At 41.7% G+C, this 144,179-nt stretch overlaps 1 protein-coding gene and 1 long non-coding RNA gene across 2 annotated transcripts; one reads left to right on the top strand and one right to left on the bottom strand.

Moving 5' to 3' along the window:
• Positions 1-78,422: 78,422 nt before the first annotated feature.
• On the bottom strand, positions 78,423-97,970 carry LOC124777293. Its single transcript, XR_007015707.1, has 3 exons — positions 97,832-97,970; positions 95,855-95,968; positions 78,423-78,897 (listed from the first exon to the last, which is right to left on the bottom strand). It is a non-coding gene; the product is annotated as an uncharacterized LOC124777293 (long non-coding RNA).
• A 733-nt stretch (positions 97,971-98,703) lies between these two features.
• Positions 98,704-141,229, top strand: LOC124775975 (putative nuclease HARBI1). The gene is made up of 2 exons (XM_047250815.1): positions 98,704-99,269; positions 141,097-141,229. Exons 1-2 carry the CDS (start codon positions 98,704-98,706, stop codon positions 141,227-141,229), a joined length of 699 nt encoding a protein of 232 aa, XP_047106771.1.
• Positions 141,230-144,179: the final 2,950 nt, after the last annotated feature.

Raw genomic sequence — 144,179 nt, 5'->3', positions numbered from 1 at the left:
CTACATCGCATACGGTAGTGACTGGAAGATGCCAGGGAATGCGGTTATGTCGGGCATTGTCGTTTTCTTGAGTTTCTCCCATGAATCCAGATATTTGCATGTGAAAACCCATTTTTTCGTTATGAGCAGAAAATTAGCATGGTTGGAAAGCTCAGCTCAAGTGTGATGAAAATCCTTCTGATGCATGGTTTCAAGAAGTTTCTGTGGTAGTACCAGTATGAAAGTCAGTGAGTCGAGACACTACAGAGTAACTTCGTTCGTGATTCCCTTCGAAAACGAAATGTACCACTCAATGGTGTCAGGCAGAATGCTAAGCTAATCTTCGCTCATTCCAGAATCAGCCAAGGGTTCGAATAGGAAGTGGGCATCATACCCACTTAAATTGTGGAGGAATATGTGTATGTGTTCTTGAAGTTAGTATTTCTTGTTGAATGCATTGTATGCAGCACTGCATAATTTGCCGGTTAGATGGCAGTTATCCCTACTCGGTGTTTCCGCTTCTTTATCTAAGGGCTGCCCACAACTCTAGCAATCAACTGCACTCTTATACAGTAATTTATCCTTCTGCGCTTTCGTCATAATAATGATACTGTTACTACAAATTTATTCTTCATAGAAGCCATTTCTACTTCTACTGGGTCGTTGGTAGGCTATCCACCAGATGGTTTGTTAATAGCTGTCTCGTAGTAAACAAGTCATCTACGGACAATCGGCCATTTATGAAGTTGGTTACTCATTTGAAAACTTGGAATATACTTTTGATCCAGCGGTAGTGGTTCCTCTCACCCTCGGAGATCAACAACAAATTTGCATGTGTCGCACAGCAACCACTGACTTTAGAAAATCGGAAGATTCAAATGGTTCAAATGGCTCTGAGCACTATGGTACTTAACTTATGAGGTCATCAGTCCCCTAGAACTTAGAACTACTTAAACCTAACTAACCTAAGGACGTCTCACACATCCACACCGGAGGCAGAACTCGAACCTGCGACCGTAGCGGTCGCGCGGTTCCAGACTGTAGCGTCTAGAACCGCTCGGCCACCCCAGCCGGCAGAATATCGGAAGAATCCGACTACTTTACGTGTAACATCATCATCATCTGAACTGCATTCCTTCAGGCCATTTACATGAATGAATATATTGAAATTGTGCCTCTCAAGTTTACTGATTTCCTGAAGGCCCATGGGGGATTTAATAACATCAAGTTTATATACTGAAGCGCCAAAGAAACTGTTATATGCATGCGTATTCAAATAGAGAGACCTGCTACAATGGCAGGTTATCAAGATTTAAGTGAGTTTGAACGTAGTGTTGCAGTCGGTGCACGAGCGATGGGTCCGAGGTAGCGATGAAGTGGGGAGTTTCCTGTACGACCATTTAATGTACCGTGAATATCAGGAATCCGGTAAAACATCACATCTCCGACATCACTGTGGCCGGAAAGAGATCCTACAAGGACGGAGCCAACGACGAACGAAGAGAATCGTTCAACATGACAGAAGTGCAACCCTTCCGCGAATTGCTGCAGATTTCAATGCTGGGCCATCAACAAGTGATAGCGTACGAACCATTCGACGAAACATCATCGATATGGACTTTTGGAGCTGAAGGTCCACGCATGTACCCTTGATGAATCCACAACAGAAAGCTTTACGCCTCGTCTGGGCCCATCAGTACCGACATTGGACTGTTGATGACTGGAAACATGTTGCCCGATTGGACGAGTCTCGTTTCAAATTGTATCGAGCAGATGGACGTGTACGGGTATGGAGACAACCTCATGAATCCATGGACCCTGCACGTCAGCAGGGGACTGTTCAAGCTGATAGAGGCTCCGTAATGGTGTGGTGCATGCGCAGTTGGAGTGATATGGGACCTCTGATACGTCTAGATACGACTCTGACAGGTGACACGTATGTAAGCATCCTGTCTGATGGCCTGCATCCATTCATATCCATTGTGCATTCCGGACTTGGGCACTTCCAGCAGGGCAATGCGACACCCCACACGTCCAGAGTGGCTCCAGGAACACTCTAATGAGTTTAAATACTTCCTCTGGCCACCAGACTCCCCAGACATGAACATTATTGAGCGTATCTGGGACGCTTTGCAATGTGCTGTTCAGAAGAGATGTCCACCCGCTCGAACTTTTACGGATTTGTGAACAGCCCTGCAGGATTCATGGTGTCAGTTTCCTCCAGAACTACTTCAGACATTAGCCGAGTCTACGCCACGTCGTGTTGCGGCACTTCTGCGTGCTCGCGGGGGCCCTACACGATATAAGGCAGGTGCACCAGTTTCTTTCGTTCTTTGGTTTAATACCTACCCACTAGTATGCAGGATTCCATTTAATTTTTCTCTCTCAAACCAGAAGTGATCACAGAAAGCAGTGCTTGTCGTTATTTTCAATGTTAATAAAGGGATTTTTATCAGCTATGTACTTTGGAAGGCAGATATGCAAGGGCCCCTTGCACATTGGGTCATACACATGTACATGAACATCCAAATCCAGAACTCTACAGAGAGCTTTAACCGAATCTCTTTGTTGGAATTCAGAGAGCAGGGTCTGTTTTGGCTTCAGGGTAAAATCGTCAAACCTTTTAGCTACGGAGGTGTCCTGCAATTTCTCGCCATTATGGCCTTTCTTCTGTATAAAGACATTCTTCAAGACACCCTGCTAAGGTGGGAGCATGAACTCGCAGCATACCAAAGCACTGGATCTATTGGTGGGGTACAACCAATCAATTAAGATTTTAGGAAGTTCCATATCTAGAATGAGTAGTCAGATCTCAGTACCTGCCCATATTACAGATGCAGCTACACAAGATCCTGTCTCCAAGTATACCACCAGTCACTGGAAACGGTAATTATGTGTTGCATCCTTGAACATCCTCATCTTCACTGTCAGAATGGGCAGAGGAACTACTGCTGGCTGATAGCTGTTCGCCACTGATACTACAGAGGCCCCATCCCGATTGCTCAGATGTCGGCAACAGTGGCGGTGCTGCTCATGGTGGTGACGATGGTGATATTGACAGCATTACTGCTGTTGCTGCTGCTCATGGCAGTCTGGCCGCCAGTGCTGCTGCTGCTGATCACGGTGGGCCAGCTGCTTGCTGTGTAGTGACCACTGGCACTTAATGTATCAGCTTTTGCAGTAGTCGTGGTCAGAATACCTTGAATCACTACTGTTCATTCCTTTTCCTGTTCCACTCGCAAATAGAGTGAGGAAAATCCACTGTTTATATCTCTCCATACAAGCCCAAATTTCTCATATCTCAACTTAGTGGTTCTTATGCAAAATGTATTTTAGCGGCTGGAGAATCGTCCTGCTGTCAACTTCAGATGCCGCTTCTCTAAATTTCATCAACAGCTGTTACATCTGCCACAGACGACCCCTGCCAGGCAGACTACTCTCAAGACATCCCTGTGTACCATATAATATACACAAGCACATGCAGGCGCAACCAAGAGGAAAACAATTCTTCAAAACAAACAGAACCTGCTAGAGACTAATGCGAACTTTTTCTGAAGAGGTCGCCTCACAGATACAGGGAAAGTTGGAGTACTCCGCCGGCCTTCGCCAGCTTTATAAGGCCAGCACAGCAGCAGTACAGCCAGTTCCTCGCCGAGCTAGGACCAGCTCCAATGGAGCTCACCGACACTCTTGATGAATGGTCGTCTACAAGTTATTTGTTTTTTTGTGTATGTAGTGATTGTTTGAGAAGTGTAGTTCAGTTTCAATAAACGACATTATACTGAGTGTTCCACAATACTGAGTACTCTTCAACAGCATTCCTCAAGAAGAACATTTCCTTCCCTCCAGAGTTTCCCATGTGCTTATCCGATGTATCTTCATAATACTTTCGTGTTGTTCTAACATACCGGTAACAAATCTAGCAGCCCACCTCTGAATTGCTTCGACGTCTTCCTCTAATCCGACATGATGCTGATCCCAAATACTCGAACATTACTCGAGAATGGGTCACATAACTGTCCTATATGAAGCCTCCATTTACAGGTGAGCCACACTTTCGTAAAATTCTCTCAGTAAACTGGAGTCGACCAGTTACCTTCCCTACTACAATCCCCACATGCTCATTCCATTTCATATCGCTTTGGAACGTCACGTCCAGTTATTTAATTGACATGACTGTGTCAAGTAGCTCATTACCACAACTGTATTCAAACACTGCATTCATTTATACTTCTCTACATTTACAACCAGCTGCCATTCTTCACACCAGCTACAAATTCTGTCTAAGGCATCTCATATCCTCCTACAGTCAATCATTGATGAAAGTCTCCCGTACATCACAGTATCATCAGCAAACAGCGGTGGATTGCTGCTCATCCTGTCCATCAGATCATTTATGTGTAGCGGCCCTATAACTCTTCTCTGGGACATTCCTGATGGCACTTTGTCTCTGATGAACACTCCCCATCGAGAACAATGTACTGGCTTCCGTTACTTAAGAAGTCTTGGAGCCACTCACATATCTGGAAATATACGCAATATGCTCGTACCTACGTTAACTGTCTTCAGTGAGGCATCATGTCACACACTTTCCGAAAATCTAGGAATATGGGATCTGCCCGTTGCCCTTCATTCATGGTTTACAAGATATCATGTGAGAAAAGGGTAAGCTGAATGTCACAAGAGTAATGCTTTCTAAATTCGTGGACAAAAGCTTTTCTGTCTCTAAGAAATTTATTATATTTGACCAGAGAATACGTTCAAGAATTCTGCAGTAAAACCGACATTAAAAATATTGGTCTGTAATTTTGTGAGTCCATTCTTTTACTCTTCTTATACACAGGAGTCACCCGCGCTTTTTTTTACCATCACTTCGAATTTTGCACTGGGCGAAAGATATACAGTAAAAGGGCCAACGTCATACTATACTATTTGTAAAAACAAACAGGGATGCATCCGGAGCTGGCGACTTATTTGTTTATCTTCCTTTCCTGCTTCTCTACAAGAGGGGTACTTCTTATTATGTTCCCATATGGGAGTCTGTGCTACGGATAAACGACGGTATATTTTTATGATCTTCCTTCTTAAAAGTGAAATTTAAAACTTCAATGTTCGTTTTGCTATCTTCTATTGCCACACCAGACTGGCCAAAGATTAACTCACTCCGTGATTTTAAGTAGGAGCAAAATTTTTTCGGGTTCTCAGTAAGTTCTTTTGCTGACATACAGTATTGGCCATTAAAATTGCTACACCAAGAAGAAATGCAGATGATAAACGGGTATTCATTGGACAAATATATTATACTACAACTGACATATGATTACATTTTCACGCAATTTGGGTGCATAAATCCTGAGAAATCAGTACCCAGAACAATCACCTCTGGCCGTAATAACGGCCTTGATACGCCTGGGCATTGAGCCAAACACAGCTTGGATGGCGTGTACAGGTACAGCTGCCCATGCAGCTTCAACACGATACCACAGTTCATCAAGAGTAGTGACTGGCGGTTTGTGACGAGCCAGTTTCTCGGCCACCACTGACCAGACGTTTTCTATTAGTGAGAGATCTGGAGAACGTGCTGGCCAGGGCAGCAGTCGAACATTTTCTGTATCCAGAAAGGCCCGTAGAGGACCTGCAACATGCGGCCGCGGTCGTGCATTATCCTGCTGAAATGTAGGGTTTCGCAGGGATCGAATGAAGGGTAGAGCCACGGGTCGTAACAGATCTGAAATGTAACGTCCACTGTTCAAAGTGCCGTCAGTGCGAACAAGAGGTGACCGAGACGTGTAACCAATGGCACCCCATACCATCACGCCGGGTGAGACGCCAGTGTGGCGATGAGGAATACACGCTTCCAATGTGCGTTCACCGCGATGCCGATCAACACGGATGCGGCCATCATGATGCTGTAAACAGAACCTGGATTCATCCGAAAAAATGACGTTTTGCTATTCGTGCACCCAGGTTCGTCGTTGAGTACACCATCGCTGGCGCTCCTGTCTGTGACGCAGCGTCAAGGGTAACCGCAGCCGTGGTCTCCGAGCTGATAGTCCATGCTGCTGCAAACGTCGTCGAACTGTTCGTGCAGATGGTTGTTGTCTTGCAAACGTCCCCATCTGTTGACTCAGGGATCGAGACGTGGCTGCACGAACCGTTACAGCCATGCGGATAAGATGCCTGTCATCTCGACTGGTAGTGATACGAGGCCGTTGGGATCCCGAACGGCGTTCCGTATTACCCTCCTGAACCCACCGATTCCATATTCTACTAACAGTCATTGGATCTCGACCAACGCGAGCAGCAACGTCGCGATACGATAAACCGCAATCGCAATAGGCTACAATCCGGACTTTATCAAAGTCGGAACGTGATGGTACACACTCCTCCTCCTTACACGAGGCATCGCAACAACGTTTCACCAGGCAACGCCGGTCAACTGCTGTTTGTGTACGAGAAATCGGTTGGAAACTTTCCTCATATCAGCACGTTATTGGTGTCGCCACCAGCGCCAACCTTGTGTGAATGCTCTGAAAAGCTAATCATTTGCATATCACAGCATCTTCTTCCTGTCGGTTAAATTTCGCGTTTGTTGCACGTCATCTTCGCGGTGTAGCAATTTTAATGGCCAGTAGTGTATGACGTTAGTGGCTATTGTATGCTTCCCGCATCGTTGTTTCTGCAGACACACAAAATCTCTATCAACTTTTGCCTATCGTCATTTGAACGTTCTCTTTGGACCGAGAGTGCAACAGTCCTTGCTTCCTCAGCATTTTCCAAATTTTGTGAAAAGGGGAATTGGGCTATCAATGTGAGTTAAGTGGCTAGCATATTGTTTTATTAGATATATTATGCAACGACGGCCATAAGAAGACACTCAGTACAAATAATATGGAAAATTTTATGACAGTTTGTAAATTAGTAGTTATATAAGGACACACACTTCCACACAACTACTGAACATCAAAATGGAGGCAGAGAGATGGACACTAACCGAAAAAAGCCACCTATACTGTCGCAGTAAGTAAAAACTAAATTTACATCCATATCGACAGATAAGCTATAGTCAAGGCGATACATTAAAGTGTGACCCATCTTTCTGTCATAGAGCCAGCACCCAGCATTATGCTACTACCAGTAATGATGTAACTTCCTGAAACCATCTGAAGAACCTGAAAAGGTTCGAAAACAGGTTCATGGAATAAAACAAAAAAAGTGACTGGTTGCAGTTCTGTATAACTTATTTACATTCACGATACAGTCACGGTTCTAAAATATCCGTAATGATATCCGTAATGGATAATCATAATCTGTATTCATTTGTTTGTCTGTACATGTAAATCACCAATTTTGGTCCCATTCAGATAATTCCTTCGTGGGCACCATGTTCTTTTTTCTCTTAGAGTGTATTTTGCAAACATCAAAATAAAGCTAGGGACGATGATTCGTTTGTAATTTATTCTACCCAACAATTAATTGATTAAATATTCTACGAACATTGAAATGAAGTTAAGGATGGTCTTCCCTTTTTTTCATTTTTTCGCATGAATGACTGACTAATTCACGTAGCTGCTGTGTCGTGAATTAACACTTCATGACAGAGTCCCACACTGTCGGGCTGGTAGCGCCAGCACTGGTGTTGCGTTCGCGCCACAGCAGAGTGCACTCGCAACTGCAAAATTGCCCAACGCAGTGCCACTCCGAAGCTAACAGCAGTCGTGGGTGATTGAGCAGAGTGAGTCGGTGATGGCACAGGGAAGTGACAACATAGAGCGAGCGCGGAGTGGCATGGATGGCGGGTGGCGGGGGGGGGGGGGGGGGGAGGGGGGCGGGGGTGCGACTACTACGACACAAGACCTTGCGTGTGGCGTCAGGCCATGGATGGAGTTGCTGATGTTATGACGCGACTGGATCAGGGAGTTGGATGGACGCGCCTGGGAACGCGGGTGGCTCTTGTCTGCTGGCAGACGGGGATAACCGTGACGGGACGACCGCTGTTGGCATGGGAGCTATGAAGCAGCGGAAACGTGACAGGATGAGGACGGTCAGCGCAGAGAGTATAAATACACTACTGGCCATTAAAATTGCTACAGCACGAAGATGACGTGCTACAGACGCGAAATTTAACCGACAGGAAGAAGATGCTGTGATATGCAAATGATTAGCTTTTAAGAGCATTCACACAAGGTTGGCGCCGGTGGCGACACCTACAACGTGCTGACATGAGGAAAGTTTCCAACCGATTTCTCATACACACACAGCAGTTGATCGGCGTTGCCTGGTGAAACGTTGTTGCGATGCCTCGTGTAAGGAGGAGAAATGCGTACCATCACGTTTCCGACATTGATAAAGGTCGGATTGTAGCCTATCGCGATTGCGGTTTATCGTATCGCGACATTGCTGCTCGCGTTGGTCGAGATCCAATGACTGTTAGCAGAATATGGAATCGGTGGGTTCAGGAGGGTAATACGGAACGCCGTGCTGGATCCCCACGGCCTCGTATCACTACCAGTCCAGATGACAGGCATCTTTTCCGCGTGGCTGTAACGGATCGTGCAGCCACGTCTCGATCCCTCAGTCAATAGATGGGGACGTTTGCAAGACAACAACCATCTGCACGAACAGTTCGACGACGTTTGCAGCAGCATGGACTATCAGCTCAGAGACCATGGCTGCAGTTACCCTTGACGCTGCATCACAGACAGGAGCGCCTGCGATGGTGTACTCAACGACGAACCTGGGTGCACGAATGGCAAAACGTCATATCTTCAGATGAATCCAGGTTCTGTTTACAGCATCACGATGGTCGCATCCGTGTTTGGCGACATCGCGGTGAACGCACATTGGGAGTGTGTATTTGTCATCGCCCTACTGGCGTATCACCCGGCGTGATGGTATGGGGTGCCATTGGTTACACGTCTCGGTCACCTCTTGTTCGCATTGGCGGCACTTTGAACAGTGGACGTTACATTTGAGATGTGTTACGACCCGTGGCTCTACCCCTCATTCGATCCCTGCGAAACCCTACATTTCAGCAGGATAATGCACGACCGCATGTTGCAGGTCCTGTACGGGCCTTTCTGGATACAGAAAATGTTTGACTGCTGCCCTGACCAGCATATTCTCCATATCCTTCACCAATTGAAAACGGCTGGTCAATGGTGGCCGAGCAAGTGGCTCGTCGCAATACCCCAGTCACTACTATTGATGAACTGTGGTATCGTGTTGAAGCTGCATGGGCAGCTGTACCTGTACATGCCATCCAAGCTCTTTTTCACTCAATGCCCAGGCGTATAAGGCCGTTATTACGGCCAGTGGTGGTTGTTCTGGGTACTGATTTCTCAGGATCCATACAACCAAATTGCGTACCAATGTAATCACATTTCAGTTCTAGTATAATATTTGTCCAATGAATACCCGTTTATCATCTGCATTTCTTCTTGGTGTACCAATTTTAATGGCCAGTAGTGTACCTATGGAGTGAGCATTTGAATGTGCAGGAACATCTGCTGCAGACCATGTCACGTGATTTTGGGACGGTGCATTTTAGTCCGTACAGCGCTTAGCGTATTTTGAGCTACAGATAGTACAGTGAAACTTCGTACACGCGTTTTACAAATATCTTAACAATGTGATACCGGGAAATGAAGTTGACTTGAAGATGTGAAGAGCAATAGTATTGCGCTTTTTCACCATTGTATCATAGCTGAGATTCAATTTTATTTACGTCTTTTGGTAATGGGTTAAGAAGTGACAGCCAACAAAATTTTTTTACGTGTTCTATTACACTTATTACAATATATATTATTTATAACATATTGATAATATATCTTAAGTTTAACCAGTATGGTACCAAATCGTAATTAAAAATGACAGAAATGAATAAATAAACATCTCGAGATGCCGTGTCATACATAACACGGTTCAAGAAGTCTAATATTACAAGATGCGACCGTACCTAACGGTTACTGCTGAGTAGTTGCTCTGAATCCCATACGAGCAAACCAGTTGCGCCTTCACCTTTGGATACTCGTACTTTAGGTATTTGGGCTATGTTTAAGAAAGAATAACCCGATGTAGACACAGACTCGAGCTGTGCACGTCTGCCTTGATGCCCCACAGCTAATTCGCTGCAAATAATAACCTGTGGCTGTGATCCTGCAGTCATACAATCTATGCATCGGCTAGAATTACGAGTTAAGAAAATACACAGAAATAAAAAAAAACAAGTTAAATGAATAATTTAATAACAAGGGTTCTATTCTAACGTCTGTGATTGATGTAGGTGACACAAAATCATGTTAAATAGTGTTTATTAAGGAAAGAAATCTCAAATAAACGGGAAGTGGTCCTACGATTTTACTTTACTTTACTTTACATGTGGCAAGGGCCTTATCGACCATACGCCCGCTCTATGAGCCTCTTCCACTTCTGCCTGTCCAATATGCTGTTTGTCCAGTTGCTGTTCATCCTAGTTGTGTCCTCCCGAATGTTATCCCGCCATCTGATTCTGGGTCTCCCTCTTCCTCTCGTTCCATCTATTGTTCTGTTGAATGCCATTCTAGGTAGTCTATTCTCTGCCATTCTTGCTATATGGCCTGCTCAATTCAACCTTTTCCTCTTGAACACTTCGACGATGTTACGGTATTTGTACAGCCCTCTTTATTCTTCATTTCTTCTTATTCTCCATTCCATGTTGTTTTCGTCTTATACAGGTCCAAAAATTTTCCTTAGTACTTTTCTTTCGAATATTAACAGTTTTTCTTCATCTTTCTTTCTAAATATTAATGTTTCACATCCATATAACATCACAGGTATAATGGTCGATTGATGTAAGCGGATTTTGAAGTTACTACTAAATGATCTTTTTCTTAGAATTTTGATGAAACTAGAAAGGGTCGTGTTTGCTGTTGATAAACGGGCATCTATTTCTATATCTGTTCTGTTGTTATTACTAAAAACATTTCCTAGGTACTTGAAGTGGTCAACAATCTTGAAATTGAATACATCTACAGTCAGAGGTGCATCTTTCCTGGTTTTCTTACGTATGGGCAGGTATTCTGTCTTTTCTTCATTAACATATAATCCTGTTTTCTCAGCAATTTTGTAGTATTTTTGCATCATTCTGATTAATTCTCATTTGGAACTACTTATTAGTGCTACATCAACTGCATAGGCAAGTCTTGTAATGTTCACACCCTGTAGCTGGATCCCTTATGCACTGGTTTTAGAAAATTCTCTATCGATCTTCTCTAGGACAAGGTTAAATAAAATACTACGATACTCATTTAAAACACAGGCTGAAAATTCCCTTATGAAATGCAGTAAAGTTACATTGACAGCGTTATGAGCATGGTAGCAAAATCTCCAAACGAAATACTCATCGAAGATACGCAAAACCTAAGTCCATTTCGTAATCACAATACACGAAATATTCATCAGCTCAAAATAATTCAGAGTTCAACATGATGATTCATAAATTAACACATGCGATACAAAGAATAGTGACTCATATTCTGTCTATTCTCAGTTCCCTAACACAATCGGAAGGAGTTAGAGTGCTACTCTGGAGCACATTCAGACCTTTCGAATTATAAAGTCCCGGCATCAGTTAAACTATAATAGCAGCCATTCACCACCCAGAATCAAACATCTCCGAGATCGAATACCAATCGTTACCACACGCAGTTCTGCCTCCATCCAGAACACGACATAAAGAGTGTCCCCTTCAAGATCTAACCGGAAAGTGTCCTCAAAAGTCAAAATCTCATGGTGGCTGGTCATCGCCCAGAATGTATTATCTTTATGTCCGAATCACGCAGGTCTGTGTTCTCCCAGCACTCGACATGAAATGAAATGTCCCCTTCAAGATCTAACCGAAAAGTGTCATCAAAAGTTAGACTCGCAGTGGCCATTCACCACCCACAATCTATCACCTTTATGTCTGAATCACATGCGTTACCACAGACGGGTCTCTCTTCTTCCAGCACTCACCACAAACTGTCCAGAATCGCTCCCTTGAGCTCTTCACTCAAGAAGTCCCAGACTCCACTTGACTCCCATAGCATTCCGCTACTATCTGCTTTTCCATTGGCTCAAGGCCATCCTCGCCAAAAATATATTGTTCTAGACACGGATTTGACTCATATTGACTACTTTCCCGCACTAAACTAACATATTACAACGATATAAAAGTAAAAGAAATGTTAGAAACATTAGGTTACATTCAGATAATTATAATAAACGTAAGTAATAGTTCGGTCTTGCCGCAGTGGCTACACCGGTTCCCGTGAGATCACCGTAGTTAAGCGCTGTCGGGCGTGGTCGGCACTGGGATGGGTGACCATCCAGGCCGCCATACGCTGTTGCCATTTTTCGGGGTGCACTCAGTCTCGTGATGACAATTGAGGAGCTACTGGACAGAATAGTAGCGGCTTCGGTCAAGAATACCATCATAACGACCGGGAGAGCGGTGTGTTGACCCCACACCCCTCCTACCCGCATCCTCCACTGAGGATGACACGGCGGTCGGATGGTCCCGGTAGGCCACTCGTGGCCTGAAGGCGGAGTAAGTAATAGTTGGTACATAAATAAATAATCCAGTGCTCTTGAGCAAATGCGCCCATGTTAAATGCCGACAGATTGTCGCTAAATGTTATTTAAGCAATTATTAACGAAATCTTAACAGAAGTGTCTTGTGGTTCTCTTTTTCAACGGTGGTGTTCACTAACGTACACCACTGACCACTTATAAATTAGCACAGTTTTATCATAGCACTTGCAATCAACATTTAAATAACGTTACTGACAAAATAGTAAACTGTTCATTAAATAACTACACAAGTATGACGATATGAGGTATTGATGCTGTGTTCATTTACCGTGTAATTGTGGTGGATACGACTTTCTGTCAAACATCTGCATAGTAAAAAAGATATAAAAAATGTAATACATCACGAAATAAAATAGATACAGATGAGTAGCTTTCCGAGATGACAGCTACAGTGCAATGCTGTCATTTTAGATATCCTTTGCTGAAATTGCAAGAAGCGATCTAAAGTTGTTAATTCAGATGTTCATCGTATAAATGTTTATTCACCGAGAAATATTAGTTTTTGTAGTTTTAAAGATTTTGAGATAATGATTCTGTCACTGGATGCACCTCATTTATCTGTGATTGCCGATGTATTCAAATTCGTATTAATACTTGACTGAGTTATTGTCAACTCTCAAAGAGCTGTAACTTGGCCATCTCTAAGATTGTCTGACACTCCGCCATTTCTTGGAGCATCTCCTGCACAAAGGCCATGCCAATAACAGCCTTCAAAATTCCCAGCTTCGGGTTTTTTTTCCATTTCCAGCGATGCTGCTGGTCTTTGTCCCTAGGCCGGTAACTTAGCTGGAAGCTGGATCTGCCGCAGGTTGCCCTGGGACCTGGGTCAGTTAGCGTTCAGCCGTACAACAAATTGATCTTACCTCGAATCATTACTGGGCGAATGATTAGCTCACCTAAATACTCGTAACGCTACAAGCCAAACTGTATGATCAACAGTTACGCTGTTCAAGGTACTGTGATCAAATACATCACAGTATTATTTTCTCAGACGAAACAAGTTAGAAAGTAAAAGCAAACAGACATCAGATGAAACACTACAGTATACTCCGCTAAGACCTGCGAACTTTCATGTAATATGGGCGTGTGAGTGTCTATCAGTAACCAAACAAATGAGATAGCAACTGAAGCGATAAAAGTACCTGCACTTTCGTTATCAGTAGTACACAGACACTGGGATCTTCCCTGTGTAGACATTACATAAACTTTCGTTATCAGTAGCAAACAGATGCTGGTATCTTTCTCTTACGTAGACAGTTCATAAACAGTCAGTGTTGAGAGAGAGAGAGAGACAGAAGTAAGTACTTCTTGAATGTACTTTACTGCTTGGCTTTCAGATCAGTAAGTGAATTGCTTTTATCCTATTTCATCGTAGGAAGGACAGTACTAACACTTCATTTGCATTAACAGAGATCCCTAGACAGTAGCTCTGAACAGCAGAGCAGAAAATCCAGTCTCAGAACGACCACTGGAAAACTTATCACTATGACCACATCATAATTGTGTGGAAGACAGGATACCAAGCTGCATGGTAACACTGAGAAATTAGAAATTAGAGGCACCAACAGACAATGTTGGTACGAGGTGCCTCAAACGACACAATGAGTCAGGTCAGATGGGCGCATACCGCGAATTGCTCATCTGCAGGGACAGAGCTATTCGCAGAAGAATGAGGATCTGATCGGATGATACCCATCCGTCTCTGTGGCTGAGACTGCAAACACATGCTTCTGTTGTGGCAATCATCATGCGGGTGAGCCAGTTCGAATCCTGGTGGGGGAAAAATTTTCACTGCCAGTATTGGGCCAGCAAGGGGACTAGAGGTGGTGGTATAAAGTTCCTGATCACCGGACATTGGGTGAAGATCATGGTTTAAATACCAAATCTCTCCACAGTGTCTCATGAAGTGAAGGCATGAGACACAACTGATGGTATCCCATCCACTGGACAGGGCGTTAAGCTTGGCAGCCCCCTTGGTGCTACTCGCTTGGAGTAGGCTATAAGACACGCACACACACAAATACATACATGTAGTATTATAAAAATTTGTTCATCTAAGTGGCTTGCCCCCCCCCCCCCCCCCCCCCCCATGAGCCTTGTCGCAGGTGCGGAGGCTTGCGTGCCTCAGCAATACAGATGGCCGTACCGTAGGCGCAACCACAATGGACTGGAATATGTTGAGAGACAAGACAATCGTGGTTCCTGAAGAGGGGTAACAGCTTTCACAGTAGCTGAAGAGGCAATAGTTGAAGAGGCAACAGTCTGGATGATTGAATGATCTGGCCTTGTAACATTAACCAAAACGGCCTTGCTGTGCTGGTACTGCGAACAGCTGAAAGCAAGGGGAAACTACAGCCGTAATTTTCCCAGGGCATGAAGCTTTACTGTATGGTTAAATGATTATGGCACCCTCTTGGGTAAAATATTCCAGAAGTAAAATAGTCCCCCATTCGGATCTCTGGGCAGGGACTACTCAGGAAGACGACGACGTTGTCAGCAGAAAAAAGAAATAGCGTTCTATGGATCGGACTGTGAAATGTCAGATCGCTTAATCGGGCAGGGAGGTTAGATAATTTAAAAAGGGAAATGGATAGGTTAAAGTTAGTTATAAATACAAAATCAAATAACGGTAATGCAGGAGTAGGTTCAATAATGTATAAAATATAGGAGCACGGATAAGCTGCAACAAACAGCATAGTGAATACATTATTGCAGCCAAGATAGACACGAAGCTCACGCCTACCACAGTAGTACAAGTTTATATGCTGGCTAGCTACGCAGATAATGAAGAGATTGAAGAAATGTATGATGAAATAAAAGAAAATATTCAGATAGTTAAGGGACACGAAAATTTAATAGTCATGTTGGAATGGAATTCGATAGTAGGAAAAGAAAGAGAAGAAAAAGTAGTAGGTGAATAGCGACTGGGGGTAAGGAATGAAAGAGGAAGCCCCCTGGTAGAATTTTGCACAGAGCATAACTTAATCATAGCTAACACTTGGCTTAAGAATCATGAAAGAAGGATCTATACGCGGAAGAGGCCTGGAGATATGAAGGTTTCAGATAGCTTACATAATGATAAGACAGATATTTAAGAACCAGGATTTCAATTGTAAGACAATTCCAGGGGCAGATGTGGACTCTGACCACAATTTATTTGTTACGAATTGTAGATTAAAACTGAAGAAACTTCAAAAAGATAGGAATTTAAGGAGATGGAACCTGAATAAACTAAAAGAACCAGAGGTCGTAGAGAGCTTCAGAGGGAACATTAGGGAACGATTGACAAGAACAGGGGAAAGAAGTACAGCAGGAGAAAAATTGGTAGCTTTGAGAGATGAAATAGTGAAGGTAGCAGAGGATTAACTAATTAAAAAGACGAGGGCTAGTAGATATCCTTGGGTAACACAAGATATATTGAATTTAACTGATGAAAGGAGAAAATATAAAAATGCAGTCAATGAAACAGACGAAAATGAGTACCAACATCTAAAAAATGTGATCGACAGGAAGCGCAAAATGGATAAGCATGGATGGCTACAGGGCAAATGTAAGGAAGTAGAAGAACATATCACTAGGGCTAAGATAGATACTGCCTACAGGAACATTAAAGAAACCTTTGGAGAAAAGAGAACAACCTGTATGAATATCAGGAGCTCAGATGGGAAACCGCAAAGGAGGGGAAGCAGAAAGGTAGAAGGAGTATGTAGTGGATCTATTCAAGGGCGATGTACCTGAGGACAATATTATGGAAGAGGAGGTAGATGAAGATGTAATGGGAGATACGATATTGCGTGAAGAATTTGACAGAGCACTGAAAGACCTAAGTCGAAAAACGGCCCCGGGAGTAGACAACATTCCATTAGAACTGCTGACAGCCTTGGGAGAGCCAGCCATGACAAAACTTTACCATTTGGTGAGAAAGATGTATGAGACAGATAAAATACCCTCAACTTTCGAGAAGAGTATAGTAATTCCAATTCCAAAGAAAGCAGGTGTTAACAGTTATGAAAATTACCGAACTATCAGTATAACATGCCACGGCTGCAAAATACTAAGACGAATTCTTTACAGATGAATGGAAAAACTGGAAGAATCCGACCTTGGGGAAAATCAGTTTAGATTCCGTAGAAATGTTGGAACACGCGAGGCAATATTGACCCTACGACTTATCTTAGAGGATAGATTAAGGAAAGGCAAACCTACATTTCTAGCATTTGTAGACTAAGAGAAAGCTTTTGAAAATGTTGACTGGAATACTCTCTTTCAAATTCTGAAAGTGGCAGAGGTAAAATACAGGGCACAAAAGGCTGTTTACAATTTGTGCAGAAACCAGATGGCAGTTATCAGTATCGATGAGCATGAAAGGGAACCAGTGTTTGAAAAGGGAGTGAGACAGGGTTGTAGCCTTTCCCCGATGTTATTTAATCTGTATGTTGAGCAAGCAGTAAAGAAAACAAAAGAAAAATTTGGAGCAGGAATTAAAATCCATGGAGAAGAAATAAAAAATTTGAGGTTTGCCGACGATATCGTAATTCTGTCAGACAGCAGAGGATCTGGAAGAGCAGTTGAATGGAATGGACAGTGCCCTGAAAGCAAGCTATAAGACGAACATCAACAAAAGCAAAACGAGGAGCCGACCGCTGTGGCCGAGCGGATCTAGGCGCCTTAGTCCGGAACGGCGTTGTTGCTACGGTCGCAGGTTCGAATCCTGCCTCAGGAATGGATGTGTGTGATGTCCTTAAGTTAGTTAGGTTTAAGTAGTTCTAAGTCTAGGGGACTGATGACCTCAGATGTTAAGTCCATAGTGCTTAGAGCCATTTGAACCAAAACGAGGATGATGAAATGTTGTCGAATAAAATCAGATGATGTTGAGGGAATTAGATTAGGAAATGAGACATTTAAAGTAGTATAAGCTCCCTTCCCCTTGGAGATTATATGGGGTAATTAATGATTATTATGTTACATTCCTTTTGTTTCAGTTTATTTCCTTTATCACATTGCACAAACATAAACACACTATTATTCAAACTGTGTGCCACTACTATTAAACATAGAGATAAATCCTTCGCTACGCAACCGCCTTTGGTTCACGCAGCCTACACCTTCCACAGCCTCTCAACAACTGCCTCTGCTTGCGACTCTGCCCCACTGGGCATTGTCGCCCTCCAAAGTACAACCAGTTACAGATACTACACACCAGTACCCTCACAATGAGCTTTGCTATTTGAGGAGCAAAATAACTGATGATGGTCGAAGAACATTGGATATACAATGGAGACTAGCTACGGCAAGGAAAGCATTTTTGATGAAGAGAAATTTATTATCATCGAGTACAAATTTAAGTGTGAAATGTAGTGCTACAGAACAACGCTAAAGATTAGATGGGTTGATCATGTAACTAATGAGGAGGTACTGAATAGAAATAGGGAGAAGAGGAATTTGTGGCACAACTTGACTAGAAGAAGGGACCGATTGGTAGGACACATTCTGAGGCATCGAGGGTTAACCAATTCGGTGTTGAAGGGAAGCGTGGAGGGTAAAAATCGTAGAAGGAGACCAAGAGAAGAATACACTAAGCGGATTCAGAAAGATGTACGTTGCTGTAGTTACTCAGAGGCGAAAAAGCTTGTGCGGGATAAAGCAGCATGGAAACCAGCTTCAAACCAGTCTCTAGACCAAAGATCACCACAAAAGCAAGTGATTTGCGATCCCTGGGGATAATCCCTCCCGAGAAGCCCCCTGACCCCTCCCCTTCCCCTCCTCCTCCCCCAGTCTTCTACAAACCTTCAACACTCCCCCTTCCCCTCGACGATTTAAGCACACTTTAAGATCTGAGTTATTTGAATAGCTCCTCCCACTCTGTCAGTTTGATGACTAACTGATCAGTTAATTAATCCCTCTCTTCTCACCCAAACACTACTCCCAAAAATGGTTCTGAGTACTATAGGACTTAACTTCTGTTCCGGACTGAAGCGCCTAGAACCGTTCGGCCACAACGGCCAGCGCACAAGAAGTAAACATTGTACGGATGCCATACATATTGCATTTTGAAGAGAAACTCTGAAAGTTTTTTTACAAACATTCGAGATGCGAACCATGAGTGACCCGGCATTGTCGACTGTGGCAGTCGCTTCCGTATTCTCTTCCGAAGCTCTGCTACATCACGTGGTAGAGGCGGTACACACACCAGATCTTCAGTGTGTCCCCACAGAAAAAGTCACACAGAGTAAGATCCGGTGATCGGGGAGGCCATTTCGAACTCCAACACACAGAAAGTTCGCTCCGCACCTGAACTCGCCATGTTTGCGACAAGCACTTACTATCGGCAAATTACCAAACTACGCTGTGGCAGTATACATGAAAAAAAAATTTCAGGGTTTCTCTTCAAAATGACATATGTATGATATCTGTACAATGTTTGGTTTTTATGCAATAAATATTGAAAGTGTTCCCGGACTTTATCTACACCCTGTATGTAATCTTTACGCAGTGTTGATTCATCTGGAATATTTTGATTTAAGCAATATTTGCGCAGGAAGCCTTTGACGATAGGGTTTGTAAGTTTGTGAAGAGGAATATTACTTGCAATGAATGCTTCACATAGATCCATGTTAAACCGACTTTTTTTGTTTACGTTTGGACAAATCCCCGCTACTGCAACTTGCTGTTGTCAGAAGTTGTTGTCGTGGTCGTTTCTTCTGCATTTCCGCGATATGAAGACTTGTCTTGACATCTCTCTTTCTTTTTCTTTTTTTTCCACCCCTCCCGCCGGAGCTTCGAGTCCTCAATCGGCCATGGGTGTGAGTGTTGTTCTTAGCATAAGTTTGTTTAAGTAGTGTGTAAGATTAGGGACCGATGACCTCAGCAGTTTGGTCCCTTAGGACTTCACACACATCTGAACTTTTTTTTTTTTTTTTGCATGAAACGTTATTCTCGGAAACTCGAAAATATAAAACAAGTCCGTCATATGTAAAGGTTCCAAGATGGTCAGCTATCCACGAAACGACGTTTCTTTTTTCGGGCGACATGACGCACAACTCGTTACGCATTACGTGTCGTAAATACGTTCCGCTGTGTCCAAGTAGACAGAAAGCTAAACTGAAACAATGAACGTACGGCTAAAAGCTTGCGTTGTTTAATTTAATTGTTGCCGAAGCGTATGATATGACAGCGAAGGGGATTAATCGGGGGCACGACCGCACAAGCATTAACTCTTTCTGCCTGTTCCTGTTCTTCTTATGTAATGATTTCGCTAGGCAGTGGCCTCTCGGTTAGCGATACCATGCAGTTGTAGGTCGCGGTCAATCTGTGAGACATCAAAACTAGATCGAGCTGGATCCGCCCGTCTAAATTTTTAAAATAATGTAAACATAGAGCGAAAATACGCTTCGTCACTAGTTTTTAGTTACAATATGCAATAACCGGTGAAAAGGAACCAGATATGCAAAGGCATATCCAACACACAAATGCATATAATCCGTTTTCTATTCATGACCTTCCATATTTGTATTTCACTTTTCTTTTCACTCGTTGACGCCTAAAAGAACACACTTGATGTTGCTCACAAATATAGACTAATGTGTATTTCTCTCGTGTTATGTCTCATATAACACATTTTATGGTACACTATTACTATTACTTTACTTATTGGTGCAGCAGCAATTTGCGTATATGAACCTCATGTAAGTAAACAATTCAACCCACTGTGTGTTACTTTTATATTTCGATATACATTTTATTGTCATTTAACTTTAACCTGATCGTTTCGATGCACATTTTATTATCATTTAACTTTCATCTAACAACTGGATTTACAATATCTTATTTCGCAAAAACTCTTATGTCGTTTTGCAGAGAAAGTAATCTTGCCTTTGACTAATGCTTACGCCATCTATCGGAGCAGTTTGCTTCTTTGACAGTTCAATGCACCACAGTCAGTTTGACACTTGTATTCACTGAACTGACAACTGTACTGCCGTATACAATCTTTGTGAAATGAAGATTGTATATACCCAGTCCATGTGCTCAATTTGTTGAGCCTAAAGCTAGATCTACATAATTGTGCATACAGTGTTTGTCACGATCATGCATTATACTGGTATGTGTTACTTATTTTTCATATTTCTGCACATTGCCCCCAGCTTACGTCATCATCGGCGGAACTCGTGAGAGTTGCACCCTTCGAGGATTGTTGATCACAATTGTGGAAGCGTTAGGCCCTGCAGCAGCAGCAGCAGCAGTTCCTGTTCCAGCTCCAGCAGCCGCCGTAGCACCAGCAGTTCCGGCAGCGTAGGCACTGGTCTCAGCAGCAGGAGCAGCGGCCATCACCGTCCCCGCAGCGCGACGCCTGCCGCCGGTGCAGCCCTTCCAGCATCCGCCCTTCTACCCTGCTAGCCGCCCTCGTCGCTGGTGGGCGCAGTCTTCGCCGTTCATCGTCGCCGCCTCCACCAGCCCGCAGCTGACGCCCGTCCTCCGCCGCCGCAGCAGCAGGGCGGGGCCCTGGGCCTTGCTCCCCGCCGTCGCAGCCCAGCAGCAACAGCAGCAGCTGCCGCCACCTTGCTCCGTGGACACCTCCTGGACACTGTCATCGTCGGTGTCTTCGTATTAGTCTTCATCTTCATCTTCGTGTCTTCCGCCGTTTCAGTCTCTTCTATCATGTCCAACCCCACCACCTCTGTGGTCTACACTTCTCCCTTTGCTTCAGCTACCACCATTACATGGTGTGCACAGGCTCAGCCTCCCATGTCCATTCCTCCCCTCATGTCCATCCCTATCCCCACACCGTTCACTCTCCCTTCCACCCCTACAGCCACACCTACTGCCTCTTCACGGACTGATCCCTTCCCTCCCCCTTCCTCCTTCCCCTAAGACTCCTGCTTTCCCAACCCCAGCACGGGTTGTGGCATTTAGGACCACAATGCATGCTGCAGCTTCTCCGACACCGACACCGCCGCCACCACAACCGTCAGCTACAGCAAAGGAGCCTTCCACCTCCCGCCACCTACCTGTAACTCCTGTCCTCCAATCCGCCTCCCAGCCTGCTCACAAGAAACGCCCCAACACCACCCCCACCCAATCAACTAGCTCCAAGAAAACCCCCGCCCCCCTCCCTCACCCCTGCCCAAAGATCTCATGGATTTCACCCCTCCCCCTCCAGCTTCTTCTACCACTTCTTCTCCACCTACCCATACCTACATCCTCTCCCACCCTGAAACACCCACCTTCTGGAAGCCCACAATCTCACTCTCCTACTCAGTAAGTACTATCCTACCGCCCCCATCTCCCTCCTTGTCCCATGCCGTGACTCTGTCCTCGTCAAATCCATCAGCCCTACCCTCCACACTGATATTCTTGCCCGTATCCCAATTTCCACTTCGGTCCCAAGGCCACCCTCACCCCTGCCCAGCCGACTTCCTCCTCCCACCAGCACCAACCTCCTCGCTCCCCACCCACCCTCACCGCCATGATCACCAAGATCAGCCTCGTGATAACTAAGGCTGAGGTGTTGGAGGAGCTCAACTCCCATCTTGACCTGGAGATCCACTCTGTGTGCCATAGTAACAATGCCACTGGCCCTATCTTCTTGATGAGGGTCTTCAGTGAATCCACCCCCTCCAGCGACTGCCTCCTCAAAGAGGGAGCCCTCATATACAATCGTAGATATAAAGTCGACCCCTCCCGTTCCCAGCCCCAATCCTACTGCTGTCAGCATTGCTTAAAATACAACGCCCACCTCACCCTCGACTGCCTTGATCCTCTCACCTGCCTCCACTGCAAAGGGTCCCACTTCCGCTGCCAGTGCCCCAACCTAGACTCCACCCTTCCTGTAACACCTGCAACCTGCCCCTTCCCACGTACTTGCAGAAATCCAAATCCAAACCTCCCCCCGTCTCTCCTGAGCTTACCATTCCCGTCCGCCCTGTCGATGACCTCACCCAACCCAGCAACAGCCCTCGCGCACTCCCCACGACCAAGGACGTTATTCGCTTTGTAACCATCATCCTTCAAAACATCCGTCTCTTCCCATCGAAAAGTATTCCCTCGAAATTTCAATAGTAAATCTCTCAGTGATGCACAACGCCTCTTTTGTAGCGTCTGCCACTGGAATTTACTGAGCATCTCTGTAACGCTCGCGCGCCGACTAAATGATCCCGTGACGAAACGTGCCGCTCTTCGCTGGATATTCTTCCTGGTAAAAATCCCACGTTGGTGAACAACACTCAAGAATTGTTCGAACAAGTACCTCATAAGCCACTTCCTTCGTGGATGAGTTACATTTCCTTTAGACTTTTCCTATGAAACTCAGTCTGGTATCTACGTTCACAGTAATGTCACGTGAGTCCCAGCGTCTGGCACTAGATTTGGTAGCATGACTTTTCCAATAAAGAGTAGGGTTCCCTTAATCCGGCTAGAATGAGGTGGTCTGGTCCGAAACTGCTGGTTTCAAAGGCTAGTGGTTTCCACAGGATAGTAAGTGTATTTTAATATCCTTCGGGAAGAAACTGCTTAAAGGTCCAGCGGGCAGAAGCACCGTACAGCCTTACTATGAGCTTTAGTAAGAAATGGGCAATCGAAGTTTCTACATTCTGCTGGTCAAAACACCCGTGTATTAAAAGAATTTCATGGAGTGGTTTCGAACTCGCAAAATTGTGGAGTCACTAAGCTGTCCTCGTGGGATATAGAAGAGAAGTTGTGAGCCCTCTGGAGTGAGTGGAGCTGGTGTGGCGTTGCGTATTTCGAAAGTCTGTTAATGGGGATCAGTAAACTTGATCTCCGTGCGCGGAAAATTTAGAAATTGTTCGGAAGTGGGTTCCAGTGAGCGAACTTGCGAACCTGCTTAATCAATTACCGGTTTTCAGGTCGGGTGCTGCTGTTTACCGAACGTACCTGGATTGTTTAGGAAGAAGCCCCTATTAGAGCATAGGGCAACTAGCTAGCAGGAGGTGTTGTCTAACGGATAAAACGGATGTGCCGATGCTTTTTAGAAGACAATAGATTCCGTTTTGCTCCAACGGAAATTTGAAGTGTGGAGTTCTTGTGTATGACCTTATCCTCTTTTACTACTACTGCCATCCGTTATTGCTTATAGAGGAGACGGTAGAAGCCGCTTGGGGATGATGTAGTGAATGATTTAGGTGTTCACTGTCCAATTCCGTAGTCGGATCTGGGAGTTTTTTGAACGTAGACTGCTACAGGGCATTGTTAAGTGGTATAGAAGTGGTCATTTTAATCCAGTCCCATGGCTCGAAGCAAGGCTGTCGACCATCATTTAGCTAGCACCATATACGCAGCAGAGCACAGAAATTAGCCAGATCTACCAACAAACGTTTCAGAGGAAGTCAATGGAACGTCGTTAGTTTTGTACTGCGAAGCGCACGGCGCTACGACTGATTGGATTCTGTCTGGAGCTTCGAGAGGGTCTTAAGGGGGTCTACACAAGATTCTACAAATGACAGACGAAAAGGAATGTTTCGGAATGTTTCAGGCTGAATGCCTGCCAGTATGTGACAAGAATGGTAAAACCTGTTGTCAGAACCTCCATGAGCAGGGTACTCAACGACGCGTTCCAGCAAGATGATGGAAGACACCACAATGCAGTTGAGATCGGAGACCTTCATACGAGCCTCCAGAGCCAGCAATCTCCATGATCCAGCACGGCGTGTGTTTCAAGTGTGGCAAAACATTGTCCAAGACAACAGAAGCGGTATGATCCAACGCCATAAGGAATACAAGAGTGTATTTGTGCTTGTGAGGGTCACACATCATACTGATATTGATTACGGGAATCAGTTTCGAATGGAATGGAAGTTCAGTCACTTGATACACATTACTTGATGGCATCTCCACAAATTTCGATAAATATATAACTAATGCTTGAAGATGCAACACTTTTCATTTCCGTCTATGTAGATATATCAAAGTGTGAGGAGAGGGCATGAGTGAGTTTTCGTATCCATTTTAATATCAAATAAAAATAAATGGTTCCAGAGGCCTTTCCAAGTCTCAAACATCTATGATGTAAATATGCAAACTGAAGTGGCGAATGAAAATTTGTACCAGCACCAGGATTCGAACTCAGGTCGTCTGCTGACTAGACAGATGCGCTTACCACTACGCCACCCTGGCAGTGGCTTTGCATAACTGTGCGGATTACCCTAGGATGTCTGCTTCTGCAATCCAAATTCCCATTAACGCCTCTGTTCACTTGGCATTCTCCCTACACTAGAACAGCAATGCAGAGGATCTTCAACTGCACTGGAATAACTCTTCAGCATCGTACCAAATGGGTGATCGTGCGTGAAACCCGGGTGTACGTGCTTGAATCAAATAAAACTATATGGTTCCTGAGAAATTTTCAAGTCGCAAGCATCTATGCTTTTCTAGTTCAGGGGGAATGCCAAGTGGGCAGAGGTGTGAATGGGAATTTGGATGGAGGAGGGAGGCGTGCTAATTTACTCCGTGCAGTTGTGCAAAGACACTGTGTCAGCCTGGCATAGTGGGTATCGCATACGCCTAGTGAGCAGGAGCTCCAGTTTCGAATCTGAACTATTTGATAGTTGGAGACGCAACATCTTTGTTGCAGTCTAAAGAAACCAGGTCATAGGCGTTGGCCACTGACAGAATCGTGCATACGATTGGAGTTAACCCGTCATCATGAGTTAAGACCTGAAGATGGTGTACTGAAGAACCGAAACTGATAGCTTATGACATCGGAAAGACAGCTGTAGGTGTTCCATTTGTACTACACAGTTTCGTGTTATGCTTTTGTGTACCCACCGGTGCCGAGGCTATATTTTCTGTTTGCAGTCTCTTGTTTCATCAGTTGGTCACTTGTCACGTAGAAGAAGGCGTAATTAGATGAATGACGAACACTTAACATCACTTAACGAAGATTTATTCAGCACTTGCACATACAAGAACGCTGAGCGAACTGCCTCTGGCCAGAACACATATGGATATATACAGTTACAGAACATTACAGTACAATGATTCTTGACATTTGTGGATACTTCTAGAATGTACTCGAACCGCATAAAGAAATTAAAATGTTACAGTTCAGGTAAGTTTCGAACTCACCACCCTCAGTTCACTAGAATAGTATCATAACCATTACACGACAGTGACTGCGCTACTGAACTTCTTCTGCGACAATCTTTGTATTCTTGATTCAGTGGGTAAAATGTCTTTCTCAGGTCTTATGGCAATAAATCAGATTGTTATAGTGATCACTAGTTTCCTTTCGTTAACATGTCTGTGTGAGGTGTGGTACCCATACCTCCATGCTTAATTGGGCCACCTCTAGCAATTTTCACTTAATAAGTGCGCGACCTTGTTTCTTTTGAATTTTCATCATTTTATTGCGAGCGTCGCATCCTTGATGATCACTGCAGATCGGATCTGTATCATCTAAGGAGTATGCTAACAGCTCAACCGACACCTCACATTGTTCCCCTCCTGAATGTCTGTAGAGGAATCACAGGCCATTCTTCTGCAAGAGAAGGTAGTGATATGGAGCGCCGAGGTCTGGAGCGAAGTCATCATTCTTACTCATCCCACAGGTACTATTGGCCATTAAAACAGCTACACCAAGAAGAAATTCAGATGTTAAACGAGTATTCGTTGGACAAATATATTACACTAGAACTGACATGTGATTACATTTTCACGCAATTTGGGTGCACAGATCCTGAGAAATGAGTACCCACAACAACCACCTCTGGCCGTAATAACGGCCTCAATACGCCAGGGCATTGAGTCAAACAGAGCTTGGATGGCGTGTACAGGTACAGCTGCCCATGCAGCTTCAACACGATATCACAGTTCATCAAGAGCAGTGACTGGCGTATTGTGACGAGCCAGTTGCTCGGCCACCATTGACCAGACGTTTTCAATTGGTGAGAGTTCTGGAGAATGTGCTGGCCAGGGCAGCAGTCGAACATTTCTGTATCCAGAAAGGCCCGTACGGGACCTGCAACATGCGGTCGTGCATTATCCTGCTGAAATGTAGGGTTTCGCAGGGATCGAATGAAGGGTAGAGCCACGGGTCGTAACACATCTGAAATGTAACGTCCGCTCTTCAAAGTGTCGTGAATGCGAACAAGAGGTGACCGAGACGTTTAACCAATGGCACCCCATATCATCACGCTGGCTGATACGCTAGTATGGCGATGACGAATACACGCTTCCAATGTGCGTTCACTGTGATGTCGCCAAACACGGATGTGACCATTATGATGCTGTAAACAGAACCTGGGTTCATCCGAAAAAATGACGTTTTGCCATTCATGCACACAGGTTCGTCGTTGAGTACACCATCGCAGGCGCTCCTGTCTGTGATGCAGCGTCAAGGGTAACCGCAGCCATGGTCTCCGAGCTGATAGTCCATGCTGCTGCAAACGCCGTGATGGATCCCAATGGCTTCATATCACTAACAGTTGAGATGACAGGCATCTTATCCGCATGGTTGTAACGGATCGTGCAGCCATGTCTCGATCCTGAAGTCAACAGATGGGGACGTTTGCAAGTCAACAACCATCTGCACGAACAGTTCGACGACGTTTGCAGCAGCATGGACTATCAGCTCGGAGACCATGGCGATATTGCGGTGAACGCACATTGGGAGCGTGTATTCGTCATCGCCATACTGGCCTATCACCTGGCGTGATGGTAAGGGGTGCCATTGTTTACGCGTCTCGGTCACCTCTTGTTCGCATTGACGGCACTTTGAGCAGTGAACGTTACATAACCCGTGGCTCTACCCTTCATTCAATCCCTGCGAAACCCTACATTTGAGCATGATAATGCACGACCACATGTTGCAGGTCCTGTACGGGCCTTTCTGGATACAGAAAATGTTCGACTGCTGCCCTGGCCAGCACATTCTCCAGATCTCTCACCAATTGAAAACGTCTGGTCAATGGTGGCCGAGCAGCTGGCTCGTCACAATACACCAGTCACTACTCTTGATGAACTGTGGTATTGTGTTGAAGCTGCATGTTCATTACCATGAGGGGCGACGTACACGTACACATGTGCTTACCGTTTTCAATTACGGACTGGAATAGAGTGTGTCCCGACATGTCAGGCCAACAGATGTTCAATGTCGTGGCCATCATTTTTTGCACACAATTGCAATCTCTGGCGTAATGAATGTCGTACACGCCGCAGTTCAAAAATGGCTCTGAGCACTGTGAGACTTAACATCTATGGTCATCAGTCCCCTAGAACTTAGAACTACTTAAACGTAACTAACCTAAGGACAGCACACAACACCCAGCCATCACGAGGCAGAGAAAATCCCTAACCCCGCCGGGAATCGAACCCGGGAACCCGGGCGTGGGAAGCGAGAACGCTACCGCACGACCACGAGAACACGCCGCAGTACAGCTGGTGTAATGTCGCCGTAGGCTGCCACAGTACGTTGTTTCATGTCCTCTGGGGTTGTAGGCACATCACGGTACACATTCTCCTTTAACGTACCCAACAGAAAGAAGTCCAGAGGTGTAAGATCAGGAGAACGAGCTGGCCAATTTATGCGTCCTCCACGTCCTATGAAACGCCCGTCGAACATCCTGTCAAGGGTCAGCCTAGTGTTAATTGCGGAATGTGCAGGTGCACCATCATGCTGATACCACATACGTCGACGCGTTTCCAGTGGGACATTTTCGAGCAACGTTGGCAGATCATTCTGTAGAAACGCGATGTATGTTGCAGCTGTTTGGGCTCCTGCAATGAAGTGAGGACCAATGAGGTGGTCGCCAATGACACCGCACCATACATTTACAGTCCACGGTCGCTGTCGCTCTACCTGTCTGAGCAAGCGAGGATTGTCCACGGACCAGTAATGCATGTTCCGTAGATTCACTGCCCCGTGGTTTGTGAAACCCGCTTCATCGGTAAACAGGCAGAACTGCAACGCATTCTCTGTTAATGCCCATTGACAGAATTGCACTCGATGGTTAAAGTCATCACCATGTAATTGCTGATGTAGCGACACATGAAACGGGTGAAAGCGGTGACGATGCAGTATGCGCATGACACTACTTTGACTCAGTCCACCGCCTCTCGCAATGTCCCGTGTACTCATGTGTGGGTTCATGGCAACAGCAGCTAACACACCAACTGCACCCGCTTCTCCTGTGACGGGCCTGTTACGGACCCGTTTGCGTGCTACGACCATACCTGTTGCATACAGTTGGCGGTAGATGTTTTGCAATGTGCGGCACGTTGGATGCCCTCTGTCCGGGTACCGTTCTGCATACACCCTGCAGGCTTCAGCTGCATTTCGTCGACACTCGCCATAGATGAGTATCATCTCCGCCTTTTCAGAGTTCGAATACACCATGGTCACAGTTCCTACAACACTACACTATCACAGACGTCTGGTAACACGGTGTACTACAGTTAGTCTGCGTGCGGAGACGAATGCAGAATAACAATAGCAGCAAGCGCTACATGCGGACACTGCGACAGCTAGACCAAACCACAACAGTGCACTACAGCCACACTCGTAAACACGGTCGTCATCGTAAACATGTCCCTGCAGATGCTGCTCGCCGACCGTGGCCCGTGTTTGTTACAACACGCAACTGGACGTCGGAGGTTTCAAGCGTCAACTTTAGGTTACAATATCTCCGGATGTAATTAACATTTTACAATGCAACGTATGGCACTGATTACGTATTTGTTTATATGTTCAGGTGTGCTAACAAAATTAACGTGGTTCCATTTAAAAAAACCTAGGTTTGTGTTAAAAAACGTACTTCCGTGCATTTTTGTATGGTTTGTATTAAACAATTACACTAGCCCCTCTCCTCACGTTCGGTCTGTGGAATCGATTCGTCAGTATTTGATGTGGTTTACGAAATATATCCAGCGGTAACGTTAGGTGACTCACCCTGTATTTGTGATAAAATTGTCGAGACAAGAAAGTTGTCTTGTGGGACTATAATCTGCACAGAAGAGATTATGGGATCTTAGTATGCTCTTCAAGAATGCCTTTAACACGTATGTCCCTAACATCAAGCACAGTATGTCTTAACCCTAGGTTGTCACTTATATATATTGAGGAACCCCCATAACCTTCACTGGGTCTGCAGTAACTTGTAATTAAATTAAAATATGGTGGTACATACAGTTTTATCTCTTCTTCTCTTCACCAGTGTTCATTAATTCATAATTCTATTCTATTGTTTCCATTCTATACAACACCAAGTTCATCAGCTTTATATTTCAGAGATCTAATATTTATGTGCATGAATAATATTGATTTTTCACAGCAAGAGGGAAGATGCATGGTGTCTTGGGCCCAATTGGATGCACACATGGTGGTTTGCCTTTCACTGGTCCTCATGTTTGGTGTTGGTGTGCTGATGGTGTTATGTTTCAGTAGCAGCTGGACTTCCTTGTGGCAGGCCATAAAGAGTCATTACTTCTCTGTGGTATTTTTTTTTATTCTGTTTGAGGCTCGGGTGGCAGACTTTTTTTATCTCACTTCCTGCATAATTTATCTGGCATGGGGGATTTGATATAGGCCTACTTGATAACACATTAGTGTAAGATGGCTGATTTGATGCACTAGATAACACTTCACTATGGGATGGAGATGATACAATACTTACTGAGGTTTCTGTCTTCTTATCTGCTAATGGAGGTGACATTTTTGTTGTGTGCTTCTCAAGGTTCTTGTTTGTTACACATGTTACATAGTTTATGTGGGCAGGCAGAGTGGAGGCACTTGATAACACTTTGGCGTAGGATGAAGGTGGTGATACAACACTCACTGTGGTTTCCTTCCTCTTTTCTACCAGTGACTGCAGTGGAACTGCTACAGTTGTTGTTGGCGCCATTTCTGCTTCTGTTGCTTGTGCTGCTGCTGTTATTGGTCTTGTTGCTTGAGCTGGTTCAGATGTTCATGGTTTTGCTGGTGCTGAAGTTGTTACTGAATTTGATCGTGATGCTGTAGCAATCTCCTCCAAGATGGACGGGTCTTGCCATTGAAATTCATTCTAACGATAAAAATTACAGTCATTTAATTGCAATATATTTCGTTCGTATGGCATTTAACGCTTGATGAATTGCCTTGACTGTTTCATGTGAATGTTGCCCTCTTATTTTCAAAGTGATTAAAATATGGTATGGTAACGTTTCTATCTGATAAGTGAACAGTAATTGAATTTACCACATAGGCTTCTGTGGCCGGTCTCACGATGTTTAAAATACTTCTGGGTCTTGTGCCGCGCATTGTATATAATGCTTTAATTTTGAACTGTAAAAACAACGTTTCGACCGTATTACAATGGCATTCCTCAGGGCAAGAATCTGAGTCTTGCCTGAGAAAAACCATTGTAATATTGTAGAAACGTTGGTTTTACGGTTTATAGTTAAAGTATTTTATACAATGATGTGTACAACAGCCAGAAGAATTTTAATCAAATGGCTCTAAGCACTATGGGATTTAACATCTGAGGTCATCAATCCTCTAGACTTAGAACTACTTAAGCCTAATTAAGCTAAGGACATCACACACATCCATGCCCGAGGCAGGATTCGAACCTGCGACCGTAGCAGCAGCGCGGTTCCGGACTGAAGCGCCTAGAACCACTCGGCCACAGCGGCAGCGAGTTTTAATCATCAGGGACTAAGTTGCTCATTTGTTACCTACTTGGTAAATCAATACTGCCTTTCACAAACAAATAAAATATTATACTGCGTGCAGTCAAGCGATATTTTCTGTATCAAGTAATATTTTTTGGGAGAAAATATTTTCGTTTTGCCGCGCGGTGCAGCAGCGCCGTCTTAGGCGTCGTGTCACGGCTCCCCCCGCCGGAAGTTCGAGCCCTCCCTCGGGCATGGGCGTGTGTGTTGTCCATAGCGTACGTTAGTTTAAGTAGTGTGTAAGCCTAGGGACCGATGACCTAAGCAGTTTGGCCCCATAAGAACTTAGCGCAAATGTACATTTTTTAATGTTCGGTTCTGTCTGTTACCTTTACTTAAAGATCGGCTGATGATATTCGAAGTGATCGCTGTATCAAGCAGAAATCTACAGACACCAGCCTTTGAATGTTGGCCCCTATTTTGACCGGAACCGAGGTGGAAGATCCTGAAGATTGTGTAATATATTGCCGAAACTGGTAGCCCAATAAGTAACAGTTTGCAAATTAGATGGCTGAAAGAAATTTGATTTGATATTCGGTGATATATCACATCTTCAAGTTTTACTGCAGAACGATGTTGTACTGTGAAATTTGTGACATCCTTGGAACAGTGAGCCCAACTGTCATAGCTCTAAATAATTTTTTAAAAAAAACTTCATATAAACGACAGTGTGTGTTGTACATCGTAGAGCAGTTTACTGGCATCAAAGGCTTCATAAACACATTATCATGGATACGTGCAAACTCATTTATAAGGTTGCATACATAGAAGTCTACTTGAAATTAATGTCTGAATCAGTATTAAAATCCCAAAATTGTAGCTCATAGTATTTGTGTATTTTCTTTTGTTTTATAAAAAAATTGGGTTGTTACAGTTACAAGTTGACTGTTGAAATAATAATTTTTAAGAAGAGTTTTGAACACTTAAGGAAAATGAAGAATTTTAATAAAATGGAAGGTACTTTAATGAAATTTGAGACTGAATTGAGGAAGCTGGGATGCTTTGATGTACTGAAGAAATTATGAAGTGGTTTCAGGTAAGTACCGAATTTAAATACAAAATTGTAGTAGGAGAGATTGGAACCCGTTTAACTTCATAAGTTATTCAACCCATTGTTAACATTCTTCTATGAACCTTATATTAGAAGTCTGAGCTGTGTTTTGTTAGCAAAGAGGCAATTTTAATTCGTTTGGCAATAGTGTGAAGTTATCATATTGTTAAATAAAGAAATATTTAATTCTGCATTTGAGGGTATATAAAGGTTTTCCTGCATAATTTTATGATATTATTTGTATGAAGGCCTCCCAAAAGCAAATTATGTGCAAAAAATTAATAACTACAGATATGTGTTTTCCCTTTTGACAAAATTGTGGCTGCGTCCTTGGTATACCTTGCACTAGTGCCACGCAAGTCAAATGTTACATGGTTGTTCGATCAAGCTCGATACTGTATCGAACGCTAAGACATATGGGGAAATCTCGAACACGTTCGAACGCGAGTGTCTCCTGCCTAGCCATATTGTCTGCATTGGGAAACAGTGCTTTCAGGCCATAAGATTCCGGTGCTAAAATTTCTGAAGAAATTCACCATTTCCTGCACGATTTGAACAATCAATGGTTTACTTCACGCTGCACGAAACAAAAGACGACGACATACCGTTTCACAAAGTACGTACTTTCCAATACATTACGGTGCTCACGCAAAATTATGTGGGTAGCACGAACTGCTTGGTTTAAAAATACTTTGCTCTGTGCTGAAGTATGAAACTCTCGTGCGAAGCTCTTATATTCAGTTTATGCTCACAAATAAGCTTCGGTCAGACGTCTGAGATGCTCACACGTGTACTCGTAAAAAATTTGCGGTCGCCATATTTAGTAACAAATGGTGCGAGACAACTTAGAAAATCAGCCAGCAAACTTCATAAGAAAGCGAATTTTCCTGCCAGTTCCAGACAAGTGTAGATGGCGATATGCTGGTCACTAGGAGCTCCAACGTTAGGCGGTTAATGGTGCCCCTCAAGAAAATAGCAGTCATGTCGGGAAAGGAGGCCATTGCGCATTCGGTATGTTTTCCACAAGGTATCGTCCGAGATGTGGAGGAGGCCCTGCTGGCGGCTATTGAACGTAGCAGATACAACCAGCTCCAAATCGTGGCTCGTGTCGGCACAAATGACACCTCTTGCTTGAGATCTGAGGCCACCCTCGGTTCCCTGTGGAGGGCACTTTGAAAATTCTGGAGGATCTTTTTCCTCCTGAAACTATGAAGTTCTTCCGGCTTGTGATGGCGACCACCTACTTCTTGTATGGTAATAAATTTTATGAAATGACGGATGGTATTGCGATGGGCTCTCCATTGTCTCCATCACTGGCGAACTTTTTATAGAGAATTTTGAGGAATGTGTATTAAATTCGGCTCCCCTCCATTCATCCTTATTTTATCGTTGTGTTGTCGATACATTTATGGTCTGGCCACAGGACGCAGAAGCTCTCGAACAAGTCATGGAACACATAAACAGCATACATCCGAACATCCGATTCGCTGTCGAGATGGAGAATGAAGGAAGGTTGCCATTCTTAGACGTTTTAGTACAACGATAGGCGGACGGGCGTCTCGGCCACTCTGTGTACCGTAAGCGACGCATACCGATTTATACCTTACTGCACAGCGTTTCCATCATCCTGTTCAGAAGAGGGCCGCTTTGAACGCCTCGGTATATAGAGCAAAAACAGTTTCTGACGAGGACCACTTGAAATCCAAAATCAACCACCTGAAGTACGTGTCCCGAAAGAATGGCTATGGTGTACGCGATATAAAGGTAGCATTTTCCAAGAAAAGGAAACGTGAAAACGCTGCACACTCACAGGATGAAACACCGATTGCGGTTCTTCCTTTTTGTGGCGCTATATCCAGCAAAATAGGAAGAGTCCTCGGTAGACTGGGTATAAGACCGATTTTTCGTCCTCCTAAGAAAATTAAAGAGATTATGCGCCCTGTTAAGGACAGTCTCAGCCTCAGGGTCCGTGGAACTTATAATATCCCCTGTGAGAGGGGAAGAAATTATACAGGGTGTTACAAAAAGGTACGGCCAAACTTTCAGGAAACATTCCTCACACACAAAGAAAGAAAATATGTTATGTGGACATGTGTCCGGAAACGCTTACTTTCCATGTTAGAGCTCATTTTATTACTTCTCTTCAAATCACATTCATCATGAAATGGAAACACATAACAACAGAACGTACCTGCGTGACTTCAAACACTTTGTTACGGGAAATGTTCAAAATGTCCTCCGTTAGCGAGGATACATGCATCCACCCTCCGTCGCATGGAATCCCTGATGCGCTGTTGCAGCCCTGGAGAATGGCGTATTGTATTACAGCCGTCCACAATACGAGCACGAAGAGTCTCTACATTTGGTACCGGGGTTGCGTAGACAAGAACTTTCAAATGCTCCCATAAATGAAAGTCAAGAGGGTTGAGATCAGGAGAGCGTGGAGGCCATGGAATTGGTCCGCCTCTACCAATCCATCGGTAACCGAATCTGTTGTTGAGAAGCGTATGAACACTTCGACTGAAATGTGCAGGAGCTCCATCGTGCATGAGCCACATGTTGCGTCGTACTTGTAAAGGCACATGTTCTAGCAGCACAGGTAGAGTATCCCGTATGAAATCATGATAACGTGCTCCATTGAGCGTAGGTGGAACAACATGGGGCCCAATCAAGACATCACCAACAATGCCTGCCCAAACGTTCACAGAAAATCTGTGTTGATGACGTGATTGCACAATTGCGTGCGGATTCTCGTCAGCCCACACATGTTGATTGTGAAAATTTACAATTTGATCACGTTGGAATGAAGCCTCATACGTAAAGAGAACATTTGCACTGAAATGAGGATTGACTCATTGTTGGGTGAACCATTCGCAGAAGTGTATCCGTGGAGCCAAATCAGCTGCTAATAGTGGCTGCACACGCTGTACATGGTACGGAAACATCTGGTTCTCCCGTAGCACTCTCCATACAGAGACGTGGTCAACGTTACCTTGTACAGCAGCAACTTCTCTGACGCTGACTTTAGGGTTATCGTCACCTGCACGAATAACTGCCTCGTCCATTGCAGGTGTCCTCGTCGTTCTAGGTCTTCCCCAGTCGCGAGTCATAGGCTGGAATGTTCCGTGCTCCCTAAGACGCCGATGAATTGCTTCGAACGTCATCCTGTCGGGACACCTTCGTTCTGGAAATCTGTCTCGATACAAACGTACCGCGCCACGGCTATTGCCCCGTGCTAATTCATACTTCCAATGGGCATCTGCCAACTCCGCATCTGTAAACATTGCACTGACTGCAAAACCGCGTTCGTGATGAACACTAACCTGTTGATGCTACATACTGATGTGCTTGATGCTAGTACTGTAGAGCAATGAGCCGCATGTCAACACAAGCACCGAAGTCAACATTACCTTCCTTCAATTGGGCCAACTGGCGGTGAATCGAGGAAGTACAGTACATACTGACGAAACTGAAATGAGCTCTAACATGGAAATTAAGCGTTTCCGGACACATGTCCACATAGCATCTTTTCTTTATTTGCGTGTGAGGAATGTTTCCTGAAAGTCTGGCCATACCTTTTTGTAACACCCTGTATAGGACAGACTAATCATACCGCATTCGACCGCTACACAGAACACCAACAGCATATTAAAAATAGAGAGCTGGAGAAATCGGCAATTGCGGAGCTCAGCCTCACGAACAAACATAAAATTCTATTCTGTGGAACAAAATTTTTGTCCAATGCCTCCACATACTGGGATTCTTTTATTAAGGAGGCTTTTGAAATAAGAATGAGCGAGAAGAACTTTAACCGTGATCTGAGCGGTGCATGGAAACGAGCGCTTGATGCAGAGAAGCAACAAAGACATTCCCTCCAAGATTTACGTTCCAACGGAAGCGGTGGCGCCACCGGCGCACACATTGACACCGTCTGCGACAGCAGTACGTAATCACCCACCAACCACAAGCCGACCAATCAGAAGCCGTCCATGGGCTATATAAGGCCACCACAGCAGCAGTGAAGACAGTCAGCTCCTGACGAACTACATATTTATTTATTCGGACATGTCCGAAAGAACAGATACCGTGTTAATAAATATGTAGTTAAGGCTACCGGCCACTTGACCATCTTCTTCTGTGCGAATGCACAAACAGTGCCCGAACTCTTACGGGAATCGGCAACGCGCCGCGAGTAATGAGTATAATGGGCGCGGGCACTACGAATGTAGTGCAGGACAATACGTTGAGAACGTGGGTTTCGCGGGAGGCGTGCCAGAGATAAATCCCTGCAGACGCGCTATCCTCTGTGTCCTCGGTGGCTCAGATGGATAGAGCGTCTGCCATGTAAGCAGGAAATCCCTAGGTTCGAGTCCCGGTCGGGGCTAACATTTTCATCTGTGCCCGTTGACGTATGTCAACGTCCGTAAGCAGCTAAGGGTGTTCATTTCAATGTAATTTCATTCTAACGAGCTGCTTGGTCACCGATGATATCTGTTCTTTCGGATATGTCCGAAAGAACAGATACCATCTTAATAAAAAGATTTAGGGAATCACGGAAAATCTAAATCTGGATGGCCTGACAGGTGTTTGAGTCGACCTACCGAATTCGAGTCTATTATTTATGGTTGTAGACCAGGAAAGCAACTGCAATCGCTCAATAGTTAAAAAGCATCTGGATTGGATGAGGCACCTGTCAGATTCTACAAAGATTATTCGAAAGAATTTGCTCCTCTTCTAGCTGTAGTTTATCGTAGGTGGAACAATGTAGGGTTTCTAGCGAGTGGAAGGACACCGAGGTCATTCCCATTTCCTCAAAGGATGTAGTGGATAGGCGCATATTTGTAGCACTACACTGCTGGCGTAAATATGTTGTATTATTATGGGACACTCACGTATTTTATTTTCGAAGAACGAAAATTCTTCTTTAAAAATTAACACTGATTCTGCAAACAGAAATCTTCCAAAATTCAGTTCAGTCTTTCTGTGCATGAGATTCACAGCGTTGTAGACATCGGCGCCCAGGGTTGATTCCGTAAAAAAATATGAGCTTACAAATTATAAAATCAGATTTGACACTGGAATCGGGTCTTCCTTGCAGACACATGTCAACACGTCACTCGTAATGGGGTAAAATAGAGATATGCAAAGTAAATTTCAGGAGTACTCCAAGGAAGTATGATAGAGCAGCTACTGTTTACAGCGTGATGAAACTCTACGAGGTTGCTGACAGATCATGCAGTTGTGTATAGGAAGGTAGTAATGCCAACAGACTATGTTCTATGGCGTTTCTGGAGTTAGGAACAATGAGGATCACTGAGAAATGAGAAAACTGAATTAAAAGAAATTGGCCTTACTGCAGGATTTATCGATCTGCTACTTAATTGAAGACAAAACCCAACGTCACGATTCCTAATACTTTTCAAAGAAGGGAAGAAATTTTTCTGCCTGAAGAAAAAATTAATATAGGTCAGAAATACGAAACACTTTTATGAGGCATAAATTTTAGTGTTTAACAGTGATTCTTATTCCCTGCCTTGCGGATGCAAGATACACAAGCTTCATACCATGGCTGAAGCTTACTTCCGCAGAGAATACACAGCATGCTGTCGGCGTGTCACGTAGCCCACTGCCACTCACATGACAGTGTCCGTAAATAACGTGACAGTTTTTTTTTTTATTTTAATTTATTGGCTTTCGGTCCATGCCCACTCAGCCCTCTCACCAACAGAAAGACGATATGACAGTGTATCTGAGACAATTTTATTTGTTTGATGCCAGGATACGAACGTAAGAACAACACAACACCCAGTCCCCGAGTGGAGGAAATCGACTTCGGCCCCTTCGATTACAATCAGTTATGCTGCCCATGCTACACAGCTACCGAGGCGATCGTGTGCAGCAAAGCAGTTCTCTCTACTCTTTGAAGACTTCGATAGGCGGCGTTCACAGTAGAGCTATTGGACCTTGTCTGTGCTCACAATTTTCTATAAGGATCGATGATCCCTGGACTCTTTGCGCACATTTACTACGACTTTCGCTATTCTCTGGACTTTTGTTTCCGGCCAGCCATTCACTTCGTGAACTCCATCGTCACTGACCACATGAATCACCTTTTTGTTCCTCCGGTCTCTGCATCACCACTAGCGTGAGTGATCATAAACGATATTCTAGTTACACGTAGTAGGATAAAATGACAAAGAGGACATTCTCACCATGCACCTAAGTATCTGAGTATCTAAATTTGTGGCAGCAGCAGTTGCAGCTGCGACAGCAACTATTGCAGCTACAGCAAGAAAAGCATCGAGAATTCGAAAGACGACAAAAACAAAAACAGCATCAATAGGAATTGCTACAACAATCTGCAGCTGCAGCATCATCCGCCCCCCCCCCCCTCCCCCTCTCTCTCTCTCTCTGTCATTCACTTGCTTAGAATGAGGCGGGTGCGAGTAGAGAAGTCTGTTTACATTGCCTTGTTTTTCACTGCTGGAAAGCAAATCAAATCAAATAACTGACCCTGAACGTCAGGGCGAACTCTTACTGTCTTCTTGTAATAAACTGTACCGAGTGGTGCAAAAAGTATGCCCACTCTCAGACCCGAGTAGTTTGTGCTTTGCTGATGTATATGATTTGCTGACTGACTATTACAGTCACCAAACCAATGTAATTACAACCGGGTTCCAATCACAATGTTGTTGTGCCATGATTCTGACTGGTGAAGCAGATGACTTGTGTGATGAGTCACCAAAATGACACCATATGGAGGGCATCACAGGTCGTCTCTGTAACTTGGTGTCATGTTGCTATCACATATGTTTGGTATGCAAGAGCCACTATTCAACAAAATGACGATCCCAAAGTCACTAGCCACTGCTTCTGAAAGGAGAGGCTGCGACATCTTCACAGTACCACCAGGGCTGTGAAGTGGTGATACGACAGAAGAACTGGAGCTATGGTGTCCTGGTGGCTCAACAGTTGGATCTCGGGCGTTGTCTTAGAGAGCTAAACCATTACTGTTGCAGAAACCACAGCGGATGTGGCTAGCAAAAATACTGTCAAAATTAGGCACTCATTATGTCAGCACCAGCCACTATCTGAGTGGAGGTCTACACCAGTCTACGCATCAAGATGAACCAGCCACCTGCCGTTACTGGACTCTGCCCTCAACAGCTGCACACTACTGCCTGAGCTCACTCCAACTGTTGTCGACTTCATGTCTTTCGACTAGTGGGTCACCTGCTGAGTGCCATCTGCTGTTGACACCTTCTTGGTGGATTGGAGTTTGAGCCTGGGCCACCTAACCAACCTGCCGTTATTGCCCTGTGCAAGTAAACACACCATCATAATCAGCCATGTCACAGCCCATGGATTGACCCTTCCTGTCCTGGTGTGTTTGCTACCAAGACACAGAAGCAGGCCAGCAACCACAGCCACTTTCTCCTGTTCCATTGGTCGTTGCTGCCGCTCTGTGTCAGCATTATCTCTGCCACTTTGGTGACTACAGCATCTCAGCAGCTGCTGCTGTTGCCTTTTTGGTGGGCTGCTGCTGGCTCTGGCACACTGCACCAGATGAGGCGACCTAACCAATAAGGCCACTGATCACCACTCCAGCTACAGTTCCACTGCTGCAATTGTTATGGAATAAGACTAATTATGGATCTGCACCCAGAACTTCCCACCACTCAACTGCAGCCCTGCCATGGGAGGCAAATTGCCATACATCCCAACCTATCACAGCCTTGCCTTGCACCATAGCAGTTGTTCAACACAGCCACTATAGTGTTAAGCAACGTAAACAACCATATGCAGATTAGGCTGCTGACTTGCAAGGTGTAGTGTGCATGTGTGATTTTTCCTGTAAACAGTGTGGCATATCATATATGCAATCATTAATTGGCGATGTGATTATATGTCTGTTGCCTGACATAAAAATTAGAGCAAAGGGTTTAGAGTCATCTGATGCAACCCTCAGTGACGTGCTAGGAACTACCAAAGCTCGCAAAGGAACATCATCAGAGCAAACTATGTTCCTTGATAATTCCAATGCCAACTCCCATGTAGAAGTAGTCACCGTTGCATTCTACAATCAATAATTGATTACTGATGACAACCAGTCAACATAATCATCCAACTTACCAATCACTCAGTTGTCCCGTAGTTGACAAAAATGGAATTCAGTAGTTGGAGCAGTAGTTAGCAGTCCACCATCCTCATCATTGGTAGATGCGCACAAGCAAAAATGCTTTGTTTGCTGTCATCGTGCCCAAAGTGAGCAGAAGTGCACACAGATGTTCCCACCATATTGCTGTGAAAGAGTCCCAGGAAATGTAATGCAACAAATTCATGTGCAGATTTTGGCACAAGGCATCAATGATGTCGCTACCCATTCCGTGAAGCCCCTATTTTGCATACTATGAATCACGGCATCAAGCAAGGGCCTGCCTTGGCCAGCAGGCAGCAACAGCAACCACCAATGCACTGCACACTATCCTGCTGGTGATAACAGTAGCAGCAGACAGGATGCAGAAATTCGTGCTGCAGCTGGAAATTGATGCAGCAATGGTAGAATAACAGTTGGACAGAGGCACAGCCATGTCAACACTTAATGTGAACACACACTGGGGCAACGGTTCCCCACAGGTGCAGTAGTTGCAGTGCTCAGTGACGGCATATAATGGACAGTCAATCCAGTCGTGAGGTCAGATCACAGTTCAAGCTAAGTACAAAAATGTTTCTTGGCAACTGACCCTCCTGGTACGATCTTTAGACATCAAGAAACATTTCTGGTTTACAAACTTTTGTGTTTTCTAAATTCAAGACCAAGTGAATCTGTTTTCAACTACCATTCAACTGAAAAACTAGGATACATTATATGAGCATTATATGCAACTATTTGAACCTATATTAGATTGTGCAACAGGGTTCCAAGACCATATATCCTTAAATTAATCACCAGTGCTTAAGTTTTGTAGAGCACGTAAAGTGTCTTTTGGGACATTCAATCAAATTAAAATGGATTTAACTGGAATGTATAGGAGTAATATCCCCAGTTTTGTCTAGCTAGTGGGCAATGTTCCTGGTAGTAATTAAGTACCGTATTTACTCGAATCTAAGCCGCACTCAAATCTAAGCCGCACCTGCAAAATGAGACTTGAAATAAAGGAAAAAAAAATTTCCGAATCTAAGCCGCACCTGAAATTTGAGACTCGAAATTCAAGGGGAGAGAAAAGTTTTAGGCCGCACCTCCAAATCAAAACAAAGTTGGTCCATTGTAATATGAGACACAATTTAGGTCGAATGAATGACGATACAGCTACAGTAGTTTGGTTCGAGTCGTATGCTTAGCAGTTAAGCTTTACCGGGTAGCCATTGCTATGCGTCAGGCACTCCGTCTGTATTTATATGGGTACCCTTCCTTTTTCACATGCTTCGTCTGGTTTGAATCGATTGCTTATTTTGCTTTGATCTGATTAGTGCCGTTCTCTTTGTTATAGGTGTTTACGTCACTCTAAGCTGAAAATGCATTACTGTACTGTGTCATGCATTGTTTGTCGCAATCTGATAATGAGTGTTTACGACCCGTCGCTGCTTGTGGCATGGATTGCTTTTGTGCGTGCTACCGCCGCTTTTTTAAATAAAATGAGAGAGAGAGAGAGAGAGAGAGGGGAATCGTCTCATTAGCGAAACAATGGCAAGAGACTGCTATTTGTTGTTACTTACACTGCTGCCTTCTCTGATAATGATCAACAAGAACCAAATAATAGATTGCGTATGATAGAACATGTTCTGAATGAGAGTTAGGCGAAAATTTTTCTCCGTTTGAAAATCTTTGCGGCCGCTTCTTTAGTACATCAAATTCTGCACATAAATTAGAGTCATCTTAGATTTAAAAATCTAGTCAGTTGCCGTGCTTCGTTTCTGACCGTATCACTATTAGGCATAAGAATAATACGAATATAAACATGATACGATATGTATATTCTTCCGCGTTTGCTGTTGTCGCACTCTAGTTTTGTAGTTTATTAGGCAGACAGGATTTAAATGAAATAGCAGCAAACACGAAAGAATACATGACAAAATGTTTATATTCATATTATTCTTATGGTGAAGGGAATACTGCATGTGATTCACATTTCATCAGGTTCCTATTAGCAACCATCTCTTCTCACAGGTAGGAAAAAATTCAGAACGTAGAGTTGGCCATATTGACAAACATCCCAAACAGTCTTGCCAGTCGGGTTTTCATAGTACATTGAAATTCTGCTACATTCGAAGATGAACAATTCGGAATTTGTATTTACTTTGTTGGATAATGTATGAAACTGCAGTGGTTGAAACTCGGGGCGGAGAAAAAAAAAAGCTCGTCTTCCACCCTTTTTTTTTAAATTTATTTACTGACGCAGAGGTTTTGGCGCCAGTATTTATCTTTGTGCCTACAAAGCATGCCTGTGTAGCGCTACATATATTCGACGGCAGAAGTTAGTTGTGGCCGCACCTACCAAAATTTTTCAGAACTTCCGCTTGCTTTGCACTCGATTCTAAGCCGCAGGCGGTTTTTTGGATTACAAAAACCATAAAAAAAGTGCGGCTTAGATTCAAGTAAATACGGTAGCCATATGGGTTACTTAGGACTTGTGGCAATTTGATATCTTACCATTAATGCTCAAGCTAGTGTAGATCTGTATCCAATTTCTAGCCTAGTGATACTGTTGGCAAAATTGACTGGGGACCATTGTTTTTCTAAAATAGATCTCATTGATGTTACAAGGTTGGTTTGAAAAGTTCTTGGAACGGAATAGAAAAAAGTACTTACATCACTGAAACTTTTTTTATTTTTCAATGTAGACTCCTTGTAGATGAATGCACTTAGTCCAATGATGTTTCAGTGCCTTAATCTCATCTCGAAAATGAGTTTCCTCCAGGCCTGCAAAATAATTGGCAACTCCAGCTATCAATTCTTCGTTTGAAGTGAATCTTTGTCCAGCAAGCAAAATTTTCAGTTTTGGGAAGAGATGGAAGTCTGATGGAGCCTGTCAGGTGAATAAGGTGAGTGTGACAACAATTCATACCTTAGTTCGTATAATTTTGCCATGGCAACAGTACACGTGTGCATCGCATTGCATCAAAAGTCACGGCACCCATCTTGTAGATAATTTTTTCATATCTAATTCTTCAGTCAAAATGTGATATACCCTTTCAGATGACATCTGGCAAGTGTGAGCAATTTCACGCACTTTCAGTTGTCAATCCTCTATGACCATTTTGTGCATTTTTGCAATGATTTCTGGAGTAGTGACAAATCTCGGCCTACCACTGCGTGGATGATCATCTAAGCTCTCCTGACCAAATTTAAATTCATTAGTCCACTTGACAACAGTTGCATATGAAGGAGGTCAGTCCCCCAGTGTATTCTGGAAATCGCCATGAATGTGCTTGCTTCCATACCTTTCTTTACAAAGTACTTAATCACTGCTCGAATCTCAATTTTTTACATCTTTGCAAATCACTATGTGGGAACAACAGAGTCACATCACCACCACAACTCTCTTCCAAGAGCACAGATGTGGCACATGTTTACAGGCAACAGTCCAATTAATTTCACAAGAACAACTCGTTGCGCTAGCGCTGACCTCTCGTGGTGGTTCTGAGAACTTTTCAAACCACTCTCATACTTTCAATTACCTGTATGTGACCAGGCAAAACAGTATTTAGTGATTTATAGGCTGTTTGGCATGTGTCGTCATAAGAGACTGCCATTTGAAAGTGAAAGTACTTCCACAGTATTTCAGAGACATCTTGAACAACTCATCTGTGGTGTCCCCAGGTGTGTTAATTATTTAGATGACTCACTAATTGCCAGGGCAATACATAAACAGCAGAAGAAAAAGTAACAGATGTATGAAGGGCTTCAAGTCCATGATCTGTGTTGTCACCTTGACAAAAGTCATTTATTTCAGCCACGTGTATTAAATAAAGAAGTGCTCACACCCACACAGGGTCACGTGAACTCAATCAGTAACTTACCAGCTCCTAAGAACCTCCAAAAGCCATTAGTGTAACAGGATGACTTGCTGTAACTTTGCGACTTTTAGTATCAGGTACTGGATGAAATACTACTTTGTTTCATGAAATGTTCATTAAAAAGATATTGTTTGAAATTGTTCATCTTATGTTTACAGGTGACTATTAAGCAAGCTTAAGCTATTTATTCAGAACAAGAAAATATACAGTAAATCTCATCGATCCTGAATTATGCAGAACAATTATGTCAGCATTAGAAGATTACATTAAGGTAATTGTTGTTGAATATGTTAAAAAGGACTTTTAGCTTCACTCAGTATGTAAGAAGCTAAGGTTTTTGGTGGTTATAGATTTATATATCATTCAGAATTGATGAGTTGAAAAATCCACTACCCGCAGCTACTGAATTTCAAGTTTCGGTGCTATGAAAACAGGATTTGGTAGAAGTTCATTCTCCTCATTTATACCCAATATGACTTGTTGAAATTTTCTTTTAATTTTTTCATGTAAATATTCTGAAGAGAGAGGTCACATTCCAGCTGCAACATGTTTTCCAAAAATATCATGCTAATCCTCTTTTTCCCTCAATGTGCATATCACATTTTGCATGAATAAATCATTCACTGAAATATTTTTGCTCTTCAACTTGGGATTAATTTTTTTGCAATATAGACATTAAGTTAGAATAATTCACTTCCTCAGAATGTTTCTAATTGTCAGACGGTGTCTTGTTTTCCATTGGCAGTCTCCTAGTCAAAGTAATAATAAAAGAAATATAAATTATAAGTTTCTTACAACCTGTAACAAATGCCATTATTTTTTTTCATTTTGTTACAGAACTCATTTACACCATAAGACTGGCAAAGTGTTGCCAACAGATTTGAGATGAAGTGGAATTTTCTCAAATGTTTGGTTGCTATTGATGACAAACATGTTCCTGTCCAACTCCCCAGAATAGACCCAGTGTTATTTTAACTATAAAGAGAAGCACAGTGTTGTCTTAATAGCAGTTGTTGCTACCTACAAATTTCTCACTGTCACAGTTGGCAGCAATGGAACAGTATCAGATGGTGGGGTTTTCCAGAAGCAGTGGAAATGCAGGTTTCATCGAAACTGCAGCATTAGGTCTCCAAAAGATGCCTCTCCCAGAAAGAAGGTTGCGTATGCTACATGTTTTTGTAGTTGACATCACTTTTCCTTTACGATCTCATATTATGCAACCACACCCATTTAATAGTCAGTGATCAATGAGAATTTATAACTAAGATGCTCTAGATCAAGGAAATAAAGGAAAATGCCATTGGTACTGTGTCTAGCATATTGAGAAACCACTTCTCCTTACTCCATAAAATATGGCCTTTTACAGTTTACATAATAGGTTATTGTCTACACAATATTCTACAAATATATATGCTCCTGAGGTTCATTCAACTGAAAAAATTTAGAAACAGGCAAAATAATGCATGGAAGTGGTGACATGAAGATCTGCCCTGATAGCCTACAACCACTGTCACATAAAGGCACTAATAACTGCTCAAAAAGTGCTGAAGAAGTACACAGTGGGTATAGGGAATCTTTTGTTAGCAGCCAAAGGGAAGCTCCTTAGAAATACAAACTCAGGTAAACAATTAATCCAGAAAAAATAAAAAAAACTATTATGCCTTTCTTTTTACCATTGGTAAATTTCTTATTGCTGGTTTACATGCAGAGCTTCTTGTAATTCTTCAGTGCCCTGACCAGATTTTGTCTTTGAGCTTTTTTAAAATTCAATATTAAATTGTTTTTTTAAGTTATGAATTTTTCTTTGAATCTCTTCTATGGTCATACCAAATTCTTCCAGCATTTCTGTTAAGGCATTAAGTTTCTTCACTCTGTCTTTGTAACCTTTGCACATATCGCTATAGGTGTTTCAAGATGTGTCACTGATGATAGAAATATATATCTCTAATGTAAATTCTACACTGTTTAAATTAGACATGATTTCTGTCTGACAAATATCATGCAGTAAATGTCATTTGTTAACATGCCTTAAAAAATATATATTCCACGTGGGAAAAATTATATATAAAAACAAAGATGAGGTGACTTACCGAACGAAAGCGCTGGCAGGTCGATAGACACACAAACAAACACAAACATACACACAAAATTCAAGCTTTCGCAACAAACTGTTGCCTCATCAGGAAAGAGGGAAGGAGAGGGAAAGACGAAAGACGAAAGGATGTGGGTTTTAAGGGAGAGGGTAAGGAGTCATTCCAATCCCGGGAGCGGAAAGACTTACCTTAGGGGGAAAAAAGGACGGGTATACACTCGCACACACACACACATATCCATCCACACACATACAGACACAAGCAGACATATTTAAAGACAAAGAGTTTCTGCTTGTGTCTGTGTATGTGTGGATGGATATGTGTGTGTGTGCGAGTGTATACCTGTCCTTTTTCCCCCTAAGGGAAGTCTTTCCGCTCCCGGGATTGGAATGACTCCTTACCTTCTCCCTTAAAACCCATATCCTTTTGTCTTTCCTTCTCCTTCCCTCTTTCCTGACGAGGCAACCATTGGTTGCGAAAGCTAGAATTTTGTGTGTATGTTTGTGTTTGTTTGTGTGTCTATCGACCTGCCAGCGCTTTTGTTTGGTAAGTTTCATCATCTTTCTTTTTAGATATATATATATATATATATATATTTTTCTTTGAATCTCTTCTATTTATCTCTTCATTTATATCTCTTCATATATATATATATATATATATATATATATATATATATATATATATATATATATATAATCTTCATTTAAATATGTCTGCTTGTGTCCGTATATGTGTGGATGGATATGTGCGTGTGTGCGAGTGTATACCTGTCCTTTTTTCCCCCTAAGGTAAGTCTTTCCGCTCCCGGGATTGGAATGACTCCTTACCCTCTCCCTTAAAACCCACTTCCTTTCGTCTTCCCCTCTCCTTCCCTCTTTCCTGATGAGGCAACAGTTTGTTGCGAAAGCTTGAATTTTGTGTGTATGTTTGTTTGTGTTTGTTTGTGTGTCTATCGACCTGCCAGCGCTTTCGTTCGGTAAGTCACCTCATCTTTGTTTTTTTATATATATATATTTGCAGATAATGGAAGCAGTAAAGAAGTAATGTTTGGCATTAGTTCACACATGAGGTAGTGTAGTGATGAGAGGAAATGCAGTGTAAGAAATATAATAGAGTTTCACTTTCATTTGGACTATGCATGGTAATACTCCGTGATACTTACAGATGTTCAAGTTGGGGACAGCTTCAGATCATTTGAGGTCTTTCTAAAACTTGTCCAACATCAGTTGAATGGGGATCACATTTTCCAATACTAGAATTTGGTGTACATTACACTACAGAATTTGTATTTCTATTATATGTAGATGGAAACTGTGTGTACAGTTTCTCAAAGGTGCTAAAAAAAGTATCAAGACAGATAACAAATAGTAAATGCCTTAAGAGTAAAAATATTCCATTTTTTTAAACTAATCATGGAAATAACAAACAACTACATTATTTTTGCACACAATTATTAATGCTTGCATATAGCATGACCAACCTCATACTGTAATGCTAAAACTAAACTTGTTCTATTGATCTGTAACTGGTTGTTTTGTGATCCAGGCTTTAATTGATGGTATGCTCATAACTTTATTATGCAATGCTGCAACATTTGGATAGTCTATGCTTGTACTAATCTGAAGATCATGATCCAAAAGATGCAGAAGAGCTACAGGTTAGCCCACGTCAACTGGGGCAAAAAAAGAAGAAAAAAAAGAAAGAAAAAGAAAAGTCAACTTTAAATTAAAATAGAGCTCAATTCCCCACCTATGGTGAGTATTAGTTACTAAGATTATGATTTTAGTACTTTCGAGCTGAACACATTAAACTGAGACATAAAAATATTTGTAACTCATCAAACTGAAGTCATGAATCTCTTTCAGCTCTAAATTTATAACAACTCACTAGACTTACTGCAGATGAATCCTTATATTAAAATTTCATTTGCACACCTTGCACCATCTTTCTAGCAATTTAATGGTTGCAAGATATTGTTACATTCCATTTCAATTTTTTTTCACGGAATGTTGTCTTTACCAGGTCCTTGATTCCCCTTTAGCCTGGTATAATCTGCCATCATAAAAACAGTAATCTTGATTTATCCTGCTGATATACAGCACTTTGTTTCTGTGGTACCGACTGACGATAACATTTGCAACAGCAGGGATCTAGGATTTTTCCTAGGTTCCCTAGTAAGAAGCAAAATACAAGGCATCCCAAAACGCTGGTTTCCTTATATGTTCTTCAAAGTACATAGATCAAAACATATTCTCTAAATAGGATGAAGCCAAGATGCATCCAATGCCATCTGAAATATTTTAACTGGCAGGCAAAACACCTTTCTTTCATAGCTCAGAGTTATAATTTGTATGAAATAAATTGTTGATGGCAAACAACAATCAGCCAAAAATTGGTTTTAGGTCACATTATTCAAAAAGTACTGTTACCAGTTTTATATATTTTTTACTATTGATCATGAGATGGTTTTCTCATGTTTCATCAAAACAGATTGTACACTGGTTTCCAGTGAGTTGTCCTGCGATAAACAAGAATTCACAAATTACAAATGTGTATCCAAAATGTAGTGCAACCACTTCATCAACACAGACTATACACTGGTTTCTTGTGTGTTGCACTAGGGTAAACAATAGTTTACAAATTACAAATGTGTAACCAAAATGGTTGCACTATATTTTGGTTAGACATTCGTAATTTGTAAATTATTGTTTATCCTAGGACAACTCACAGGAAACCATTGCATAATCTGTATTGATGAAAGCATGAAAAAACCATCTCTTCATGAGTTGTACAAAAATTCAAAACCATTTATGGTACTTTTTAAATAAAATAATTTTATATAACAGCCGTGGTCTCCAACCATGTCTATCTACGACAAGATTATGATAACTTGTATTGCCAAATTACTATCAAATGACTTCTCCACATCATCACAGATATCATCACTTACTTGAATAAACAAATTTATGTTGTTTGTTGTTGTCTCCACTTTTAAGACTGGTCTGATGCAGTTCTCCATCCTACTCTATCCTGCATAGGCCTCTTCATTTTTGAATAACTACTGCAACCTACATCCTTCTTAATCTGCTTACTGTGTTCATCTCCTGGTCTCCTCTACAATTTTAGCCCCCCCCCCCCCCCAAATACTTCCTTCCATTATTAAACTGGTGAGCCCTTTATGTCTCAGAATATGTCCTAACAACCGATCCATTCTTCTAGTCAGGTTGTGCCACAAATTTCTTGACTCTCCAGTTCTGTTGAGTATCTCCTCATTAGTTACATGATCTAGTCATCTGATCTTCAGCATTCTTCTGAAGCATCACAGTTCAAAAATTCCCAATTTCTTCTTGTCTAAACTGTATATCATCCACATTTCACTTCCATACATGGCAACACTCCAGACAAATACCTCCGGAAAAAATTCCTAACATTTAAATCAATAACTGATATTAACAAACTTCTCTTCTTCAGATATGCTTTCTTGTTATTGCTGGTCTACATTTTATATCATCTCTACTTTGCTCATCATCAATTATTTTGGTGCCCATATAGCAAAACTTGTCTACTACTTTAAGTGTCTTGTTTCCTAATCTAATTCCCTCAGCACCACCTGATTTAATTCCATTACCCTTGTCTTGCTTTTGTTGATATCCATTTTATGTCCTCCTTTTGAGACACTGTCATTCCATTCAACTGCTTTTCCAAGTCTTTTCTGTCACTGACAGAATTATAATGTCATTAGTAAACCTCAATGTAGTTATTTCTCCTCCCTACGCTTTAATTCCTATGCCAAATTTTTCTCTGGTTTCCTTCACTTTTTGCTTAATGTACAGATTGAATAACAATGGGGATATGCTGTCTCACTCCCTTCTCAACCACTGCTTCCTTTCCATGCTCTTGGATTCATACAACTGCTGTCCGGTTTCTGCACAAGTTGTAAATAGCCTTTTGCTCCCTGTATTTTATCCCTGCTACCTTCAGAATTTCAAAGAGAGTTCTCAAGTCAACAGCGTCTAAAACTTTTTCCAAGTCTACAGATGCTAAAAAAGTAGGTTTGCTTTTCCTTAACCTATCTTTTAAGATAAGTCATAGGGTCAGTACTGCCCACCGTGTTCATACATATCACCGAAATCCACACTGATCTTCCCCTAGGTCAGCTTCTACCAGTTTTTCCGTTGATGTTAGTATTTTGAAACCATGTCTTATTAAACTGATTGTTCAGTAATTTTCACACTTGTCAGTAACTGCTTTCTTTGGTACTGGAATTATTACAGTGTTCTTTAAGTCTGATGGTACTTTGCCTGTCTCCTACATCTTGCACTCCAGATGGAAGAGTTTTGTCATGGCTGTCTCTCCCAAGGCTATCAGTAGTTCTGATGGAATGTCATCTACTCCAGGGGGCCTTGTTTCGAGTTAGGTCTTTAAGTGCTCCGTCAACTTGTTCTTGCAGTGTCATCCTTCTCATCTCATCTTCATCTACAACCTCTCCCATTTCTATAATATTGTGTTCAAGTTCATCTCTATTGTACAGGCGCTCTATATACTGTTTCCACCTTTCACTTCATTGCTGGTTTTCATCTGAGCTCTTGATATTCATACTGCTGTCACTCTTTTCTCCAAAGGTCTCTTTAATTTTCTTGTAGGTGGTCTCTACTCTCCCCTAGTGAAAAACTTTTCAAATTCATAAGCAACATAGGTATGTGGAGTAATATATAGTTGTAATAATAAGTGTTCTGAGTATATTATTATTAAATATCTTAAAACAAATTATGATAGCTAGGACCACCAATTGTCATCTGGTTCACTCATAAATGAGTGTTAAATGAAAGGGGACCAGGTCATTACAATATACACATAAAATATTTGAGCAAGAAGTCACCTACAGCTGTCTGCAGGTAAAAAATTTCATAAATTATTCTGCAAACTGCAATATCAAATAAAATGCATGATTACATAGTCAATTTGAAACATTCCATACTTTCTCTCACATTACAAAGTGCCTTTATTCTTATATAATACCAGTGAGTGGAAACAAGGAAACACAGTAGTTTTAAATGTAAATATAATAGAGTTTTGACTATCCTAATTCTTACTGTCATTTTCATTAACTGATTAGTGATTACATTTCATGTATTTATTTTATTTCATATTCCTTGGGTCACATTCTCTAGTCCATGCATACCTCCTTATGAGTTAACAATACGAGAGAAGGAAAGTTGCTACTCACCATATAGCGGAGATGCTAAGTTGTGATAGGCACAATAAAAAGATTCACACAATCATAGCTTTCGGCCAGTAAGGCCTTTGTTAGCAGTACACACACACACACACACACACACACACACACACACACACACACACAAGTGCAACTTGCACACACATCTGAAGTCTGAGGGCTGAAACTACACTGTGAACAGCAGCACCAGTGCACGATGGGAGTGGTGACTGGGTGGGGGTAAGGAGGAGGCTGGGGCAGGGAGGGGGAGGGATAGTATGGTTGGAGTGGCGGTCAGTGAAGTGTTGCAGTTTAGATGTAGGGCAGGAGAAAAGGTGCGGAGGGGGGGGGGGGGGGGGGGGGGGGGGGGTAAGTATCGGAAATGAGAGAAATAAAAATAAAAATAAATTAAAAGACTGGGTGTGGCGGTGAAATGACGGCTGTGTAGTGCTGGAATGGGAACAGGGAGGAGGCTGGATGGGTGAGGACAGTGACTAACGAAGGTTGAGGCCAGGAGGATTACGGGAACGTAGGATGTATTGCAGGGAAAGTTCCCACCTGCGCAATTCAGAAAAGCTGGTGTTGGTGGGAAGAATCCATATGGAACAGGCTGTGAAGCAGTCATTGAGATGAGGGGTATCATGTTTGGCATACTTATGAGTTAATCTATTTTTCTTCTCTTATTTTGTTTATATTGTCTTATTTTGTTTATATTGTCTTATTTCGTTTTCATTTTTTCCCCTCCCCTCCAGCCTCCCTCCTACCACCTGCTGTCCACACTGCCCTAAGCTCCACTTGGTTCTGGGTATCATCCTTATTACGTTCATACCCCTCTGTACCATACAATTTTCCAAGCAAAATGCTGTAATGTGGTTGATTTTGGAGAACATTGATTTGGCATCCATGCAATGCCTTGATTCATTATAACGACATTCCATGCTATTTCAGAGGTATAACTGGCCTCTGATTTCCCTGACAAACACTCCGGTACAGCTACAAAATAGTTTCTAAGATGTGGAGCATACTAATTTTCTTTGTAAGCCACACTCACATACATGTAGCTGGCACTCAGCATCAGAAGTTGAGTCCCTTCAGGACCTGTCACCAGTTGCTAGTGCCCACGACAAACAATACTGACAGACTCCTATGGGATGAAGGACACTACACACAATGGACAGGCATCACACAGATTCTCTTTCAGAAACCAAACAAGCATTGTCAGATTTGAACAATAGGAAGAAGATACTACATCTTTTCAGCCTGCAAGAGTTTGCTCCTAATGAAATTCATACTAATAACAACTTCAGCAGCCTATTCTAAAACTTCTTGATGATTTCAGTACACCATCTAAAACATGAGGCACATAATGCTTCCTGCTGGGCTTTGTTGAATCATAACAACATTCAGTTGCCTGATAGTACACCAATACAACAATAACTGCTACATTTCAATTCAGAATTTTTTTAATATTCCCTTTACGGTCCCAACTTGAAACCCAGGGAACATCACACTTTCCCGTAAACTTGAATAGAAAAGCAGTTGGAAAATGATAAAACACTCAGAAACAGTAACTTTATAGCTGTAATTATTGGTAATAGAAGAGTATAACATAGCTTTCACAAACTTGGGTCTAATTATTACAAATGCATCAATGAGAATGGAACCTTTTCTAAAAAAGTTTGATTAGGTTTGATATTGATTCTCATAAATGTTTTTCACACCTTATGTATTAAGGATATATCCAAGTACATTTTTCTTTTTGGACAACCCATGTGTTTTGCTATGAGTCGTTATTATCCTTCACTTTCCTAAGTTTAGGCATAGCTGCAGAATAAACACACCTGCACCTGTAACTTACTAGCCAGTAATGGTGTTATGTAATATCACTTATTTTTCCTTACTTGGCTGTAATTATTAGACAGCACCTATTCCAAAATTACTTTAGTAGTAAGCAGTGAATTTCCACTCACACATAGGTGCACAGCAGATGCTATATAATCTGTCTCTATCATTTCCCCATTTCTCATTACATTCTGGAATAATGATTGACAATACTCTTATATATTTTCTCTAACTTTACAGATATTATTAGTATTATTATACCTTAAAATTATCTGACAGAAAATAATACATACTTGATATTATTTATTCTTAACTCCCTCACTTATAAATGAAAATCAGGAAAAGTTCCCCTGCTTGCTCTGACACTCTTATTGTATTCTTACAGTTCTGCTGCAAGGTACATAATAAAAGCAGCAGAACCTTTTTTATAGTCTTTGTGGAATAATGGTTCTTTATGTGTACACAATACCACTCTGAAAAAACAGAACATTACACTTTTTCCAAAAATTTCCATCTAAGATCTCTGAACATCCATGAAATTCTTATGGTGTCTGGATCAATTAGGCATAAATTTGTTAGCATGACTATGAATGCATTTGAACTGCTTCTCTCATCTGCCCTGTTGAGGATCCCAAATACTTGAACAGTACTCATTGACAGGTCATTTTTTTCCTCCCAGTATACTTCTCTTTTGTTACAGATGAATATTCTTGCCTGAGATGATACGTTAACATCAGAGTCACTACTTTATTTGGGCCATACTAAATTGTCAACAGCAAGAGTTCTAGTGTCTGAGGAGTTAAACCAACTGAAACTGAACACAAGCCAGAACATCAAGAGAACATATAATGTGACAAGGGAGCAAACCGAGAAAGAGAATACCCCTAAACACACAAATGTCTAAATGTGGTAGAATATCCAGAATACCCATAGAAGAGTCTTTTAAGCTAGCAAAAACACAGCTGATGTGCGTCGCCAGGCACCGTATCTCCTCACCTCAGAAACCAGAGGCTCTCTCCAGTACACACAGCATAAGCATGCCCAGTTAGAAGCTGCTGTGTCCAGTTCATTGGCTGACAGCATTGCTGGTTCTCCGTTCTTCATCACCATGGCATTATCAGCAATTTTGGATACCAACCTCATGGCTTAGCGCGCTTTGTAGAAATTGTTTTTTATCTGTTGTTGTTTATTCTACAAATACAACACTGAATACATTGCAAATTGTTATTGTGTAAACATCGCCATACGATGAAATTATTGTTTCTGGTTTCAAACAAATACCATTATAACTTGCCCGCGAAAGGCAAAGGTCCTGAGTTCGAGTCTCGGTCAGGCACACAGTTTTAATCTGCCAGAAAGTTTCATATCAGCGCACACTCTGCTGGAGAGTGAAAATCTCATTCTATTTGAACATACCTTACCACCAGCAAGGTAGCTTCCACTATTTTTTATCATATGCTCCAACCTTTAGAACACTACTGGCACTGTTTTATTCATAACCTTTTCCTTGATATCTCTTTTCCGTGATCCATTTTCTTCATACTAATACTCCTTTATCACTGAACAAGAAAAATTTCAGGTGAACTATGGGGAGTAAAGGGTACTACAACACGTTTTGCATTAATGTGTGCTTTATGAACAAAGTGCACATAAGTTCATGAAAATACAGGGTGGGCCAGAGGTCAGTTGCCATAAATATGTTTGGTACTGTAATACTATAACAAGTGAAATAAAATTGTTATGAAAAGAGATGCTCACAGTGGTTTCCATACTGTTCTAAGCAAACTGGTTTACAAATTTTGTTGCAAATCTTCCAAGACTGTAGGTTTTTTCAGACAATGGATAGATTAACAACAAAAGAACAGATTGCTTATCTCCACATAGAGGTGCCACTACTCACAAATAATGAGAAAGATTGCTAAACGTTTAAGCTTCTGAACAAAAAGTCCTTCTGAAATAGAGAAAAACACACACACACACACACACACACACACACACACACACACACACACAAAAAAAAGCACAATTCGTACATATATCACAGAGAGAGAGAGAGAGAGAGAGAGAGAGAGAGAGAGAGAGAGAGAGAGAGAGAGAGAGAGTGTGTGTGTGTGTGTGTGTGTGTGTGTGTGTGTGTGTGTGTTTAGAAGAAGGTTCGCCGGAAGTTTGCGAGATGGCATGCATGCCTGCCGGCTTGCAGGGAAAGGAGCCAGCGGCTATCTTCCATGCCGAAGCTCTCCCATGGTACAAGATCAGCAGCTAGTTGTGTTGTGATCGGCTGCATGTTGTATCGAACGAAGATGGCTGCTTCAGGTACAGATGTTCAGAGCAAACTGGCGTTATTAGCTGTTTTGGTGCTAAACGATGCAGAAATGCATGCTAATGAGAGAAGAAGAAAGAAAGAATGGACGAAAAACTGGATTAAGAGGAGAAACGCTGGAAAAGGTGTGCTGTCCATGCTTCATAAAGAGTTGAGGTTAGTTCGCATAACACCTACTTTTGTTTGAAAGTATCACCATTTCATTACTGTTTGACTTTATAAATATAACAATAATGACTGTTATATACAACTTTATTTTATAGGATAGAAGATTGTACATCCTTAGCAAATTTTATATGAATGTATGTATTGGTATTTGAAGAACTGCTTTATATGGTTTCGCCTCTGATTCAGAAGAACGCTACATCGTAATCCATTACCATTCAAGATTATGTGCTTTCAAAAATTTGGTGAATATTCAGTGTGATATTTCTAGGAAATAGTCTCAAATGTGTCCGATTTTTGCAAGTAGTAGGTTTCTACATTTTTGTACTTACGTCGTTCATCCCAGTGCCACTGCTTTTCTGTGATTTTACTTTGGCGTACTCCACTTTAAATTGAGTATGTACATTGTGCATTTTGCTATAGCACTCCTTGCTATTCGTATACGGTCGAACAAGACACACGGCACTTGCAACTCTTTTGAGTGCTTCTGCACGCAAGTGTTTATTATAATAGTTTGCGCTTTCCACTGTTCTTCCCTGTAAGTACATATCAATGCTTCAATCACTTCCTTGAACCACTGCGGTGCCATTATTTAATAATTATAAGAACTTCCTACTGCACCTTACAACAGCAGAAAAGTGACTATCAACAAAGGTTTCCCACCCAAGCTTTCCGTGTCTGACATCACAAATGAAACGTCTCATGATTGGCCAGCGCAGGGAGCACACAGGGAACCTTACAAGAAAAATAGCACCGGACCTATCCTGGAAATCTTACAAGGTTCTCAGCAAGGTAGCCTGCTACCAGAGGACGGAGCCCGCAAGGTAGTCGTCATGCGAGCCAGCAAGGAAACTTAACAGCGAATCTTGCTCCGTGTGAGACGGGCTTTAAGCTTAAATAGTTATTAGTCTTTTTCACTGTGCCTGTCTTTGACTCAATGCCCTCTCGATAGGGTGAGTAGGATTGTAGGTTTTTTCAAATTCTGATTCAATTCATCCCTTCAAATACTCAGCATCACAAATTTTGATGGCCTAGACCTCATATTTTAATCAACATGCCAGACTGGGTGTGATATCTGGGGATTATTGAGACCATTCAAGTCTACCCCATCTGCCAATCTGTTCATCAAAGCTTTCATTTAGAGTGTCTCACACAATAACTCCACAATGCAGGGATACCGTATTTACTCGAATCTAAGCCGCACTTTTTTCCGGTTCTTGTAATCCAAAAAACCGCATGTGGCTTAGAATCGAGTGCAAAGTAAGTGGAAGTTCTGAAAAATGTTGGTAGGTGTCGCCACAACTAACTTCTGCCGTCGAATATATGTAGCGCTACACAGGCATGCTTTGCAGGCACAAAGATAAATAATGGCGCCAAAACCTCTGCGTCAGCAAAACAGAAAAGGCGGGTGGAAAACGAGCTTTTCTCTCCGCCTCAAGTTTCGACCACTGCATTTTCATACATTATCCAATGAAGTAAATACAAATTCTGTATTGTTCATCTTCGAATGTCGCAGCATTTCAATGAACTACAAAAATCCGACTGGCAAGACTGTTTGGGATGTTTGTCAATATGACCAACTCTACATTCTGAATTTTTTACTACCTGTGAGAAGAGATGGTTGCTAATAGGAACTTTTATGAATTGTGAATCACATCCAGTATTCTCTTCACCGTTAAGTATAATACGAATATAAACATTTTGCCATGTAGTCTTTCGTGTTTGCTGCTATCTCATTTAAATCCTGTCTGCCTAATAAACTACGAAACTAGAGTGAGACAACAGCAAACGCGGAAGAATATACATATCATGTCATGTTTATATTCGTATTATTTTTGCGCCGAATAGTGATACAGTCAGAAATGAAGCACGACAACAGACTAGAGTTTTAAATCTAGGACGACTCTAATTTCTGTGCAGAAAGAGGTGTCTGCAAAGATTTTCAAATGGAGAAAAATTTTCGCTAAACTCTCCTTCACAACATCTTCTATCACACGCAGTCTATTATTTGGTTCTTGTTGATCATTATCAAAGAAAGCAGCAGTGTAAGTAACAACAAATAGCAGTCTCTTGCCATTGTTTCGCTATTGAGACGATGCCTCTCTTTCTTTTCTTAATTGTAAGCTGCGGTAGCGTGCACAAAAGCAAGCCATGTCACGAGCGGCGACAGGCCGTAAACACTCATTATCAGAATGCGACAAACAATGCATGACACAGTACAATAATGCATTTTCAGCTTAGAATGATGTAAACACCTATAACAAAGAGGACGGCACTTATCAGATCAAAGAAAAATAGTCAATCAATTCAAACCAGAGGACGCACGTGAAAAAGGAAGGGTACCCGTATAAATACGGATGGAGCGCCTGAAACACAGCAATGGCTACTTGGTAAAGCTTAACTGCTAAGCTTACAACTCGAACCAAACTACTGTAGCCTTATCTTAATCCATTCGACCTAAATTGTGTCTCATATTACAATGGACCAACTTTGTTTCAATTTGGAGATGCGGCGTAAAACTTTTCTCTCCCCTTCAATTTCGAGTCTCAAATTTCAGGTGCGGCTTAGATTCGGGAAAATATTTTTTTCCTTGATTTCGAGTCTCATTTTTCAGGTGCGGCTTAGATTCGAGTGTGGCTTAGATTTGAGTAAATACGGTACTCCATCTTGTTACCATACCACATTTTCCTTAACCATCTGCAGATGTTCAAGAAGTGGACTATTTACCAATTCTAATGACACTTATTGTAGCATGTCTGGGTAATTTACAGAATTGTCAGTACTATCCAAAAAAAAGCTGAAAATAACTGAAAATCCCTGCCCGTACTCTCATGCCAGGAGAGTCAACTCTGTCCCCATTGCCACATGGAAATTTGTTGAACCCCCACCTCGAAAGTTACTTTGTCACTCCAAAGTATGCTTTTGTAAAACTTGGGATCAGCTTCTTGTTGAACAGTGTACAGCTTACAGAATTCTATACACTTGTCTGGATAATCTTCATTTAGGCCCTGAGGTAAACGAGGCCTATATGATTTCTGTTTCAGCTTTTATGAACCCTTTGTAGGCTTAGTCTTGCTATTCCATATTACTAGGACACTTTTTTTTAGATTTAGTTGGTGTTTCCAAAAACCATTGTGGAAAAACACTAAGATTGTCTTCCATAGTGACAGACATTTGCATACCTGAATGAAGAAGCTCTGCTATTAACTCAGTTTCTTCAAATCTTAAATTACATTTGCAAATGCCCTGTAAGGTGAGGTTAGATTAATGGAAAATGTTCTGTAAACAAATAACAACCATCACTGTAACTACAGTCATGTTTCCACCAATACAAATACATGCTGCTCTGCAGCTAACTTTCTATTCCATTGCATTTCAGAAAAAACAAAATAACCTCAAATGACAGTGTCAACTGACTTATGGGAACTATGCACTAATCAGTTCACAAATGACTACCACTACCCTAGGCAAAATAAAGACTACTGACTGATAGTGACAACCGACTTATGGCCCACTGTGTATATTAAGATTTTTACAATTTGTCAAACTCCAAGTATTGAGTACATTTCACTTGACATTAACTTTATGACTAAACTGAAACAACAGTTGAATTTTGCACACAAATTAACTTTAGAATGCTTTATGTAGTTGGTTTAATTTGTGCATTTCTAATTCTAATTTTCTTTAGTTTCTAATTTCATAAATTCATTACATGTAGTTTCTCTTATTGGACACAAATATTTTGAAATAACTGTAATTCTCCTAATGAAAGTACAATTGCTATTAACCTTGGGTTCAAAGTTTCCATGCATGGTGGAATACACAATGTGCTATCCGAAATTGGGACTGGTGCTGCCACCTGTTGAAAACCTTAGCTTTGGACTAATGGTCACCATCACCTTCATTTACACGTACACACCGGTCCCAGCACTTCTGCCACTGGTCAAACATTTTCTGGAAGTCCTGTTCTCTGATTGTGTTTATCACCGCTACCAATGCTCCTTGAAACCTCCCTAGTGTGTCAAACCGATGGCCTTTCAACATGAGTTTCAGTTTTGGGAATAGCGTGAAGTCACAGGGTGCCAAATCTGGCGAGTACGGTGGGTGGGGTACAACCGCCATGTTGTTTCTTGCCAAAAGGTTCCTAGTGAGCAAGGATATGTGACAAGGCATGTTGCCGTGATGCAGCAGCCAGTTTCCTTGACGCCAAAGTTCGGGCTGTCGTCGCCACACGTGTTCACGGAGCCATCGCAAAATGTCACAGTAATACGTGGAATTCACTGTTTGGCTGGGTGGGATGAATTCTTTGTGCACAGTTTCCTTGGTATCAAAGAAAACGATGATCATGCTCTTCACCTGTCTCGCTTTTTTGGGTCTTGGAGAGCCCAGGCTCTTCCACTGGGACGATTGTCGCTTTGTCCTCCAAACACTTGCTGAATCATTGCAAGGGTCTCCATAGCACTTTTCCCAAGATTCGCACAGAATTTGATACACACATGCTGTTCTGTTCACGGATCCATCATAAAATCACCACACACCAAACACAGAGTATTACGGAAATCACTGTGGACACACAACACATCCTCCCAGCTGAATGCCACTCCACACACTAACTCATAAGATACGCAACTCTCGCCACCTTGCAGCGCAAACATCTACTACTACTACTTTCCAGACCAAAAATTTTGGATTCCACCTCGTTCCTAAGCCAATTTAGTGCTGGCTCGATCTTGAGTTCAATAGCTTAATTTGATTTTAGGTGTGCTATCATTTGCCTACAGTCTGCACTAGCCAACCTGGTGGTGCTGCCATGGGTTTTGGCAAGGCTTCTAGTGAGGAGCTAGGGTGTTCATGATATGTCAGCCTGGGGAGCAAAACAGTGAAGTTCTACCTCATGGCTGTGACTTGTGGTCAGGTTATTTTGGGACGAAATATGACCTGGTACACACTGCAGAAACTGTTGACCCAAATCACTAGTTACATCATTTGGAACAGTGCTGTTTGGAAAAGCTGAGCATCATGTGTAATTGATGACTGTTTTCCCAGACCACTTTCTCTGTGTGTTATTGTCCTAAGAATTCATCTTGCCCATCTGTACATTTTATTGTGGTTTTAATTATAAGTTTCTGCTGGCTACTTGCTCTCTGCTTAACTTCTAACATGAACACTAATCTTACCATGAACTGTTGGATGTGGAACTCAAATTTCTTGTTTATCTCATGTGACACAAACAAATTGGTGCCAGGTGTGGGGTACCATAAAGGCACTTAGGCATTTGGGAGTTGGCCTTGTAACGCAGGGTGCGTGTGGGGCACACTATTCCTTAAAGCCTGTACTATGGTAAGTTAACGGGCTTCACCTTATGAGAAAGGATATTTGTATAGATATTGACCGTGTGTACCTGAATGGAGGCAAATCAGACTTACACCCACTCTGTAATAACAATGATACGTCAAGCAAGCTCGAAATGCAACTACACGTCAGAACGGACAAAAAGCAACACAGAAGATGCCACCAATTTGTTAATAATACGGTCACCAGCCTAATTAGGCATTAACTGAGTTTCTTTACTGTACAAGTTGATGTACATTCATGCAAAACACCACGTAGTAACACTGCATATTATAGTGAATTTTAGAACCAGAAAATCTATTGAACTGATAATTTCACTTTCTGTACTTATATGGAAAATCCATATATACATAACACTACACTATAATGTTTACTACAAAATTTCGTACTGTCTATTGATCTGATTAAAATCGGGCATAGGTTACCCTAGAAATAGCAATTTCGAGCCACAAACAAAATGTCAATTTTAATAAAGATCAAACACTGATAAATTTTTGATTTTTATATTGACTTTAACTTTTGCTGGTCAAATCAATTTAGAACACTTCAGAATTTAAATGAATAAAAAGGGGGGGGGGGGGGACCCTGAAACTGTTATGATCACTATATTAAAAAAAATTGATTACTGAAATTATCATGCGTTCAAGATTTCCAGTATACGAGTTACTACTCTTTTTATCTTATTTACTGCTTATTTAAATACCTTTATATCTGTCTCGAAATGATTGAACTTCATTACTATATCAATATCAAAGTTATCTTCCAACTTTGTCAGACCTTCATTATTCATTTACTGGTTCATTAACAAAACAGTTCTTTAAACACCATTCTAACATAGTTAGGTCTGCAAGTAATTATTATTAACACAAAATTTAATTTTTCATTTCGGGACACTCGGACTGCACATTTGGAAAGGACCCTATCTAGGTTAGTTGTGAGGATAATTAAATGATAGGAAAGTTCTGGTAAGCTTTAAGTTGTTATTAAACAGTATGGAACAAAAGTAACACTGGTCCATACGAATACAGTACTAAAAGTTTCAACCTGTTTGTATCGATGCGGCAGTTGGCAGGCGGCGAGATGGCGAGGCACAGAGCACACATACAACCACAGCCATGGCTCTTGATGTATCGGCACTTTATTTCTTCATAGTGTCGCAATACTTTTCCGTTTAGTGCCTATGGAATTTTGCCATGCTGTATAGGCGTTGGAACGGCATACCTGAGGCTCAATGAAACTACGTCTTCCAGGAGAGCTTCCTCGCTCCAGAACATGTTGCTCAGACCAATGCCAAACTCCGACTACAACTGCTGAGCCCGTTATGCCGTGCAGCGCCCATGCGCATTTTCCCGCGCTCGCCTGCCATCCACCTTTTACCGCTCCCTTACAGACAGGGTATTCACCCGAGGTTTTACATTCTACATATTCTAACACATTGCCTATGTATGGACCAGACGCACAATTACAATTTTAAACATGTTACAACAATTTCAACATTTGTTACATTTCAATTCTGTTACAATATTGCTTGACATTTGACATAAACATTAATATCCACATTGAAAATTGTTGACAGTTTTCTTAACACAATGGCATGAAACAAGAAAACAAATGAAATCAGAACATCAATTACTCAAGTTTAACGAAAAATAAGATGGAAAAAAAATATTATTTATATGTACAATAGTACAGCGTCGTTGTTGTTACAGTCTACCTATCCACAGAAGACAACAATGCCTACTGATCCTGCTACAGCAACTGTGGCAACTAACAGGAAGTTGTGGCGACTCTTAACTTCCAGCTCAAGCTGGAGTTCTGTACCACAACAGGTTCCAAATAGAGTCCTGGTGGTTGCAGGGCAACAGTAGCACAGCAAATCCACAAGGCACAGGGATGCCTGAGCAGCCAGTGTTTCGCAGGCTTGAGACCAATGGTATGGACCTAGCAGCAACATCAGATGCAGTAGCAGTGGCTAAGGTGAGTGACACGTTCGGCGCATCCAAGAAGGTAGCAGCCAATTCATTACAGATTGTAGGCACATGGGGAGTGCGTACACACCAGATGACTCAGAGCAGCATAACTCGACGCACCACAAGAAGAGCGGTATAGCACTTGATGGAGACTATTTCAGTTCCTCACAATAGTAGCCACATATACAAAATCTAGACCAGCATACTTGGCGAGTTACTTTCAAGTTATATAGTTTCCTATATCTTCAGGGTTACACTATGACAATGTAGGACAATCGGAGATACACAGTACCATATGGAGCATCGTGACATATGTGAACATGGACTCTGTTATAGTGTGTTTTCAAAAGGCTGGAAATGTGGTAAGGTAGCAGAACAAAGGTGCATACACACACTACAGTAACTGATTGTAGATTAACAGAGTAAGTTACTAGACCAACAGGTAACACACAATGTAAAAAAAAATTACACCCCTACAACAACTAATACAGCAGCTGACGAAGCACGAGGGATGAAGAAAAAAGAGGAATCTTTAACTTTGTAGGCCAGGTAAGTAAAATACTTTGTTGCACACTAGATGAAGCAGATGCAACATACTACAAGGAACATATAGATGCCATGGAGAGAAACTCAGAAGGATTACTAAGGTTAACAAAACAGCAAGTTGCAGTAATAAGGCCCACATTGTCAGGAGTAAACAGAGCAATTTATACTTTGAAAGCGAACGAACATGTCCTAAAGACTGGGGTGGAAAGCCTAGAGTGTTTTATAAAAGCATGTGTGAAAGAAACAGACATGGGTTTTAATAGGGTAGCCTCATTTGTAACGATAGATGAGTCTAAGAAGTGGCAATATGCTAAACTTTCAATGGATCAATGCAACAATTGAATTGTAAAGAACTGAGTAGACAGTTCTTTGCATTATTATCAACCTTTGATCACGGAGAGTGTGAAGCAAAATTATTGGAACAAGAAAGAGAAATTTCAGAAAGTTTTGTGAAAAGGATAGTCGCATTGAATCAAAGCATTTGGACACAGCTAAACAGTAATGAATGGTTATATTTAGCTCCGAAGGAGGCAGGGCTGACAGTATTATGCAGGAGAGAAGCACCACAAGATTTAGTCTTTAAAGGCATAGGTAACCTAAGTTTCTACAGTAAGTGTAAAGGCTACGGGACCAGAATATTCATACCAACAGATAGAGTGGTTCACAATAATATCACAAAGGGGACTGTTCTACTGTAAATAAAGAGAAGAGAAACATTTCTGTGCTAAATTTAGACTTACCATTTGAACATTTAGTAACCCAACTCGACAATTAAAAGTCGCAGGGAAGAGGTTGGACAGTCACCAATTACAACATTTATAAGCATTACACTAATCACATTAGTTACATTAATACACTCCTGGAAATTGAAATAAGAACACCGCGAATTCATTGTCCCAGGAAGGGGAAACTTTATTGACACATTCCTGGGGTCAGATACATCACATTATCACACTGACAGAACCACAGGCACATAGACACAGGCAACAGAGCATGCACAATGTCGGCACTAGTACAGTGTATATCCACCTTTCGCAGCAATGCAGGCTGCTATTCTCCCATGGAGACGATCGTAGAGATGCTGGATGTAGTCCTGTGGAACGGCTTGCCATACCATTTCCACCTGGCGCCTCAGTTGGACCAGCGTTCGTGCTGGACGTGCAGACCGCGTGAGACGACGCTTCATCCAGTCCCAAACATGCTCAATGGGGGACAGATCCGGAGATCTTGCTGGCCAGGGTAATTGACTTACACCTTCTAGAGCACGTTGGGTGGCACGGGATACATGCGGATGTGCATTGTCCTGTTGGAACAGCAAGTTCCCTTGCCGGTCTAGGAATGGTAGAACGATGGGTTCGATGACGGTTCGGATGTACCGTGCACTATTCAGTGTCCCCTCGACGATCACCAGTAGTGTACGGCCAGTGTAGGAGATCGCTCCCCGCACCATGATGCCGGGTGTTGGCCCTGTGTGCCTCGGTCGTATGCAGTCCTGATTGTGGCGCTCACCTGCACGGCGCCAAACACGCATACGACCACCATTGGCACCAAGGCAGAAGCGACTCTCATCGCTGAAGACGACACGTCTCCATTCATCCCTCCATTCACGCCTGTCGCGACACCACTGGAGGCGGGCTGCACGATGTTGGGGCGTGAGCGGAAGACGGCCTAACGGTGTGCGGGACCGTAGCCCAGCTTCATGGAGACGGTTGCGAATGGTCCTCGCCGATACCCCAGGAGCAACAGTGTCCCTAATTTGCTGGGAAGTGGCGGTGTGGTCCCCTACGGCACTGCGTAGGATCCTACGGTCTTGGCGTGCATCCGTGCGTCGCTGCGGTCCGGTCCCAGGTCGACGGGCACGTGCACCTTCCGCCGACCACTGGCGACAACATCGATGTACTGTGGAGACCTCACGCCCCACGTGTTGAGCAATTCGGCGGTACGTCCACCCGGCCTCCCGCATGCCCACTATACGCCCTCGCTCAAAGTCCGTCAACTGCACATACGGTTCACGTCCATGCTGTCGCGGCATGCTACCAGTGTTAAAGACTGCGATGGAGCTCCGTATGCCACGGCAAACTGGCTGACACTGACGGCGGCGGTGCACAAATGCTGCGCAGCTAGCGCCATTTGACGGTCAACACCGCGGTTCCTGGTGTGTCCGCTGTGCCGTGCGTGTGATCATTGCTTGTACAGCCCTCTCGCAGTGTCCGGAGCATGTATGGTGGGTCTGACACACCGGTGTCAATGTGTTCTTTTTTCCATTTCCAGGAGTGTATGTTGTTGTAAGCAATGCAAATATCATAAAAAATGTCTCAGAAGTCCAGGGAAACACTTCAATGATACTACTGTTGTGTAAAGATGTGTGTACGAACAACCATCGTGAATCAATATCCAGAAACTAGTCCAGCTCGAAGGTCCCTCCACAGAACAGCTGAAGAAGTAGGAATTTATGAACTGAGTGCAAAAGACCATGACAATTCAGTTTCATTTAGAAGTAGACATTACAATCAAAAGAAAGTTGTAAAACATATCAGTAAAATTTAATTGTTATCTTTCAAGTAAAATATAGGAAGTAAATGTACTTAAGAAATACACCTAAAGAATATATCTTATGAAATGTACTTCAATGTATTAATGACAGTGTATAATCAGTTATGCCAAAGGAATGTAAGAAAATGAAGAAATTCTGTAATGCAATTTTGTCAAATATAAATAAAAAGACTGACAACTGACGCTACCCTGAAGAGTAACACTAATTTCACTGGTGGAGGTAGGTGTTATATAACCATGAGAAAGCCAAGTCTGAAATACATTGTTCATGTTAGTAACAAAAGAGGCAACATGGCTGAGAGCAGCCACAGACCTGGAAGCACGCTGGCCAATGCCAGCTTATAGGCAGCTGCACTTGATAATAAGCTAAAAGCTATAAACACGCAAGGAGGGCCATGTGTACTTCTGAAAATGCAGTCCTTGATAAGAATTGTAATTAAAACTAATAGGCTTATGGCATTTCTCGTTAGAAAGAAAGTGTGGGATATGAGGGAGAGAAAAAGAGGGCCTCCTAGGGAGGATAGCACTACGTCATGAGAAGCTAATGCAGGGCTTAAGACACAGTGTGTCACCATATTAAGAGAGCCATCTCTACCCCTCCACTCAGCCTTTGAAGAACCACTGAACAATAGTGCAGATATACAGAAAATAACGAGGCGAGTAGCCCTCGACACTAGGTCATGCCAGGCACAGGCAGGGTCAAAGGAGGAATTGTAATAAAACTCAGAAGCAGGAAGCTCTGAGTAGAGAGAGAGTGCTAGGAGTAAGAGTACTAGGAGCAGAGGTGAGGCAGAACAGTGTGATGCGAAATTCTGCAGGCAGGCAGCTGGGAGAGCCACAGTTCATTGCAGAATTAGCAACAGGACCTGATGGGCTCTTAGGCAGTGGCTGCGGGACTCTGTATTTGTCATGTGTCTCAAGACAGGCTTTCATTAGAACATACAGAATGGTGTTTGTATCGGACTAGGCTGTGAATACATCTCAGCCACAGCAATCAGCTTTTTTGTTTAAAGCTGAATAAACTTCAACTTATTAACTGTTCTGAAGAGCTTATTTCAGATACCTCCCAGTCCTGTAACTTTCACACCAGCGATTTCAACAGCTTAGGCAAATCAAAGTCTCCCTCTCACTACAGTCAACCAGCTAAGCCCCTTCTTACGAACTGTGTTGCTCAATCCTAGCCAAAACTCACATTTTGAATGTGAAATGCTCCATAGTGAAAAATGAAGAGATTATAATGCAGGGAAGGAAACAATTGAGCTGTCATATAGTAGGATGTGAGAACAGCACAGGCAAATTATGGCACAGAGCAGTAATTTTGATCGCTGTTAAGAAACAGCTAATACATGGGCCTTTCCAATCAGTTTGGGCAGGACATACAACATGTTAATATCAGCACTTGTTGGTGCTCAGAAAGGTATTTTGGAGCTGTATCTGATCAATCCAGTTCAGATTTTAAAGTACCTGGAACTGATAAAAAGATGACAACAAAGGAAAGCTGTTCCCTGTCACCCTTACAGCAGGCGGTGGTTACCAATTCATTGGAATTATTGATCTGACATCTTAAGTAAAGTGTTGAATATCCCACCAGCAGAGGACTTTGTATACAACCTGTATATAATATTAGCTGTGCAGTCAGAAGTGCATGGAATGAGGCATTTGTTTACATATATTACCCGCAAAAAATAGCTACTGCTAACTGATGACATGAAATGGTAGTATTGAAGCTAAGTAGCAAACAGTTACAACATAAAACATTAGATCAGAGCCTCAGAACATGCAAGCAGGAATTTATATTTTTGTTCATGCATAACGATGAAACATGTGAAGCTAAGTTGCTGCAGCCACTCCATGAAGTTCTGAAGGACTGTGTGCAGAAGGTAATGATGTTGAAGGAAGTCTGTGGACACCGCTGAGTAATAACACAGGCCAACGATAAAACTTTTTTGCTGAAAATACCTTATTCTTATTATTTTTAGGGTGGGAAATCCAAATACGGTGCTTAAAAAACTGCATCACCCACCATTTACTCACATTTTACAGTTAGATTTATTAAATTAAGACATTTTTTAAAGAATTTAGCAGCTTTTATATAGGTAAGATAATTTAAAAAGGAGGTGTAATGAATGTAGATGATGTTGGTAGCACTGCTGAAAAACATTTGCTTTCAAAAAAAGGTTGATTCTATTTTTGTGTTAACAGATGGTGTTTTGTTTCCTGTCGACCTAACCTCACTTTCCCGTTTCCGGTACATGTGCTCAGTACAATGTCTAATCGTGGTTGTCAAAATTCTCCTGACAGTTTTTGTTACATAAATCATGGACACCGCATAAGGTACGTTATGTGTGTGTTGAAGATCTGAGAAAATGGTCCAAAAAGGAGAAAAAAAAGCCTTTACATTTGCTGTTCCTATGATATGGAAGGAGCCAAGAAATCATTCTGATGATTGCTACTTTTGCAGTGTTGATATTACTGGTTGTAATTCGAAAAACAAGAAGGTAATAAGCTACCCTTAACCTTCCATCCGCCATCCAACCAGTAGGGCACGGTGTAGATTTGCCGGTTCCTGAACCACCAGATGATTTAAATTCTGTTGCAACAGAAGTATTTTCTGATGTACTAGCTGATTTAGATGAACCAGATAATGATGAATTCCACTGTAATACAGAAAGTCTAGAGCCCAGATTGTTTACTCAGACCGAGCTTACTGATTTGGTTAGGGATATGGGCTTAATGAAAGAAAAAGCTGAATTGCTTGGCTCAAGATTAAAAGAAAAGAACTTATCAGCAGTTGGAACCAGGATATACATGTATAGAAAGAGAGAGCAGCAATTTCGAAGTTTTTCCAACAAGGAGGTGATTTAGTATACTGCTCCGCACCCCCCTCAGATTTAGTTGTAAGTTAGCACAGTGGATAGGCCTTGAAAAACTGAACACAGATCAATCGAGAAAACAGCAAGAAGTTGTGTGGAACTATGAAAAAAATAAGCAAAATATACAAACTGAGTAGTCCACGCGCAAGATAGGCAACATTCAGGTTAGTGTGAGCTCAGGAGCGCCGTGGTCCCGCGGTTAGCATGAGTAGCTGCGGAATGAGAAGTCCTTGGTTCAAGTCTTCCCTCGAGTGAAAAGTTTAATTTTTTATTTTCAGACAATTATCAAAGTTCAGACACTCACACATAATCAACTTTGCTCTCCAAAATTCCAGGACATGTTCAGATTTGCTTGGACATACGCAGGATTTGATGGTCTACACATGGAAAAATTTGAAAACGTTAAAAACAGATGTTTTGACAGAGCACAGGGAAAACTGTGTGACTGTGAAACTGTTGCATTCATTTGTTGCAGTTTATGCAACAAACTATTATGTTTTCATCACTTTTTTGGGAGTGATTATCACATCCACAAGAAAACCTAAATCGGGCAAGGTAGAAGAATCCTTTTACCCATTCGCCAAGTGTAGAAGTTAGGTGGGTCGACAACATATTCCTGTCATGTGACGCACATGCCGTCACCAGTGTCTTATAGAATATATCATACGTGTTTTCCTGTGGAGGAATCGGTTGACCCAGGACCTTGCGATCAAATGTTTTCAGTTCCCATTGGAGAGGCTACTAATCGCACGGTTTTGCGGTGCGGTCGCAAAACACAGACACTAAACTTATTACAGTGAACAGAGACGTCAATGAACGAACGGACAGATCATAACTTTGCGAAAATAAAAAAAGTAAACTTCTCACTCGAGGGAAGACTTGAACCAAGGCCCTCTCGTTCCGCAGTTGCTCACACTAACCACGGGACCACGGCGCTCCTGAGCTCACAGTATCCTTGATGTTGCCTATCTTGCACATGGACTACTCAGTTTGTATATTTTGCTTATTTTTTTCATAGTTCTACATAACTTCTTCCTGTTTTCTCAATTCATCTGTGTTCAGTTTTTCAAGGTCTATCCACTGTACCAAATTATAACTAAATCTGAGGTGGGTACGATGGGGAGGTTCCCTTGTCAGACATTATCGGTCTGATGAATGAGTTTGGTATTGAATACAAAAAGGAAGACTGGAGGCTGTTTATTAATTCATCCAAAATTAGTTTAAAGGCTGCTTTATTACACAATGGTAATATGAATGCATCTATACCTGTTGGACATTCTGTACATATGAAAGAAAGCTATGAAAACCTAGAAATAGTGCTAAATAAAATATACTATTCTGCTCATGATTGGATGGTATGTGGTGATGTAAAAGTAACATGCATGCTCCTTGGTCAGCAAGGTGGCTTTACCAAATTTCCATGTTTATTGTGTGAATGGGACAGTAGGGCTAGGAATCAACACTGGTGCAGAAAGAACTGACCTGTGAGGGAGTCTTCAAAACCTGGTGAGAAGAATATTCTTCGCAAAAACCTTGTTATCCAAAAAAAGTGCTCCCACCACATCTAAATATAAAGTTAGGCCTAATGAAACAGTTTGTACAGGATTTGCCTAAAGGTGGACCGTGTTTTAAGTATCTCTGCCAAAAGTTTCCAAGCCTTTCAGAAGCTAAACTGAAAGAAGGTGTCTTTGTCAGACCTGACATTAGAAAATTGATGTTTGATGTTGACTTTGTGGATTCAATGACCTTAAATAAGAAAGAAGCATGGGTATCATTCAAGCAAGTCATTACAAAGTTCTTAGGACATGAAAAAGACCCAGAACATGTTTCTAGTATAGCTACAATGTTAAAGAAGTTTAAAACTTTAGGACGTTTAATGAGCCTGAAAGTTCACATTTTGAACAGTCACCTTGATTACTTCCCAGACAATATGGGAGATGTTAGTGAGGAGCAAGGAGAGCATTTTCACCATGACATTAAAGTGATGGAAAAACGCTACCAAGGCTGCTGGAACACCAACATGATGGGGGACTACTGTTGGTTACTTCACCGAGAAGTTCAGCAAGTGACTCATCGTAGAAAAAGCTACACAAGGAGCTGCAAAGAAAAAAAGAGAAAGAAAATACAAACTAATTCCAGCTGACAAGTTAAACCTCTATTAACACATATCATTGTTTTAAGTAGCTTACTGTAAATACAAACCATGCTTACGTTGTAACAAAGTGTTGTAACGAAGTGTTTCATTAATTTCCCCATTTACTATGCAGCATAGGATTTTTATACTACTTAATAAGAAGCATATTGCTCAAAAACTATGGGTGATACAAAAAAAACTAAGGCTAGATTTGGATTCAGCTCGTAAAAACCTACAAACATCAGCTATCAAAGTAAAAATTTTTTTTCAAAAAAATTTTTCATTGGCCTGTGTAGTGAATGGTTGTTGCCCCAGTGGATGAGAGAATTACCATAATCTGTCACAAGAGAAGACCCACAGATATCTTGCCCCGAGACACAGGAAAGTTAAAAAGTTTCAGGTAACTTCTGTGGACATATGACTCAACTGAAATCAATCAGTAAAGGAAAGGCTCCTGGACTTGATGGAATACCTTTTCAGGTCTACATAGCCGATGCAAAAGTATTTGTCCCTCTTCTAACAGCAGTGTACTGTAGGTCTCCAGAGGAACAAAGTGTTTCTAATGACTGTAAAAAGCTCAGGTCATTCCCATTTTCAAGAAGGGTTGTTGAAGAGACACACAAAATTATAGGGCTATATCTCTGACATGAGTTTGTTGTACAATTTTGGAAAATGTTTTATGCTTCCATATGATGACATTTCTGGAAACTGAAATCCACATAGGTTACGAAAACAATGATCATCTGAAACCCAGCCCAATCTGCGCATACACGAGAAACAGAAAGCAGTAGATACAGGTGCCCAGGTAGATGCTGTGTTTCTTGACTTCCAAAAGGCTTTCAATACAGTTCCACACAGCCACCTAATGGACAAAATATGAGTCTATGGAATATCAGACAAACTGTATGATGACGAAGAGTTTCTAGTAAATAGAATAAGGCATGTTATTCTGAATGGAAAGAGGTCTTCAGACATAAAAGTAATTTCTAGCATGCCCAAGGGAGTGTTACAGGACTATTACTTTTCACTATATAAACAAAAGACCTAATATATAACATCAGATGTTCCACAAGGCTTTTTGCGGGAGATGCTGTTGTGTACAGAAGTCACAACACTAGAAAATTGCAGGAAGACCTGCAGAGGAGTGATGCTTGGCACAGGGAGTGGCACTTGACCCTCAGTGTAAAAAAATGTAACATATTGCAAATAAATAGGCATAAAGAACCCTCATGATTACAAAATTGCAGAACGATCAGTGGAAGCAGTTACTTCCGTAAAATACCTAGGAGCACGCATACAGAATGATTTGAAATGGAACGACCATATAAAATTAACCGCGAATGAGACAAATGTCAAATCAAGATTAGGTGGAAGAATCCTCATTAAATAAAATCCATAACAAAGGAGGTGGCTTACAAAACACTCATTCAACCAGATAGGACTGATAGAAAAAATACAGAAGATACAAAGAAGAGCAGCACATTTTGTTACAGCTCATAAGTGTCACAGAGGTGCTCAGTAACTCCATTGGCAGCTGCTCCAAAATAGGTGTCCGGCATCATGGTATGGTCTACAGTTAAATATCGGAGAGTGTATCTTCCTCGAAGAGTCATTCAATATATTGCTTTCTCCCACGTATATCTCACAGGAAGACAATCAAGATAAAATTTGAGAGCTTAAAGCGCACATGAGGATTACAACAAAGTGTTCTTCCTGTGAACCATACACAACTAGAACAGGAAATGGGGAAAATGACACTGGTAGACGTAGTACCCTTTTTGCGATGCACCTTAAGGTGGCTTATGGCGCACAGATGTAAATGCAGATACAATCTGAGTATATATATGCAAATAGCACCTGTAGTGATATTGCGCCAAAATAACAGTAAATACCAAGAGGATAAATATAAATGAACTTAAGCTGGATTTGCCAATACAGCCTGCAGTTAGGCAGTTGGATGACCTAACAGCTGCAGGACATGAGCTGGAAGATGTGCAATGTGAGACTGGACATCAAGAGAGAAGCACTTTGGGTAACTTCTCATTAAGTAATTTCTCTTTCTGGAGTTATGTCGGCTCCAGGTTAGTGATTTTAGTAGTTGCATGTTGTCTACGTAAATACTGTAAATGTCAGAGAGACTTTTAAATTTTTGGTGAAAACAATGGGTTACAGTTGCTGCAGGAAAATATGTGTTACAAACAGTCATAAATTCTGTGCCGAGATGGGGATGTTGTCAGTTATTATCCTACCAGAAGGGCATCAACAGACAGTCAGGAAATCATTTTTGGTAAGTCTAGAGTGCCTATTAGGCATCTGCGAGCTCATCTTATAGGTGTTGTTTCTCTGAATGGCATAGCAGAAGTGGACAAATGCTGAACATTAGAAATAAACACTGGTAGGAATGAAAACAAAGTATTTTCTCTTTCAGGCATTAATACTGTATTTATGTCATGAAGTGTACATTATTGTATGAAGTGTAAATCATCATAAAGTTGATTTTACATAAAATGTATACCCATCCTTCCTGAGAATGGAATTACAATAGAGATATGAAATGGCTCAAATTGAAAAGTAAAATGTGTCCATATAACAATGATACGAAGTGTGAAAAGTGAGAATTTAAATGCGTTTTTCTTCCAGGAAAAAATCTGTTTATAATGTATTTCCTTCATGCAGCACTGAAAAGTATATACGCATATCTTCTGAATATTACTGTAAAGCACATGTGTACTTTTTCCAATTAATGAGATAGCACTTGTGAAAAATTTAAATTAAAAAATTGTAGTTGCCAGGGACAGTGCCCACAAATTTTACCCCAGAGGGGGATGGGCAGGAGGTGTCGCATATTTAGAAACTGCAACACCCAAAAGGCAAAAAACAGAAGCCAGAACAAATAAATTTCAAACACAGTACAAAGAAAAAGCCATCATCAGGGCACAGTTGGGTGTGGCAGGATGTTGGTGTGCTCACGTGAAGAAGCCGCGAGGTGTGGCAAGGAATAGGTAGTGACGACATATTATGGTCACAGACACAACCTCACATGGCAGTGCCGGAAATGCCAATGTGGAATGGGTGATGTGGCCTGTTCAACAGTATAAAGTTGTCTGGAACAGAGTCTGACGTAGAATGCTCAGTTCAGACAGCCGTCTGAGAGGGAGACCCGTACAGGTCAGGCTGGGTCCTTGATTTGTGCAGTATTTGCTCTGGCTCTGATCTCATTCATACTTAGCCATTTACCTCCCTCCAGGGAACTTGATAGGCCACGAGAAAACATTTTCATCGATTCATTCGTTTACTACCTGCTCAGATGAACATTAAAAACGGTTAGTGTTCAAGTTTTCAAGTATTTCCCCACTTAGTTCCATAATTTCTTTAAAACATTCAGTTAGCCATTTCCACATTAGCTAAGCAGACTGACCTTTTCCATGCCCTACATCATTTGGTGTCTAGACTGCTCACTGGATGTGTTGCCTTACCTGATGCCGAACATGAGCCAAATATCTTCCACTGTCAGCCTTTGGTCACTTCTGATGGCAGTATCCACTGCAGCAATGACAGAAGGAGTAATGACTAGATGAGCCTGTCCTTACCAATAGCTGTCTTTGAATGACACCTGACCTTCTCAAAATTGTTCATTCCATGCCAACACGTGCATGTGTGACATATTATGTTTGCCATACACAGTAGACATTCAGGCATGAATTTAATTACCTGATACGCCTTCCACAGTGAAAAACTGCATTACACTTTGCTGTTCCTCTTTCCTGACCTCCACATTGAAATTGGACACACACACGACTTGCAGACCTCGTGTCTAGTGCAACTATAGATAAATGGCATGGTGGTAAATGTTTGCACAGTTCCTTAGTGATTTTCAATATAGAGCACTTCTACACACACAGCTACCTGTGTTATCAACATCCACATCACGCTCATTATACAGTCTGTCTCGTTTTCATTTCATTGCTTCTTGCATATGAAACAACCTTTGTAATACAAGTAAACTGACACATCTACACAAAATATGAATAACTGACAGAGCACTCTTTGGTCCAGATATCACTAATTAATATCACAGTTATTGCTTTTTAAACAGGACAAGTTTTGGGAAAGTTTTCCTCTCTCCTCTGCAGATTTCTTTTTACAGAAGTAATAAAGCCCGCAGGTGAAATAGCATTTCAGAATCTATTTCACCAATAGCACACAGTGTGACTCCTTTAGTTGTAAACATGTGGTCATTATCACAAAATATTAGATTTGTTAATAAAGAAAGCACTTCCCTCTGTAAATTAATCAGTATATTTTTATATTATAAGGGTACACTGCTACTCATTACACAGAGAAGATGCAGATAGGCACATTGAAAAGACTGCTATACATGTTAGTTTTTGGCCAAAAGACCTTCTTCTGAAGTAGAAAACACACATTCACACAAGTGCAACTCACACATTGAATCACTGCCTGTATGCTGTGGCCATGTTGAGTCCAGCCAGTGGCCAGAGACAGTGGCCATGTGTGTGCAAGTTGTATTTGTGTGAACAGCAGTCTTTTCCTTGTGTCTGTCTGCAACTCAACATCTCCTTTATATGGTGAGAAGCAGTCTATTCTTTTCATAGTATTATTGTTATTCCATTATGGACTTTCCATTGTTTGGTGTTTTTCTTTTTCTTTTGCTTGAATTATTTCAGAAAACTAGTACTGCTGTTCTGCGTAACTTTCAAGTAGTCCGTTATCTTCTCAATCTGAACATAAGCCAGATAACGATTCTACACAATTTATTTTTTAAATAACATCTCACTACACTGCCTGCAATCTGTTCAACATTTTCACTATACAATGACAATGTGCTCTAATATGCGTGACAATTGTCAACCATGTAAGGATCAACTTCGTTATTAACATCTGCCAACACGGTTGCCAATTTTCATTAACAAGAGGATCTACTTGTGCAATGAAACATATCCTGTAGGCAGCTTTAAACTGAACAGTTTTTGAATGTTTCTCTTACAACCTCTGCTATGGAAAGAAGCAAGAAATAATTCCAAATGATCTCCGTTTAACCAATGTATCAAAATGCATTTGAGAGATGTTCTTTGTGTCAAAATGTAAATTTCACAGTGTCTTCTAAGATTCATTAAATCAACTGCAAGTCCAAGAATTGCAGCATTCCTGGTAAAGCTGTGCACAAATGTACCATACAAAAAACACAATGTTTTTCATGTAAGCAATGCACTCCTCTATACTGCTCACTGCTTCTATTCTGTTATTCCTATAATAGGAACCTTTGCTCTCTTTCCTAGTAGAAGACACAAACTAAGTGAATCAAAACATAAGTCAATATGTTTTATAGAGGGTGTTTCTGAAGATTGTGCAAAAATTTAACAGTACATATAGGATGCCCCACTGAACAATTTGAGGTAGAGAACCTGGAATTGGAGAAGCCAGCTTAAGGAGATAATAGGAATAAAATCACATTACTGTGTACTTTTTTATTTACGTTAGTTACAGTTAACTGTAAATACCATCACTGACACAACGAACGTACCATTCATACTGTATCTTACAAAATGTGCTGAAACTGACAGCCATCAACCTCAATGCAAACACAACATCTGCGAACAAGCTTCTGATGCACGACAAATAACCCTGGGTTGTTTCGAATCACATCACAGGTAGCTACAATTCTGGCAACTAACTCCATCTTCGTATCCACTGGGGTCTCATACAAAAGTGACTTTAGGTATCCCCATAGAAAATACACTCCTGGAAATTGAAATAAGAACACCGTGAATTCATTGTCCCAGGAAGGGGAAACTTTATTGACACATTCCTGGGGTCAGATACATCACATGATCACACTGACAGAACCACAGGCACATAGACACAGGCAACAGAGCATGCACAATGTCGGCACTAGTACAGTGTATATCCACCTTTCGCAGCAATGCAGGCTGCTATTCTCCCATGGAGACGATCGTAGAGATGCTGGATGTAGTCCTGTGGAACGGCTTGCCATGCCATTTCCACCTGGCGCCTCAGTTGGACCAGCGTTCGTGCTGGACGTGCAGACCGCGTGAGACGACGCTTCATCCAGTCCCAAACATGCTCAATGGGGGACAGATCCGGAGATCTTGCTGGCCAGGGTAGTTGACTTACACCTTCTAGAGCACGTTGGGTGGCACGGGATACATGTGGACGTGCATTGTCCTGTTGGAACAGCAAGTTCCCTTGCCGGTCTAGGAATGGTAGAACGATGGGTTCGATGACGGTTTGGATGTACCGTGCACTATTCAGTGTCCCCTCGACGATCACCAGTGGTGTACGGCCAGTGTAGGAGATCGCTCCCCACACCATGATGCCGGGTGTTGGCCCTGTGTGCCTCGGTCGTATGCAGTCCTGATTGTGGCACTCACCTGCACGGCGCCAAACACGCATACGACCACCATTGGCACCAAGGCAGAAGCGACTCTCATCGCTGAAGATGACACGTCTCCATTCGTCCCTCCATTCACGCCTGTCGCGACACCACTGGAGGCGGGCTGCACGATGTTGGGGCGTGAGCGGAAGACGGCCTAACGGTGTGCGGGACCGTAGCCCAGCTTCATGGAGACGGTTGCGAATGGTCCTCGCCAATACCCCAGGAGCAACAGTGTCCCTAATTGGCTGGGAAGTGGCGGTGCGGTCCCCTACGGCACTGCGTAGGATCCTACGGTCTTGGCGTGCATCCGTGCGTCGCTGCGGTCCGGTCCCAGGTCGACGGGCACGTGCACCTTCCGCCGACCACTGGCGACAACATCGATGTACTGTGGAGACCTCACGCCCCACGTGTTGAGCAATTCGGCGGTACGTCCACCCGGCCTCCTGCATGCCCACTATACGCCCTCGCTCAAAGTCCGTCAACTGCACATACGGTTCACGTCCACGCTGTCGCGGCATGCTACCAGTGTTAAAGACTGCGATGGAGCTCCGTATGCCACGGCAAACTGGCTGACACTGACGGCGGCGGTGCACAAATGCTGCGCAGCTAGCACCATTCGACGGCCAACACCGCGGTTGGATCAAGTATGGTGGGTCTGACACACCGGTGTCAATGTGTTCTTTTTTCAATTTCCAGGAGTGTAATAAAGGGGATACAGGTCAGGTGATCTTGCAGGCCATGGAGTAGGACCACCCCTTCCAATCTAGTACCCAGGAAATACAGCACTGAGAGATGGCTGCAGACATCCATACTGAAGTGCTCTCATGAACGGCCAAGAATATGTTCTCCAATAACTCAGGTAGAGCTCTTTGCATAAACCTCAAGTACAGGTGGCCATTCACATGGCCAGGTGGAAGATATGGGCCAATGAAGTTGTTGCCTACTATGCAAACCCAAATATTCACAGCAACATGTACTTGATGGTGTGACTCCACTACAGTGTGAGGGCTTTCCTCATCTTTTGCAGAGAACCCAGTTTCTCAACAACTGGGCACACAATAAATATGGTCATGTCCACTTGACGAAGCAATGCCTACAAAGAAAGAAAATTAAACATAATTAAATACAACATAAATGAAAATGCATTGGCACAAACTATGGAACTATGCAAGAAAATTTTCATTTCACCACAATAAGAATGATCAACACACACTTCAAACATTAAATTCATTTATGATTTATATGTGTCAAATTTAAAAGAGTGGTGTAAAAGTTGTTATCATAAAAATGGTTTATAATAAGCAATTTCTGGTGTTAAGCATCTAAATTAGTAGAACAGAAATTAATTTGAAAGAGTTGATGGTTCCATAATTTATAACACTTTAACACAAAAAAAGATTTATTTTCAATATCAGTATAAATGCTTTGTAATAGGGACAGTAAGCTCTCTCAAAACCAAGTAGTTTCATGTACATTACCACAGAAGAAAAAAAAAAAAAAAGAGAACAAACGTTGACACTCAATTTCAAACTACAAATTAATAATACAGCCCAATATCTATAATAACTGTAAATACATTAAACGAGTGAACGTCTTGGTTGTTAATGCTTTGATCCATTCTGTAAACTTTATAATAATATTTCAGTATTGAAATGTGACAGACATTTATAATCACTTACAAGGAGACAAATATTTGCTTACAAGATACGCTTGCTGTTCACAATGCTGTTGACATACTGAGACTGGCTTTAATTCCCTATAATCTTTTGTTCGACACACTGTCTGTATGTGGTCATTTCTGCACAGTTCTTTCCCCTTTCTTTTGCAGGTGACTTGGAAAATAATACAGTCGCCTTCTGTCATTCACTTCATACATGAATTTTGCTTCAAAATGTGAAGAACAAGTAAGAGTGTGTTCTGTCAGGCACCAATTTTCTTTTCCATCAGAATAACCCATTTCTTCATCAGCAGCCTGCGCTCCAAAGGAAACCGAGGGTAAAACAATAAATTCACATTTATTGTAAAGTTAAACACGTAGAAGTTCTGCACTGGCTTATAAGACAAGAGTACTAAGAGAACAGTACCCATTTGAAATAAAAAATATTTATAGTTTTATTGCTTCTGTGCATGCAGTTATTCACTCGACAAATGGTAGGCATGGTTTTGAAAAGACATTAGGCAATTGGTAAATGATTATCTTACAATATCACACATGAAATCTCCCACTTTCAAAATGACTCTGAACGACCACCAAAGCATAGTGGCTAACAGTAGTGTGTGGCACTACAAGGAGCACTAAATACCATCCCGTAGACACACTATACATGTTCTCTCTCTCTATGATCAAACTGGCTGTCTGTGAATACACATTTCATCAGTCTTGGTGGTTGTATACACACATGGAACAAGAAATAAAAGCATAGCAAGGCAATTAGACTCGAGTTTTAGAAGATATTCCTTCAGGAATGAGACACATTCCCTGTTTGAAGGTCTACAAAATAAAAAGAAATGCTGGTTGTTCAACCTAATAAAAAATTTAATTTCAAATCATTACAATTAATTGTGCAAATAATGCATGAATATGAAACTAAACAACCAACTAACATTGAAGCTGTGCGGCACTGTTTACAGAAAATTCATAAGTGATATGAGGAAAGAGTTCAAAAACACTTCACAGCCAGTGTCATTTTACTCGGGACTGGAAGTCGATCAAAGGAAGACGATCCTATACAAAACAGTCAATTGCACTAGGTAAAGAAAATTTTAGAATGCTTTACTACAAATGACTAAGTCTGTGGCAACTCCAATCATTAAAACAGCGATACAGAAGTAGGGTCACCTAACATTACACACTCTTATAGACAAGCAGCGAGTGCTCCTACATTTTTGTGGTGTGGAAGCAGAAATGGTATAACAAATGCTGTAAGAGAAGTACCTAGGAAGTTAGAAAATCCAACATATCTCTATGTAATACAAGTGTAACAAATTCTTTGATATCGTAATGGCACTTCCAAATGTGATACTATCTACAAATGAAATGTCAGGGAATTCTAGATTGTTATAGTGACACTAATCATCATGGTGATCTTGGTACTGATTGATCAATGTATAATCGTGGTGCTTCTATTAACTGAACTGCCTGGTAACAAACCTCGGTTGCCATGTTGACCAACAGAATCTGATGTTATTGCAGCTAACGCTACAGCTTCAGAAATCATCTGGATTAAACATTTCCTTAATAACCTTAATCAGGTAATCACAGTGCTTAATTGAAGAGTTAACAATGAAGCTGCTAATCAACTTGCTCAGAATCTGGAGTTTCATCGAAGAATAAAACACATTTAAGTACGACTTTTTTTTTGTACATAAACAATCACTACTGGTGAAAGCAATATATCAATAGCAGATATTTTGCCTACATTATTGTTGGGGATTGATTTCAGATGGTAATCAATAATATAGGATTTTGTAAGTTAATGAATATGAGATTTGTTGATGTTCACAAACATTTGTTTTATTTAATAACTCTAGTACAATTACAAACGCTGAGGATCATGTTTACTCTGATATCCATAACTAGCATTTTTTTTCTTGTTTTTCATGTAACTCTGTACCTTGCTAAAGGTGTGTTTCAATAAAAAGTCAATATTCACAAAAATCCAATGTTCCCTACACAAATGCCCATTAGCAGATATCCAGTTAACTGCTTGGGAGATAGCTTGCCAAAAAGTTCTAGAGTACTCATAGTTGACAGTTGAAGTCTGTCTTTTAGTGAGTTCCGCTGAAATTTAATGTTGCAAAGTTTTTTCAGTATTTGTCTCAAAGTCATCACATTGTCTGCAGTGTTAGTACAAAGGAGACTCCACCTTATTCTTGCCAACCAGTGTCTCATACCACTTATTAATTTGAATTATAAATCAGCTTGACGTAAGCCCTGCTAATGCAGCAACTGTGAATATTACAGTCTGGGAGATGAGTCTTTGGTACTGACACATTTCTAGTGCCGTTCCATTGCCTAAAAACCACAGGAAGCTAACCACTGATAAGACTGCTCTTGAGCAGGCAGCACAAGCCACACTGCCACTCTGCAAACCAGATGTGTGCCTATGTCTGAAAACATACTAGTGACTAATGTCACTAGTATGCTGTTGTTTCGATGTTTGCCTAAATAGAAGTTTGATTCATAGCTTAATTTATTTTTGTTGTTTTTAGTGTTTATTCACTTTTGGTACATTTTAAACAAAGTCTAGTGTGACGAATAGTGCCAGCTTAACACATGAAGTGAAACAGAGAAAACAAATCTGTGAAGTCCATCAGTGACCATTATGGATAAAGTCCTACATTATTCTGCTGTTCACAACAACATACGAACTTCGGCAACAAAAAAGATAATATTATTCTGTGGCTGGAAAAATGAAAAGTGGTTCCTGGAGAAGATCTAAAGAAGACTGTACTGCTCAAAATTGTGGCACAAAAGAAACCACATTCCCACTTACATAACTGATGAGACTGCTAAAGGCCATGGCTTCCTTCATACCATTGTTACTTCAATGCCAAGGGCACAAATAAAAAAACTATGTTGCTGCAAACAACAAGAAATTCACCATCTCTGAAGTTGAAAATCTCCTTTTGGAAGCTGTCAATCAAGTGAGCAAACAACAAGAAATTCACCATCTCTGAAGTTGAAAATCTCCTTTTGGAAGCTGTCAATCAAGTGACAAGTGAGACCTGGATGAAAATTGCTAACAGCAGTGCAAGTATCATCATTAGGGCAGCCAAAACGGAAGGTTGTGGAAGAATGCATCAAAAATTAAATTACAAATCTGGGAAGGAGCAGTGATAGTTTAAACAATGCTGAAGTAGACTATTCTAAATCAGATTCTGACAGTGATGTGAGTGGTGTTTTCCCATTCGTGTAACGTCAACACATGCAAGAATTTAAGAAGGGAGAACGCAAATGATCTTTCGTCATACTGTAATTTCTTCAGATTATGGCTTTATTTACTGATAAATTATTGTCACTCATTGTAGAACTAATTAATGCAAATATTTAACAACAAAAACTGTTAATGTTCAATGATTTGTGAAAACAGTTTTCATAACTTCTGTTAAGTACAACAATGAACTTTATGACAGTTCAGAATATTATAAACTCAACAGCTCTTTTCTATCTTATTTACTGCAAACATTAACTGTAAATAAATTCACACATACGAATACAGCCTGTATGTTGTCGAATCTTTTGTTTCTGCTCATAGAAAACACGAATAGTAGTGACCGGGTGTGGTTTGCTCTAAGCCACACCCAGCAACATTGTTGTCTGCTCGCCTGTTAATACTAATGATTTGTCTCATTGACCATTACACTTCACTGAAACACACTTTTAGCAAGGCACAGAGCAATATGAAAAACAAGGAAAAAAGCTAGGCATAGATCACAGAGTATACAATATCCCCAGAGTTTGTAATTATGCAAGAGTTATTATCTTGAAGCACTGAAGAGTCTAGGAAAAACCATTTGGTACTATACCCAGTGAAAGGAAAATCCTGATGTCACCTTGGCATGGTAGAGAAGGGCCACGGCTTATATCACAAGTGGCTAATGCCACAGAAACCACGTTTCCTGGGATAAGGAGACTCCTTCTGTCAAGTGCAAACAGCCTTCTTAGAGGGTGAATGAGTGAATAGAAAGCAGGGTACTCTCTTGCCCTCAGAGTGGAAAACCAGTCCCAAAGGTGGATGAGCCTGGCCAACAGCAGAGGATACTGAAAGCAACAGAAAAACAGCATAATAAGACACACCTTGGTATCCCCCGTCTCTCTCGACTGTGCTCTCGAGTATGGTTGTTCCTGAGAAGAAATTTTCTTGGAAAGGCCTGCAATCTGACCTCCAGGTGGGCACTTCCTCAGGAGAACCATGCACTGAATTAAATAATGATACGATGAGGATAAGGGAAACCCATCTACTGAGGATTGTTGCATAGGATGTGAAGACAATGAATAAGAATGGAAAACTGGAAAACACAAAGAGAGAAATAATATCAGCCTTTTTAGGTTAAGCAATGTTCGACAGGAAGGAGAAGAAGAATTTGAATCTGGAGGGTACAAGGACATTTACAACAGATCAAAAAGGAAGGAAAATGAAGTTGGAGTTATATAAAGGAATCATCTGGAAGGACATAGTGACAGTTATTCCAATTACTGACAAAGTGTTAGAGGTGAAATTAAAAAATAATCCTGTGGATACATTGAATATTCAAGTTTACATGCCAACATCAGATGTAAACAAAGATAAAGTGGACAAAATATATGGGCAAATTGAGGAAGTTTATGAAGAAAATGGGAAAGGACAAGTAATAAATGTAATGGTCAGTGGTACAGTGGAATGGGAAGAAGAAGCAATGTATTTGCAGACTATGGACCAGAAAAGGCCAATTAAAGGAGAGAAAAACTGATAGTCTTCTGTGAATGATTTGATTTCTGGATGGCTAATACTCTGTTTAAGCACCATAAAATAAGAGTATTTACATAGAAAGCTCCTGGTGATATTGTTAGATATCAAATAGACTCTGTCATAATCAATCACAGTTTCAAATGCAGCATGTGCAGATGCTGATACAGACCGTAGTTTACTCATAGCAGATATTTAAAGATATGGGATGTTGGGAAACTGAGGAATTAGACTGTTAAAGAGTGCAATCACTATGTTGAAAATAAATTGGACATGTAACAGAAGTCACTAATGAGTGGAATATCATTAGAAATCAAAATGAAGTGTGGATAACAGGAATTACACTGAATAAAATCCATGCACACAGAAAACAGAAAAACCACAATTTGGAAAAAAGGACAAAATGGATGAGCACAGAAAACAGAAAAAGCGCAATTCAGAAAAAAGCACGACACATTTCAGAAAACTGAACAATGAAATAAGAAAGTTAACTGACCAGGCTGGATAGGACTGGATGACGAAACACTAAGGGGAAAGAGAGGAACTGGAAAAGCAAATTAAAAGTCCAGAACAGCAAAATCCTTAAAAAGAAGAGAAGTAAGGAAAATAAGCAAACAAGGCATATTAGATAAATATGGGAAGAAAACAGTATGTGTAGAAAAGGAAGAAAAAGTTTGAATGGATTATGTGGAAGTCATACAGTACTCAGGCAGATAACAGCAGACTGGATTTGGAAGATGAAGCAGAACAAAATGAAGGAGATCAATCTTCTAAGATACTGAAACAGGAATTGCTCATGATAGTAGCAAACTGGGGGGAAAAGTAGTGGGGAGGCTCTGGGGGGAAGTCACTGAGGTCCTCTCCTGGAACTGAAAAATACGCAACAAGAATACAGGGTGGCTACTCTCACTTGAAAAAAAAAAAAAATTTATTGTCAGTCCCAGCTAGACATGGGGAGCCAGATGCTATCATAAGAAGTTCCTGATACATTAATGGTGAGGGTGAGCACTGTACTACCACACTCTCTTGGGACCCTATATCCCATTCCAATCTCATTTCAACTCTCCCGAAGAGGACATATGGTATATATAATATTACTAATTGACCCTAATTTAAACTGTTGTTTTGACATGGTTTACATTGGGCGTCACTAGAATGAAGGAAACATGTTGGATTGAAAGCTAATGTACCACCTTAATTGGCACACAATACAAATTTCAGGTACATAGTAGGAAGTATTTTGCTGTTGTAATTATGGAGTAATTAACTAATAAAGTTTGGATATTTCCAAGTCATAGAGGGTCAGATATTTTTATTGTTTGAATCCCAAATAAAAATATGACACAATCAATATGACAGAATCAAGCGTACTAATGTTTTAATTGGTGTTAGTTGATAAAATTGTAATTACGACCATACAGAAAAGTAGAATTTTACTCATACAAAAATTACTTAGTTGCATCTATAACTTTGATTCAATAAAACTAATCACTCTGTTCACTTGAAAATGATAGCATGATTTTCCTTTAAGTCAGTTAAATACTATATGCAAATGAAATATATTGTTGCAATGATAAAACATGTAATTTATTGTCTTAATAGTAACAGATTCTTTACTGTCTTTGTATGAATTACTCACTTATATTCTATGCAAATTTCTATGTAATTTGGGAAGATATATATAAAAACTAGAATTGTATACATGCAAATTTCAATATGTAATTGTTTAAAACTATATAAATAGATGTGATTTGTATGCCGCCATACTTCAGTCATAGACTGATTTTCTATTTTTGTAAAATGCAATTCCCTGAGAATTCAGACTGTAAGTTCTACGATGTACATTTGCTGCCGAATATCTAGCGTGCAAAATATCTTTTGTAAACAAGAAGTACTAAAACTTATTCTAACTATTACTTGATTACCTTGTGATGATGCAGTGTCATCAAAATGAACCAACGGAAGCATCAAGAAGCACCACCCCAGATTACACAAGATACGTATAAAACTGGTAGAGGATTTTTTTTTTTTTTTTATGCTGGTAATGAGTTGTAAAATGTGGTATACTGAACATTGTTCTTTTTGTGTTTAACTACGATACACATTCTAAACTTTGCAGAAACATTTTTGCCAAGTTTTATCACTGCACCTCACAAAAACATTTTTTCTTCCCTCTCAGTTGAAACATACTATACAAGAGCAGTAGTTTGACGGCACTTTATAAACATCATTGATTTATATTGAGTAACATTCACATAATTAACACACTTTGAAATAATAAGTATTCTAAAGTTTTTCATTTATAAAACTCAATTCCAAAGCTAGGTTAAAAACACAGAATTCACCAAGATTTTATGAAATTCCTGAAGTACCCTGAGAGTCCTCTGATCTTTCCAGGTAAAATGGAATCCCTGAGAATTCCAGGTTTCCCAGAGGAATTGCCACCAGGCAACTTTTTGCCATTTATGCACATGAAGATTAAGTTAGCAGAGAGCTAGTGAAGATGGAGGAAGGTAGTGTTGGGGGGGTTGTTGGGAACTGGCAGTTGGTAAGAAGGCTAGCATGAGGAGGATGAGATTTCACAATTTTGTAGCGTGTGCTAGCAACAACTTCCAGCCTGCCAGAGTTGAGAGGAAAGGAGCCTCCATATGGTGTAGTAGTAGTAGTAGTAGGAGGGAATGTGCAGCAGACTCTGTGAATATGAAGGATAGGAAGAGCACAAATGTTAGAAAGAAGAGAGTATCGCTACTAGATAGCAGTCATGGTGAAGGTGTAGGTCCTCAATTACAGGAGAGGGATTTGGTCACCAGCATTTTCAAACCACATATTGGGCTAGATCAGTTGACTGAGGGTTTAGGGCCTTTATGTAAGGATTTTACAAAGGAGGATCAGGTAGTGCTACGGGCATCAATGCGGAGCTGAAGATGGTGTTGAAGACTGCTGACGTGGCACAGATTGCACTGCTACTGTTGGGGACTATCGGGAAATAGTGCTACATTAGGCAAGGCGTGCACCTCCCTTTTTCAGGATAAACCATACGACAGGCTCCAACCCCTCCCCCCTTCCCAATTATCTCAACCAGTTTACAGATTTCTTCAGCCCATGTCCATAAGATAAATTGTTCCACATCAGAGTGCTCAAACTCCACAAAATTTTGTCAGAATTGTCTATTAATCATCACAATGTGCAGTCCGTTAAAAATAAATTATGCCAGCTGGAGGCTGAATTAGGCTGAATTACAGTTTTTGAATAGCGTGGCAGCACGCATTACGGAGCAGTGGTATAGGGATAAATGCAGCATATAGTGTCATCATCACATGGATATTTTTGTTGCTATTGGAGAACTAAGATAAGGGGAAGGGCATCAAACATTTGTAAAGAGGGGAAAAAATGATGCACCACAAAGGAATAATCCAAATGGGACAGAAATTGGTTGATGTAATGTACATATTCAGACAAACAAATATTTACAACTCCAGAAACACTGGATGATTTATTCAGGAGAAAGAGTTTCACAAATTAAGCAAATCAGTAACACGTTGGTCCACCTCTGGCACTTATGCAAGCAGTTACTCGGCTTGGCATTGAGTGATAAGAGTTACTGGATATCCTCCTGAGGGATATAGTGCCAAATTCTGTACAATTGGCCTGTTAGATCAACTAAATCCTGAGTTGGTTGAAGGGGCCTGCCCAAAATACTCCACATGTTCTCAGTTGGGAGAGATCCGGCAGCCTTGCTGGCGAAGGTAGGATGGCAAGCATGAAGACAAGCAGCAGAAACTCTTGCCATGTGCGAGTAAGCAGTATCGTGCTGAAACGTAAGCCCAAAATGGCTGGCTTGACATGAAGGGAAAAACTAAACGGAGTGTGGAATATCGTTGATGTACTGTTGTGCTGTAAGGATGCCACAGACGACAACCCAAGCGGTCCTGCTAAGAAAAGAAATTGCACCCCACACCACGCCCTGACTGTCAGGCCACTGGTGGGTTAGTGAGGTTGGTATCCCACCACTATCCAGTGCACATGAAGACGTGTCTTCAGCCTGGAATCTCATTGCCTGGAGTAGAATTGTTTTCAGTGAAAAGTCCTCCTTCGAACTGAACACTGATGACCAGTAAAGATGTGTCTGGAGACGCTCTAGATAATGAGTGATGATCTGGGGTGCCATTTCTTTTCATAGCAGGATCCCTTTGGTTGTCAGCCACGATTCCCGTACAGAACAGTGGTATGTTGACAAAGCTGTACTCCTGTGACATGAAATGGCACCCCAGACCATCACTCCTAGCTGTTGAGCCATATGGTGGGTGACATTCAGGTTGATATCCCACTGCTGTCCAGGGCATCTCGAGATGTACCTTCATTGATCATCGGGGCTCAGGTCAAAGTGGGACTCGTCACTGAAGACAATTCTACTGCAGTCAATGAGATTCCACACTGAACAAGTGTCTTGAGGCACACCAGACAGTGGTGGGATACCACCCCAGCTGTCACCTACCATATGGCCTTCTTTTCATAGCAGGATACCTGCAGTTGTGTCACCATTACAGCACAGTGGTACATCAACGATATTCTATGCCGTTTTGTTGCCCCTCATGGCAAGCCAGCCTGGACTTACATTTCAGCAAGATAATATCCATCTACCACGTCAAGAGTTTCTACTGCTTTTAATGTGAACCATAATGACTAAAATTTCTGGAAGAAATAATAGTTTTATCAATCCCTGGAAAGAAGAAAAAGCAGCCTCACCTTGTCACTGACCTACATGCTTTCCAGAATGATGCAATTTGCAGGTTTGTTTATGGTTACTACAGCAAGAAAGAGAAACCTATCATTGCAAAGTTACCAGTATCATTAAAGGAAAGCGGAATTTTCAGGGGTGAGAAAACATCACTACAAATTGTGCTGAAGAGCATGGAATTCTGTTGCAAAATGCCAGACAGACCCAAACTCTTGTTAGAAAAGGCACATACTGTTACGGCTAGAAGCCTTGTCTTGCACAAAATTGGGGTCAAAGACATTAATTCAATAATATGCATAGATGAAATGTGGGTTAATAGCAGGGAAGCTGTCAGAAAATGCTAGAAGGTAGCAGTCATCAGGCAATGGGAAGAGGAGCTAGATTAATTTTGTTCCATTCAGGCCCTTCCAGTGGTTTTGTCTCCGTTGCAATTTTAGTTTTTGGGATCAACAAGACGGGTGATTACCATGAAGACATAGATCACATGATCTGTCGAGTGGTTCACGAATCTTTTAAAACTATTTCCAGGCCCTAGAACAACTGTAACCAACCATGCCCCGTATCATTCAGTCCTTTACAATAACAGAGGTGGATAGGCTGTTGAGTGATATACTTGCAACAGTGGATGCAGCCTCATGGAGGAAAAGTGTCGAGCGCATCAAAAATCTAATTAAAGCAGCACAGAGAATGAATGGTATCATCAGTGGCTATGAACAGCTAATGATTTGTCTTGGTAATGATGATGACGAATACAGTTTTCCTGCTGATTCCAATAACAGTAGTGATGGGGAGCTAGATAGAATTTCACCACTGTCACCACAAATTGATGAATGAAAAGCTACAAATATTAGTTATTTATTGCATCATTGTCATTACAAAATGTAGAGCGAAAAGCTGCAATCTTGGTTATTATTTATTTTGTAAAGTATGTACCATACTGCTTTCGAACATCTGTCATCAACAAATGCTTATTTTCTGTATTTCTTTGCTCTGTTATAGAAAGCATGCACTTTGTTATGCTTATAGCTATGTATTATTATCTGGTTATTTGTTTCGTGGAACTATGATAGGAACTGAAAAACTAATTCTTATATACACTGTTATTGCTCAATAGCTTACATTTACAAGATGGAATGGAAAATTGTATCTGCTGTTATGTGTATAGAAGCTGCTGCTGCAACATAATTACTGTAGTATAGGCAACCTAACTTGACATATTGTGAACTGTAAAGTGCAACATTTCATCGGTGTAGGTACAGATGCACTATGTGTAAGAGGAATAGCGAACAAGTTGTTCCAGTCTTTCCTGGAAAAGAAGGGGCAAAAGGCCAGGATAATCTATACATCCAATGACGATAAATTTTTAGTAAAACAATTGTCGGCCAAGAAACACACAAACTTTGGTGTACCTCAGGATAGTATACTGGATCCAGTTCTATTCTTAATACATATCAATGACTTTCCAGATAGTGTAAGACATGGAGAAATTGTTCTCTTCACTGATGACAGCAATATCATTGTCATTAATAAAACAACACATCTCCTACTGAAGAAAGCAAATGATGCCCTCAAGGAAGTTGTCACCACAAACGTTGGTTATTCAGGTTTATCACAGATGGTACATTACTGTGACTGGATAGTGTATGGTTTTTATGTTATTTGCCATCAGAAGATTCTTGTGTGCAAATTAAGGAACACTGTATAATAGGGACCACCCGAGTGAGGTGATGCTGCTTTTAACGCACTAATCCATATTCGAGAGGATAGGGTTCACTCTGTCTGACCATCCTGATTTGAGTTTTTGTGGTTTTCCCAGATCACTTCAGGCATATTCTGGAATGTTCCCATCATCAAGGCCAAGGCCGACCAATTGGCCTATCATTATACAGGATGTTTTGAAACTATTTGTTTAAATTAATAAGGAGGTAGAGAACATCAAAACAAATACATTTCGATAAGGAATATATAGTCTATGAAGTCAACTTGTACTGTTAGGGAACATTTTGTAACTGGTGCCGACATAAGCTGTTGCGTTGGTATCACTGACTGGGGATGTACCGACATTCAAAACTGCTCTGTGTATGGATTGTTGGCTCTGCGGTGTGATTAGAAACACACAGATTCATTCACAAGCATCACGACCATGTGACAACAATGGCGACTTCCTTGTAAACATACCAATTCAGTCACAATCATTACTGCCTTGTAACAAGAGCAGAGAACTTGAAGAGTTTATGTATGCTGAAATGGCTGACATGCTTCTGGTATATAGAAGTCTGTGAATGAAAAAGGATGAGCAGCAATGACAGCACTCTCCCAACTGAAGAGTTCCACAACACCAAACATTCAGACATTTGCATCACCTGCTACATGAAACAGGCACTTTCCATGCAAGTATTCATGTCGGAATCGAGCAGTGCGCACTCCTTAAATGGAAGACGGGATTCTGTGACATGTTGAAGACACTCCATCTACTAGTGCATGATGTACTTCACACACCCTTGGCATCAGTCATAGCCTTGTGAGGAATGTGTTATATGACCAGCAGCTTCATCCTTTCCATCTTCCACAATGCGCACAGTCCGCACAAGGATTTTTACAACAGACTGCCTTGCACCCCTTATTCCTGGCCAAGATCCTTCACACTGGTGAGGCTTTATTTACTCGTCAAGGACATTTCTATATTCACAATTCACATATTTGCATGCATATGAATCCATGTATTCAGCTCATGCTCATCAACACAATTCAGTGTTAATGTGTGGGTGAGTATTCTCGGCGATGGGTTGATTAGACCGTATATTCTTACATTCCACCTCAACAGATGGAGATCGCATCTTTATGGAAGATGTATTGCCAGAAATGCTGGGGAATGCACCTCTGATTAATACACAACGCATGTAATTCAAGCATTTCAGAATTGGTGTGAGGAATCGTCTGAGAGCCATCTTCAGGATTCAATGGATCTGCCTAGGTGGCCATGTGTGTCTGGATTTCTTCCTCTGGGGGCATATAAAGCAGCTCATATATGGAACTGTTGTGGAAACAGAAGGAGGCCTTGTAGCTAGAATTGCTGTCACTGGTGGTACCACTGTGCACATGCCAGAAATTTTTGAACAGGTAGGACAACCAACAGCCCCAAAATGTACTGCATGTATATGGATGGTCCAATGGTTGCACATCAGAGCAGTTCCTGCAGTTACCACTGCCGCAATTAGCATTCTACGCTAACATCTGTGTAAATCACCCCTATTATCAGAAGCTGCCATCCATCAGGGACCATATGAAACACAACTAAATATCTGTTTTGATGCTCTCTACTTCCTGTATTAACTGGAACGAACTGTTTTGGAAGACCTTGTATAGCATGCTTGTATGTCTACACTTTGAGCTACTGATTCTTACTGTATTACTTTAACAACTGCAATATCACTGCGAGACGATCCTTGGATGAAATACAAACAAAAGCCTCAAGGATTTTTTTGAATGGGCAGTACACATTAAATTAACATTGAACATAAAGAAAACGAATGATATGCAATTCAGTATACAAAGGGAAAACAATTCTGTCTCATTAAGTATAGCTGATAAATTGTATAACAAACACAAAATTTTTAGGGATGAACACTGATTGTCAATGAACATGTAACATGCAATGAACACACAAAGATCCTGGCAAAAAGAATGTCATCAACCCGTTATGTTCTTAGGATTTTTTCATTAGTTTGTCCCAGCCATTGTCATGTGGTGGCAAAGTATGACTAGGTACATACAATTCTTAGCTAAGAGATTCTTTTCTGGAGATTGAAGGCACAAAACATGACAACACTTTTTAAACTGCTGGAAAGAGCTGTAAGAATAATAATGGAAAATCCAGGGTGGAATGCAACATTATCATTAGTAGTCGACCTCATTGTAAACTGAACCATATGAGATTATGTACCAATCAGTGGTGCACTTTTCAGGGAAAACATAATAAAGTAAATCACTGAGAGTTCTATACATAATCACAGAACAAGAGCCAGTTTGGACTTAACACATACCAAGAAAAAACAAAACAACAAACTCAAAACTAGCATTTTCTATCAGGGACTAAAACGACACACGTCAAAAAAAGTTTGGCATCACCCCAGTTCCCAGAACTCGGGAAGATAGACGTTGACTGTGGACACTGTATCACAGTCACAGTCCCTTTGACTGTTCAAAGATGTCACTAAACCCACCCAAAGATGTAAACAACCATGCATGAGCAGTGCCTATTAGACAGAGAGGGTCCGACAGCTGATCAGTTTCAGTCATTCCACCAGGAAGGACGTACACGGGTCGTGTTGTCTTTAGTTCAAACAGGCCTAGACAGTGAATAGGGCAGTTCAATCGTGTCCGCATTGTTACTTTGTGAACCAAACCGATGTTGTTAGGTCATGGAGGAGATACAGAGAGACAGGAACTGTCAATGACATGCATCGCTCATGCCACCCAAGGGCTACTACTGCAGTGGATGACCGCTATCTACGGATTATGGCTCAGAGGAACCCTGACAGCAACGCCACCCTGTTGAGTAAAGCTTTTCGTGCAGCCACAGGATGTCATGTTATGACTCAAACTGTGCGCAATATCCTGCATGGTGCGCAACTACACTCCTAACGTCCACGGTGAGGTCGATCTTTGCAACCACGACACCATGCAGCACGGTACAGATGGGCCCAGCAACATGCTGAATGGACCACTCAGGATTGACATCACGTTCTCTTCATCAATGAGTGCTGTATATGCCTTCAACCAGAAAATCGTCGGAGACCTGTCTGGAGGCAACTTAGTCAGGTGCCTTAGACACACTGTTCAGCGAGTGTAGCAAGGTGGAGGTTCCCTGCTGTTTTGGGGTGGCATTCATGTGGGGCCAATGTACGCCTCTGGTGGTCATGGAAGGCGCCATAACGGCTGTATGATATGTGAATGCCATCCTCCAACCGATAGTGCAACCATATCAGCAGCATATTGGCGAGGCATTCATCTTCATGGACAATTCGTGCCCCCATTGTGCACATCTTGTGGATAACTTCCTTCAGGATAACAACACTGCTCGACTAGAGTGGCCAGCAAGTTCTCCTGACATGAACCCTTTCGAACATGCCTGGAATAGACTGAAAAGGGCTGTTTATGGACAATGTGACCCACCAGCCAGTCTGAGGGATCTACACCGAATCGCTGTTGAGGAGTGGGACAATCTGGGCCAACAGTGCCTTGATAAACTTGTGGATAGTATGCCACGACAGCTACAAGCATGCATGCATCAATGCAAGAGGACATGCTACTGGGTATTAGAGGTACCGGTGTGTACAGCAATCTGGACTACCACCTCTGAAGGTCTCACTGCATGTTGGTACAACATGCAATGTGTCATTTTCATGAGCAATAAAAACGGCGGAAATTATGTTTATGTTGATCTTTTTTCCAGTTTTCTGTAGAGGTTCCGGAACTCTCGAAACAGAGGTGATGCAAAACTTTTTTTATATATGTGTATACAATACACTGCCCACAAAAACAAAAAATACAGATAAAGAGGAATATTCAGTACAAGTTGTCAGTTTTCACCAGTGACATGTAAAGCAAGCGACAAATTTTGTAAACATCATAATGTATCAGTGGCTATTTTTGTCAGATGGGCTAAGCTACAGATCAGTATCACCACAACAAGGCTCTTTTGCCTTCACATCCACTGGATTTGCCATCTTACAACCAAACTGTCATGCTGCAACCTCAGCCAGACCTTGTGCAAAGCCACAGAACTGTCTGTCACCACAGCCAAGTTTTTGTTACTTTCACATTTCGTAGCTTTGCCAACTAACAGCCAAACTGTGTAAAATTTGCACCAAAAGGTGATGTCACGGTAGCTTCACTTGCCAAAGCTGACAATTTATACTGAATATTCCTCTTGGCCTGGAAAGATTACTAAAATACATCTATCTAAGAAAGGCAACTATAAAATTCTTCACGAGTAGTGCATACTACACACTTAAAGGGTACTAAGTGGACTCAGAGTAGTGAGTAGGCCTAGTAATTAAAAGGATAACTACAACACACTGTTGCACTTCAATACATTATTAAGACTTATTGCTTTCACAAGGAACTCATATGTAAAAGTCTGAAGTGCATGATACTATGGTCTCATGATTCTCCTGAGTTCAACATCTCATTCATCAGGAGAAGGTAGACTGAGGAGCACAGCTGAATGTTTGTGTGCATGAAGTCAGTTTTCTGCTCATACTGGAGTTAACACAGTGCACCATCTTCAAACCCATTATTTACCAGCACGTGAGCTTAGTGATGTAGAATGGTTCAAATGGCTCTGAGCACTATGGGACTTAACATCTATGGTCATCAGTCCCCTAGAACTTAGAACTACTTAAACCTAACTAACCTAAGGACATCACACAACACCCAGTCATCACGAGGCAGAGAAAATCCCTGACCCCGCCGGGAATCGAACCCGGGCGCGGGAAGCGAGAACGCTGCCGCACGACCGCGAGCTGCGGACAGTGATGTAGAACAGAACTGTGTGAACACTGCATAATAGGGACCAACCAAATCAGGTAGTGCAGTTGTTAAGATTCTGACCTCATATATAGAAGGGAGGAGTTTCTCTATATGGCAACCCTGATTTGGATTTTCCATAGTTTTCCAAAATCACTTCAGCAAATGCTAGAATAGTTCCCAAATCACAGCCACATCCCAATGCCTCACCTATCTGCATAAAGCATGTTATGTATTCCGTATATTTTGAGTTATTAATTTGCTCTGTATACCCACACATTTCTTACATTTGGGATGACAAAGATAAATAATAAAATAAATATAACACTCACCTCTGTTTCTAGTCTTGTTTTGCAACAGCAGATTTACAATCCAATCTTCACTTCTGCTGCATGGCATCCTTTGCTGTTCAAATGTTTCATCAGTAGGCCTAATCATTTCAGTGGCTGAAAATATAGTTACACAACTCCATTATTTACAAAATAAACGGTTCAATCTGAAAGACCTTTTATAGTCCTTTTGACTGTATTATATGGTCTACAGCAATTACAAGAAACATAACGATTTAAACACTGACTTCCACAAAGCAATGAAACTGAGATGGCAAGCTTGCAGCTTGAATATTTACATCACAATAACAGCCAAGGTTGTTGCAATGATTGTACTCTATTCAATATATAAAATGTTTTACAGCCAACATTACACAGCAATAAACTGTACATGCAATGTTGTAAATGTATCCATGCAAAGACAGCAATGATAATAAGAGACTGGAATTTGAATAGCTTTCAAAGAGGAAAGTAACATGAGGAAAAACATATACAAATTTCATAGTGTCCAAAACTTAAATCAGGGCTCATTTGACTTGTCATTAAATTGGAACCATCAATAGTTGCTTGTGAGGGGGTCCTCCTCACAGGAGAAGTAGCACACTGGAGTCAACACTGCATTCACAATGCCTATTACAACGCAATATTGCTACAGCACATTGTATTGTTAACAGCTAAGGCTGGCGACAATTGGAAACAATCCGTAACGTCCGAAAGTCATTCTACATCCACAGATTGTCTGCTCCTACAAAAACGCCAAGTTATATTTTGTCTACAGCAATTTTGTTTCTTTTAACTATGCCCACATGGAGGAAGGACTACGTTGGAATTTGTAGTTAATTAGGGAGCACAGATCACTCTGAAAAGTGAAGGTGAAGATGCAAATAACGCTTATATAAAAAGGAATACAGCTCTAAAAGACTCTTATTCAGAGAAACTTTCTAGTAACGTTCTCCTATTGAGAAAGACATAAATTACGCCGACATTAAGTCGTACGTTTAGGAGTCTTCAGCTACAAATAAGTCTCATGTTATTACATAAACTAGTTCTCCCTCGTAAAAAATTGTTTTATAAACACACGGAAATTGTGAAGCCCTTTTGTAATTATTTGCAGTTGCTGACTAATAAGTGAGAAAGGAAAAGAAAACTTTTTAGATGTATTTGTGAAATACGGACAAAGGCTGTATATGTAACATAGTCTACTCTTCGACAGAAAAGCATTCCGAAACAATTTTGATACATTTAAAATTTGTTTTTATTTTTAGGTAAATATTAGTCTATATATGGAGACCCACTGACACTGTTGCCACACAGAACTTTTACCTTTATTTCTGAGAGAACTTAACGAGACAGTGGAGATCGAAATATCCTGGTTGAAATCAATTGCTACATCAGTCGCGTGGGGAATGATCACATAGAGCGACCGATTGCATACGCCAGCTCGTTTATTTGGGCCTTTAAACGTCTTTTAAATTTCTGTTTCACAGCGGGAAGTTTCAAGTTTTCTTTGCCTCTGGAGACGCGGCTTTAATCTGCAGAAGCGGCTAATAACACATCACAGCGGTTACACCAGTTTATACGCAACAGCAAAAGTTTGAAGGAACCCTGGCTTTTCAATCAAAACACGGGTGCATTAAAAATGGTACACACAGATTAATAGAATTACAGTTTTTCGGTTGCTTCGGTATGGCAAATTTCAGGCTAACTAAAGGCTCCGATATCGCTTCGCAACTTACAACGAAACGGTTACGTTTCAACTTAGCAAAGGCCTAGGGATACGCTGCATATCGGTTATGTCACCACAACTAGAGTTCGTATTCACAGTTGTTGGCTTCGTCAACTCACATCCAAATTGACGCCTTTCAACCTAAAATTACCTTCGGGCTGTTACTGGCGGGTGACAATCTCTAGAATTGTCTGTTCACAAGATGAAACTTACGACTACTCCAGTGAATTTATTTTCTAAAGAAAACTTCATACCGTTTTGCTCTACGATTTTTTTTCTGCAGAATGGCCTCATATATTTGTTTCATTCTCCTATAATTCGGTGCTGCACAGTAATCGAGTTCGATGTTTTCAACACAAGAAATTAGTTCTCATCCTTGACGCCATAAACAAACACAATGAGTCGTATGAATAAAACAGAGAATATACTTCATACTCAGATGTTCAGAGAAAGTTCTCTGGTCGGCATGAATAAAGCGAGTCTGAGAATATACTTCACCCGAGTATGTTCTCAGTGTGGGTTGAAGGGTGGGGGAAGTTGCTCAAAGCAAAGTATATTCTCCGATTTCGTATGAATAAAGCCAAAGAAGTTTCTCACAAGTGGAGAACATTCTCTGTTTTTGTGAGTGAGCTCCATAGCATACTTCGAGCTGAGTGAGTTGTGTTGTGATTAAGCGTTACCGAGTGTTTTTAGCGAAAATGGGGGAATTTATGTTTCTTGAAGGGCAAAAAAAGATATACGTAGTAGGCAGGAACACAGAAGAAAGGAACTGTAGAAGTTTGTATAGATTTAACAGTCAAAACATTAATTGTGTGGCGAATCACTTTCTTCCGGAAAATCACGAATAAAGAGGAGACACCCCTTCCAATGAATGCAAAATGAAAATTTTTTGCGCTGTTTAGCGGATCCAGGCTTTCAGATAAGTGTAGGAGAAGATTTGGGAGTACACCAGACTACAGTATCACTAACATTTTCGTATGTTCTGCAACAGGTCAACAGGAAAGCACCGTTGTGGATCAGATTTCCGAGAAATATTAACGAACTAGAAACAGCGAAAGTTAAATGGCAATCGAGATACAAGTTTCCATGTGCTGTAGGGGCCCTAGACTGCACTCACATACCTATAATGAAACCTTCTTCACATGGAGACGAATACGTCAATCGAAAGGGCTTTCCATCTATAAATGTGCAGGCGACGTGTGACAACAGTGAAATGTTTACGAGTGTTGATGCTTCATGGCCAGGGTCTGTACATGACGCTAGGATATGGAGAAACTCCGATGTCTATCGTATATTGCGTGAGAACCAGTGCAACGCCCTAATTTTAGGAGACGAAGGATATGGCATTGCACCGTGGTTAATGACACCATTTCAAAATCCCGAAACACCTGATGAGAGGGCATACAACAGACTTCACTCTAAGGAAAGGGTGATAATCGAATGGTGCTTTGGGCAGGTGAAAAGGCGTTTCCCAATTCTGCAAAATAAAATAAGGCTTGCCCAAACAAAAATCCCCAGTGTGATAATAGCCTGTTTTGTTTTGCACAACGTAGCAAAACATTTAGGGGATGAGGATTTTGAGGCACCTAGTGATGACAACAATCTTCCAGTACTGGGAGAAGAGGAAGCAGCAAACGTACGTGTACGTGGAACAAATAGAAGACGGGAAATTGTAAATGTAATACGACAACTGTAATGTATGGGTGTCTGCCCAAACATTGAATAATTAAACCCAATTTGATATTTTTTGTAATTACAGTAATTATTCCCTCATGAAAATAAAGCACAGTGCTCTGATGTTACGTAATAAAATGCTGTTAGTGCTTTTTTTTTTTCATTCTCTATCATCGATTTTACTTTCAACAAAAATTGTTTATCATGTAACTATTCAAACTGGAACAGAGATACTACTGTAAATAGCTTTGGACACAACAGATTAACATGAACTGCTGGAACCTTAATGTAATTTCTGTACTGTAACTTCAGCAGATTGATGACACAAGTTTTTATGTTACTTTACCCAAATTATTCCAAGGATGTGGTGAAGGTATTTGCCACGTGCTACAGTGAATAAGTGCACAACTGTCTAACCTGCAGCATTTAAAATACAAACAAGTTAGCCATACTCTTTTTGCTTTTCTTTACCAGAAATTGTTTCAAGGATGTGGTGAAGATATTTGCCAGGTGCTACAGTAAATAAATGCACAACTGTCTAACCTACAGCATTTAAAATACAAACAAATTACTCTTTTTGCTTTACTTTACCAGAAATTGTTTCAATGATGTGGTGAAGATACTGGCCAGACACAACAATATAAGTGCGTACACTTTTTTAACATTTCAAATTGGATTATATTACTCTTATTGTTACATTGAAAAGACATTTGTACTGAATAATTTTTGTAAGGGGATATAGAATTCGGTAAATGAGGAATGTAAATGAACATTCACTTAAAAAGATGTTTTTATTAATAAAATTCGGTATGTAAATAAGACACTACACAATTTGTTTTATTGTTTATCTTCATCACGCATCAATTTCTGTTGCTTTCGTTTCAGTATGTCCAATTGATACAATAGCACCAGCCTTTGAGCTCTGGAGTAGACAAATTACGTGTCTCATCTGTTTCCATGCTTAATCTCCGACGTTTAGGCACACTCTCATGCCCCGAAGCAGACGATTGAGAAGGTAAGACGACTTCGGGGCCCACGAGATCCATATGGTCGGCTGGAACAATTAGTGGTAGCTGCAAAATTGACTCTTGTTCATACAATGTGCAGGCTGTGTCAGCTACCTCCGAATTCCTTGGTGAAGTGATGACAGAGGTGGAACCACCACCTACTGCACAAGCTCCTAATGAAAATTAAAAAAAAAAAAAAGTAATAGTAGTGTGTCAGGATTCAGTTTCTAGTTAGTAAATACACCAAACAGGTTTACGCAGAAATGTGGGAGGGGTTCGTCCAATTTCATGCATAGTACACTGTGGTACTTTTACTTAAAAGTAGTGATATAGTAGACGAAATTTACCAAACATTGTTTCATTTTCACATATTAAAAATACGTATTTTTCTGAATCACAATTTCAAAGCATTAAGCGCGTAATAAAAAAATCGGAAAGTATGGGACTTACCAGGAACTCTGTGGATAGTTGGGTTGCAGTCATCTCCGTCCAAAAACTTTAAAAATATCTGCTCCCAATTTTTCAGGGAAATCTTAATGTTTCCCGTCTTATTAACATCCGTTTTCGCCTTGATACGGGATTTCATATTGTGCAGTTTCTTCATTATCTGCCCGTCCGTTATTTCTTTCCCGAAACTAACCATATAACGGTGTATTTCTTTAATACAATCCCCTTTCTCTCTTCTTGCGGCCGGAGCTTGTGATTTACTGATGATTGCAGGGTAATCTTTAATAACGTTGATAAAGGCTAATTCTGAGTCTTCCATTTCGGCCCAGAAATAACTTGAGAAAACTTTCGCTAACACAAAACACACGCAAACGAAACCAACTGAGAACCAAAGATGTTGGATTTTAATCTCTTTGTCGAGAACTTACTCAGTAAGGATGGGAGGTAGAGAGAAAGTACTCCAGGGTCAGAGATTATGCTTCCTAGTTTTTATTCATACGAAATTGAGAACTTTCTTTGAGAATGTTCTTTTGCTCTGAGTATCAACTCTGGAGAATGTTCTCGTTTTTATTCATACAACCCAATCTTCTCAACTCACGCATACATCCACACGTGGCTAATTGGCTAAGATCACTGCGAAGTAGTGGTGGGCAGGAAATCGCGTATCTGTTAGAAATCACAGTGACTGAGAAGTCACAGATATCACAGTAGCAACTTTACAGAATCTAACTGCGATTTCAGTCACAGTTAGCAGTCGCAAATAGTATTTCACATTCAAAGACGTGAGCCATCTATTGGTCGAATTTAGCACTGCTTTCTGCGATTTCAGTGACAAGTCGCAACTAAGAGTCGCAAGTAGCAACTAAAAAGCGCGGTTAACAGTGGCATCTGTTGGCCGAAGTTCGTACTACGTCCATCTCTGCGGTACGCTTTGGAGTCCAACTGCGATTTCCGTGACAAGTCGCAACTAAGAGTCGCAAGTAGCAACTAAAAAGCGCGGTTAACAGTGGCATCTGTTGGCCAAAGTTCGTACTACGTCCATCTCTGCGGTACGCTATGGAGTCTAACTGCGATTTCCGTGACAAGTCGCAACTAAGAGTCGCAAGTAGCAACTAGAAAGCGCGGTTAACAGTGCCATCTGTGGGTCAAAGTTCGTACTACGTCCATCTCTGCGGTACGCTATGGAGTCTAACTGCGATTTCCGTGACAAGTCGCAACTAAGAGTCGCAAGTAGCAACTAAAAAGCGCAGTTAGCACTGCCATCTGTTGAGCAAAGTTCATACTACGCTATTCGCTACCGAGTCAAACTGCGATTTCTGTGACAAATCGCAACTAAGAGTCGCAAGTAGCAACTAAAAAGCGCAGTTAACATACTTTTCCTAGTGTCATCTGTTGACCGACGTACGTACTTCGTTATGAGAGCCTTGTGCCTCACGAGATCGATGTGCTGTGTGTGCATATGAAGGGCTTATTTGAATAGTGGTACAAGTCCATTTTTGTTACTTTTGAGATATATAGAGTCGTAAAGTTAAATGAGCGCTGAAAAATCTGCAGTTGAGATACCAGAAATATTCAAGCATATGGCTTCTTGCTAGAAATGAACCTTTATTTATGTTTGTTTGGATCACTAATTTCAGAAGCATTATAGACAGAAAAGTGTAGGTAATGGACTTGTACCACTATTGAAATGAGCCCTTCATATTATATGACGACATGCACATTCAGCATCAGTTATGGTTGGTCAAATACTGCTGTGACTCTGAATGTATTATATTAATAAGAAGCAACATTGCCTTTTTCTCCTGAAAATATCAAGTAACGTAACAAATGTGTTTGATTCTGCTTCCAATATGACAGTTTTGGTTAATACTCCACGTGCCTACAGGACTTTGCAATGTTAACACAGCAGAACTCAGACATCTGTATAAGTGTAGAGAAATGAAAACAGTCATATGAATGCCTCACTTTTGTTCCGACACAATTCAAGACTCGGGAGAAAAGTTTTACACCTGGTGTTCTACATGGCAACTTCACACACAAGAACTTTTTGCCGACACTACTACCACCTACATAAGTAAGCTTTTCCTGTGTGACTTTCAAGTAATGCACTCAAGCTATTCCTGATTTAACTGGAAGATCTGTACTTCCCACTTTCATAACAACAGCCTCAAAATGCATATTGTAGACTTCGGGATATGTTACAGGTCAGTGTCACACCAAGATTGTGGAGAAAGGGGGGGGGGGGGGGGGGCGGCACGTCTGTATCCAACAAGTGTTTACCAATAAATAAGTGGCGGAAAATTACGGGTATATGACGGTTTAACATGTGGTAAATGAGATTTTTATTATTCACTCAATGTATTTAACATTTATTATATCTTTCAAATCGCACAACAACTTCAATAAAACACTTTAATCAGTCGCACACTTATTTCATAATTATTTCACTTTTAAACTGCAAATCCTCTGAGCTGTCTTGAATCTTCGCGAGTCTCTCTCAACAGCCTTGATGTGGATAGATATGTACAGCAACCAGTAATCAGTCAGAACTGCGTCTGCAAAAACACAAGGATTATTAAACAATTTTTGCTGTCACTAATTACTAGCAATATAATTGACAGAGTAGATTGCTAATATTTGCTATATCACATTCGCAAGAACGATCTCACTGAAGTAATTAAGTCCATCAAAACGCTTAGAAACTAACATCTCGTCTGACGAAAACGGTCTAAAGACTGGCAATTTCTTCAGATCTGTTGACAATGATATTTTAAATTATCTCTTTACTGAGTGACTGAAATGTAGTTCAGGTACCTATGAACATAACAATATGTTAGAATTCATTTTCTAAACACGAACTATTACGGTACTGTGCGGCTACTTACATATTAATTACACTATTAATATTTTCACAGTTGTTTCTTTAATACAAAATTAAAGCCAACGGAAGAATAAACGTAAAACATACTTACCAATGACAGGTTTGTTGTGATGCAATTTTCTGTGTGGACAGATGTAACTTTTTCATACGGTGGTACGTCGCAGAAATCGCAGGAGTCACAGAAATCGCAGAAGTAGCAGAAGTCACAGAAATCGCAGAAGTAGCAGAAATCGCAGAAGTAGCAGAAGTCGCAGAAATCGCGGAAGTAGCAGAAATAGCAGTGGCGGAGGGATACGCGACTTAGGTTCCTTAACTGCGACTCTTATCTGCGACAAATCACAGTTAAGAATAACAGATACTGAAAAGTAGCATTCACAGAAATCACTGATATCGGAAAGTCGCAGTTTAGCCCATCACTACTGCGAAGTGCGAAAACAGAAACGACAAGGCGTTTTGCACCGTCTGCACCGCGTCGTTCCAGATCAAGCGAGCAATGGAAAGTTAGTCTCCTGACATCTGTTGGCAATTCGTGTCAACAGGCATGAGTAGCATATTCCTGCCGTTTGATGTCAGCACCAGTACAAATTCGTGCTTTTCATTTTCTTTTCGGGATGCGAAAGGAAATAATGAAACAAATGTTTATTGTTAGCAATTAACTCGTATATACCTCAGGAACGTTTCTACAAACCTTATAGTGTACATAATTCTTCGCGAGCTTTTAAATTGAAGTTAAGCTCGTAGTATAAGTAGATATTACAAGCTATAATTTATCATCCGACACAAAATTAATGTTATTGCCAAAACTAGAAATACATCCGTAAATTTCTGGATGGCGTGGGTTGATAAGTGATCCACGCTGTAAATATTGACATATTGCACAGTATAAATCATGGAGGTAGAATAAGGGGAGATGGCGCTACAGACTTGCGCTGTACGTTGTTTTGAAGCCAGTGGGCGAGGCCTGCCGTCATCTTGGATCCCCCAAAACATTAGCAGACGAGTGTTTACAATTGCTTCTTGTTCTTTATTTATGTCGTGTGCACGTGATATTTGTTTTATATAGTAAATGTTACTCGGTTTTAGTGAACAACACAGCATAAGGGACGCAACTTCAAACGTTTTTCTGGTCTTAAATGCGTATTCGATACAGTAATACGTAAAAATGTTACGCTTCTTGCCTCAGTACTGTAATTCCTTTTTGTTTATACACTTAGAATAACCGAGAAGAGACGTATGTGCTATGAAAAGCGTGCTTTTGTAATCCATTTCTATTCACTTTCACTGTGTTTGTGTCGATAATTGATAAAGCCAGAACTCCAAAAACAATGATTGATAGTTTAGAGGCACCGATTTGTATTCGTTGCATTTTCAAGTCAAATGCAAATTTTAAATGTTCACGTTTGCAAGAAACTTACCTTATTTCCTTTGGTGTCCCATAGATGTATGCAGGGATGATATAAAAAAGCCAGCTGTCATGTCAACAAAGTGAAAAATACGTTAAATTACGAAGGAACAGAACTGAATTTAAGATTGTCAGGCCCATTGCAATTTCCACATCTGCTTTCTTTTTAAATTGTACCTACCAAATGACATTCAGTGTGGCAAAGAACAGAAATTTACAGGGTAACACGACAACACAGTGATTAATGTAATGATTTAAGCCTGGACTTCGATAGGGAACTTTGCTTTAACAAATATGTAACCATTTAAGTATTTATAATTTAACCACTGTAACAGGTGTTCCACACATTTTACTGAAGATTTAATTATCTACATGTAGTTACATTAGTTTTACATTAAATTATTGCATTTTAAAACATTAGTCCCCATTTCCAGGATATTTCTTGCCAGGACTTTTCAGTTACTTCAGAATAACCACACAGTGAAAATCAAGTGTAATGCTCACTTCCAGACAGCTCTTCGCCTTGGATTGATAGGAAATCTAAAGTTAAATCACAGAAATAAAACCATACTGTAAAACTTTACAGTGCATCAGAATTTCAAGTATATATAAGAAAATAGCACTTAAATAAGTCCACTTACGAATGAAATGTGATTTGTTTAAACTTTAGACTACAATCAGAACGATTAGTACACCCGTGAGCGACGCAAGCCGGCATTTTTTATCAAAACACTTCACGACTACACGGAATCAAACCACCAGAAGCGAATGTTTTGGGGTAGCTAACATGGCGGACCTTCTCTTGGATCGGCTTCAAGTTTGTGACGTCATGACAACTCCTCTTATTTTTACCTCCATGGTATAAATAGTGGAACGCAAATCTGCGATATCGAGATATGGTATTGGAATTATGGAGGTGTACGATTCCACCCATTTGCGTTGATCCGTGACGTTGTCAATATGACTGAAATGGCTATTCTAAGCGTCTCCACAACAGCGCATGTGATGTTACTAGATACACACGGCAAAACACACGTAAATACGTATAAATAAGAGAACCGCGGGAATGGGGATTTTAGGGAGGGGACAAGCTAAATATAACAGTAAACACACACACATGTACTCTATGGTACGATATTTTCCACATATCCACCATGCGTAGCAATAATATGGCGTAGTCTCTGAATGAAATTACCCGAAACCTTTCACAACGTGTCTGGCGGAATGGCTTCACATGCAGATGAGATGTACTGCTTCAGCTGTTCAATTGTTTCTGGATTCTGGCGGTACACCTGGTCTTTCAAGTGTCCCCACAGAAAGAAGTCACAGGGGTTCATGTCTGGCGAATAGGGAGGCCAATCCACGCCGCCTCCTGTATGTTTCAGATAGCCTAAAGCAATCACACGATCATCGAAATATTCATTCAGGAAATTAAAGACTTCGGCCGTGCGATGTGGCCGGGCACCATCTTGCATAAACCACGAGGTGTTCGCAGTGTCGTCTATGGCAGTTTGTACCACCACAAATTCACGAAGAATGTCCAGATAGCGTGATGCAGTAATCGTTTCGGATCTGAAAAATGGGCCAATGATTCCTTTGGAAGAAATGGCGGCCCAGACCAGTACTTTTTGAGGATGCAGGGACGATGGGACTGCAACATGGGGCTTTTCGGTTCCCCATATGCGCCAGTTCTGTTTATTGACGAAGCCGTCCAGGTAAAAATAAGCTTTGTCAGTAAACCAAATGCTGCCCACATGCATATCGCCGTCATCAATCCTGTGCACTATATCGTTAGCGAATGTCTCTCGTGCAGCAATGGTAGCGGCGCTGAGGGGTTGCCACGTTTGAATTTTGTATGGATAGAGGTGTAAACTCTGGCGCATGAGACGATACGTGGACGTTGGCGTCATTTGGACCGCAGCTGCAACACGGCGAACGGAAACCCGAGGCCGCTGTTGGATCACCTGCTGCACTAGCTGCGCATTGCCCTCTGTGGTTGCCGTACACGGTCGCCCTACCTTTCCAGCACGTTCATCCGTCACGTTCCCAGTCCGTTGAAATTTTTCAAACAGATCCTTTATTGTATCGCTTTTCGGTCCTTTGGTTACATTAAACCTCCATTGAAAACTTCGTCTTGTTGCAACAACACTGTGTTCTAGGTGTTGGAATTCCAACACCAGAAAAATCCTCTGTTCTAAGGAATAAACCATGTTGTCTACAGCACACTTGCACGTTGTGAACAGCACACGCTTACAGCAGAAAGACGACGTACAGAATGGCGCACCCACAGACTGCGTTGTCTTCTATATCTTTCACATCACTTGCAGCGCCATCTGTTGTTGAAAATTGTAACTACTGTAATTTCGAAAGTTTGTCCGCCTGAAAATGTACTGTTGTCCCAAGCATATTGCAACCAACGGTGTATTTCTATCGCTGCTCGTTTAGTTTTTATTGCCGTTTCAAATATACTGGTCATTTTTGAAACACCCTGTAGGTCAACCATAACTATTGATACGAAAAAACCAACACCTACAACTATGAAAAACAGGACCAAAACCACAACACCTCATAAATTCGGAAGTCAAACATCCCTACGTAAATTAAAACGCATTCGATACACAATAAACACACGAAACATTACTACTCGAGAAAAATAGACCCAAAAAAACAATTACTTACCACCAACAAATTTTGGCGCTGCAAAGTAGGTCGGTCATCCCAAAAACACACACACACACACACACACACACACACACACACACACACACACACAGAGGGCGCCATCAAACACAAGAAGACGACATCTACAAACATAACGGAATCAGACGCTTCCATTGATCTATGCTACTTTCCGGTAACTGTCATTAGGCCCAAGTAAGAAATGAATTGCGTCAATGCAACCGAGAAATATGTTCTCCCTGTATAGGCGAGTGTTTATGAGGGGCTAATGTAACGTTTCAGTAACCCAATCGACAAAAAGTTACCATTATTAATATTTTCAACAGTTCTTCCTCATATACGAAAGATACACTTCACCACAGACCAAATTCCGTCTCATCAAGAAAGTCAGTATTAAGTATGTTCTACTTATGTTCTTCCTTTGGCTTTAGTTTTATATTAAAGGAACAAGTGTGAAAATATTGATAGTGTGATGTTGAGAATTGTAACACAAATACCACACAGTACCATAGGAGTTCACATTTAGAATAAGGATTCTAACCATGTTGTTATGTGGTATGAACCACATTATCAGTCACTCGATACAGCAGTAATTCAAAATGTGGCAGCAGAACTGGAAAACTTGACACAGTGTCTTTACACCATCTTCATCAGAAGTAAGGTCAGTTTCTAAGTTTGTGAATGAATGAAGGGGCATCGTTTATGCAAAGTATGAAGTCTCCCCCCACTCCACTGCTTTCATTACCAGTTGTATAATGCTATTTATATTGCTAGTAATTAGTAGCAGTATAAAAGTTTAATAATCCTCGTTATTTCCCAGACGCAGTTCCCTTTTCGATTACTGATTGCTCTATGAACCCATCCGCAACTAGAAGAGATAATTGTGAAGATTGAAAATGACCCTCGAAGAATCTACAGCGTAAAAGAGTCATAGTTGATACCAATATATGTGCAAAATAAGTATTGGTACAGTGTGTCATTGAAGTCATGTGATTTGAAAGGGATGGTACATTAATGTGAATTGCACTGTGAGTCAATTATGAAAATTAAAATTTCACCTTTCATCCCGTACCCTAAAATTTTCTACTGTGTGTTTAGTCGGAGAGGAGGTCAGAAGAGGGAAGGGGGGAAGGGGGGCGGGAGAAAGAGGGAAAAGAGGGGGACAGGAGGCGCACCAAAAGACAGGATACGGGCAGGGTGGAAGATGAAGAGGGAAAACAAGGCAGAAGGGAGTGCAGAAACACTGAAGGGGTGCATGGGATAGGGAGGGCGTGTAGGAGGGGGAAAGCCGCTCAGGAGAAGGGAGGGGAACAGAGGGAGTCCTGAGGAGGAGGCAAGAGGAAGGTGGGGTTAGAGTTGCTAGGAGAGGTAGATGTCAGGGCAAAGTTTATCATCTGGGAGGGGTAGGTGCTGGAAGCTGCGTTGGGGAAAAGAGGTGGAGGATGTGGAGATGGAGAGAGGGCAGAACACAATCGTTAAGGCGTGGCAACAGGTTGGGGTGGAGAGGAAGGGGGCACCAGGGGGTGGGGGGGATCGAGTCGGCGGCCAATATACAGGGTGTGGATGTGTTCAAGAAAGTGGAGGAGGTGGGGAAAGGGGATGAGGTCGCAGAGGATGCATGTGGGGGATGGAAGGCATATACGGAAGGCGAGGATGAGTGGATGGCATTTGAGGATTTAGAGGGCTTTATAGAACCTGGCAGGAGCAGAAATCGAAACAACACTGGCATAACAAAGGATGGGGTGGATCAAGGATTTGTAGATGTGAAGGATGGTAGAAGGACACAATCCTCATGTCCAGCCTGACAGGTGTTTCAGGAGGCGTAGTCTGTTGTGAGCTTTGTGTTGGACTGCAAGGAGGTGGGGAGTGCAGGTGAGGTGGTGGTTGAGTATGAGGCCAAGGTATTTGAGGGTAGGAGTGAGGTGGATAGGATGGTCATAAATGGGTAGGTAGAAATCATGGAGACTGAAGGAGCAGGTGGTGCAGCCTATGATGATCTCCTGGGTTTTGGAGGGGATGAAACGAAGGAACCACTGGTTGCACCAAGTGGTGAACTGGTCAAGGTGGGTGTGGAGGGTACATTGGGACCATTGAAGGGTAGGATAAAGGGCTAGGAAGGCGGTGTCATCAGCAAATTGGAGGAGATGAACAGGCAAGAAAGGTTTGGGCATATCAGCAGTGTACAGGAGATAGAGGAGAGGGGAAAGGATGGAGCCTTGGGGAACGTCGGCAGAGGGATAGAAGGTACGGGAGTTGCAATTGTGGGTAGTGACATAAGAGGGACGATGGGAGGGGAAGGAAGCAACACAAGACGGACGAAATTGATAGGGAGAGTATAGGTCTGGAGTTTGAAGAGAAGCCAGGTATGCCGGACGCAGGCGTAGGCGTTCTGAAGGTCAAGGGAAACAAAGACAGCGGAGCAATGGGAGTTAAGTTGGAGGGAAAGAAGATTGGTAAGGTTAAGGAGATGGTCGTCGGCTGAGATGGAAGGCCAGAAGCCACACTGGGTGAGGGGAAGGAGGTGGTGCCGGTTAGGGTGGCAGTGATTAGTACAAAGCTTCATTCGGCCTTCACATTCCTCAGCTGCACCAATTATCAACTGGGTATAAAATTTTTCTCAGAGCAAATTAGCTTCTTGGTTCATTTCTTCGACCACAACCACATAATACATCTATTCGTGACACACAAGGTTCTTAGAATGAGGTGTGGACATAGGACAAGAGATGGCACACAGCGATTTTTTTTTTTTTTAATGGACTTGTAGTCCGGGGTGTTTTTTTTTTTAATGTTAACTGCGCTTTTTAGTTGCCACTTTCGATTTATAGCTGCGACTTATCACGGAAATCGCAGTTACACTCGATAGCGTGTCACAAAGAAGAACAGTAGTACGAACTTAGGCCGTCAGACGGCACACGGCGTTGACTGTTAACTGACAACCGCGCTTTTTAGTACCTGCTTGCGACTTGTCACTGAAATCGCAGCTAGACAAAAGGTTCACAGTAAGAAGTTCAAAATTAGGCTGAAGAGTGGCACACGGCGTTGAGGTACCTTCACACCGAAAAAACAACTCAACAAACAAAAACATGAAACTGTTTTGAGTTTGACGAACTTGCAACTGCTGAGAGTTTGACAAACTTACAACCGTTGACAACTACTGAAAAATGGTGACAACAGTTTCAAATTCTTGTAAACACAAGTTCCGCGTTTTTATTTCTTGTTCCAGAAAAGCAATGGAAATACATTCTGACAGTGAAGATTTGCTATTTGTTATGGTGGGAGATGATGCTTTCGCTCTTTTCAGAGTACATGATGAAACCACATGCAGGATGGCAAGAGAGAGGCAGCCAGGGAAAGACTGTTTAATTACCAAATATGTCATGCTAGAAGAATTGTGGAGAATTTTTTTGGAAATTGTAAGCATTTTTTCGGTGTCTTAGAACAACTATGCACTCAAGTATTGAAAAAGCAACATTAGTGACTTCTGCAACTGTGTCTTTGCACAGTTTTCTTAGAAGAAATAAAGAAAGTGCCACAGTTTACCCACCACCTGGCAGCTTTTATATGGAAGATCCAGAAACAGGCAGGCTTTCAGATGGCAGTTGGAAGATGCCTCCGCAAAATAAATGTCTTCAGAGAAAGGGAGGCAACGCAGAAGGAACTGAAGAGAGTATATGGGATGAATTTGCAATCTACTTTGTATCGGATGTTGGTAAAGTGAAAAGACAAGAGAAATATGAATAAATAAATATCCAGTGAAAAGATAAATGTAATTAAAAACTTCCAAACAAAACTCTTACAGATTTAGTTACTAACAATGTAAGCCATTAATTTGCAAACTACTTTGTATCAGATATTGGCAAAATGATACGACAAGAGAAATAAATTGCCGGTGAAAATACAACTGAATTACAAAATTTCCGACGAAATGTCTCACAGCTTCAGTTACCCTAATGAATGACATTTTACTTACGATTGTAAATATTTTTCTTCCTGGCTTGTTCACGCCTTCCAAATATTTAATATGATCGTAAAATATCCATATTGGAAAGTATATCTCAGCTGTCCCAGACACATTTTTAGTTTGTACCATTTTACAATGCTCACGATTGTATTGTGTTTTCAGTTTTGTCCATTTCCTTTCACACACTACAAGCGGTACACTTATTTTGTTCGAAACTTCTTTTAACAAATCTTTCCTTTTATATCTGTACATGTAGAATCAGAAGGGTCCTACAGAGGTTTCCTCATTTCAGTTTCTAACAAAAGCTGAATTGTTGGATATGTTGACATCGGTGAGGTGCCACTGTCGAAAGAAACACAGCAGATGACACGGCAAATGAGCATGCGAAAGTCACCCAACTCTGCAGTATTTTTGCTCACTTACCATAAACTACAAACTCGAGTCAAACTTAGAGTTGGAAATAGTTGTCAACCGAGTTTGCTGGAGTTGGTTTTCAGTGTGAAGGTACCTGAATGTTAACAGAGCTTTTTATTTCCTACTTGCGACATGTCAACGCCATCGCGGCTAGACAACAGGTTCAGAGGAAGAAGTACGAAATTCGACGAACAAAGGGCACACGGCGTTGAACGTTAAAGGCTTCTTGTGTGACTGAAACCACAGCTAGATTCTGTAAAGTTGTTATTATGATATTTGTGACTTCTCAATCGCTGTGATTTATAACAGACACGCGATTTCTTGCTCACCATTACATCCAACTGTTCCTAAACAAATGAAACTGTACAATCTAATGTTTCGAAAAGCTGCTTTTCCAAACAAAGATACAGTTTGTATTTTGTAGTCGTGTAGGTCTACACATTATATAATCTTGCGTGTCTACTATATAAATATTGCCATATAAACACAAGTGAGTTGCGAGAGCGCCAATCATATCGCAGAAAGTATGAAAATTTCAGTCAGGTGTGTTGGCAGTTTCGTATTTCCTGCACCAAATGCGCTGCTTTCATTTCACGTGACTTTCATACTTTCCAATTAGCTGCGGGTAGACGTTAATATCTTTGACATAACACATTTTGGCAAACTCGTCTTCCTGTATTCTATTGCCTAATTTTGATATGTTTTAGCAGTGACAGTCAGTATGTGCTCTTGAAAAGGCATATCATGAGAGATAACTTATCGAGAAAGCATTCTGGGAAGCGAGGCACTGAATTAAGAAATTACGCCTATAATGTCTGCAGTACTTTACCCACCATGTACTTAGTGGCTGGGTGACAACATAACAATAGGGACACGTATCTGTTTGCACAATTTTGCCAGCATGAATTGTAGCTAAAAATGTGCTTTTTAAAAATTCTTTCTACTGGCAGCAGCCAGAAGCTATGTATTCTTGTAAACTTGGAATTAAATTACAGAAAATTTAGGTATCAGTCCAGTGGTCCTAATTCAGTCACATTTGCTACACTGCATAATAATATGGACCAGAGAACAAATATACATATATAAACAGGCTATAAAAACATCAGAAGAAATCAGTAAGATATATTGCATGGCTGTTACCCAGGCTGTCTTGCATGAATAATTTCAATGAATACTGAATACTAATGGTTCCCTACATATACTTCTAAACGAGGGTTGGAACATACATAATGGCCACTATTTATTCACAACCGATACAAAAGAGTTACGTGTTTACACCTGTTACTGTCCATCAAAATAGTCACCAACGTTGTGTAGAACCCTTTGCCAGCGATGTGGAAGGCGTAGTATACCGTTAGCAGAGCCTGTTCTGTTGATGGTGCGAATGGAGCGGTCTACTGTCTATCGACTCTTACGCCATATCGTAACACTGGATGAGACATGGGCCACATCTTACGAGCCAAAACTGAAACGCCAATGCAATGAATGGCGTCATTTTGTGTCTCCGCGAAAGTCGAAAGTGCGTCAGAGCCCCAGGATGGTGAAAGTTATGGTTATTTTCATGTACGACTGTGATGGTGTTATCCTAACACATTACGTTCCTCCACGGCAGACTGTCAATGCACACTGTCACTGTTCGTTTTTAGAGCATCACCTGCGACCAACTTAGCGAAAGAAGTGGCGACACTTTCTGCGCAACCCATCATTTTGCACGAAAATGCGCGGGCGCATACAGCGCAAGCTGTGGCTGCTCTGTTCGGTCATGCGACTGGGAAGTACTGTACCATCCACCATACTCCCCGGATTTAGGTCCTTGTAACTTTGATTTGATTCCGAAGATGAAGGAACCACTTCGCGGGATTTGCTTCAGAACTGTTCCAGAGATTCGACAGGCAGTAGACCGCTCCATTCGCATCATAACAGAACAAGCTCTGTTGACGGTATACAACGCCATCCACATCGCTGGCAACGTGTTCTACACAACGCTGGTGACTACTCTGAAGGACAGTAACAGGTGCAAACAATTAACTCTTTTGTATCGGTTGTGAATAAATACTTGCCACTATTTAAGTTCCAACCCTCGTAGAAGGATCATGATTTGAAAACAGACAGTGTGCTTACGTTAAAGAAGGGCACAATTATCACACAAGGGACAATAATAATTATTATATCTCCATTTAAAGACACAAACTTGCTGATAAAGATCCCACAGAGGTATTATGCTAACTGTTCAGTAGTCTGAGAGTGTGAAGTATGTGGAAGCGTTACCAGACTTCAAAAGAAAACTTAGAGAGTACTTGAACACAGCAATATCCTTCATTGTGCAGAAATATTTTGAGGCCAGTCCAAAAGCACTAGAACAATCAATGTCGCTCTAAACCAGTTTGAGTAATATTTTTATTTTAGTGTTGATTAAAAACTTGTAGGTTTTTTGTATGAAGTTTATATATTATTAATTTTAAACATACAACTGTAGAACCTTCCAAGTGCTCTAATTGTGATTTACATTTTATTCACATCTATTTTGATGTATTCAGTATCATTCTAGACATTGGTCAGAAGATGAATACATATGTTTTCTGTTTGGGCTATGCTCAGCAATCAGTCACAGCACAATGAACACATTGTTGTTGTGGTTATGTCTTCAGTCCAGAGACTGGTTTTATGCAGCTCTACATGTTACTCTATCCTGTGTCTACATGTTACTCTATCCTGTGCAAGCTTCCTCATCTCCAAGTAACTACTTCAACCTACATCCTTCTGAATCTGCTGAGTGTATTCACCTCTTGGTCTCCCTCTACGATTTTTATCCTCCACGCTTCTCTTCAATACTAAATTCGTGATCCCATGATACCTCGGAACGTGTCCACCAACCAATCCCTTTCTCTAGTCAAGTTGTGCCGCAAATTCTTTTTCTCCCCAATTATATTCAGTACCTCATCGTTAGTTACATGATCTACCAATCTAATTTTCAGCATTCTTCTGCGGCACCACATTTTGAAAGCTTTTATTCTCTTCTTGTCTAAACTATTAATCATCCATGTTTCACTTCCGTACATGGCTATACTCCTTAGAAATACTTTCAGAAAAGACTTCCCAAAACTTAAATCTATACTCAGTGTTAGCAAATTTCTCTTCATCAGAAACGTTTCCCTTGCCATATAGAGTCTACATTTTATATCCCCTCTACTTCGAACATCATCAGTTATTTTTCTCCCCAAATAGTAAAACCCATTAAGTGTCTCATTTCCTAATCTAATTCCCTCAGCATCACCTGATTTAATTCAACTACATTCTATTATCCTTATTTGCTTTTGTTGAGGTTTGCCTTATATCCTCCTTTCAAGTCAGTGTCCATTCGATTCAACTGCTCTTCCAGGACCTTTGATGTCTCTGACAGAATTACATTGTCATCAGAAAACCTTAAGTTTTTATTACTTCTCCATGGATTTTAATTCCCAAACTTTTCTTTTGTTTCCTTTACTGCTTGCTCAATATACAGATTGAATAACATCGGGGATAGGCTACAACCCTGTCTCACTCCCTTCCCAACCACTGCTTCCTTCATGGCCATCGACTCATAACTGCAATCTGGTTCCGTACAAATTGTAAATAGCCTTTCATTCCCTGTATTTTACCCATACTTCGCTCAGAATTTTAGAATATTCCAGCCAACGTTGTCAAAAGCTTTCTCTAAGTCTACAAATGCTAGCAACGTAGGTTCGCCTTTCCTCAATCTGCTTTCTAAGATAACAGGTCAGTATTGCCTCCTGTGTTCCAACATATCTACGGAATCCAAACTGATCTTCCCCTGAGATCGGCTTCTACCAGTTTTTGCATTACTCTGTTATGAATTCATGTTAGTATTTTGCAACTGTGGCTTATTAAACTGATAGTTCAGTAATTTTCATACCTGTCAACACCTGCATTCTATGGGATTGGAATTATTATATTCTTCTTACAGTCAGAGGATATTTCGCCAGTCTCATACATCTTGGTCACCAGATGGTAGAGTTTTGTCATGACTGGTTCTCCCAAGGTTTTCAGTGGTTGTAATGGAATGTTGTCTATTCCAGGTGGCTTTGTTTCGACTTAGGTCTTTTAGTGCTCTGTCAAATTCCCATTTCATCTTCATCTACGTCTTCTTTCATTTCCATAACATTGCCCTCAAGTACATCACCCTTGTATAGACACTCTGTATGCTCCTTCCATCTTTCTGCTTTTTCTTCTTTGCTTAGGATTGGTTTTCCATCTGAGCCCTTGATATTTATACAGGTGGTTCTCTTTTCTCCAATGGTCGCTTTAATTTCCCTGTAGGCAGTATCTACCTTACCCCTATATGATATAAGCCACTACATCCTTACATTTGTTCTCCAGCCATCCCTGCTTAGCCATTTTACACTTCCTATCTATCTAATTTTTGAGATATTTGTATTCCTTTTCGTCTGCTTCATTTACTGCATTTTTATAGCTTCTTCTGTCATCAGTTAAATTCAGTGTCTCTTTGTTACCCAAGGATTTCCACTAGCCCTTGAATTTTTACCTACTTGATCCTCTGCTACCTTCACTATTTTATCTCTCAATACAACCCATTCTTCTTCTATTGTTTCTTTCCCCCGTTCTTGTCAATCGTTTCCTAATGCTCTCTCTAAAACTCTCTATAACCTCTGGTTCTGTAAGTTTATCCAGGTCCCATCTCCTTAAATTCCTACCGTTTTGCAGTTACTTCAGTTTTAGTCTACAGTTCATAACCAAGTTTTGGTCAGAGTCCACATCTACCCCTGAAAATATCTTACAATTTAAAACTTGGTTCCTAAATCTTATTATTATGTAATAAATCTGAAACCTTCCGGTGTCTCAAGGTCTATTCCAGGTATACAACCGTTTTTCACGATTCTTAAACCAAGTGTTAGTGATGATTAAATTATGCTGTGCACAAAATTCTTCCAGGCGGCATCCTCTTTCATTCTTTACTCCCCGTCCATATTCACCCACAACTTTTCCTTCTCTTTCTTTTCCTACTATCGAGTTTCCATCCCCCATGACTATTATATTTTCGTCTTCCTTAATTATCTGAATAACTTCTTTTATCGCATCACACATTTCTTCAATCTCTTCATCATCTGTGGAGCCAGTTGGCATATAAACTTATACTACTGTTGTAGGCGTGGGCTTCATGTCTATCTTGGCTACAGTAATGCGTTCACTATGCTGTTTGTAGTAACTTATCCGTGCTCCGATTTTTTATTCATTATGGAACCTACTCCTGCATTATTCCTATTTGATTTTGAATTTATAACACTGTAATCACCTGACCAGACGTCTAATTCCTCCTGCCACTGAGTTTCATTAATTCCCACTATATCTAGCTTTAACCTGTATATTTTCCTTTTTAAATTTTGTAACCCACCCGCCCGGTTATGGGATCTGACATTCCACACTCCCTTCGTAGAACACCAGTTTTCTTTCTCCTGATAACAACATCCTCCTGAATCGTCCCCGCCTGGAGATCCGAATGGGGACTACACTCCTGGAAATGGAAAAAAGAACACATTGACACCGGTGTGTCAGACCCACCATACTTGCTCCGGACAATGTGAGAGGGCTGTACAAGCAATGATCACACGCACGGCACAGCGGACACACCAGGAACCGCGGTGTTGGCCGTCGAATGGCGCTAGCTGCGCAGCATTTGTGCACCGCCGCCGTCAGTGTCAGCCAGTTTGCCGTGGCATACGGAGCTCCATCGCAGTCTTTAACACTGGTAGCATGCCGCGACAGCGTGGACGTGAACCGTATGTGCAGTTGACGGACTTTGAGCGAGGGCGTATAGTGGGCATGCGGGAGGCCGGGTGGACGTACCGCCGAATTGCTCAACACGTGGGGCGTGAGGTCTCCACAGTACATCGATGTTGTCGCCAGTGGTCGGCGGAAGGTGCACGTGCCCGTCGACCTGGGACCGGACCGCAGCGACGCACGGATGCACGCCAAGGCCGTAGGATCCTACGCAGTGCCGTAGGGGACCGCACCGCCACTTCCCAGCAAATTAGGGACACTGTTGCTCCTGGGGTATCGGCGAGGACCATTCGCAACCGTCTCCATGAAGCTGGGCTACGGTCCCGCACACCGTTAGGCCGTCTTCCGCTCACGCCCCAACATCGTGCAGCCCGCCTCCAGTGGTGTCGCGACAGGCGTGAATGGAGGGATGAATGGAGACGTGTCGTCTTCAGCGATGAGAGTCGCTTCTGCCTTGGTGCCAATGGTGGTCGTATGCGTGTTTGGCGCCGTGCAGGTGAGCGCCACAATCAGGACTGCATACGACCGAGGCACACAGGGCCAACACCCGGCATCATGGTGTGGGGAGTGATCTCCTACACTGGCCGTACACCACTGGTGATCGTCGAGGGGACACTGAATAGTGCACGGTACATCCAAACCGTCATCGAACCCATCGTTCTACCATTCCTAGACCGGCAAGGGAACTTGCTGTTCCAACAGGACAATGCACGTCCGCATGTATCCCGTGCCACCCAACGTGCTCTAGAAGGTGTAAGTCAACTACCCTGGCCAGCAAGATCTCCGGATCTGTCCCCCATTGAGAATGTTTGGGACTGGATGAAGCGTCGTCTCACGCGGTCTGCACGTCCAGCACGAACGCTGGTCCAACTGAGGCGCCAGGTGGAAATGGCATGGCAAGCTGTTCCACAGGACTATATCCAGCATCTCTACGATCGTCTCCATGGGAGAATAGCAGCCTGCATTGCTGCGAAAGGTGGATATACACTGTACTAGTGCCGACATTGTGCATGCTCTGTTGCCTGTGTCTATGTGCCTGTGGTTCTGTCAGTGTGATCATGTGATGTATCTGACCCCAGGAATATGTCAATAAAGTTTCCCCTTCCTGGGACAATGAATTCACGGTGTTCTTATTTCAATTTCCAGGAGTGTATTTTACCTCAAGAATATTTTACTCAGGAAGATGCCATTATCATTTAACCCTAAGGTAAATGCTGCATGCCCTCGGCAAAAATTAAGGCTGTAGTTTCCCCTTGCTTTCAGTCCCAGCACAGCAAGGTCGTTTTGGTTAATGTTACAAGGCCAGATCAGTCAATCGTCCAGACTGTTGCCCCTGCAACTAATGAAAAGGCTGCGTCTGCTCTTCAGTAACCACAATTTTTTTGGGCCTCTCAGTAGATACCCTTCCACTGTGGCTGCACTTACGGTGTGGCTATCTGTATCACTGAAGCATGCAAGTCTCCCCATCAGCGGAAGTTCCATGGTTCATGGGGGGGGGGGAGGGGGGGGGATGAACATATTAAAGACATGAAATGCATCTAGCGGGAAACCTTAATTCACCTCACAAGTCAAAAGTTGAACCACTATTATTTAAATTGTTTTCAACTAGCCCCTTGTGTTCCATGAAGTGTAGGACTCCTTCTGGATGATTCACATTTACGAGTGTGCCACTCACACTTTTCTTTCTCACAGTTGAATTTTCCATTGTTTGTCACACGGAACAGGACTGGAAAGTGACTGATGCATACAGAACAAAAAACTACCGTAACAGACTGGAGCATCAAGTATGGCAGTTTTTCGTCAAAAATTCACAAGTCAGCTGGATACAGTTCACTTGATAGAACTGGGAAACATGTTAAAACATTTCAAGGTAACTGTATGTTTCCTTGAAATAGAAAATTCAGACTAAAATTTAAAATAATTCATACAGTGTAATGCCTTTCTGATACCTATGTCATGGCAGATCTGGCTCTAAATCAGTTACTATTCTTGCTAAAGAAGTTTGTTTGATTTACAGGTATATGTAAACCTTTGCTTAATAAGACGGCTTTTGACAAGGTTTCATTTTTTTCGCTGCTAATTTCTGTTGTTACTTGCTCAAAAGGAGATAGTATTTCACAAGATTTTTCAATAACTGAACAGTCTTCATTGAACAGTTTTTTTTTTTTTTGTGAATCCACAATGAGGGGCGAGGGTGCCTTCCAAAGGCTCTTTGATTTTCAAAAGCCTGTCAAAAATTCCATACGTGAAATTCCATCTTGTAGGACAATCTTGTTTCGGTGTTAACATAGGGAAGCCCATCTGCTTCTGAAGGTTGTGTAATTTCTCAAGTGCTTGAGGACTTCTGTTGAAAAGTTCGCTATTGACTTCACTTTTGCCCTTGTGTCTGTAATTGGTTCAAGGCCTGGTTGCACAATTAAATTCAGTGTATGTGCAAAACAATGTACATGCCACCATTTGCACATTGCCACTACCTTCACCATATTAGGTACATTATCTGTTGTGCAAGCTACAATTTTATTGGTAATACCCCAAGTGGAAGTCACATTTTGTAATTCACTGGAAATGTTTTCAGCTGTATGCTTGTCATGGAATTTAAAACTACAAGGTGTACAACTTTGCTTCCGCCGTTTTCCCCAGCATTTGAGGCTTTAATGAAACAAATTGGTTACACATTTATCATTCAAAGTATTTTCCATCGCTGGCCACTACTTTCTCCCATCTTTCTGGCAGTGTACGAATCCCGCGTCGAAAAAATTGTGCATCTTTTGAAGCGATCCACGAATTGACCCATTTTGTGATTTCTTGAGATCGGAAGTGGTGGTCAGCCAGGCCATGCGCCATTGATCTAAACAGGTGATAGTCAGAGGGAGCAATGTCTGGAGAATACGGCGGGTGGGGTAGGACTTCCCATTTTAACCTTTCCAAGTACATTTTGACCTCTTTTGTAACGTGGGGTCGAGCGTAGTCGTAATGCAAAATCACTTTATCGTGCTTCTCGCTGTATTGCGGCCGTTTGTCCTTTAATGCTCTGTTCAAACGCATTAATTGCGTTCGATAACGAGCACGTGCAATTGTTTCACTTGGTTGTAACACCTCATAGTACACGACGCCGAGCTGGTCCCACCAAATGCAGAGTATGATCTTGGAGCGTCAGGTTTGGTGAAGTGGCGTCGTGTTACTTCGAAATTGAAGTATAAATTTTATCATTATTTTAAAGCAAAAGGGTCAACTACTATTACATCGCTTACAGCTGGTGATGTGAAAGACCCATTGTCTACCATAGAGGATAACTGGCTTCGCCACTGACCAGATTCATAAAAATTGGTTTCGAACGAATTTCACTAAGATTAACTGTTGGATGCTTATGTCGCAAATGTCTGTTTAAGCAAGAAGTAGAACTACTTTTAAGCGACAACACTGCCGAGCACAAGCTACACTTAATTTTCTCAGTATTCATCTTCATAAAATAAATGTCTTCGTATCGTCGTAGTTGAAGACAGAAGAACCATCACGTACGGAACTGGAGGCGGGAGCAAACTGCAGAAACAACAGATAAGCTACTGGGATTCCCAAATTCCGTTAGTATGGGTAACATACCCATACTGCTAATTTCCGTGCACACAAAAGGAATCATTGTGGATAATAGGCACAATTACTATAGAGTCACAGATAACGCCACGTAATTCGAATAAATAATAAAATATAAGGAAAAAGGTGATTAGAACCATTGCTTCCCAGCCTTTCCCTATCACCACTACACCACCAGTGACCCGCCAGTCTCATTCATTTGAACTATAACTACATCCAATTTATGTATATGGCAAAAAACTGCCCTCTACACCTGTTTTATTTGAAATGTTGTAGGTTTACTTGAGTTTTTTAATATGACTATGGTACATGAACAGAGAAGCATGTATTATAAAATGGTTCAAATGGCTCTGAGCACTATGGGACTTAACATCTATGGTCATCAGTCCCCTAGAACTTAGAACTACTTACACCTAACTAACCTAAGGACATCACACAACACCCAGTCATCACGAGGCAGAGTAAGCATGTATTATAAGAAATGTGTAATTTAACTGAATGTTTTTCACAGTTTTATTATTTTGAATGCGAATTGTTTGTTAGTGTTTATAACGCAGATATTGCACCATTTCAGAATAGGGCAGTCAATTAGAAACGAAGATTTATTTTCGGTAATCTTAAGATTCATGCTGTTGTGTGTCAAAACGATTTCGGCACTCTTGAAAGTGTTTCATGAAGTGGTATTAAATGTGTTTCAGTATCTGCACTGAGCTCGAATCTCGTCCTTGACAGAGTGGAATGAATGAAACATCACTATTTCGATACAATTAGTCCGTTCCAAGCACAAGTGGACTGAAACAGCGGTATTTTGATACAACGATACAGTTTCTGTGTCTGGTTTGTGATCGAATCTAGTCCCGTTATCCAAGACAGAGCGGTATGAAACGCCACATTTTCGAAACACGTGTGTCTCGCGGGCCCCGAGGAATCTCTTCATGACGTCATCAGAAAGGCTCGAATCTCGTCCTTGACAGAGTGCAATGAATGAAACATCACTATTTCGATACAATTAGTCCGTTCCAAGCACAAGTGGACTGAAACAGCGGTATTTTGATACAACGATACAGTTTCTGTGTCTGGTTCGTGATCGAATCTAGTCCCGTTATCCAAGACAGAGCGGAATGAAACGCCACATTTTCGAAACACGTGTGTCTCGCGGGCCCCGAGGAATCTCTTCATGACGTCATCAGAAAGGCTCGAATCTCGTCCTTGACAGAGTGGAATGAATGAAACATCACTATTTCGATACAATTAGTCCGTTCCAAGCGCAAGTGGACTGAAACAGCGGTATTTTGATACAACGATACAGTTTCTGTGTCTGGTTCGTGATCGAATCTAGTCCCGTTATCCAAGACAGAGCGGAATGAAACGCCACATTTTCGAAACACGTGTGTCTCGCGGGCCCCGAGGAATCTCTTCATGACGTCATCAGAAAGGCCGGTGACTAGACCTGTAAGCAGCTCCATTCTCATAAGTGATGTCATCACCTGTTGGCAACAACCTTTATACAGCCTTACCCTCAACTGTCGTTTTGGTACGTCAAGTCAATCCAGATTGTTTGAATGAAGCTTACGTTAAGATAATTAACTGTAGAAGTAAGGTTCGAATGCCAATAATCTCGATTATGGCAACATCCGCAGAGTAGTCAGAGTTACAGATTAGTGTCTTACATGATTGATTGAAGCCAACTCATTACGAATTAATGGTTGAATAGCAGAGTGATTTATAGCCTAACACATATTACACATTCAGGACAATGTCTCTAAAATGATTTTTAGCTATTAAGTGCAGCTTATTAATGTAACTACTACTCAGACGTTTGCAGTACGAATTTATCTTTGCATCCATACCAGCAGTAGTAAACCCGGAAAAATGGATAAAATATGGTAAAAGATACGTAGTGAAACGCCAGGTGCATTTTCCCAGTTTGTGTACGATATATGTAGGTAATAAACATCAAAATACACATGAGGTGCTTGTGTCAGATCCTGCAGAAAGTGTCATCACTTCTGTCTCTAAGTTGGTCATAGGTTGTGTTTCAAATATGAAAAGCATAGAGACAGAAGTGATGACACTTTCTGCAGGATCTGACCATCATTTTGCAGGACAATACTCAAGCACATACAGTGCAAGCTGTTACTGCTTTTTTTTTTACTCATGGGGCTGCTAACAAAGTGCTATACTATCTACTGCACTCCCCTGACTTAATCCCTCATAAGTTCAACTCGATTTCTAAACTGAAGGAAACGCTTCACGGTATTCACTTCAGAACTGCTACAAATTCGTCAGGTAATAGACCACGCCGCTCGAACTGTCAACACAACTGGCACTGCTCAGAGTATCCTACGACTTCCACATTGCTGGCAACGAGTTATACACAATGCTGGTGACTACTTTCAAAGCCAGTAGAACTTTGAAACACTTATTTATTTTGTACGAGCTGTAAATAAATAGTTACCTCATATATTAACTTATGTGTGACATCTGATCTGTTCTTGTATCTAGCTAAGACTAAAAACAATAGCAAATAAATGAATAAATAAATTGCTAAATGCGTTACCAGTGTCTCTTAAAGTTGCTACCATACAGTGTAATTATTACTGCTTCCCTAATCACAGGCATCCAATAGTTGCAATCGTAGCCCTGAATCCTCGTCTGTACAAACAGTCTTGTGTTTATTCATTAGATTGTTCTTGGAAACTGCTGTTTTTAGTGTTTCTGTACTTAAGTTGGCAAGTTCAACACAGCAGTTAGCAACAGTCTTTAGAGACTGCCCTACATAACAGATGCCGCACTTGCAATGAATATTATAAATGCCCGGTACTCTGAGACTGAGAGTATTTTCGACAGATCATGGTTCTTTAATTTTGCTGGTTGGTCAGAAGACCGATCTGCTTCCTTGGCCAGTTTAGATTCTACTTATCTTACTCATTACTACTCCACAGAATGGAAGTTGTTCTACATGTTAGACCACATGGCTCAGCAGAGTGGTATCATGTCTTGGTATCCTTCGCAGATTTGATCTAATTACACATGCAGAATATGCAATGGGGTGGGTGTCGAGGTCGGTTCGATTTTGCATGATTAATGGATAGGTGAACAGGCATGGGCAAGGGAAGAACTAAGCTAAATAGGAAATAAAGTGGAGAGAGTGAGGGCTTGGGGTGAGTATTGGAACAACACCGATTGTCGTCCAAAGTACCGTTATCCAAGATGGCGGCGATGATGTCATTCAAGATGGCGGATTTTGGCGAGAAGTTTGAATTATGGCGGGAAAATGCCACGCCACCCTCGCCCAGAAAAAATGGCGCTAAGTTCAAATTCCACCATGATAATGCATCACATCCCCGTTATCTCTACTAAGCAGAGAAAAAGGCAGTGCCTCTGTGACGTCATTCAAGATGGTTGATTTTGGCGGGAAGATACGACACTAGGGCTACCTCCACTAACCTAACCCCCCTTCCCCTCAGAAAATGGCGGGAAGTTCAAATTCCAGTACGATAATGGCGAGAAAAACGGACTTGTCTTTACTATTTAACCAATTTCATACAGATGTGTTCGCCACTTGGTCTGGACTGCAACTGGCTTAGTTCATATCCATGCCATCAGAGCACGCCCCCGTAACGCGGCGCGAGAGAGGAAGCTGGCGATCTTGAGTTACCTCCTGACGTCACAGACCCGCGAACAGCCAAGCGCTCCCTCCATACACGCTCTAGACACAGTCTTTCGTAAATATTCTAACACTCATATCGTCGCCACCAGAGAACGCCACTGTGACGTCAGATCATGACGCAAGTACCGTTATTCAAGATGGCTGCACCCAGTGTATCCACCACGTGGCTTGGTTCACAGAAGACGCTGTCGTGATGTCAGCTTATTACGTGAGTACCATTATCCAAGATTGCTCTGACATCCTGAACTCGCTACGCCGTCCGACATTTCGCGAGCACTTAGGGGCTGTTGACAGCTGCCACGTCATCTGTTAGTGAGCACGTGGGACTGCCCAGTCGCCGCAGCCGGCGCATGGGCCTGCGCTAATTGCGCGCCGTTGTCCTGCCTGCTGCGGCATGGTAACTGTACATCACCATATGACTCCACAGCCCCAAGCCCACACCTTTATACTCACGCTATACATAGTCTTCTGTAAATATGCTAACTAAAGTAACACCCACATTGCGCATCTAACCTATCAATTACCTAAGTACTTAATTCCATTTCAATTTTAATAATATTCAATAAATCAATTTACAATTTCAATATTCAATGATCAAATGAAGAGTTCCACATTTTCCCACTATCAGTGCGGTGTTCATTCATGACCTACCACCCCAACCCCCCCTCCCCCCCTCTAAAATGCTGCACTCCTATTGGCCACGTGATTCGACTTCATACAGGTAGGAAAACGTGTTCACTATACTTTCAGCTACCTAGTTTCAACTACTTTTCAAGGTCCAGAAAGCCACCTCTTCCTAGGAACCGCCGCCGAGTTTGAATTCTGGCAGTAAGGAAAGGTCACTTGTGCTTTCGTCACCAACCTAAGAAAATTGTTGCAAACGAAGCTCACCACCACTAACCTAAGCCTCCAGGGCGCAACCTCTTCGTAGAGGTTGCTGGTAAAAGGACTCAGCCCGCACTAGGCTGATGGAGAGAGGAAGGAGTGTACTTTATTTATTTGGGGGCAATTTATTTAGGGATGGAGTATATGTATCACAGAACACATGCTCAGACATGCCCCACATCATACAGACCTGCAAACTACTACTACATAAATCATCTATAACTTTCTACACACACGCTCGCTAATTGTAAACCGTCAAAAATAACACATTGCGCAACCTACAGACATGCGAACCACTTGTAAATAATGCAAAGCATTTACGTCCAGATAGCCAAACAACTCGTAAATTGTAAAATGATAATCCATCTAAAATACTCTGCTTGCTAATCGTCAACTGTCTAAATCATACAGCAGCCTTTATTTAAAGAATTAGAGGCAGCACCACCACCCAGTGTATTCGTCACTGAGTCCATAAGCCCAACTGACTTAGTTCATATCCATGCCACTAGAGGACCCTGTAGTGACGTGAGGTGATGGCGCAAGTACCATAATCTCAGTTGGCGCCACCTAGTGCGTTCACCATGAGCTCCAGACCCCAACTGTCTTAGTACATTTCGTCGCCTCCAGAGGACGCCTCAGTGACACCAGCTGATGACGCAAGTACAGTTATCCATGATGGCGGCAAACAGTGTTTTCTCCATGAGGTCTAGAACTTGGTGCCAGCAGCAGAGGTCGCTGTCGTCCTTTTCGTGACGTAAACCAAGATGGTGAGGGAAAATGATGGGAATACGACACAGCCTGCTCTGGGCTGCTGGGGAGAGTAAGGATGTAGTGCACTCTATTTATTTTCAAACAACGTATTTAAGTATAGAGTATATCTATCACACTGATACAAGACATCCACCCTGACGTGCTTGGGGTCATGATGCACAGACACGCAACCAACTCGTAATTTCAGTAGCCAATAGCAAACTGCTCCTAAATAATTCTTCACACTGATGTCTAGACACGCTCAGTACACGTAAACTGTCCAAATACCGCATAGCAGGGCCTACAGAGCCGTTCGCGAAATAATGCAATCAATACGCGTAAGCACAGTCCACTGCCCTCTGTCCAGAAGAGTACACAGGAGGTAGCGATAAGTGACGCATCCGTCAGATGTCAAGCCGTGCACAGGCCCCTGCTCGACTTCTGCAAGCATGAGGTGGTGGCACCCCCATTGATATGTAAGACATGACAAATTCCTATCCACTAGACACCGATGATGACGCGATCGCACATCCGGCCATCAGCTGTCAAAGCACTCACAGACTTCCATTTATGGCCGCGTGCACCACAAACCCCACGAAGTGAGGCAGCCGCACGTTAGGTCCTGCTCGCTCCGTCGCAGTACCCCAGCCGGCGTCGTCGAAAACCGGTGAAAGTTGCATGCCTCTATACAGTCACCGTTATACTGTCACAGCATTCCAAAGCGTGTTCATGCCAGTCTCATATTCGAGGCATCTCCAGGCACCACTTGTATTTACCATTGAAGGCAGAATAGCATAGCGTGTGTTGACACACTCGTTCAACCGCACGTACCCACCCCAGCGTGACTGACACATCGCCATCTAAAACATTCTCACTGTTATTCTTACGTCACATGGCTTTGAGAAAAAAATATCAGCCAAGTCCAGCTCTCCGTATTTTTATAGTGCCCCATAAATAGTTAACACTGGCTTTCTTGTTGTCTCAGCTTGTATGCGCCAAAATTCCTACCCTAACAGAACCTGTTTACCAAAATATCGACGAATCCAGTCTTCCTCCTGAACATTACATGATAGCCTTCCCGCTCTCAACATACACAAATGCTCTCACCGCTCCTATATCCCACCACAATCAATTGAGCATTTTCTTTCTGGGGCTTTCTGTCGTTATTTTGCAAAGATTGCTAAATTGCACCGACAATTCCCTCAATCTATATACCCCCAACCTGTTCTTTCTTTCTACAGACGCTGCACTCAGTGGTAATAAACTGTTTTACACTGGTCACCAATTCGCACCGAAAACTAAACATCTCAAAGTTGTCTACAGGCCATCAAATACATACAATACTTGCAAGAGTATTGGAGCGTCAAACTGATCTCCAACCAGGGAATATTTCACCGAGTACTGGTCTCGATCTAGTAAACATGCAACTCATATCCCCCACCATACCAAATCACCCCCTTAACACCAGCGAACCGAAGTCACTCTCTCAGAACTGATATGCAAAGACAGGATCGTTTCACCTTGGCACAAACACGTTAATCTTTCCGCTTTCTTGCTCGCATTTCTACAGACATCTCCATACTCCTCTATTAAAAGAACAACCATATTTTCACCATAATATTATACAATTTTCGCTGTGCTTATCGATATCAAGCACACAGCAGTAGCCTCCCGATCGCTAACACGACATAATGCACTAGATATAGACTGTAAATTGTTTCTCCACAAACACCAAACTTTAGCGAGGTGCCGCATGCTGTAAACCATTGACTAACTAGAAACAAATAGATTAAACTTTTATTTGCACTCTCGAATACCGAAGTCAGTGATGTAACAGAGTCCAGATGATGAATATTGTTTACAAACCAACTATGGTGTTTCCCACGTTTAGAGAACAGGCAAACGTGTGTCCAACACACATCACAATCAATATTCTCTCAACTAAATAAAGGCGCCAAATGTACAGAAGCAGTCAACCGAACAGTTTACATGGGAGGCTATAACGCTCCACCGCAAACGCACCATCTTCTCAAAGTTACACCTAATCATGAAAGCCACCCAGCACATACTAAGCATTAGTTCGCTACTCGGTCGTCTAGAAGATGGTAAAGTTGACTATGATACATCCCTACACCCCAACAGGCCTGTGCATTCGGAAGGTCGCTAGCTTTGACATAGCAACGCGAATCAATACCACCACAGACTTTCCATACACGAACACATTCTAGAAAACCTCTCACATATACCTCCTATCATTCTACTTACAATTAAATCTTACGATCGCGGTCTCAACTGAACGGTATTCGGCAATGAGCGAAGTATTGGAAATACACTCTGTTAAACGCTGTGACTCTGGAAATACATGTACCTTCCTTACCACTAGGCATACTCTTCCCTTCGCTATCACAGTACTCCAAGTCAAATCCATACCCTCCCTACAACAGTACATAGACATTTCCTTTACACGAACAGATATACACTCCTGGAAATTGAAATAAGAACGCCGTGAATTCATTGTCCCAGGAAAGGGAAACTTTATTGACACATTCCTGGGGTCAGATACATCACATGATCACACTGACAGAACCACAGGCACATAGACACAGGCAACAGAGCATGCACAATGTCAGCACTAGTACAGTGTATATCCACCTTTCGCAGCAATGCAGGCTGCTATTCTCCCATGGAGACGATCGTAGAGATGCTGGATGTAGTCCTGTGGAACGGCTTGCCATGCCATTTCCACCTGGCGCCTCAGTTGGACCAGCGTTCGTGCTGGACGTGCAGACCGCGTGAGACGACGCTTCATCCAGTCCCAAACATTCTCAATGGGGGACAGATCCGGAGATCTTGCTGGCCAGGGTAGTTGACTTACACCTTCTAGAGCACGTTGGGTGGCACGGGATACATGCGGACGTGCATTGTCCTGTTGGAACAGCAAGTTCCCTTGCCGGTCTAGGAATGGTAGAACGATGGGTTCGATGACGGTTTGGATGTACCGTGCACTATTCAGTGTCCCCTCGACGATCACCAGTGGTGTACGGCCAGTGTAGGAGATCGCTCCCCACACCATGATGCCGGGTGTTGGCCCTGTGTGCCTCGGTCGTATGCAGTCCTGATTGTGGCGCTCACCTGCACGGCGCCAAACACGCATACGACCATCATTGGCACCAAGGCAGAAGCGACTCTCATCGCTGAAGACGACACGTCTCCATTCGTCCCTCCATTCACGCCTGTCGCGACACCACTGGAGGCGGGCTGCACGATGTTGGGGCGTGAGCGGAAGACGGCCTAACGGTGTGCGGGACCGTAGCCCAGCTTCATGGAGACGGTTGCGAATGGTCCTCGCCGATACCCCAGGAGCAACAGTGTCCCTAATTTGCTGGGAAGTGGCGGTGCGGTCCCCTACGGCACTGCGTAGGATCCTACGGTCTTGGCGTGCATCCGTGCGTCGCTGCGGTCCGGTCCCAGGTCGACGGGCACGTGCACCTTCCGCCGACCACTGGCGACAACATCGATGTACTGTGGAGACCTCACGCCCCACGTGTTGAGCAGTTCGGCGGTACGTCCACCCGGCCTCCCGCATGCCCACTATACGCCCTCGCTCAAAGTCCGTCAACTGCACATACGGTTCACGTCCACGCTGTCGCGGCATGCTACCAGTGTTAAAGACTGCGATGGAGCTCCGTATGCCACGGCAAACTGGCTGACACTGACGGCGGCGTGGCACAAATGCTGCGCAGCTAGCGCCATTCGACGGCCAACACCGCGGTTCCTGGTGTGTCCGCTGTGCCGTGCGTGTGATCATTGCTTGTACAGCCCTCTCGCAGTGTCTGGAGCAAGTATGGTGGGTCTGACACACCGGTGTCAATGTGTTCTTTTTTCCATTTCCAGGAGTGTACTTTATAAACCTGATGCTCAAATGCGAACATATCATACACCCAGCACTAATACTAAGTATAATATTACCTCGTCAATAACTGGATGCATACGACACCAAATAATACTGACCGAAACCAACGATGGATGTGCATGTCTCTTACTTTCTTCCTGAGAGACATACCACAATGTCATAGACGTAATCGAGCATATGTTAAAGAAAAAAGCCTGATCCCAACAACTACTGCATGTTACTCTCACAAGCGCTCGTCGTTCTACTGGTGCACCCAAGTATTCATGTCAAAACCTATAACCGCTTTATGAATCGAGGTATGACATTACCTCTGAATGAGGGGGTGTTAGTCATTCGCCTAAGGAACGTCGTATGCAAGCGCTATTTGCTACTCCATCACACAGCACACATCTGCATAATTCATTAGTTTTTGCAACGCATTCTTTCTTGAGACCATATCAGACGTTCCGCGATATATCCGCTGAGTTATAAGCGATGACAGATAGTAGTTGTAGATGATGTGCTGATTGAGGTCCTAAGAACAAAAATATACACTAACTTCTCAGATCTCTAGCCTTACGCTATATATTAGAAATTACGTCCATTCAAACACATACTTGCATAGGCTCACACCCACAAGTCAACCGTATTTCACGCACTCTCATATCTCTAAACGAGTCACCTTCCTCGAATCTGTCTGCTACAGTAAAATTACAATCTCCTTTTAATCACACCCTACACATCCTCCAGTCGCACCCATTTCTGCAGCTTTCCACAAGTGCTAGTTCCAATCTAAGTCGGAAAAAGTCATATTCAACACCTTCTGCAACCCGTGTAGAAACAGATCGAGCCGAGTTACTGCAACAGGACCGTGTTCTGAGCATTCAGTGGAAATGCGCGCAGTGTGGTGCGTACCCAAACGTAGTACAGATCCCCAACATGCTATCTTCCTATACCCACCCCAGCATCGAAAAATTATGAACTATAACAGTTCAACCTATTTACAAGTCACCTAGGCCTCGATGCGGGCACAATGACATATAACTACGGTGGGCCTCCAGCGCAAAGAAAGACATTTCACAATACTTCCCCAGAATAGCGTAGCGTGCAGCCACCCAGGCATTCCTAACGGTTCACCAAGTCCGACACCTCAAACTGCAGCTGCCTATGTGGAGACGATCATATTAAATATACAAACACCTAGTAGACCACTAAAAACTTTCATCACCTATACGTTAAGCGAATTATCGTATGAGATGCTCCCTCTGCTCCTGTTTCAAACACTGTTTTCTAACATGCTTTTGTACATTGCCAAACGTTTCGTTTTCTGACACAACTTCGGGGTCTGTGTCAGATTCTAAACTGACATTAAGACGCTCTGATCCACGACCTCTCACAGAAAACTAGACATCACACAGTGTAAATCAAATTCTTACAGAGGATAACATAACACTGGATGATTTTTAAATAAAACACACTTACAGCATAAGGAAACTAGAAGAGTTTGGTAGCGTTGTGGAGAGTTTCCAAATTAGTGATTCATGACCTCTACATTTAAACTCATATGTCACCGTGACAGAATAGATGATGGCTCTGCGTCCCATTTGAGTTATTCCTTATTCCTTATTTTTCACTCATGTACGCGATCGCTGTTTAACTGCTAGCAACCCCCAGAAGTTGTCACCCATCCACAAAACTTATTCCCAAACTCAAACAAGCGATGTACTCAATCATTATGTGGTAAGCAATGCGCGGATGTGATGGAAAAGACACCGTCAATGTACTGTAATATTTACAAATGATGTTGATAGCGTGAAGAATTTTACACTACGTTCAGCACTGGCCAATGATGTGGCAGCATGTTTCCCCAATTTCAGTATCATAGCTAAACTATGCCCTCTCTACATTGCGAGTATCATTGCGAACATCGATAGATGACTGAGCAGTACGTCCACTAACTCTTAATTCTCGAACACATGAATCATCAAACTATACGAGCGGCGCTCTACATATTTCTATCACCTCGAGCGTAGTGTCTAATTTACGATCTATCTCTCAGCGTATGGGAGTCACAGAGCATTCTCAACTCTAAATTATTGTTCTAGAGTTTAGGATCTGTACATGGAAGGTATTGATAAGATAAAGAGAAAATAAACACACACACTACAATGTTCTGCACTTAAAAACGGGCTGTATAATGTTAGATCGAATACCTTTCTGGCACGGTAGCTCAACGTGTTTGATCAGAGGGCTGCTCGCCCTCTGTTATAGAAAAACTAAGTAAAGGAATCAACGATCAACTTGAACGGATGTCATGTGACGTCCTCCCAGACCAAACGCAACGAACAACACCGAAAAAAATAAAGAAAAAAATATATCTGAATGGTCAGCGTGACGGACTGCGGTCCTAAGGGGCCCAGGTTCGATTCCCAGCTGTGTTGGGGATTTCCTCCGCTCAGGGACTGGGTCTTGTGTTGTCTTCATCATCATTTCATCCCTATCCGGCGCACAGGTCTCCCAATGCGGCGCCGAATGTAATCAGACCCGCACCACGGCGTCCGGACCTGCCCCGTAAGGGGACTCCCGGCCAATGACGCCAAACGCTCATTTCCATTTTTCAAGACTGTTATAAGCAGGTCATACTGCGCTTCATTTGTCTTATATTTTGGATAGATTGTAGGTTATTACCTATAGGCAGTTACATTATAGACTATGGCATATATTTTCTTTGATGTTTATGATGAATCTTATTCTTGCAATTTTTTACCATTAGCACATTTTAATCCTATATAATTAGCTGTTACAGACCCACGTTGTGCTTGTAAATGTTTCCTTTTTTGCCGTCGTCTTACCATAATTTTGTTAAGGGGTGACAGATCTATACTTCAGCAGCTTAGCACAGACGGCTTGGTACATACAGAAGTAAATGGTAAGCGTTCAGGTAATGGTCATGTGGCAGGCGATTAGGCAGACCATGCCTCATGGTTTTGCACCTCATGAATTTTCAAAGTTACTACTAATCCATTAAAAAAAAAGTCTTACTGGATTGAGAATAAGTCAGACTCTGCCTTTGTCAGCAAATGATATGATATTTATGATATTCTGTAGGTATTTCTAGTATTACAAAGAATCTTTATAATGTATTTCTTTTGAAGACTTTGTATTAAGGAGAGACTTTGTGTAGATGATGATATTTTCTTGGGATTTCATTATGATATTTTTACTCCTAGTTAGAAGGTGTGAGATTAGGGTTGCTTTTTAAGTGATTTGCTGCTCTGCTATACTTGATTTCTTTTTCTTTATGGTGATTTGTGGTGGGGTACCTAAATTCTTGTTGTCTGATGATTAATATTTTTCTGCTATGTGATAATATTTATCTTGTCAAGTCTGACATATATTCATTATTTTGGCCAAATTATTATTGTTGCTATCTTGGCTGACACATGACGAATGACTTTAAATTACTTCTCTCCACAGGTACAATAGGCCTATTGCAATACACAGACCTTCCTTTTTCTCCTTATGGCCTATTTGTTCCTGTAGTTAGTGGAGCTCCTACTTTTCCCTTGTGTGTGTTTACTCTGCAGAGACAGTTAGCTTAGATATTAGCATAAATAATTTTCTTTATGTTAACAGAGGGTGGAAAGTATCTTGTCATAAAGCAACTATGTTTATACACTTCTCCGAAAGTATATAACATCTATTTTATAGAACTGTGCTACTCATGTTACCGAATGTGACCTGCTTTGCTCCTGATAACTATTTTTCACTTGCACCTCTGTAACTTTGTGTGCAATTATTCTTGTCACACAGCAACTAAGTTTGCGCATTACTCTGACATGTGGACTTTGTAAATATTTTTTGAAGTCTGATTATTTGCTTAGTTTTAAGCCATTTTGTCAGTATTTAAATGTACTGTATTCTGGTATTTTATTTCTCATTTTGTTTCTTAACGTAATATGTATACTTGTTCACCATTGTATTTCATTGCCTGGACATACCCTTTTGTTTTATATGAGGCATTTGTACTTTATTTGTACTCTTCACAGATATTGAAATATTTTCATTGGGAGCCACTGATAGCTCTCATACTTTATTTGATTATACGCTGGCTTGTAAATAGCCTGTACTGCTCTTAAGAATACACACAGTGTGGAGATCTCATGGAGATTTATCCGTAATGAGTGGTTAGGTTCTTGCTACAGTGTGGATAGACTATTTTTTAGTACAATCTGAGCTAGCTAGATCCTCATCACTGCCAATACCTAATTTTTCTAATGACAATGCTAGTGGACAGCAAGATTGTCCTCACTGGTCAGTTTTGTCAGATACTTCTCATGTTAGTGCCAGTCGGACTTCAAGATTGTGCTGCAGTGTTTGGTGATATTAAACACGTCTCATGTTGGTGCCAGTGGACAGCAAGATTGTCCTTAGTGGTCAGTTCTCTCAAATACTTCTAATCTTGGTGCCAGTCGACTGCAAGATTGCCCTGCACTGGTCTGTTCTATGAAATACTTCTGATGACAGTGCCAGTGGGTCTGCAAGATTGTCTCACTGTGCTTTTCAAATAATATTTACACTGTCATTGTCTGTGGGACTGGAAGATTTTCCCTCAGTGTGTCATATAGTTTGCTTATGCACTTAGGGTTGGCAGTTATGTATAAGTTTTACTGCTCTTACGACACTTTTTTGTGCCGCAACCTAGGATGGTGATAAACATTTTCTTTGCTCTTCGGACGCTACTGTGTGCAGTGCATATATGTATTCTATGAGCTCTCTGTACTAAGAGTTTACACTTGTAATGCAGTGTGAAGTGTAATGAGGGTATACTAATATTTCGCAAATACCATGCTTGTAACAAAATGTTTATGTCAACCAATGATTTGTACCTATTTTCAGTTATGCAACTGTTTAGGTAAAGTCCACCAATAATTTCTACTTATTTTCTGTTATGTATAGTTTTATTATTACTTGTGTACTCGTATTGTATCTTTGGACTTTTGTATTCACCTTTCTACATCTTTCTATCAGAATATAGTTTTTGTAAAGTAAAATTTCCCAGTCTCAGCAATGTCAATGACATCACCTCGCCTGTGATATTTTGGTCCACTGGACCGTGGGTTAATGATAGGTGTCCTGCATAATTTTGGTATGTGAATTTTTGGTATCTGAATAGATTGTAAGCGAGCAGCGATGTGGTAAGCTGTATCACAGAAGTTAAGCTAACATATTTGAGCTACGCGAGGGTGCAGGGGAGCAGTCGAAGTTTAGCTGTGTTTGAGTAAAGCAGGCAATGTTTAGCTCTTGTAGCAAGTGGAGTCGAAGTACAACTGTGTTGGAGTTTTTAAGCAGTGTTAGTGAGGAATCTATGGCGATTATGATTCAAACTAAAATTTATCATTTGTTCAATAAACATGATTATGAAACTGATCTGTGAATGAAGAAATCTAATTTAATGTGAGGTAAATATAATAATGATTTTATTATTTTGTACTATTGCTGCGCCACCGAACGAACTTGGTTACTGTACTGAAAGTTGTTAGATTTGAGAAATAGGAAAGTGTATTGTTTGGATGCTGAGAAGTTCATTAAATGTAAAATCTGCTTTGAGGAATATTTCTCTTTACACAAAAGAAAACAGAGTGTTGTCATTTATGCGGATATTTCATTTTGTTACCAACCCTTCTCTTATAATTCTTTTTAATGGATAATGCAACCAAGTATGTTCGATTTGCAGTTAACAGAGAACTCATTGCACCTCTCGACTTTCTGTGTGCAGATGCAGTAATTTGCAGCTTTAGCATAGCGGGGTCCTAGACAGGGAAGTACTGCAACGCGTATCCAGATTTGCGCAGATTTGAGCTAAGGAGAAAATATTTTGATTGTTTTATTTATTCAGTCAGGGCCAACTTAACGTTATTCAGAGACAGTTTTCGTGATCAAATTTTGCAAAGGCAATGTTTCTAGTTTACTTGTCCAAGATAATTATTCAGCCTGTTTATACTGTTAAAAATTCTTGCAGTCAGATTGCTAACTTCTACAATATGAAACACTTCTCCTTTCGTTATGAAATTTAATCTGTATTACTGTGCAGCTCTGCTTTCAGTTTACGACAGTTGATTTACTATCACAGTTGAAGTTTAAACCAGAAACAGAGTACTTCAGATATATTTTAATTATTCAGATAACTTTGATGGTAAAACATCAAATTTCCTATATCGCTGCAGCCGGGAAGAGATCCTGCAAGAATGGGACCAACGACGAATGAAGCGAGACGTAAGTGCAACCCTTCCGCAAATTGCTACAGATTTCAATTCTGGGCCATAAACAAGTGTCTTCGTGCGGACCATTCAACGAAAAATCATTGATATGGGCTATCGGAGCCGAAGGCCTGCTCGTGTGCCCTTGATGACTGCATGACACAAAGCTTTACGCCTCGCCTGGGCCCGTCAACACTTACATTGGCCTGCTGATGACTGGAAACATGTTGACTAGTGGAACGACTCTCGTTTCAAATTGTATCGAGCGGATGCCCGTGTACAGGAATCCATGGACCTTGTAGGTCAACAGGGAATTGTTCAAGCTGCTTGAGGCTCTGTAATGGTGTGGGGCGTGTTCAGTTGGAGTGATATAGGACCCCTGATATGTCTAGATACGACTCTGACAGGTGACACGTACGTAATCATCCTGTCTGATCACCTCCATCGATTCATGTCCATTGTGCATTCCGACGGTCTCAGGCAGTTCCAGCAGGACACTGCGACACCCCACACGTCCAGAAATGATGTAGTGTGGCTCCAGGAACACTCTTCGGAGTTTAAACACATCCGTTGGCCAAAAAACTCCCCAGACATGAATGTTACTGAGCATATCTGGGATGCTTGCAACACCCGCTGTTCAGAAGAGATCTCTATGTCCTCGTACCCTTATGGATCTATGGACAGCCCTGCAGGATTCATCCTGTCAGCTCCTTCCAGCACTACTTCAGACATTAGTCGAGTCCGTGCCCCGTCCTGTTGTGGCACTTGTGTGCGCTCGCGGGGGCCCTACACGATACTAGGCACGTGTACCAGTTTCTTAGGCTCATCAATTAGATATATATATATATATATATATTGTTGTGCAGTTTTGTCTGCGGAGAAGCAAGACAAGCTCGTAAGTTGGTCACATGGTCATGATGTCACTTCTAATCATGACTCCCGAAAAACTATAATTCTCTAGTGTCAAAAGCTGGATGGTTGAGGTACCTTGTTTCTTATTTGTCCAGAAACAGAGAGGGTGGAGGGGATGGCGGTTATTTGCAAAGACGTTCACATATTTCAGCTGCCGTGTCAGGACTTGTTTGTCTATATTTACGTGAGTGGGGTGGCTTCACCTGGGTGTCTACTTTTTCATCAATGTTTTTTCCGCCAGTTACCAGGTCGATCACGTCGGGCAATTACACATACCATTGTTAAAATATTGCAAATTCCTGGGGGAGATGGACTTGTGCTGTATTGGGCAGATAGATCGTGCTCTCTCGTTCATGGCCTGTGTTCGATGCGTCGATGCTCAATGTGTTACCTACCCTACTGGCCGCTGTGGCCTAGCGGTTCTAGGCGGTTCAGTCTAGAACCGCGCGACCGGTACGGTCGCAGGTTCGAATCCTGCTTCGGGCGTGGATGTGTGTGATATCCTTAGGTTAGTTAAATTTAAGTAGTTCTAAGTTCTAGGGGACTGATGACCTCAGATGTTAAGTCCCATAGTGCTCAGAGCCATTTGAACCATTTTTGAACCTACCCTACTCGCAACTCACTGGTTACATTCAACCCACATTTATCCAGATTTTCCCATGTTTATGTAATTGTGAATTTGCAGCAACGCAGTATTTGTCATACACACCGAATTCACGTTCACCTTCGAATTCAGTAAGCCTCGGAATTTTAACTAAGGTATCATAAATTCAGTTTATATTTACCGAGATTCTGCTGTGATGTCATTATTTTTGCTAGCAGGAGATAAAGCTCATTCAAAACATATACAAGCAAATAATGTAGGGAAGGTGTAGTAAGAGTTCATCTATAGCACTGTGGTATTTCTTTATCTTTATGGTTAAGTAATGCGCAATTTGTTAATAATCGCCGGCCGCGGTGGTCTAGCGGTTCTAGGCGCACAGTCCGGAACCGCGCGACTGCTACGGTCGCAGGTTCGAATCCTGCCTCGGGCATGGATGTGTGTGATGTCCTTAGGTTAGTTAGGTTTAAGTAGTTCTAAGTTCTAGGGGACTGATGACCACAGATGTTAAGTCCCATAGTGCTCAGAACCATTTGAACCATTGTTAATAATCGTTCTGTGGTATTTGTTAAATAATTCATTGCAATAGGAGCATATATTCTTGTACTTTTACATGCGGACCATGGAAAAAATGGAAAAATACGGAAAATGGTAAACTGTGGACAAATACGTGAAAATTTGTAAATTTGAGGAACATCTGAAAAAATACGAAACATGGTAAAAATGTGGAAAATGAGAGTAATTACATGTCTGCCTGTGGGTGGTGGCTCATTTCTGCTGACACCTCGAATGATGAAATTTGCGGCATAATTATAACGATTATAAAAATATCTTATAACAAATACACGCTGACCCCAAACGTGCATCTTATGGTTGAGAAGTAAGACTTGGGATCATTAGTTGACAAAAACTGATACATAAGCAACTGTAATGTTGAAATAGTGGCCATACTACTTCAGAATTAATGGATTCTGTTTGGACATGTAGTTAGATGGAATGAAACTAGAATGTGTATAACATTAAGGAAATACAGAAGTATATCTAACAAGATAAGCTCTTAGAAATGGTAGCAAAACCCAAATGTTCAACTTTCGTAAGGTTTTTTTTCCTTATTGTCATTTTGTTCCCCCACGTAGTGGTGGGCTGGCAGCACCAATGTTGCTGCTCCCCAGCCTACAGTTTTGAACTTAGTAATGGAATGTTTTAAAAATAGAAAGGTGAGCAAAACACGAGAACTGAATATTTCTGGGTGGCACTGATGTGGTGGCGTTAGCATTTCATGATGAGCTTCCCAGAGGCGACAAATTGCGTGAGATGGTGCTGATGTGACATCTGCTTAACGACCAGCTCTAGGTAAGGGGTACATGGAAGACATTGTGGTATCACAAAAGATGAAAATACAGAGCAGGCATGAAGCTGTGGAGAAGGAGAAAGATTGTTGGTACGGTTGTCAAAAGAGTGGTGATGAAAGGAATCGAGGGTGCTGAGGCACTGAATCGGTTGCTCAGTGGTGGGATGGAATGTATTAGATGAGGATGTTTACTTGGGAAAAGAGGAAGTAGTGTGGTTTTAGGAAGATGTGACCGTGGTATTTAAATGAAGTACAGAATGGGATGCCAGGGTGACCTGACAGAGGATATGCGAACGTTCAAATGGTTGGATGCCTTGAAGGACACTGGTGATGAAGTGTATGATGTCTTCAGCAGTTGAGTAGGACTTAGGGAGTTGTTTGGGTGGAGTGGCGTGTCAGTAGAGTGGATTTACTACGATCAGTTCAAGTTTAGGAGCAGGAAGTTTGGCTGTACACTTACAGGAGTAGGTGGTATGGAACTGTTTGCAAGTGATGCTGGTGGATGGAGACTGGAGGTTGGCACAGTGTTGGTACAGGTGACTGGCTTTGCAGCAGGGGCAAGTAGGAAGATTTTTGTATTCAAGTGTTAGATGATCATTGTAGATGAGTCGTTTGTGGCAACAGCAGGCTTGGGCTTAGGATTAGGAAGGTTCAACTTAGTGGTTGAGGTAATATATGATGCCTCCATTCTGAAGGAGATGACATATGGTTAAGGGATCTTTGGAAAATATGCACTTGAGGAATGACGGGCCAGAATGGTGATGAATTCGAAAGACTTTTCGAATTTGCGAGTCAATATTGGAATTCAGCTCCCACTCAACTTCCCTCACTGTGAGCTCAAGGTCCACAGCCTTGATCACAGGAGTAAGTGTCAGCAGGTGGTGTGGGGGTTGCGGTTGTCTGGGTCATGGTGTGCTAAACAGGAGCAGGCAGGCATGTGGACCAAGATGATGGAAGAGACTCGCTGCTGTAAGTCGGTTTGGAAATCAGGATCAGAGGATTTTATGACTACAAAGTCTTTGTGGGGTAAGTGTTGTGATATGTTGAGGTATGGAGACACTTTTTCATTCTGAGTGAAAGTGATTTTATATTGAGGAATCTGATGACTGGCTGTGATAGAATGAAGGACTGCATTGGAAAAGATGCGTGGGCTGAGATGGGAGCAGACTCCATTGGTTCTGACATGTGAGACTGGTGGGACAGCAGTTGGATGTCAGAGATAGTTGGATAATCCGTACCAGGTGGGTTCCAAGCTTCATTTGAGGACGAGGTGTCAGAGGATATTTATTGTGGAGTCGGATGGGAATTTGTATGGCTTTACTTAGTTTTCTTATCTGGATTAGTGATGGTGAAGTTGATGCAGCCACAGCTGTAGTGTATGTTGTTGGTGCTGATCTGGTTGTTGCTGGATTACGTGTGGCTGGGCGTGTGCTTCAGGATCCATATGCAATGATGACAGCAGTGGCAATGGACTAGTGCTAGAAGCTGATGGCACTGCTGGCTGATGCATTTCTGACATTGGTGACAAGGGTGATGAATGAGATGACTGGCAGCGAGGACTAGCAGCAATGGTGATGACAGGCAGCGAGAATTGGCAGTATTGATGACGTCTGGCAGTGAAGGCAATGACGATGATGAGTAGCGAGGGCTGGCTGTAATGGATTCATCGTATATAGCACACATATTCTAGATGATTATGGCTAATCTAAGCAATCTTACAGCAATTTCGCCACTCTGAGATTCGTTTCGCATAGTGTCTTCAAATAAGTCTAAGAAACAGTTCCTACCACTATAGCTGAATGCATGTTAGTATCTTACACCCTGTTAGATGGTGACAACGATCTGGTGTGACTATCTTGCCAGGCTTCCTCTACAGGTTCACACCAGGCCAAGAGACACAGTGACCGTTCTCGCAGCTCACCACCACAATGTACTTGTCTCACATGTAGCTCCTTTAGTTACAAATAGTATGTAGTTCATCGGTACTTTGCATTTCGCCAATAATAGTACGTCATGCTATTCATTTGTTTTGCTTTACAGTTTTATCACAACATCTGCATGCTTCATCGTTATGCATTTCACATTATGAACACAGTATTTAACTTCTCAAATTGACTATAATTAAATTATATGTACATTACATTGTGAGTATCTTTATGAAAGTTGAACGTTTGGATTTTGCTTGCATTTCGAAGAGCTTATCCTGTCAGATGTACTTCTGCATTTCCATACTGCTATACACATTTTCATTGAATTCCATACAACTACATGTCCAAATAGAATCCATTAATTCTGAAATAGTATAACCACTATTTCATCATTATGATTGCCTAGGCATCAGTTTTTATGAACTAATGACCCTAAGCTGCTAAACCTTTACACTTTTTAATAAAAAATAAAGAAAAAGACAAAAAAGAAAGGGGGAAAACTAATTTTAGCTTCTATTTTATTTCAAACTGTTGCCACTCATCCAGGCTGTCTATCTGGTTATATTGTATGTCATCCATTGTTTGTTCAACTACTGCAATATCTTGGATATTCGGGAATCCAGCCGGATGTTCGCAACATCAAGAAACTGGACAAGCTTCGACAAAAAAAAGGGAGGATGCTGAGTTCTCTCAGTTTCCTGCTGAGATGCCGAGGGATCCCTCCCTCGTTCCAGTTTTCACCGACGACGCGAACATCCGGCTGGATTCCTGAATACCCAAGATGTCAACAGATCGCCGGGAAAGCATGAAGAATTACTGTAATATGATTACAGTTGGTCATACTCTCTTAACATTTCATTTTGTGATGGTTGTGAACTTAATATTCCACAACTTTTGTTTTATTTCTGATTTCCATTGGTTTATTATTTATATTGTATCACACCAGTTATTGGTTGCAATTATGTATTCTTTTTTGATTACTGACTAACGGCTATCCGAGTAACGTCGTTCATCATGCCATCTAACGACGCACATTTCATGCTGTCAGTGTACGAGTATCTCCTCCATAAAAGTAGCATAGATGTATCTTTGTCAAGTTGATCACGATGTTCTGACAAGCAGCTAATCACAGCCCACAGTTGTTTGTAAAGCTACTCTTTGACTTCATTTCTATGATTAATGTTAGTGTCACCTACTGGCCTTTGTTAACTTCTCTGATAGCCTACTCGCCACAGTCTGACACTGCTTCTCTGCGAATAGACAAAGGCACTGTCAAAGACGCCCGTACGAGATGAGATCTTTATTATATTCAGTCATGGGCTCACTTTCGTGAGCTTTTTACTCAAGTTTGATTTAAATATAGTTCTGATTCTAATTGAAATTTCTGAATAGGGAATATTAAGGTGAATACTTTTGTTATTACGCACAATTAGCTATCGGTAATTTTCTTGTATACTTTATTGCACTGCTTTAGTCCGATGATAAAATTTTGAAACTCTTAACGTTTACTACAGAACTGTGCGAGCAAAACTTTCTATATTTCAAAGTTGTGTCAAATCTGAATGGTCGCCTGCCTCTACTATGGATGTACATTATGTAATCAAAAGTATCCGTACACCCCCAAAATAATACGTTTTTCATATTAGGTGCATTCTGCTGCCACCTACTGCCAGGTTCTCCATATCAGCGACTTCAGTAGTCATTAGACATCGTGAGAGAGCAGAATGGGGCGCTCCGCGGAACTCACGGACTTCGAACGTGGTCAGGTGATTGGGTGTCACTTGCGTCATACAACTGTACGCGAGATTTCCACACTCCTAAACATTCCGAGGCAGTTTCCGAAGTGATAGTGAAGTGGAAACGTGGAGGGACACGTACAGCACAAAAGCGTACAGGCCAACCTCGTTTGTTGACTGACATTGACCGCCGACAGTTGAAGAGGGCCCTAATGTGTAATAGACAGACATCTATTCAGACCATCACACAGGAATTCCAAACTGCTTCATAATCCACTGCAAGTACTATGACAGGCAGGAGGTGAAAAAACTAGGATTTCATGGTCGAGCAGCTGCTCATAAACCACAAATCAAGCCGATAAATGCCAAACGACGTCTCGCTTGGTGTAAGGAACGTTAACATTGGACGATTGCACAGTGTAAAAACGTTGTGTGGAGTGACGAATCACGGTACACAATGTGGTGATCCAATGGCAGGGTGTGGGTATGGCGAATGCCCACTGAATGTCATCTGCCAGCGTGTGTAGTGCAAACAGTAAAATTCGGAGGCGGTGGTGTTATGGTGTGATCGTGTTTTTCATGGAGGGGGCTCGCACCCCTTGTTGTTTTGCGTTGCACTATCACAGCACAGGCCTACACTGATGTTTTAAGGACCTTCTTGTTTCCCACTGTTGAAGAGCAATTCGTGGATGGTGATTGCAACTTTCAACACGATCGAGCACCTGTTTATAATGCACGGCCTGTACAGAGTTCTGGCCTCAA

The sequence above is a fragment of the Schistocerca piceifrons genome, chromosome 2 (assembly GCF_021461385.2).
Source record: "Schistocerca piceifrons isolate TAMUIC-IGC-003096 chromosome 2, iqSchPice1.1, whole genome shotgun sequence".
Taxonomy (NCBI): domain Eukaryota; kingdom Metazoa; phylum Arthropoda; class Insecta; order Orthoptera; family Acrididae; genus Schistocerca; species Schistocerca piceifrons.
This window is presented reverse-complemented; position numbering and strand designations above follow the sequence as displayed.

Excerpts from the sequence above, each read along its gene's own strand:
- LOC124775975 (XM_047250815.1), top strand. The coding sequence starts at position 98,704 with ATGAAACCTTCTTCACATGGAGACGAATACGTCAATCGAAAGGGCTTT. Across the intron at positions 99,270-141,096 it reads GTAAATGTAATACGACAACT|TGATGGTGAAGTTGATGCAG; the intron begins GTAATGTATGGG and ends TATCTGGATTAG.